Source organism: Fulmarus glacialis, unplaced genomic scaffold (assembly GCF_000690835.1).
Source record: "Fulmarus glacialis isolate BGI_N327 unplaced genomic scaffold, ASM69083v1 scaffold38991, whole genome shotgun sequence".
NCBI classification, from domain to species: domain Eukaryota; kingdom Metazoa; phylum Chordata; class Aves; order Procellariiformes; family Procellariidae; genus Fulmarus; species Fulmarus glacialis.
Genome location: NW_009191632.1, coordinates 3,480 through 132,130, shown reverse-complemented (window position 1 = coordinate 132,130; position 128,651 = coordinate 3,480). Strand labels below are relative to the sequence as shown.

General features: G+C 38.5%; 1 protein-coding gene across 1 annotated transcript; it reads left to right on the top strand.

Annotated features, from left to right (window-relative positions):
• The first annotated feature begins 7,540 nt into the window (after positions 1–7,540).
• Positions 7,541–104,669, top strand: LTBP1 (latent transforming growth factor beta binding protein 1). Its single transcript, XM_009586772.1, has 26 exons — positions 7,541–7,724; positions 13,348–13,419; positions 27,533–27,655; positions 29,176–29,343; positions 32,544–32,777; positions 34,763–34,785; positions 35,797–35,899; positions 36,470–36,568; positions 38,609–38,734; positions 39,898–40,023; positions 40,733–40,855; positions 44,404–44,523; positions 49,600–49,722; positions 51,784–51,906; positions 57,747–57,869; positions 61,524–61,649; positions 69,498–69,623; positions 71,897–72,040; positions 79,258–79,440; positions 80,758–80,844; positions 83,952–84,080; positions 85,395–85,535; positions 87,862–88,032; positions 98,501–98,623; positions 102,216–102,365; positions 103,630–104,669. The coding sequence occupies exons 1-26, from the start codon at positions 7,541–7,543 to the stop codon at positions 103,797–103,799; spliced, it is 3,420 nt and encodes a 1,139-aa protein (XP_009585067.1). The 3' UTR covers positions 103,800–104,669.
• The last annotated feature ends 23,982 nt before the right edge of the window (positions 104,670–128,651 follow it).

Here is a 128,651-nt window from a genome sequence, read left to right as displayed (position 1 = left end):
AAGTGTTTAAAAGACGTGTCGATGAGGCGCTTAGGGACATGGTTTAGTGGGCATGGCCGTGTTGGGTTGACGGTTGGACTCGATGATCTTAGAGGTCCTTTCCAACCTTAATGATTCTATGATTCTAAGTTGGGAAACAGATATAATGGAAGCAGTAGGACAAAAATCCCACTTAAGATGAAGAACGGTAGATTTGTGGAGAGCACTGTATGTTACGGTGCCTTCAAAAGCTGGAGACTGGACGTGGTGTCCTGCAAGGTCCTTTACAGCCATGTGGTCCTGTGTTTCTGAAATCCAAGGAGTCAGTCATCTTAGACCACTGATTCTCTAAGCCCTGTTTAAAAAGCAAGCAAATAAGGAAGATTATGTTTCTCTTCTTTAATTCCTCCTCTTCAGCTGCTTTTCGTTTTAATTCTAATAAAAATGCCTTTATTATGACACAGAATTATCTTGTTATTTCCCAAAGTACTTCTACAGTGTCAGTGGTGCACCTAGTAAAGATTGTGTTGGTAATCTCGAGTCCTGTTAATTTTGCGTATGATTACTTTGCATTTAAATCGAGAAAAGAATGCAGATGCCTACTATCTGTGAAAATTCATATAAAGAGAATTAAGCACTGCTTTATTTCGCCCCTGAAGATCACTTTGAATTGTCTACTAAATATATGCATGTGTTTTCCTATGGTTACTGCATTTCAGTATTTTGGCTAAAAAAGTCTTTTTTCTCAAAATTGATTTGGTCTCTTTAATGCTTAACTGCAAAGAGGGAGGCATTTTTTCAAAGCAGTAAGAAATTGGAGAAGCTGGTATTTCCAAATTTCTCTAAAGCAGGCTTTTTCTGACTAGATTCACAAGTAGTGCTGTTATCTTCGGCAGATATTTTTGAGTATCAGTTTTACAGAAGGAGACTTTTGGTGATCTCGGCATTTATAATTTAAACACGAAATGAAAAAGAGTTGTTATTCTAAAGAGAGACAGATATTGAAGTTGCTTACCTGGCTGACGGCAACATATGCAAAATGTCCAGAAGAGAAGCTGGCTAAGAAGTCATGTCTGCCCATGCTTGTTCATTCCTCCTCACTGTCCCTCAGTTGTGCTGGTGTAACTGCTGAGAGGAGCTCAACTGATCTTTAAAATGATCACTGCAAGAATTTCAAAAATACTGTCTTCTGATCCCCCCCTTTTTGTTGGGATGTTTTAAATTCAGATCAGTTCTAGGTTGCAGTGTTCAGGGGATACGTTCCACTCCTCGTTTGTCAGTTGTTTGCTGAATGATGCTTTGTTCTTCCCTTGCAAAGTACTTTGAAAGGTGTTGCAGAAAAGATCCGTATTTGTTACAGCTCTGTTGAGAGGGATGCCTGAATTAGAGTTGTTCTGGTATTGTGAAGTGAAATTTGGTGTATTATAATAATACTTTGGAAAATCATATTAAAGAAAACCAAAAGATACCACCTATAGCAGAAAATAGAGGCATATTTTGATAGATTTTTTTTTTTTTATAAATTAAGCTGAATAACATTAATGGTGAACACTAGTAGAGACTTTAGTGAAAATTGTAAGGGCTGTCCATTTTTCAGTGTGATCAAATGCTTACATACGCATTCAAATGTGTTTCAAATGCTGCTTAGTTTGATAAATAACAAGTATGTCTGATAAACAGATCTTAGTTGATCAGCATCTTTAGTGGGATAAAGTTCTATGGAAATAGTTTATTTAACACTGTGTTTCAGTAATATCTTTTACAGGAAACATTTGTTTTGGTTTGAGCAACACCCTTCCCTCTGCTCTCAGACTTGGTAGAATACAAAATAAGCCAAGTGATAGGTGGCAGCCAGAAAAGGTCAGAAATTGTCAACATCGTATCGTGATAAAGATTCTGACTGCAAATCATGAAGCATTTACTTAACTTGATTCACACAAGGATGTACACTGATTATGTGCTTAACTTTGAGAATATACATAAAGTTTTTAGGAACTGGGCTTACGTCACTGATGAGTTTTTCACAATGGAAAATATCAAACCAAAGGCATCAAAGTTATTGAGTTAGAAATCAGAGCAGCAAAATGTGTTGATAGCTCTTAATGCATAACCTAACATATTGATACTACTGTATGCAATATGATCATAGTGTACGTAGTCTGGAGGCTATGACAGTAGTAATATGCCAGTTGAAGTTACTCATTCAACTGTATAAATATCCCTGTGGAACTTCAGATTTAACAAAACATTTCCTATGGAGGTAAATTTCAGGTATTTTCATTTTTTGACAGCCATATGAAATGAACTTCCCTATTTGTATTCTTTAGGCAGGAAAAATGGTACAAATAAAATTCTGTGCTTCATACTGGTACTTTTTCTCTTAGAGCGCTTTTAAAACCTTTTTTTCTTTAGAATAGTCTTAAAAATACCATCTCATAAAATAAAATAACTGTCTGGAATTCCTTGAAGCTCATGGTTTGGCTTCTGAAGTTTTTAAACAAATAGACTGTCAGAAATCAGTGTGGATTCATTTCCAGGATTAATGCTTCATTCGCAATAGATTCTTTGCAAGATCAATAGCCTGAAATATCAGAAGATTAAAGATGTATCGGATACCAAAAACACCAAACATTGTTTTAATTACTCAAATAGAAAAAAGCTGGATAATTTTTACTTGCCTATGAAGAATGTTCTACTTAAGCCAAAACAAATTCTTTACCAGTTCTTTTAGAAAGTCTGGAAGTATTTAAGTTTCTCTCCTCTGCTTATGAGACAATGCCTGTTAGTGAGCCAGTGCTACATGGGATAATACTTTTCTTTTGTAACAACCTGTCATTCAGCTGGTCAGTAAGCTAATTAAGTATGTTTGTTAATTGTTTCAGTAATACGGTTTATTAAGTTTGAGGTTTCTTACTCTGTTTGTCGCGTCTATAGGGAAAAAAAAGAAGCAACAATCCAAGGTCTGTGCCTGTTGAATAGTTTACAGAAAGTTAAACAGTGTATCCATTCACTTCTGCTATTGTGGTATGTGAAATGCAGTCTTTTGAGCTAAATCCCAGAGTCATTAGCTATTAACTCAGGCAAAGCACCTATCAATTTCAATCATAGTTCATCATGTGACAATCATTTATTTATGCCTGTATTGTGGTTTTAACTAACAGCTCGTGACAGGGATTTGTAGATGGGTTACACAGGAGTGGGAGTCCCAGGAAATGTGGTCCCTCGGCCAGAATCCTCTGTGGTTACCCTGAGACTAATTGCCAGACTGGGCTCTCTACCACACTTTACAGGGAGCTGAATAAATTCCTTCTACTGCCTTAGTAGAGGGATTTCAAGGATATAATCCTTCCTTTTCTCTGGCATTGGAAAACACACGAAACCCTGGTGGCAGTGCACAACTCAAGTATTGTTAGTGCTCCAAGACTGTGGAGATGGGGCAGAGGCTAGAGTCTGGACAGAGGAACAAAGAGGTGATGTGGCTTGGGGTGGCCTTTGTGCACCAGCACAGGGTCAGCCAGAATTTGAGTGTACCAGTGGGAATATTCAGTACTTCCTTCAGTTACATAAAATATTGGCATAGAAGCCCAGGCACGCACGGGGAAAAATACGTGGATTCGAAACAATACTTTCAGTGTCTGTGAGTGCTTTGCCCAGGAAGAACTTTGTTTTATAGCAGTACCATGTTGCTGCTGCTGAGCCTCTTTCAGCACAGTTGAGCTTTTTTGTACCAATCCTTCATGACTTCTTTGCCTTCTGAACCAGTAAGAATTATCTCCAAATCATAAGCTTGTGACAGATGTATCATTCATGAAAATCTGTTCTCTGTCTATGAGGAGTTTTCCAGAAGCCCTCAGGAATACAGGCTAGATTAGTTTGAAATGTGTGTGGATGATGGATAGAAAAGTGTAAGCCTAAGCTTAGGGAATGGCATCGTCTTCATGCATAGTGCAAGCTGTGTGCTTGTGTTTAGCTTCCCTGCTTATTTTAGGCTCATACTTGTGTTGGAGTTGTGTTGAATGGTGAGACAAACTGTAAATAGTTATGGATTCCCCCAAGTGACTTTTCCAGTTACTTGTGACTCAGAGACTGGAACAGACTGTCTGAAGAACTAATGAGTTCTTCTCAGTAGTAGGAAGTAAGACTTCTGAAGTGGATAGAAATTGCCTAAAAGTTTTTGAGACCTGTAGAAAGAGAGCTTCAGTTCATTGATGCTTAGGGTTTGTGAAAGGGAGGAGCATCTTAAGAAATTGTAGCTGGCTAGGAAACAGTTTGTGCGGTGCCATGAGTGTTGAAAGTATCTGAAGCACTATTAGATGTACCAGAGAAATCAGAGTTTATTAGCCATAGAAGAACTCTCTGTTTCTGCTTGGCTTAGGACTTTGCAGAGCAGTCATTTTTTCTGATGCATAGCTCCAAAATTACACAGATCTTACACCACTAGGAGCCCCATGTGGCAGTTGCTTTTCCTCGCTGGCCAGTTTCTACAATGATCTGGACGTTAACCAAATTATCATTGATTCTTCAAGCTTTAATTCACCATAGAGGCAGTGGGAGCAGCAACTTTAATCATTGCCAGTTTTTACTGACAGGGCTACAAACCACAGTTGCCAGATGACTCAGACTTTGGCATCCTTATTTTTGCTCATGGTTTTTATATGGAAATTTGAAAAAGTTATGACCACAGAGATCATGATTTTCAGTAGAGTGCAAATGCTGTAGCACCACACCTAAACTAAAAGCGGGCTTTAGTCCATCTTCCTCCTCCTTTCTTTTTTTTTTTTTTTCCTTCTTTGTTTTATACGCTTTTAATTTACTACTGTTAAATGACACATTTTCTATTCTGGGGAAAAGAAAAAAAAAAGGGCTAGTTCATGATGGCATATTGGCTCTCATGTCAGTGGAGTCTTGCCTTGACACACAGGAGCTGCTGGGATGTGTCCTTGAGGCTTGTGACCTTGCAGAGGAACACTGGGTGTTAGGTAATGTGCCTCGCTGCCCAGATGCTCCATTTCTGAGATCATAAGGGGAAGTGCAGCACCAGCCTTGATTCCTCCCACTTCTTTTTAGAGAGATGAGAGTTGTAAAACTGAGGCGCAAGGTGGGGGGAGAAGAGTTGAGTGCAAATTGCTTTAGCTGACTCTTACTAACAGCCACAGTATACGACTTTAGTAAGTGGCTTCTCTTTCTTTGAAGAAGCAGTACCAGCTCTAGGAGAAGACTTGAGCAGCTGTAATTGTAAAGTAAAACTGAGTAGCTGTGATTATAAAGCAGAATGGTCTTTCCTAGAGCATGCTCACCTGGGATGTGGGTTGAGAAACCAGCATTGTGTAAAGACGTAATATGAATTCTCTAAGGTTTTAGGGCAGCCACTTGGAGGAGACATTATGAGTACTCTCCAGTTGAAAGATTTTTGAGCTTCTGCGAACTGCAGCAAGTTCTGTATATCATCTAGCTAGAGGCAGTTGAAAGAGCTAGTTCCAGTTTTGAAAACAGCCGAGCTGCTGCAGCAGAGGGTGTTGTGCAGAATTCCCTGTTTGCACATCTTGACAGCTTTGTGAAGTGCTGGGCCAAGAGTTGCTTTTGGAAACAGAGCGAACTCTAACTGACTGATCAGGAATGGTCAATCTCATACTAACCCTGCCAGTGCCCAGGCCAGGGGAGCGCAAGACAGCCTGAAAGACACGTGTTGACACAGTGTAAATCTGGGCCTCAATCTGAAAGGTGGGATTTGCTTTGATACTTTATTGTTTTAACACAACCAAATACCATCCACGCCAGGACTGTTTCTCACCCCTTGGAACATGTGAAAATTTGTGACAAGACCCTCTGCAGATGGTAGTGTGAAAATAGACTCCTAAAGTTACACAATAACTGAGCAGTCTCTTTTAACCTGTTTGGCCACTCTAGTCTTTACGTTGTTAATGTGTCGCACTAAAATGTGGCTTAAAGTGCAAGTGGTGTTACCCCATATAAGGGTAGAGGTGAACCGTGCAGAGGTGAGCCGTAACTTCGATAAGTTGCTCTGGTGCTAAAAGCTCCATTTCATGAGAGAGGCTGGGTCAGAGGATGGTCCTGGCTGCTCACACATCCCTTACCTGACAGATGTCTAAGCTTCACAAGCAGCAAGTGCAGAGCTGCTCCAGGTTGCACATTACAGTCTGGTGTTTTAACAGTGAACTGGTGCTGCTTTCAGTTTGTTGCTGAGGTGTTTCGGGAGGCGCCTGGGGAGTATCTGTGGAAAAGGAGCAGAGAAGATGGCTGGGATGATGCCTTGCCAGCCCTCACCGTGCAAAGAGGGGACCCTCTGATGAGTCAGAACCCTGACGTTGTGGGTTAGCCTGCTACCCTGTTAGCAGTCACACTGTGAAGCTACACAGAGTAACTCTGTACTTTGAAAACATCTTTGACTCAGGAGTGTCAGTATGATTAAGAGCACACTGGAAAAAATTTGGGAAGGTTGGAGGAAGCCGTCAGTGCCTGTGCCTTCAGCATGCATCCCCGACTGCGGAGTGACGGGGTTACCAGCTGAAGTGAAAGCAACCACAAGGCCACAGCCTGAGCCGGCTATCTTGAGCTGAAAGCTAAGCAGCAGTGAGCATTTGGGTCAGAGGTTTATATGCAGTCAGGAAGGGAAGTTATATCAGGGAAGGTCTATTCACTGCGTACTGAGGATTCACACTTCAGCACATTTGAATTGTTTGCTGCAGTACCTATTTGTATCAGCATTTGCTCTGAAAGTGTTACTAAGTGCAGCTATTGTGCACTTCTGTTGTGCTTTATGCACTTCCATTTTATACCTAATTGATGGGCTGAGGTGTATTTTTGTCTGCATCTCAGAAATACATTTAAGCTTTCTTTACCACGCAAAATGGAAGGAAATTGCAAAACTCAAGAACATAACTAAGTATTTTGTAAGATTCTGAAAATTAGTATTCTTACTAATAAAAAGCATAAAGAATATTCTTGGTGAGAAGAAAAAAAGGAATATTGACCTCAGAAATTATTGCAAGATTAATTTAAATATTTGTATGGAGAAAGACACTTGTTTGGAATAACACAGACATCACTAACTTCAGTTTCAGTCATCTTATCTGTGTTACCTTCTTTAGTATCTGGACAGCATGATAATTTGGCAATTTTCCGTAAGTGGTCATAAACATTAAACGTAAGTTGGCAGGAAGTTGAGGCTTTTTAATGGGGAATAACATTATAGAAATCACAGTCAAACCTTTCGTCTTTCTTTAAGAGACTAATTAGAAACATATTTGAGATAATTTATATAGCTTTTGAAAAAGTGGACGAGCACATTTTTATGAGGAAAACTCTAGGGAATAGGTGCCAATGGCGAGTTACTACCTTGGAAATACACTCACTCATTCCTATGACATACTGTTCTCTTCTGTTTCTTTCTCCTTCTTTTTAAGTTGACACAGGGCAAGATAATAATGTCACCTAATTTGCTCATGCCTGTGTAGAGAGCCATTGCAATGCATAGGCACTATTTAAGTTCAGCTAAGAGCTCCAGTGAATCTTCAGTGTCTCAGCAAGACATTGACCCAAGATGACTGAAAAAGAAGATTGTACTAGAAGTGAGCATCATGTACTGTCATTAACCAGAGTATTCTTTACCTGCCTATTCCAGTGTGGCAAAGCACTTCCTGGCCTTTCCAAGCAAGAAGACTGCTGTGGAACCGTGGGTACTTCCTGGGGTTTTAACAAATGCCAGAAATGTCCCAAGAAGCCGTGTAAGTGCTATTTTGTTGTTATTCTCTGGATCAGTTTATGGCGCTTTTTTCCCCCTCAAGTAGTATTTTTCCTTTTTTTTTTTTTTTTTTAAAAAAAAAAAAAAAAGGAACCTAGTAGAAAGAATATGCTATGATTTGATTAGGGACAGGTTGCAGAAACTGGAATTCTGCATGCCAGCAGAGTTACAATATGCAGGCACTCAGTGCAGCCAGCAAAGTTAACATCGTTGTGTTTTTCATCCCTTCCTCCTCCTTTAAATCAGCGATGCACTGTTGCGTTTGCTCAGTGCAGGAAGGATAATGACAATCATCTTGCCTCTTCCAAGTGGAAGGGCCTCTTTTTTTTTTTTTTTTTTTTTAAGTTTGCACAGAAATGTTAAATTATGGAGGCGCCAGTTACTACTTGGAGAGAATGCACTGACCTCTTGGGACTGCAGATGAACTTTCAAGTTTGAAGCCAAAGTTTTCCAGGCTCTAAATTGTCAGCTACGTTTTTTTTGCTCTGTTTTTGAAATATCTTCCTCAACAATTAGGCAACAACAAAGACTTTCTTCAGTCTTCTGTTACGATTGACATCATATTACAATGAGGAAGAAATTTCAAATTATTTACATGATAGGTGAAGCTAGCCTCTTAAACTTTTTGTGAATGACGTTGTTCAGGAATAGTAATACTCCTCTGTCATGTCATATTTTCATCACTAAATGAAAGATGAGGAAAGATAATGTAATATCTGTTTTGCAGATGGAGTGGACTTGCATTTAGTGGGCCAAAAATAGTGCAAGGAGTTGCAGTCATTCTTATCTAGGTCTTCTAGGCCCCTGTTATTCGTACAGATAGCAACGCTGGAAACATCTTCAGTGTTTGATTTTTTTGGAAGCATATTTTTGCCCGCAAATCTTAACGTGGACATAAATACAATTCCAGCAGAAAATCTACTGTTACTCCTACTTCTCTGACTCCTCCTTCCACGGGAGAGTCTGATTTAAATTTATACTGACTCAGTCTGATCTGCTAGTTTATGAAGCATTTAAATTTTGTGTTTTGGAGTATGTTTGTCTTCTGATTTGCTTCCAAAAGAGAGCCTCCTTGGGGTCTTTGAGGTCCATAGTTAATAAAAGACTCAGGTATCTAAATTTTTATTCCTGTAGTACATAAATACAGTTTCTAACAGAGGCATGCATTCTGTATTGGTATATGAATTGTGAAATGTGTCCTGATTTTGTAACAATTTATTTATAGCTTTCTCCAAAGAAGTGGCAATTTAACTTCAACTGAAAGTTTTGTTCATCAGAAGCATGTGGGCATAGATATAGGTGTGCCATGGGAAAATCACAAAAGCCTGAAATGTGCTTCAACCAAAAACTGGTTGGAACTGGTAATACAAATTTTTGATGCCTGGTTTGAAGGGAAGCCCATGTGCTAGTTCTTCATACCTTAGGTAAAACACTGGTCGTCTCAGCCTGGAATCCACAACAGACAACGTGTTGATGAGGCAGCTGCTTAATGCCAACATGCTCGGCATGATGTTAAGAGGAAGCAAACAGGGAAACACTAGGACAAACCATGTCTGAAATCCTGGTATCCAGATGCTTCCTAGGTGGGTGCAGAGAAGTGCCTGAACTCACCCTAAAACCTCTCCTGAAGGGAAGTCCACCACCCTTTTTTCAAAGCACTGAGTAAGAAATATTTTTTGAAATGCTAATGAGATGAGCACTGTCCTTTATAATAAAAGCTTAATTGCTCAAGATGGGGCAATTCATTGTGTCTGCCAAAAGAATTTCTAATCTGCATTTTATACCTATGAGGAGATGCCCTAACCCGTAAAATATAGAAACAATTCTTGGAACAGGACTGGGAACTCAGTCTCTTTCCCAGTGTCCTTAATTACTTATGGTATGAGTCATGCTCACTCCTGCTTTCTGGCTTAATCTGGAATTCTTTTTTTGAGTGTAACTGTATGATTTCAAGAGGAGACAGAGAATGTTGCCACTTGGAATAACCCAGTCCTTGTGATTAAAGGATTCCTGGAAAGTAAGGGTTTGTGTCTCCTAGACATAATGGCATACATTTCTCATCTTTCTAGGTGGGAGCTCTCACTGTATAGTAGTGTTTTAAGAAGGGAAGAGGAGATGGGTGCACTGTCTGTTTTCTCCAGATTAAAATACAGTGTTATCTATCACTACATTATATCAAGAGTATGATTTGGTAGGTGTATGCTTCAGAAATATTCACTGAATCTGTCAGGAAGAGGTATATGTAATTTTTTCGTCTAGATTTGATTTAGGAATAAGTTAAGCATGATGCTATTCAATCATGCCATGACTTACGGCAATTCTGCATGGGTGCAAATGGTGAATTTTCAGATTTCTAAGAACTTAAGGTGATAAATTTGGAGTGTTGCAGGAGTTTAAGTTTTATAGATGTTAAATTTGAACTTAGGCACACAACTTGTTTTGGATCTGGGCCTAAGTGTCCTTTGGGCATAGGTGTCAAATTAAGCCTCATGTCAGTGTCAAAGTATTATGCTTCCATAGAGCAAACAATTTCCAAAGATAAATATAAATTTATTATAAGATTTAATGAAAGTGTGGAGTGCCTGCTTAAGGATTTATATTTCATCAAGTTTGGGTTTTTTTTTTTTGGTACAATAATAAGAATGTTTCAGTGGTAAAAAGAGTATGCATATATATTTATATATGTGTATATATGATATTGGATGGAAAAACTTGGGAGTCAAGTAAACTATTAGTAAGTTATCAGTTAAGTGGTGTCCATAGTAGTGTCTCAGCAGGCAAAGCTAGTCCCACATTAGTCCTATGTCATTTTGACCTGTTCTGATACTTCTCTAAATTGGTATTATCCTTTTTATTGTAGATGTTTTGGAAGCAAACAGACTTCCTTTTGGTTTTATGCTTCATAAAATTCATTTAAGATTGACCTGGTTTTACAATAATATGTAATCAGGTTGCATTTAATGTGATCTTCTGCAAAACCCACTTCAGCAAAATATTTAAGCGTATACTTCAGTCTCATTAGCAGGCACTTTTCTTCTCTCTTCAGTCAACCACTTAAGGATGTACTTAAGTTTGCATGTGTCTTGTTTCCATGGACTTAAATAGGGCTTTGTCACTTTGTAAAGATGTACTTACGTATTTTGGGTAATAGCCACTGCTCTGTCAGGGCTTCTGTCTTGTTGCAAAGTCAAGTGCCTTGGCCTGAGACAGCTCCCATGTCTGTAAGTTTATGGGTTATTCAGTATTACTGAAAAATAGAAGAAGAAATTTTGGAACAGATCTCCATTTTTGAGGGCTTTTACTGAAGACAACTTTTAAGACAAAGTGCATTTCTGTGTTACATGGGGAATGTTATGATTGTTCAGGCTTCTTGCTAACAGTTAATAATTACAAACAAGATGTCCAAATGAGTAAAGGCTAAGTAATGTAGGACTCCATCCAGCTCCCACATGGATCACTAGCCATCACTGAATAAGCTCCTTACTCTACTGCAACCTGCTTACATTGTTGCTCTTTGTAGAAGGAAGAAAACAGCTGCTAGTAAGCTGCTATTTCCTGTTCAGTGTGGGAGTAGGAGGATGAGGAGGGAGGGAGAGGTTGAAATCTCTGACCTCACTCCACCACTGCACTTTCTAAAGCAGCTGAGTCACCCTGGAAGGGAAAATGCGTTGCAGCACTGGCCTGGCATAGCTTATGGGCTGGTCTCCATCCACAACTTGAAGAGCTCTGCTCTTCCTCTTGTTTTCCTCCTAGGAAAATTAGGCTGTACTGCAGGGTACCATTCCTGCACACAAAAAGTTAGAGAGACTCTCTTGATTTTAGTGTGAATTGAATCAGATCTGTAATGGCAAACACAGGTAAGTTAGGACATAGTCAGTGCAATTACGAATCTGACTCTGCCAACATGAGCATTAGGAGTTTCACTAACATTTTTGGGGACCAGGAATAGGCTAATGCATTGCGCTTTTGAAAATCTCACCTTAAATTTCAACTGTTTTTAATATTAACATTGTGAAAAGATTGGAGCTACCTTGAAAATAAATGTGTAGCTGCCACATTTTTGGTGAGAGATGAAATTTTCAAATTCTAATTTGTGTTAAAATGGTTGTAGTCAATGTAAAGATGGAATAGTATATGTTCAAAACTGTAAGAACATTGTTGCTGTATTTTGACCTGTACTATTTTTGTGTTTTAACCATTTTATCACTTTAAGCAATCTCTAAGGAGAATCTTAATGTTCTAATTAAGCAATTATTTTAAATAATTCACAGCAACTTGAAATAAAACTATGTCACTCCAGAAGCTGCTCAAGATCATCACTTAAATTTTTCCAAAGAATAGGAAAAGCATTAGAACTAATGAAAATAATTTTTTTTTTCTTTTTTTTTCCCACCCTTATAGCCAACCAGTTACCAGTTTTAAAATAAGCTGCAGGGATAAATGTGCAATTCAGGCATTATATGTGAAGTGAAGCCAATTGAAAACATTATCTCTCTCAGTTGTTCTGTCTTACTTGACAGTTTATATACAGTAAAGATGGAAAGTAATGTGTTTGGTTTTTGGTGGTTTGTTTTTTTTTTGCCTGCTGAAAATTTAGAACACTTTTAAAGGAAAACAAAAGATCTGACCAAATGTAAGGTATCTCTGTTGTAGCATTCGAATTATGAAAAACTCTCTTGACTCTTATTAAAGGCACTTGTGTGATCATAGTGCCAAAAGTTTAGTCCTGTATGTTTAATAAAGTATTGGGCTTTGCCAAGAGGTTAGCTTTTAGTGCATAACCATACAAAGAAGTTACTGCTCTCATTTATGATGTTATAACAGTTTAAGAATCAATAAACAGTTTTCTGTAGTCTCAAAGGCAACCTTAAATGGAGGAAAGAAACAATAAATAGAAATAAAAATCTAGTTAACAGAACACTTTCTATTTTGGCAAAATTGAACTCAGTCTGTATAACTCAACTGTTGTGTATAACACAACTCAGTGTTGTTATGCCCTTGACAGTTTACACCGATCAGTCAATAAGTCACAGTCTTCTAAAATTCAGCAACTTTGTTAGGTAAATCACAAATGTGCTTTCTTCTTCTTTTCTTCATTTGCTTCTATTTCCTATGTATTTCAAATATTTTTTAATTCATTGTGGCACAAGAAATGGTACCCAACAATTTGGCTTAACACTGAAGATACTTTGCTTTCTAAAGCTGCTTTCAGTTTTAAAACCATTGAGTTTCCATCATGAATCTTCAACTTTATCTTTTCCCAACATGATATTTATAGCTGGTTTGGGAAAGTAATTATTTAAATATTTGAGAACAAGTAGGATGAAAGATAATTTCCTGATTTCAAAGATTTCTTTTTTTGGAAAAAAATACAAATTTGACTGGATAACTGAAGACTTAAGTGGTATACATGTGGAAATAGATGGAATTAAGATTATCTGTACAACCTTCAATTTTAATTTCTTGACCTTTTATGCTTAACCATACATCGTAAAAAACTTATAATGATTTTTTTTTTTTATAGTTACATAATAATTTTGCTGTCAGGGTCTCTAAATAAGCATATAAATCAGCAGTATTTAACTGACATAATTTTTTTTCTTCAGCTTACCATGGATACAGTCCTATGATGGAATGCCCACAAGGCTACAAGAGGATCAATGCTACATTTTGTCAAGGTACGATAGTGCCCACAATTGTTTGTGTTTATTTAGACTACCAGTTTTCTGTGACAGGTTCTTTGATATTTATGACTTAGATGAATGGATCCAGTCCATTGATTTGTGTTTGGGAAAAAATGTTGAGGCTACTTTTAACTCTTCGCAAATATTGGCAACTCCATAGAGTGGTTTTTTTTGCTCTGGGGCAAAAAACTTTTAAAACTTTTATGTATACTTTCATTTTCTTTGATGATGTATAAAGATGACTTCATAAGGATTCATTTACTTTGTTTTTCAGTAGAAACACATTGTTCTGTTAGTTCTTTTGCTAAACAGTGTACCTGCAGACTTAATCAGTTAAGTCAGGTGAAACTAGCAATAGAGAATAATTTCTATAATCATGGAAGTATAGAGTAACCAGAGAACAATTCTTTTGGACTTAAGAGGTTAGGCACAACAGTACTGAGAACAGCCAGCTAATGTCGCTGGCAAGTGGAAATGAAAAACCATGCGTACCTGGCTGCCATGTAAAGCAGTGACCCACGTACTTCAAGAATGTGCGTAGTGCAGGTGAGGATGTATGGAGTTAGATACTGCATAAGTACTGTTACTCCAAGATTATGCCCTATATCTCCTGGCTGTAAGCACAGAAGTTATCAAAACATACAGGGTTGTGTGATGTGCATGATCATGCAGCTCCACAGAAAGGCTTGGGGCGTTTAGATTCTCCTGGCCTATGGCGTCTCTATCTGACGAAGCTGAACAGATGACCATAGACATATGCTCATTCTTTCTGTGTATCTTGGAGTATTGAACAGAGGTGCCAGATGAGGATGTAGGAAAAAGCTTAATTACTTGTCCAAGTTGCTTGGCACAGCTCAAGTGAACAAGAGAAAGAAGCTCTGCAAAGTTGGGAGCAATCCTGCAGCGGTGCTCTGGAGAGAGATTTGGGAAGGAAGGGAAGAATGAGTTCAAGTGAGGCTGACACTGACCTGTGGTCAGGTTTTTTAGTCATTGTTGACACTGCAAGGCTAAAAGAGGTACCAACAAATAGTAGTGGTGGTGGAGAGAAGGAGAAAATGAAAGAATAGTTGGCGTTAGAGGATATATATAGGCACTTTGGAGATAAAATTAATTTTATTTAACTGAAAACTTTCAGTTAGCATGTAGATGAAGGAACATGCACAGCCAGCCACATAAAGAAATTTTACCAACCAAAAAAATACAGTTTATAGAGCACTAAATAGAAACATCCTGCTGCTTCCACTGCTGAGGGAGATGCGAGCTGTTATCTGAAAGTATAGGCACTTGAGCTGATCTGCTGCTCGGTTCTCTACCTAGTGGTTTACAGGCTTGCAGGGTAGGGACATTTGGAGGATTGTGAGAGGAAATTGAGTTCGGTCAAAATAGTAAAAAACTAAATGGAGGAGAGCTGCAAATTGCATCTCAAGAGCCTGTTCCCTGATCTGCAGTGAAAGACTGTAGAGTCCTCTTAATAAATAAAAGGGATGGGGAGATGTTGGTGGCAACTTATGGGGATTGCAAAGTGAAAAGGTGAAGGAGGCGAGTGTAAGGCATAGATGGGCCACCATTTCACACCTCAGATTAAACACGTAGGTTGTGCATATATTTCAGTAAGATGTTTCCAGCCATTTTGAAAGAGATTGTCTTATTCCGCATGTTAGTTACGAGGTTTTTCAGAGTCTGCAAAAGGAGGATTTCTAACTTTGAGCACAGAAAGTGTCTGGAAGATGCCATGGTGCATTAGTACCATCATGCATCCCTCTGAACATGGTCCAGGAGAGACAGGAGTTTCTGGTGTCTCCAGTAGCTGTGTGCAAACCCCACTGTATGCACAAAGGTTTCCTAGACAGCAGCAACCCAGCAGGCATTTAAAGGCGAGTAGGGCATTCAGTTTTTTTCAAGGGGTTGTTCCTAGGTGTTGGCAAACCTTATTTCATGGAAACTAAGATCCTTAATCAGGGGCTACAGACAGTTAAAAAATGGTCTGGTGCTTGTGAAGGTTGCCAGAAGTAGGTCAGGAGGTGTTTTGCTGAGCAGTGACTGGCTGATAGAGAGGGAGAACATATGTCTCTGGGTAGGAGCTTAAGAGGGAGCTAAGTCCTGCTGTGGTAGTGTGCAGAAATCGATCCATGCCTGGTAGGCTAGTCATTGTTTGTTGTACTGAGTTTTGATAGTTTTTCCCCCGACACATTTTTGTACTATATAACTAATACTGCAAGAAATACGAGGCTTTAAATAGTTTGTTTTATTACTGCTATCATTATCCCAGAAGAGAGAGCACTGTAGACTCTAAATATAACTTGTAGTTGATACATGGAAACTTATAACCTAGAGTTTAATCAGACAATGGGAGTCAGATTATCCCACCAGGAAGTAAACTGTTGATGAATTGAGGATGGGGCAATGTCTTAACTTTCTAGAGAAGACAGAAGTGGTGACTGCTGCAGGTTCCTCATATTGCCTTATCGAGGCTTGGGTGGCTTCTCCGTAATTTACTCACCAGCACACTCCAAAAAGGAGGTACAAATAAGGAAGGAACTGAGAGAAGGAATAACCATGAAACAAAGCCAGGATGAAATTGAGTCCTACTGAAGTGAGTAACAAGACTACCATTTTCTTTCAGAGGATCAGGATTTTGACCTCTGTTTGAATGGTCATCAGGAAAGCTAGCTTCATATGTGAAAGCTGCTGGCAGGGTGTATTTCAATTCTGAAATGGTCATTAGCATGTCCTTCTCAATGGGTCAGGCAAAAGTGTCCTGTTTGTGTTTATCTGGATCAGACGTGCTTTTCTAGAAGAGAAGAGGACAGGACTGAGGAAGAAATGAAGAAACAGCTGTCCATATCACAAACATGGAGCGAAGCAACAGCAATAGCTGTGAAGAGAAAACTGTTTAAGCTGCTGGCGGGGGAGTATTCGTATTCTTGTAATAATCCTTACAATGAAACTGGAAAGGAGTGGCACAGCATGTCCATATGCAAGTATACATTTTAATTAGATTATTCTTTGCTGAAAGGTTGTGCATGCTGTGTCCATGCTCAGAAAGGGCCAGCATTGCCAGACCAAATAGTAATGGGGATATATTTCTGAATCCCTGCCTGCAGCTAAAAGAGATCACTGTTTTCACCTAGATATTGTCCAACTTTCACTGCCTTTGAAAACTCAGGCCTAAAAGCCTAATTAACCTTTTGTTCTACATTGTTTTTGCAGTCAAAAGCCTCCTTGGTTTACAAAGCCTATGTAGTATTAGTGTGATTAATAACCGGGTCCTGATTTTTTTCCTTTCAAGTGAGTGAACTAATGTAATGAAACATTCTTCTCTCTAATGTGTACGTAGGACAACAAAGAACCATCTGTGGGTATGCTAATTCGAACAGTTTAGTGTAATTGCTGTCAAGAAAGCCCCCCCCCCCCCCTCAGTAATTATCTTTTCAATGGGATGATTTATTGCATGTACACACATGGATGCCCTAAGGCTGATATTAAAGCCAAAATGCAGCATATCAGAGTTGCAACTTCTTTGTCAGAATCCACATGCAATGCTAATTTCTGGTTTCCTGTTTAGAATTATACTTACTGTTTCCTCCTTCTGCTAATGGTTTTCTTGGAAAACTGAAATAGAATGAAAAAAACAGCTGGTGAAAAGGTTGAGTTCCTTTTTCAGGAAACTAACATACTGCCAATAGAGCACTTTAAAAGTCTTATCTTGAAGAACTGGAAAAATACCTGAACACTTGTTGGTTTTCGATGAAGTAAAAAGTTGTGCATGGAAGTTCTTGAAAAGTCCCCATATGCCTAAAATCAAATATATATGAGCTTGAAGAAACTAGTGCTTGTATGTTGATGGATCAAATTCTGTAATCATGTGCTCTGGGGACTCAAAGTTTATTTTAAACCACGATGAAGCTTTTTTCACTTAGAATATACCTTAGAAGGTACATTCTGCCATCCTACATTTGTCCCTAAAATACAGTAATAAATTTGTTTTCTCTGCATGTTGTATATATATTTTATTACTTTTAAGTAATAAAAGAGCTTTGCTTCAAAAGAAATGCTATTTAATGTTACTTAGCTACTAAGTTAACAACCTTCTTTCAAATAAGTTCTTTTATGATGATCATACTGAGAAATAAGTATATCTACAGAAACTGGGCTGGGTTGCTGTTTGGACATTGATCATGTGTTTGAAAAGTGTGGCTCTGCAAACTTGCGTTCCAGTAAATTCCATGCAGAAGTACAAAACGAGTTGGATTGATTTCTCCTGCTCCAACTCTGTTAGATCAGAAGAAATCAGTGGGTCATTTCTTAGAATAAGCAACTGTTTTTTCTGTGATTTTTAAAAATATATGTTGCAATAGTTTCATTAGCAACCAAACTTTGTTGTTTGTTTCTTTTACCCCTTGTTGTTCTCGCTAATCAGGTTATTATTGAAACAATCAACTATAACAGAGGTAGTAAAATCTGGATATTATATTTTTCTTAGAACTGAGGATATTAATAGTGGTTAACAATATAGCTATAGCAGAAACAGCTGGAACAGTATTTTCAGTGTTGTTAGTAGGTATAGTTGTAATTGATTTTCATAAAAAGAATAAAAACTGATGCCTGCATATTGGGCCAGTCAGATGGCACTCCCAGTGAAGCCTAGCGTATATCTACCAGAATGAGTCAAATTTTCACAAATGAAACATAAGTTATATATCTTCCAGTCTTAATTTGCAACATCAGGTATTGTGCATATTAAAGCACTTACTGCATGAAAACATCTGTCAAGGTAGATATTACTAAATAACATTTAATGACTGACCACTAGGCCATTTCTAATTAAGAAGTTGCTCAGTACTTTGACAAATTCTAATTAGTATATAATTGATCTAGAAGGCTGGCTTTGCTTAAGTGCAGTGAAGTGTCTTAAGTGTGTGCGGTTCTTATTGAAAGGCAAGTTGCTCGCTTTGCATTAAAAGGAGATAAACGTTTTCTGTTAAGTTTTATTACTTAGTCATTTAAACGAAGTCAGTCAGTTTTTGAAAAGCATAGAAATCTGATTTTGGAGCTAAGTGCAGAAGTCCCCCTTCAGAAATTTACCTTTCCATGGTGCTTAGGCCTGGACTCAGCTGTGGGCTGCTGATGTTGATATTGCTTGTGTCCTCCAGCACCAGGCACTTGGGACAGAGGGGATGAGAAAGGCTGCAATACTTTCTAGCTGCAAGTTTATTCTGAATATTTCAGTGCAGCTACCAGGGCTGTGGTGGTCTGACTAGGCTTTCTGCTTCTACAAGTTCTCTTTCTTGGTCCAATTTTCATAAGAACCTTCTGGATATGATGACTGTCCTAGCTGGAGGCTGTTACATATTTAGTTTTTATGCCTTGTCATCTGTGTCATGTGTTGTCTTAAAAATTGTGAAATTGTAAGTTGTTTTCTTCTGTTTATGCATGTAATGTGACTTTGAGAATCTGAATTTTCATTGTCTTTTGAGACAGATTTATTCATGTTATCAAAAATCACCTACCAAATGTGTAACATAGAAACCACATTGTATACAAATGAGATCTATTGTTTCAAAAGAGGGATTATTATTGTAATTAATACTAAATCACTTCTTAGTGTTCTTCAGCCTTGTTTATGAAAATTTTAAATGTCTTTTAGTTAGTTCAACATAATACAGTAAAAAAAAACCAAACCCTGATCCAATTTTGATAGTTCACACTATCATTTCAAAGTTCTCACTGCTCTTGAAAAGAAATTTGACTGCATTCTTTACATGAATGGTAGCAATGATTTCTTTCAAAAAACAAATTAAAGACTATTTTTGTTTACATTTGCATTGTTCGAAATTCTTGTAGTAACCCCTGACTTTTTTGAACTCATAGACTGTTTTCCTTGAGCAAAAATACTTTCCTTAAAATGAATAGATAGATTTAAATAACATACTGTCAGAAGATTGCGGCTTTGATCAGAACACATTAATAAACATGTACATTCAGTTCTAGAATGTTATTTTTAGGTTAAATGTTTAAATGTGGTTAAATGCTCCAAGCTGTGATGATTTTGATGAGCATAAATTCAATGCGTTAAGCATGGAGATGAAAGAATCAATTTCATTTTATAGGAGTGTTTCAAATTCCAGTATGTCTGTGACCAAATATGGGCCTCACTCGCTATCTGAAAAGGCTAGAGAGTGGACTTGCTCCATGTGTCCAAATGAGCTACAAGGCTGAATGGAGAGAAGACAGCTTTACACCATCTTAGTGTTTCCTGCAATTCTGCATTAGGCCAGCTGGGCTTGGGTGGTCTGAAGAGCTGTTATAATGGTTAACACAGCCAAAACACAGTGAACTTCTTTTAAATACTCTTCCAGCTGGAGGCTGCCAAAGGGAAACACTACAGGGCTGATATTCCAACCGTCAGCTTTTGTAGGTTAGTCTGTAGCGGAACAGCTCTCTGCTGATCAACTAGTCCTTCCGCACCACTTTGGTTGGCTATAGCGGGCATTAAGCTCTTCAGGTTGTGTTAATGTGTAGAAGACCAGTAGGCTGTGAAGCATTTTCATATTTGCTTGCTGAGGAATCTAAAGTATTTCAGTAAATGGGCAGATTAAGGGAGATTACGGTAGCTTTATGATGCACCCAGTAAATCACTCAGCATGTTTTACAGTAACCAAGCAAAGCATATTCTTTCAGCAGTAAGTGACAGGTACAGATCTCGTTATAAGTAGGCATAGGAATTTTTCCTAGGATTGGATGTTTACACTTGGCATGGTTTATTATCCTTGGAGAAAGGATACTCAGGCTATGTTATGGTGTCATTAATCCTGGAATAAAACTGAAATTATTCACTTCCTGAGTGTGATTGAATAGGGCATGCCGTTGCTCAAGGCAAGGTAGGAGAACGTTGCATGTATGCAATGTAGGTTTCCAGTAGAGAACGAAAGTAGTGTTGAACAGCAGCTAATGCAGCCCTAAAGACTGTTTTAATCTATTTTAAAAACCATTCTAGAATTGGAGAATGCAAGCAGAACATTGGAAGAGAATACCTTCTGCAGCATGTCCTCCCCTCCAGCACGGAGTTCTTCCATGCATCATCATGCAGTGGAGAGAGAAAGAGATTGTACTACGTTGTACCCTTCTGTACACAAATACCTATACAATAGCCAGAGGGCAACCTTCCAGTAGGCGTATAAATGCTTTTCACTTAAATTTAAGTACCTTAGAACAGAATTTGATCCCGTATCTAACTTTTTTCCTTTTAAAGTTTTGATTCATGTATTTCTTTTTCAGTCATCACAGTTCCCCAGTGTGCAATGCATGTAAGAGAGCTGAACAAGTAAATCAATACTTGAGTAAAAGAGCCCAACCCTCAAAATATAGATTGAGATGTTGAAAAGCCACTGGGGTTTTGGATCTTTAAGTAAGGAATAACTGTTTAGAGAAAAGTAACAAGTAAGGGTTAAGTTGTTTTTCAAATGGTTTCTGGGTTTTTATTTCTTCTGGACTATTCAGTCCTTCCCTAAATCACAGTTATGAGAAGAAAATAGGTTGTTGTATTAAATGTTGCCTGCACTTAGACTTCATGAAATTTAATTTAGTATTGCGATATTCACCCCATGTAATTGGAAATGTGTGTGTGGTCATGAGTAAAAATTGAGGTCAGTTCTTCATCTGATTCTGTTAACTACTTGTGGAACAAGATTCTGGTAAAGTGCTTTGAAAACACAGTTGTGTTTTGGGGTATTTCTAATGTAAAACCTTGAAGATTGCCTTACCCTGGACAAAAATCCAAATAAAATTTCTTTGTGAACGTTCTTAGAAAGCAAGGAGAAAAAGCCATGAGTAAGGTAAATTTTCATTTTGATATCCGAGTTATCCATTCATTTCCATCTTCTATCTACTAATTAATGTATGTAAAGTTCTTTGAAGATGCAGTTGGTTTTGGACTTAGTAAAACTATATATAATTATCATGGTTTATAACAAGTTCAATGTTAGCATGTGCTTTCTTGTTTAAATGAATACCATCTTACATTGTTCCCGTCTTCCTCCTTCGCTTCTGTTTAGTTTTGGAGGGTTTGGGGTTTTTTTAAGTCATGAAGATTACTTGTTCGTAGTCACACTCTTCACTTGAGCAGACAAGCATTCAGTTAGGAAATGGTTGGTTTAGCTTGGTTTTTTCCCCAGGAAATTCAGCGGTAGTGAGTCATTAACACATTGCATTTTCTGAGAGCAGATTGACCTGACACCCAGTAGACCTATAAAAATCTGTGGGAAGGTATCAAACTAGAAACTAACTGTTGTTGTTAAGAGAGCCTGTTTTAAGTTCTCCTTAGTGGGGAAGATTGTGGGATAGATTAGCAGCGGTTTGGTTACAGCATCTGGGGTGTTCGAAGCTGGGAGCACTGAAGTGGCTCTGGAGGAGAGCGTGGTGGCTGACCTCACCGTATATCAAGCTGTGTGCTTAGAAGAGGATATAGGAGGAGCTGAGACACAGCAGTCTCATCTGTACAGTACTGCAGCACCACTGTCAAGACCCTGGTTATGGCAAAGCTTCTGTGCATTTGCATGAACTTGTGAGAGCAAAGTCACCAACAGGGCCTCTGGGATGGCATGTGGCTTCCACTGCCATCTCAACAGATCCAAAGTAAGAGTAAAGCTTTCATTTCTTGTCAAACTTTCATGGAGGTGGACTACCAAATCTAGTAGCACAGTGTGTTAAGGACTAGTTCTCTGTATTTGGCATGTATAATACTAAAGAGTAACAGCAAGGGGTCAGGCTGTCAGTACAGAATGACAGCGCTTCTTTCATGCCAGTGGGGTTACACCAGTATATTACCATTGAGAAAGGTGAAGTCATTCACATTATCAAGCACCAACTCTTACAAAATCAATGCTTTATTTACCAATTCTTTATAAATCATAAATAACAGCGCCTAGTGTGAGAGTTTGCTGTGGAGCCATGCACATGGAGCCATGGTGCTGTGTGGAAAAGCTCCTTGCTTAACCTTTTTTTCTGTATCACTAACGCAGAGGCTTTTTACCAGTGGAACTTCATTACTCAGTTTTCATTGGAAACTGAAAATTAATATTTAGTTGGTCTTTAAAAAGCCTTATTTACATATGTATGGTTTTATGGTACTGCTACATAGCCCCTTAAAATATTTCCTCTGTGTAGATGAAAGTGTTCGATCAAATCACTCTACAAACATGTCATCAGTTCGTACTTCTGCACAACAAAAGATTATTCATACAACTTTAAAGCTTTTTCTCTAGTTTTTACAATGGAGCAAACGAATTTAAAACTGAAATATTTTTTTATGCCCATATGCAAGAAATAGAGGGCTGAAAAGAAAAAAAAGGTCTGTTAATCTTGAATCAGATTTCTTTTCCAGCTGCCTGAACAAGTTGATTCCAGTGCAATTTGCACAGCTGGGCAGGCTGGCAGGTGGTAGGAAACAGTTTGGGTAGGTGGCCTCTTACCACAGTCTAAAATAAAGTGAAGTAGATAGTAAATTTGGAGTGTTGTTCATCTTTTTTTTTTTTTTTTTTTTTTACCCAAGGTTGTTACATACATACATGTAAGAATAGTATTTATTTTTCTTTTGAAAATTTGAAGGGTTTTTTAATCAACTTGTGGCTTGTTCCTGTTGAATGCCTAGATAGGCTTGTATAATTCAGCATAGAGCATCAGCTCAGTAATTCTATGAGCTCATTGAGAAGACATGACTTGGAAAAGAGGCATTAAAAATACACTATAATTAAGTTATGCTGAGGCATCAGAACATGCACAATAAAGTTAACTTCAAAAACTGGACAAATTTAGCAAGAGAAATACCCAGATTAGGAACTCTAGAAGGAACATTCATTGGTATTTGCATACATATAAGCTGGTACTTAAATATAGCAGTGTCCACATTAAATAGCAATAACAGAGTACATGTGAATGGGGTGTTATATTTTTAAATACTAGAACGTACAATAACAGTTCATCTGGAAAGAGATTTAATAGAGAGTCAGTAATGAAAGCACCTGTGAATGTTTCCTGCAGAATAGTTGAATCATTTGGAAAGAAAGATGACTGTGTATTGATAAATTATAGGAAGATCCCATCTACCTGTAAATTAGCCGCTTCAGTAAATCATGCCATGAAACCTTCACTATTAGTAGGCAAAACTCTAAAACAGGATTCTCCCAGTATCACTAAATGCGTCCGATTCGTTCCTATGCCAGTTTTTCTCAGCAATGACATGAAATAAAGTTCAGATCTGTAAAAACATGCATAATTTCTATTTAGATGATATTTAAATTCATTTTACTTTAAAATTCACAATTACAGTTTATCTGTATAAAGACTTAAATATAAGCTATGTTAAAAAAAATTTCATTATAAAATCCAAATAGCACAGTTTTGATACTAGCTATTCAAGATCACTCAGCTAGTTGAAGTCTGTAACCCGTAACTAGAATTTGTTTAAGTGTAAAGTCAGATTTTGTACCCCCTTCTGCAGAACAGTTTTTTCCTTCATTTCACTGTAAATATATATATATATGCATTTTAGTTCTAAGTTATACAAAATTGAAAAACTGCTTGAGAATTATAACAGCAGACACTATTTTTTCCTTCCACAACATACAGGTATAGTTCTACAAACTTAAAAGATATGGTTCATTTGAGTAGTACAGATAATACTAGCGTTGTGAATAAAATGATTCAAATTCAAGTTAGAAAGCAGGTTTCATAAGTGTTTTTTTCCTCTTCTTATCTACCTGTGTCTTTGCAGGATTTTACTTTCTGTTTTTTACATGCCTATATACCTTCAGTATTCAAATAATAAAATTTATCCATATATAGATTTTTAACATTCCTTAAAATGAAGCTTGATGCAAACAATGAGTAAATACATCATCTAATAAATTAAAATGTGTCATTAATAATTTTACATATTGCAACTATGAAAGCACTTATGTTAAGCTATGTAACTATTTACCTTGCTTAAATACATGTAGAATAGTAGAGTTATCCTCTTAGATAGGAAGGAAAAGTGCCAAATTTTTCATAATGATTACACATAAGCAAATAGCAATGCATTTTAATAGTTAACAAACAAGAGACCTGGTCTTTCTATTACCTTGAAAATAAGAACTATAAAATCAAAGTCAAATTACTATTATGTAAAATAAGTTGTCTTTTTCACTGATTTAAAATTTAAATGCTGTCTTCGCTAGACAAAGCATTTCTGCTAATTCTACATGGATATATATTCCAGAAAAAGTGACAAGAAAAAGCAGTGTGTTATATATGTCCCCTGGGAGATACCTTCCTTTTTTTTTCCCAGTAGTATAGGTTAATTTTCCTATAAATAAAAATGTATACTTAGAATTTGTAAAGGGAGAAAGTTTTTTAAAAATGTCTGGCTATTACAATGTAGAAAGTGAGCAATTATTTTCACTATATGTACCAATGTAACACCAACGAGTAACTAATACTAAACGATAAAAAGCAAAAGTCAGATTAGAATGAAAGAGCACAGTCCTTGTTAAAAAGATGTATCTTAATTTTTAATTCTTGATATTTTCTTTCTCCCATCTCTTAATTTCTCCTATGTTTTTCCCTCTTCCTCCAAAATCTATATGTGCTTTTTGCACGTCTGTGTGTGTGTAATTCGTGTAATTGTGTTGAGGATTTTCATTTTGAAATGAAACCGGATATCAAGATTTTTCCTGTATTCAGAGTAAAGCATATTGTCTCTTCTTCTAACTTGTTGACAGAGTTAGTGCTTCATCAAAGCAAGTAGAATTGTTCCATGGTTTAGCATTTGAGGACTGATTTGACAACCCAAATTGAGTACAGGTAGAAAATTCAATAGTGGGTTCTTGAGTGTTCCAGTATTTGCTTTGTATTACCTTCTAGGTATTTCATAGTCTTCTCCTCCGTTATGTTCCTTGTCATGCCTGATGTTTGAAGGTGGAGGGTTAGCAATATGTCCTTTCCTCCTGACAACTTTACAACAGCATCAATATGTTTTTATTTAGGGATGTTTCAATAATGTCTTTAGTTTGCTACCTGTTAAGATTTAAATTTAAGTTCATTCCTCGCAATAGTGACAAAAGATAATGGTATTAAAACAATGATGATCTTCCTTTTGGGATCAGTTGGCACTCTGTAGATGCCTTCAATCATATTTTGAGATTTCAGGGCAAAAGAAAGAACCTAGTCAGACTAAGCAACTGAAGAAACTGTCTAAAAAAATTTTCATCGAATGCATCAGAACAAGTCTTGCTTACTAAATATTCTGTATTAGTGTAGTCCTTAAATAAGGTATTCCTGTGCTTATATGGGACATCTTCCTGCTCAAAGATTGGATGGGTCAAAAGGTAGACTGCTGTAGGAGAATATCTCAGCAGGTTTTTGTGCTCTTTTCTTATACCATTCTCCTTTTTCAATAGTCCACTCCCTCTAAGGTCAGAAAGTCATGTAGTCTGGGAATTTCACTTGAAAATTCCTTTGAGGCAGAGCTGATCCTTTGTAATTCATGTCGTTTCCATCACATTTCATCCAAAGTTCTAGGATATAAATTATCACTCTTTGTCACATGTGGCTAAATGCATAGAGGTGAAGTTGATCCAGGTGGTGTCAAGATACTAGATTAGGTATAGCATTGGACGAGCTGAGGGATAAGCTTAACACTGAATATTTTGAAAAAATTGTGGCTGACATGGCAACTGCTAGAGTCTGCTGTACTGTGAGCTTAAGTCGTGTGCTCCTGTGTAATGGGACAGGTAGCCAAACTTGTGGAGAAAAATGAAGAAGAAGGTAGGAACGTGAAAGATTCTTTCTGAGGGTTTCCAAAAGCAAACTCCAGCTCATCTGTTATATTTTACATATTCAACTTCTTACCCTCATTGATTGTGTTGAATCAGGCAGCAACATACAATGAGGTCAAATAAAATGGTGAAGGTTTTATTAAAAACTAAGAGGAAAGGTAATAAATATTATATATTTTAGATAAAAAGATCACTAATACCTGATTTCCAAGGAGCTAGCTGGAATATCTGACTTTCACTTAAAGCTTGTTTACCCAGCAAGGTAGGCATTTTTTCCTAGCTTAGGGATAGGGAGAGAAATTCTTAAGTAGAAATAATGCACGTAAACATTTTAAAGTAGGTCTGTTTCAATGTGCTGTCTCTATTTTTCTGAAAGAGGAGACATGACAATTTATGACAGAGGCAATTATAGGGTAGGGAAGGGGTGGGGTTTTTTATTATTATTTTAAGGATCTGATTATCACTGCAAGCTACATTGTTAGTCTCCTCAAATAAAATCCTAGTTTGGCTGACTTAGTTACAGATGGTATCCAGATGATTGTCAGACAGGTCCTATTCTAAGTGTAAGTGAATTATAGATACAACTCGAAGTGTGATAAAGGCCTGAGGCCCAATGCTTGGGGCATGGGAGAATAATTCAGTGAGACCCTGAAAGGGACACTGATGCAGGTAGCCTTCTAACAGCAAACTTTATCAAAGCAGTTGTTAATTATTACAAAGTTGTGTTCCCACAGACGCAATCCTTCTTGCCCCACATCACGTGTGTTCTGTGCTTCCTGAAGCATATTCTTGCTATTAAGATGGTAAACTCTTTAGGCTAGAGATGGTGTTTTTGCATAGTGCTTCTTCCAGCAGAATGAACCTTCAGGCACTACCGAATACAAATACTAATAAAAACTGTATTAAATGTGTCAAGCAGTTTTCCATCCTGTATAAAATATACTACATCACTTAAAACTTGTCTCCGTGAATGTTCTTGTGAGTTGTGTTTGACTGCACAAGCAATCATCTAGTCAGGAAAAGAGGGATTGATAAGCCAGTCGAAGTGTATTTGTTTTTTAATTCAGAGTACTTGAGAATGATGTATAAATGTAATTGTTTTTCTGTTATGTTCTCAGCAGTGTTTTAAAAGGTTATAAATCAAATGTTGTCAGTATGGGAAAGTGTGTTGATTGGCATGTTAACTCGTAACAGTTCTCCTGCACATATTTAAAAAATGGTAAGATCACTTCTAAAGAAAGAAGAATATTAATACATGTTTCAGTATCTGATGATTTTCAATTTTCCTACAGATATCAATGAGTGTCAGTTACAGGGAGTATGCCCTAATGGTGAGTGCTTGAATACCATGGGCAGCTACAGATGTACCTGCAAAATGGGATTTGTGCCAGATCCTACCTTCTCAAGATGCATACGTAAGTAATAGTACTAATCAAAGTACCAAAATAGATACTTAGTTGCACTTTAGATGAGGATTTATTTGACTGGCCCCAATGCTTCTAAGCTGTCCCTGTCCTTTTTGCTGTCCCTGCCTCCTCTTCTCAGCTTGCTCACTTTTAGTCAGTCTCAGTGCTTATGCCTCTTTTCTCTCTTTGTCCTGGAAGCCTTGGTCTCCACCAATGGCTGTCCAGGATCCTTGCCATCTTTTCCTGGTTTTCTTGTCACAAAACCTTCAAGGCCATATCGAGCCTCCTCATACACTCAGTCTTTCTCACCAGCCTGGAGTTCTCCTTCCCACAATTTTTTTTTCCCCTCTCTGCTAGTTCCCCAGCCAAAATCATCTTTGTGTCCTGCCCTCCCCTCTTCCATCTCTGCGGCTTTGACCTGGGTAGTTTCCATTACTAAACATTCAGCCCAGGATGATCTTTGGCACATTTTCCTTCTGATTAAGAAGGATTAAAAATTAAGAAAGAATTAGGAGAAAGAAAAAGTTGTGAACAGCATGAATGCAAATATTTTCCTCTGTTAATCAGCTTTTACTTGGTTTGAGATCAACTACCTTTGCAAGAAGAAAAGAAGACATAGAGAACAACTAAATTTCTCACCTTAAGTTTTTTGGGAAGTATATTTACTAGTGAAAAATAGCTCATTTCCTAAGCTCCTTATCTGAGCTATCTTTAGATTTATAAAATATAGTCTAGAGCTGTAGGTGAATTTTTTCATTTTTTCAGCATAATTATCTTATGCTGCTAGTTAATGACACTCAATTACTGAGAAAGTTTTTCAGCATTTTGAAGAATTTCTTACAACTTTTCAGTTTAACACCAGAAAAAAGGAGTTGGTTTTCATTTTTGCTTTTACATGTCATGTTGAAAATCAGATAGTCTTTGTATTTTTTGAGTTAAGTGAACATATTACCAAGAACTGTTAACTGTATGTGAATGTGGATGCATAAATTAGAAAGCTGGATGGATCCCAGCTTCCTGTATCCTCATACTAGTCATAGCTTATGGCCTTTGGCTTTTCCACATTAAAACTAATCGTAACAAAATGTAAATATATAATTGTCTCTTTTATAAAAAAAAGTCATGTGTGATACTTAATCCTTTTGCAGTCTTATTTATATAGCCTACTTACAGCTGAATGTTCCAGTGGCTATGTAGCTTGAAACATATTGCTAGTGATTGACCTTAGTCTTCAGTAGTTGGACTTGTGTACAAGTGAGAGAGCTGATTCTGACTCTTTATTGTGGCAGCATGGCAACTGCTGGTTTGGAAATTTTTTTTTTTCTTTAAAATACTTTTTATCCTTGGTCTAGGATGAGTGGAATTCAGGAGTGTTTCATGCGAAATAAGAATTTTCTTTTATGTTTTTGAAATAAAACTTGTGCAGATGGTAATATTAATCCATTTAACTGGTATTGGAAGTCTAGTGGTGTTTCTCTGGTTTACTTTTCATGTGAACAGTACCATCCTCTCTTCCACTTCCATTGCAGCTGATAATCCTATAGTTGCTGAAGAGAAAGGACCCTGCTACCGGTTTGTTAGTGCAGGAAAGCAATGCATGCATCCTCTTTCTGTTCAGCTCAGCAAGCAGCTTTGCTGTTGCAGTGTTGGCAAAGCCTGGGGCCCACACTGTGAGAAGTGTCCGCTTCCAGGAACAGGTAAGAACTGCCCATTAAAAATACAAGCTCTTGCCCCCATTCTATGTTTGTTATGCATGCTTCAAAAAAAAAAAAAATCCAAGAATTGATTTTAAACAAGAAGTGTCTATCAGTAAATTATGACAGTTCGCTATATGAGAGCAGAATAATGACATACATAGTAGTTTTGTTCATAGGGATTTGTGATTAAAACAAAGGAATTATCTTTGATATGTTGTGATAGGATTCCAGATTAACAATATTTGCATCTCAGAATATGTCCTTTGGTTCTCCATCATATGAAGATAAATTTATTGTATGTTATATTCTGACTATAGATACAGGCAAATTAACCCAAAACCTAATTAATATTCTTCAGTTCTTAAAGGCACTGGTGAAAGGATGGCAGCTTTTGAGAATTAGGTTACAGAACTACATGTGTTGTAGTTTACATTACAGTTAGTGGGATACGTATGGGAGTATCTCTGCTTTCTAACCTTCCTTCATATCTTTACCATGCATTTTGAGGAATGTGCTAAGTATGGTGTTGCCGCCTTAACAATAAACTGGTAGTTAAACATTTCGTGCCACCTTTCACTTAAACAATTCCTTACTTAATGCATAAAGCTTGCTTGTATGGGTGTTCAGTTGGAGTCCTACTGGTTTTTATATATATAACGACTTGCAAAATACCAGCTTGGTTGGTCACCTCATTTAGGCTGCTCATAGATTAAGGTACCACATATTATAGATACTGATTGCTACTTTCGGGTACCTTCTATTCCCTCATTTTGCTTAAAACTTAAATGACCAAAGTTGGAGTCTTTAGTCAAAATCAATTGAATATTATTTTTTGTCCAAATGTATGGTCAAATTCATCTTTTTTAAAAGCATTGATTGCTTATTGTAATATACATGATGTACAGCCTGTTCAGTATTTTAGCAGAGGTATTTGTAATGGTAATCTACTGTTCTTACTGAAGTTGCTGCTGCAGGTGTCACTGTTATGATACAGGTCATGTATTTCTCTGGAGTATTTTATAAAGATTCAGATTTTCAAAACTAGCTAGCATCAGAGACATCTCATGATGAGAGCAGCAGATTCCTTATGTTTTTAAGTTGGGCTTACAGAAATGGAAGTGACCGACATTTTTGAGCATTTCAATTGATTTTTTTAAAGCCATTATTTCTTGCATGACCATTGGGTTGCTAGATCACTGATAAGGATTTTGAAAGTCCAGTTCACTTTCAGATAAATAATATTTCTATGGCTTTTTAATGGATAAAAAAATATGGTCTCATCAGATGACTCGCAATTTAAATGCAGATGCTTTACATCTATGAGAATATTGCATGAGGCTTTATGCCTAATTGTGTGTATTCTGGAGCAGAGAATATATCTTTTTGCAAAGTTGACTGCTCTCTAATCTTAAAAAGTACATCGTTGAATATTATGTGGAATTGGTTATTTTAGTGATTTTTCGTAATGAAAAGACATCAGAGAGAAAATTTGAGAGTAGAAAATTCTGGTGATCTGTTTGGGAAACACTTTTCCTATTTTGTGACAACTTTCATGATTTAAAAACATGTTCCTTTCTGTAACAGGTTAAATTCATAATCTTTCAGAGTTTTCTATGAAAAATGTGTGAAAGTGGGATACTCCAGAATGGGGTAATGTATTTACTGCAGCATCCCATATTAATTTAAAGAGTCATTGAATTAAAAAGTAATGATCTCACTCTCTGATAGCTTTTAAAATACTTGTACAAAGTAGACCAGCTCCAAAAGAGAGACTGAGAGAGGCCAGCTTTGTATACCCAGGTGTTGAGACCACTTATCAGAGCTGTGGTAGAATAAAGCTCACATTTCTGTTTTGCATTTGAGAGAATATGACCTGAAACAAGATTTCCTACATCCTGAGTATGCATCTGAAGGTACAGGTGTCAAATTTTTTTCTGTCTTCCTCCTTTGACCAGAATTCCCACCCTCAGTTGGGTATTTCTGTGGCAAGTTTTGATATTAACGTTTTCCAACAAAAAGTATTTAATCATTCTGAATCCACTCGATCTGATCAGTTTGATCCTTCATCTTTTCTACTACTAAGACGCTATCAGAACACAGTATGCAATTAATGCATACTGCAATTTAATGTATAACTTAATGGCTTGATCTGTGGAGTACCTATAGCTAGTATTTTGTGGCTTTATTTTAGATGCTAATTCATTTTAAAACCCTGATGTGTTCAAAGCAGAATTTGTGAACTACCAATGCCCCACTCTGCATATCTGTTAAGAAGCTGTAAGAAATCACATCGAGCACATGGGAGACAATCTTTGGTGTTTCATCGCAACATAGCTTTACCTAGAGCAATGAAGACAATGAAGCACTGCCCCCTCAAGACTCCTGAAGGTCTCCCATAGCTATTATCTTTGATGGGGCGGAAGGTTGACCTGTATTTCTTTTTCATTCTAGTCTTCCACTAGGACTGCAAAACCTAATGCTCATGTAGAGCAGCTGCAGAGATCAGAGCAGGTGCTGCTGCCTGACTTTCATTACTTTTTTCTGTAGCAGCTTTATGAATGAGATTATTTCCCCTCTCTTCCAGTGGTGATTTGGCTTTTTATGATCCCCATCTTGTTTTTATCCAGCCCACTGAGGTCAGTGGAAAGACTTATTCAATTCAGTGGATATTTGGATCAGGGCTGGTATGAGACCTCAGATGTAGTCAGATGGGATCCTGTGAATGAATGTTGTTGCTTGTTGATATTCTTCTGCTCCTCTGGTACAGGGTGGTGAGCTTTTTTCCTTTGGTTTTGGCAAAATGAGAATGATAGAAATAGTGATGTTCATTCCTTATGCAATGTAGATGATGATGACAGTTTGCACATTTAAATTCATGTTCAGAAAGGATATACTGTTTGAAGAGGATTAATACAAAAAATTATCTTGATATAATGATAGACTAAACATAACTGAAGAAAGATGGTAAACTGAAGTGGAAACTTCTTCGGAATAACAGCCAGAACATGCTTTTGGGAGAATGCTCAGTCATATTAGCATGCAATGCATAGCTTGTCTTTAAATTTTTTTTTTTTTTTTTTGTAAAAATGTGTATACAATATGAGATTAAATTTATTAGTGGTAGTCATTATATTTTCCACTATGTCAACATATTGCACTTTTAGACTCCTAAAAGGAATATTTTCCCATCCCAAATCTAGCTGCTTTTAAGGAAATCTGCCCTGGTGGAATGGGTTATACGGTTTCTGGCCCTCACAGAAACAAGCTATATCATCACCCTGCAGTTAGAGTACAGCCACCTGTCATTGGCAAGACCCCGATTACTCAACCTGTTGCTAAAGGTACTTCTCCTCCACCTCTCCCAGCAAAGGAAGAGCCAGTGGAGGCACTGACCTTCTCACAGAAAAGTGAGACTGAGATGGCTGTGCAAGAAGGTGAGAGTGGGAAAATTTAGTCTTTCTATATTTCTATGCATGTGTCTTCAATGGTATGTTTCTTTGCGGAGTAGCTGCATACAGTGCAGGACAAAGAGACGTCACTTCCCACAGCAGAGCGTTCCATGTGATGGAGTGTATTGTGTTACATGATTTACTTCTGAAATTTTATGTATAGCTCCTACCAAATGCTGAGAACACCGTGGAGAGAGAGAGACTGCTTTAATCTCATTAATTTTTATGCTAAATAGTAAATATTTGTTTTAAGACTTTTATAAAGGTATTTATAATCTCTAACATATAACAAAGGACTCAACTCAGGCTTTGATTTACTAGTATCTGGGGAGGCAGAAACTAAGGGATTTTCATCATCTTCCTTCTATATACTCCTGTAGATTAGCACCACCTGATGTGGGCATGCTTCCTTTCATGTGGTCTACTCTCACCCCTGCAGCTGTGCACTCCCTTGGTGTGACCGTGTTGGATCAGCCCCTCTTTGCTGGGCTGTTTAACAATTAGTTGACTCCTCTAAGATATTTTTCTCAGACTTTGTTTTCTGCAAGCTCCACTAAGAACTTGCAGCAGCCGAAATTTTCCTGAGTCTAAAACAAATGCAGAAGCAAAGAAATGCAGAAAGCAGCACTATTATAAATACGTTGCCAGCAAACTTGGCATGAACTAACTGTAGACAAGAAGAAATATGTTGCTGAAGAACCCTCTCATGATATTGAGTACTTAGTAGGTTATTTCCAAGTAGCAGTTATGTATCTGTGTGTCAGGCCATTATTAGAAAGTTTCAGTCAGCTGACTTTGCAAAATTCTGTGCGACATGGGTTACTTTCCAGTTAAAATTACTGCTCTAGTTTTCTTTCAAAAAGAAAATGGAGCTAAACTGAATCTGGAGAGAAAAATAAGCCATTCAAATATACTTACAGACTGTGCTGGATTAAAAAATCTCACATAAACCTCTGGGCTTTTCTGTGGAAAAAAGTGGTGTACCATTTGCTAAAATACTACGTCAGTAATTAGAAAGATTGCCACATTCTAGTAAATCTTAAAACACAGAGAATCTGGAGGAAAAAAGGAGTATTGTTTATTTAAATAAAGAACTTTAAAAAAATATGCTTACTCGTAAGTCAGTAATGACACACATTTGAATTTTATATTCCATTTTTTGATATGTTTGCATTTGGAATTTTTGAGATTTTATTAGAAGTTCTCTTAGTTCTGATAATCAGCCTCCCTGCTAATGCTGAAGAAACTAGAGCAAGAAGAGTGATTTTCTTAAAAAAAAAAAAAAAAAAAAAATCTATCCTGTGGGAAAAGTTGATTGTGAAAAGAAAAATATTCTTACAGTTTTTTACAGAACCATACAGATTTTCATCAGTAAAAGACAAATTCAAAAAAGGCAAACTGCAATGGAAAATAAAAACTTAAATGAAATTTCTACCTCTCCTTCCCAGAAAAAAGTCCCTTTTATGGAGAAACAAACAAACAAACAAACCACTTTTGCTTGCTTAAAGAAAAGGCAAATTTCAAAACTTTTTTTTTAAAACCATAAATTCTTGCAAATTTGTTAATGGTTAGTTATATACCATTAAGATATTAATTTACCTTTAAAATAATTACAGATGTTGATATTCCTTGGAAGGAATTAAAGAAGTTTTATCAGTGAGTTAATAACCTGTGAGTTTCTTGGATTATTTCTAAGGAAACAATTGAGAAACCTGTAAGGCAGCTGAATACTGAGTAAATAATTACAAGCATTGGTCAGTGTATAGAATCTTATTCTGGTTTCAGGTTAGTTTTTATACTTGCTTCAGGAACATTACTTCAAGTTTGCACCATTTTGGAATGATGTTAGAGCCTGAAATTTTTCTGCCATGGCAACAACCACTTTCAAATGTGCTACTAGTTTTAAGTAGAATGTGTAAGTAAATGTTATGTGAAGTCTGATTCATTTTCTTTTTTCTTTCTGGTTTTAGTGGCAACTGCAGCCCCTGATCAGGTAAAACATGATGTGATTTATCTAGGAATTAGAATGTAGACCATGTGTACGAGATGTGATACGATAACTCTGAAAAGGGTTTAGGATTTATGAGGAACAAACAACTCACTGTGGACTTACAATGCAAACCCTGAGGCAAAAAGAGCTCGTGTTATTACTATATGCAGCAACAGGCAGGTAGTGAGGTACAGGAAAGAGGCTACTTTAACCTTTCTTCAGGGCACTGGTGGATTGTCTAGTACTATATTGTTCTATCCCATTCTGGAGCCTGTATTTTAAAGAGGATATTGAAAAATGCAGACAGTGTGAAGGGGAGCCACAGATACTGCCAGCTAGAGAAAATGAGTTGGAGAGAAACAGTGTGAAGCTTTGAGAAGCATTTGTGACACCTGCTTAAGAGACTTGTATTAGTGCCCAAGTTAGTTTCCTAGTTTTTTTAGGGTTGCTGTGTATTCAGTAGAGAAGAGCAGGTGCGTATGTCTGTTAAGTCCCCCATTCTGGAGGTTCCAGGTTCTCTGTGCTGAAGATCATGGGATTCATTAGGAATAACTGCAGCTGTACTTCATTTTCCTAAAACTTACAAGCATGTAACACTTTTATGAAAAAAAGATGATCAGTGCAATAGCTAAGAGAGAACCTTTCACAGTGGTCAAAGACTTAGAGACATATGTGATTGTATACTTTTGTGTGATGCTGAACTGCAATTAAATACTATTCATAAGCAATTAAAGACCAGAGGATGGGAGAACTATGGAGAGACAAAGCCAAAGATACAATTAGAAGCTCCATGAAATATCTGCTTCAAATAAAACCAGTTTTAAATTGTATGCTATTGTGTAAACATAGTATTCCATGTTTTTTCAGGCTTAAACTTGTGGTAATTAATGATCTGCTATCAAAAGCCACTCATGTGAGAATGTTAGCAGTTTCTCAAGCCAGGAGTTTGTGGGTTGTTATGATAGCTAAATTAAGAGAATGTTTTCAGAATGTAAATTTTAATCATTCTTTCAGGAATTAGCTTCCCTTGATCAAGAAAAGCAGCCTGATCTAGAGCCTGGGCAGCCTCAGCTTTCTCCTGGAATTTCAACAATTAACCTGCATCCACAGTTTCCAGGTAACTTGTTTTGACTTGTCTTTTAGTATGAGAGAGTGCTTACAATTCTTCAAAGAATGGGAAGGTAGCAATTGTAACAGAGGTTAATGAAAAACTGATTGCAGCTTCACAAGCAATTTTTCCACGAGCAGAATATGGAAAAAAAAAATCATGGAAGCTGAAGTGGGAGGAATTGAAAGGTTGGCATTGGCTGGATGACTTGTTAGGAGGCAAAGACATATTTTAGGCAAAAGTGATATCCTGGATTACATATATGAGCATTTTAATGTCAGCAGAGTTGAGGCCTTGTACCCCTTTCAAGAAGAAATTTTACTTAGATGCCTCCTTGTAGATTTATGCATAACTTTTGCTGCAAAAGTTTTACTATTGTGCTTGCTTTCTTTAGCACCTCAGTTTTTTTCACGAGCAGTAGAATGATGGAAAATGCAATTATACTATTTTTTTTCTACTCCACATCTAAGCAGAATAAACTAATGAAAAGCTCCATTGTGTCTGGCTCATTCAGTATCGTGTGAATTCTTTAAGGGTTTTTTTTTTGAATGTGATTGATTTCCATTCCATGTCACACAGTAGTGATTGAGAAAACATCTCCTCCTCTGCCTGTTGAAGTTGCTCCTGAAGTCTCTACTTCAAGTGCAAGTCAAGTAATTGCACCTACTCAAGTTACAGGTATTGTACTTCCTTTTTAGAACTAAAATAAATTAAGAAATTACTGCGAGTTCCTGACACTATAACTTGTTCTATGCTACTTCTGAATTGTAATAGCGAAGAGAATGTAGCTGTAGAACAGAAAGGAATACTCTGGGGGGAGATAGGAAGTACAGAGCAGCACAGCAATGAGGGTACTGTCAACAGAGCTAGGACTGGGCCCTCCCAGGATGTAGATGTACCTGCCATTTTTGTGCCCGCAAATAAATGATAGAAGGAAAAATTAATAATTCCACCTCCGATTACATGATCTACAACCAAAGTCCAGAACTGAAGACTTCTTGGCTACAAGTCACGTCTTTAGACAGTCTGCACATGTATTCATGAAGTATATGTGATCACGTTCTTTGAGGGATGTAGACTTTGTGGGATGTAGATCAACATGTTCTACAAAAAGCAGATGAGCAGTTATTGTGAGATCCATTTTGAAGTGTTCTTTTGAAGTTTGTGCTTCTTCCTTTTTTGATGTATTAAAGTTGCCTTTTCTATATCCATGTGTCAAGAAGTGAAAATAACAGAAAGACAAGTAATGCTCTTGTCATAGCTGAAACTTGTCTAAGTGATGGCTGTGTCCAAAAGGCATGAAAATTTCACTTGCTGTACATTTGAAAACAAAAAGGTGAATGTACTATGTGTGTATACATGACAGCATTACAGTGTCACATTGGCTAGTCTCTCAGAATTAACACAGGCTTTGAAGTAATTGCAATATCCAGGTAAATACTTTGAGATGCAGTATTGTATATGGTAGAGATATCTAGGCCTACCAAGAGGTTTCCCAGTTTGCATTCATAGGAAGAAATTGCACATGCTTTAATAAAAGTTTAACTCTTCAAAGATGGCTTTCCTTCATGCAGGAATGGATTTTTGAGTTGCATGCAACATGCGCAGGGTCTAAATCACCCAGTTGTTTGAAGAACAATTCTGTCTGCAGTTAAATCATCCTGAATCTGCTGTAAGAGTAGAGAAAGTATCCTGTCCTGTAAGCATTCAGCTGCCTCCTTCAATTACCTATAATTACAGTTCGTCAATCCCATATGAAAGTTCTACTGATGGTAATTGTCAAACTAGAATTTGGAAGTCATCTCTGCTGTGATTGTGCCCCTTCTGCCAGCCAGCTCCTTGTTTCCTTACCGGGAGAGGAAGTTACCCTTCCTCAGGGTACTCACATCAGTTAGGAAAAAATGGTAGTTTTCCATGTTCTGCTCTTCTTTCTTTCCTCAGGAAAAGGAGTGGAGCTAGAAATTGCTGTATGCTATAAACAAATAAATCAACCTGTTGTTCAGATACAGTTCCGACTGTTGTTCAGATATTTTAGAGACAGTGAAGTACAAGTGAAGTAGGATTTGAAGGACAAAATCCTAAATAGGATTTAAAAAAAATGAATGCAGTTAGAGTTGAGATGTTTTTGAGTGCCTTCATTCTGTACTTTACAATTTAGTTAAATTTAAATGTAACCTATTTCTAAATAGTCTGGATAAATGATTCTTCTTTACAGATGGTAACTTTTTCAGGAATTACCATTTCATGCTGCTGTATAACTTTAGTTTAAATTGCAACTAAACACAGTCATTAGTATTTTTTGCAGTAACACATATTCTTTGAGAATTTCTAAAACTGTAAGTATCTTACAAAATACATCCAAGCCATTAACAGATGAGTATTCTGTAAAAATAATCAGAAACCCACTACAGTTATTATCTTAACCTTCGATGCAAAGGTTAAATAGTATAAATTTTTATTTTATATTATCTTCATTTTACTTTATTTTTTATATACCCATTTATAGATCTTGGATAGGACATGAGAATATGTCACTAGGAAAAGCCTAGATGGTTTCTAGATTCTTCCAGATAAGGTATCCGTTAGAGAAACTCAGGACTTGCAAACTTGATTTACAGTTGTTTTCAGGCCTGATCTTTTTACTTGGATTACAGAATATTGTGCACTTACTGAACTATGTCAGAGAGTTTAACATTAAACTTTTTTTTGTTTGCTTAGAAATCAATGAATGTACAGTTAATCCTGATATCTGTGGAGCAGGACACTGTGTTAATTTGCCTGTGGGATACACTTGCATCTGCTACGAGGGGTACAAACTTAACGATCAGCAGACAAAGTGCTCTGGTATGAATGGACGCTTTCAAAAATCTGAAATAACCATGCTATGAAATGCTTGAAATGTAGAGTCTTGTCAGGGGAAATATGCTACAGTGCGGTCAGGAGTTGCTTCCTCTACTGAATGCTTCAAAACTACACAGAAACTAGTTTTTGTATGTCAAATAAAATTTGCCAGCTAGTCTCTGATAGAGCCTTTCAGCCACTCAGAACTGAACATGAATTTAATTAAATTGAATGAAAACCTTTCCCATTGTGAGATTAGAGAAAAAGTGGTTAGACAGACCATCTCTTCTCAGCTTTATATTGGGTATCTAAAATCGCCAGACTGCTGGGAAGAAATACACTGCTGTTTGGAGAAAGAATGACTGAATTAGTGCCTGTTTCTCAGAATGATTTGCCCAGCTACCAGCTCTGCAGCTGGACTAAATCCAGTCATTTTATTAGGTCTTTCCTTTCAACCTTCTGCTGAAAAGAGAAAGTATATTCGTAAACATCCCAAAAGCACGTTAGGAGATCTGCAAAGTGAGGTCTTCATCCCCTTCAAAGCTAGTAATTTCTGCAACAGAGGGCTCTGATGAACACGAGGCAGAGCCCAGACTGGCTCTACATGAGCCATTTCAGATTTGGAAGCGGCTGTATCGGTATCTTTCCCTCATTCAGAGTATGCTGGTTCCTCTGTAACTTGGATCAGAAAGAGATTATTATATCATGTTGCCAGATTATATACTATCAACTTTTCATGCTACCGAAAGTTCAGTAACTTCACACTGATACGCATGCTATCAGGTGCAACTACAGTATTAAAAAACAATTTACACACATACACAGCCAAATGGCAACTTAAAATCCTTCTATTTCATCCAAATTGTGTTAATGTTCCATGCTTGCAGCTTGTGCTCAGCCTGTACTCAGTGTAGTGATTTGAATAGTAATCATGTCACATTCTCCAGGCCAATGCAATATTCTTATAGTCTAAGCCAATAAGAGCATTTTTTTTTTCCAACCAAAACTATTTAATGCATCTTTTTTGCAACTCTGAGGGAGAGGAAAACATATACTTTTTCAAATAGTTAAAATAATTACAAGATCAGTCTTTTCAAAACCATGGCATAGAATGCAAATATGCAAATATGTTATTCTATAGTCTTATGTTTTTATTTCTTTTATAGATATTAATGAGTGTAATCAGGCACCCCATCTCTGTTCTCTTGGACGCTGTGAAAATACAGAAGGAAGTTTCCTATGTATTTGCCAAGCTGGATTCATGGCCAGTGAAGATGGAACCGACTGTGTTGGTAATTACTGGTCTACTTTATAGAAAATAAAAACATAAAAATGAATCAAGCAGCTTATCTAAAACCTCCTAAAGTCCCCTTTTCAGCTTTTTTCCTCAATGTCATTGGACTGATGTCTGGAAGTGTATTTAACTGTCTCTCACCAGGTATTGTGGTGAAGAAAATATTTGAGTAGCTCCTACTAGTTTTCAAAATGATTATTTGTTGAAAAACAAGAATTTATTCAGTATCATGCTTGTTTAGGAAAATTACCATTTAGTAAAACACCTTCTGTGGTGGAAAATACAAATATTCAAAACTCTTTCAATCACTAGCAGCTGTAACAAACCATGTTTTTTAAATACAGCTGCAAACAGCCATGGACTTTGCAGAGCAATACAAACACCCTGAATTGGCTGTGATCTTCCTCAGGTTAGTGCTGCTGTGGGCACAATATACACGCAGTGACACGCATTGTGTTTGCAACCACAGGGCTGCTCACTGGCCTTCTTTCTACAGCCTGGTTGTTTCTAGATCTCATTCTCTCTGTGATTACAAGTAGTGAGGTAAAGATGGAACTGCTCAGTAAGAACAGCTGTAGGGCTGTGGCTTGCAAACAGCTTGAAAGTCCAAACTTATGTTTAATTACAGCAGAGTTTAGGGGAGATGCAAGCATTCAGTAATTTCATGGTGAAGCAAAGTTTCTCTCAACTTCTCTTTTTCATTTCAGATTTTGATGAATGTTCAAGACCTCATACTTGCGGGGAGGGCTTTTGTATAAATACTGTTGGCTCATACAGATGTGAATATTGTGATAGTGGATACCAAATGAACAGGAGAGGTGAATGTGAAGGTAGGTTTGGACTCTTCACCGGTAGTAATACAGTAACAGTTGCCAAGCCAAACAACTGCAATAGGAAAAGCCATTTGTTCGCATTGACTGCTGTTTCTGATCTCAACAGAAAACTTTACATCTATTTATTTTTTAAGAAATCTGGCCATTAGATGGAAATATTAAAATAACTCAACACAGATTTTTTCATGTTTAACTTAATATTTTTCTACCTGGTATATTTCTTTTAATTCCTTTCAATCTCCATTTGCTATTTGATTTCAGATGGAATGTCTTGGCACAGTGGTTTTATATCTATTCGTGCTCAGAGTTCCCTTTCCCCATCCCACTCTGCGCTTATTTCCATGGGTAATTTCTCTAGCTTAATCTTACTGCTGGATTTCTCTCACAGCTACTTTCTTCATTTAATTTGCCTTCAGATCATTTAACTTCCCCCTGTACACCAGCTGAAAATGGCAGAATGTTCAAAAGGACATTGCTTGTTTTATCTACAGTATGTCCTGGATGATGAAGTGAAGTTACCATTTATTTGTATCCCAAAAACAATGCCAAATGTTACCTCTCTTTGGAATGATTAATATTGCCTGCTGTTCAAGGGAGGCTTAGCACTGCGGCTTGAGCTGAAAGGGAGAATTCTCAGAGGGTGCAAGCTTAAACAAGAAACCTTTTTGAGTACTCTCCAATCTTTTCAGTTATTTGATGTCTGGAACCGCAATTCAATTCCTATTATTTAGATTTAAGACACTGCAAAGGAGTTCCCCCACTATGGACAGAACCATCTTGGGACAGCTATTTTAACATGGAATCTCTTAACTTTATTATTAGTCCTTCCCTGCATACTTTCCCAAGTTTCTGTTTAAAAAAAAAAAAAGGATAATTTTTTCCTATATTATAACAGGTAGCAAATGATCAGTTGGCTTTTTTTTTTGATTTGGAAATATATTATCTAGCGGGTGTTTCATGTTGCAGGAGGATCTCCAAAACTTCACATTATTTTTCAGTGTGCTGGTTTTGCTGTTCTTTTCTCTTTTTTAATTTTCAACTTGACTTGTGAACTAAAAACCACAAGCAGCCATTTCATTTTAAACATCGTTTTGTTCATGCTGTAGTCTAAGTTACTTAAGAAAGAGCAAAATTGCTAAATGTTAGGTTGCCTAGCAAATAAGCAACTTAAAGCTGCTGTGGATATATTTGCTGCACTGAGCATCACTACAAGATTCCTCTTTCTATTCAGACAATTCTTTTTAATTTAAATAAATGTTTCACGTACTCCACTCTTACAACTACTTTTTCCAAATCTTCTCTGTCAGTAGGGAATCTGTGATTAAAATAGGCTAGAAATCAGAATATCACAGTGCATCGAATTTCTTATTAGCTTGTAAATTTAGTAGTGTGGTGGTAGTCCTCTGTCGTTTAACTTAACAATATGTAATTTCTGAAACCAAATTCTCTGTTGAAAGTTATTTAAGGTTGCTTAACGGAAAAACCCTCCTACACTAAATCCATCAAACCAAGGAAATGACGCATTCGGGGAATCATTTCACCATGTCATTACACCTACACGTTATAGTTACCCTACTGACACATTCCAGATTCCACAAATAACTCCTTTCCACCTCCTCCGCACTTCAAAAACAAAGGCAAGAATCCTCAAAGCTGTACACAATACACACAGTTCATTTACACTTCCTCACCCCATCTTCATTTTGCCTTCAAGCTATACTCACGCAAGCTTTGTCGTGGGCCTAGCCCAAGAGTGCATATATGTTAAACATTGGAACAGGCTGCCCAGGGAAGTGGTTGAGTCACCATCCCTGGAAGTACTTAAAAGACGTGTAGATGAGGCGTTTAGGGACATGGTTTAGTAGGTATGGTGGTGTTGGGTTGACAGTTGGACTCGATATTCTTAGAGGTCTTTTCCAACCTTAATGATTCTATAATTCTGTGTTATTTTTGTAGAGTCTATTGTTTATGTAGAACACTGTAACAGGCATAGCTGATCATCACTGCATACGATTAAGTATTCCTATACAATCTTCCTGTGATTTCTTTAAGCTTTTCAGCATTTAGACTTTATTTTGACTGAAAATTTCTCTACCAAATACATCATTCATGTTGTGTGTTTTGAGGCAATCCAGGCAGTTCTGAGGTTTCAGCAGAAGTGGATTTTTTTGTTAATTAAATAAAAAAATCTCCCAGCAGTTTCACTGAGAAACGTTTGCAGGTCTGCATCATAGCGGCTGAAGAGGCCTGTTGCTTTTTTTATCGGAAAGTATTCTCAGCTGGACAATCATGATTCTATGAAAAATTGTGATTTGCCCACATCCAGTGAGTTGTTTGGAGCTGGGATGTTCAATTCTCGGAAGGTTGGAGCATTGTCCAGTTACATTACAAGTGTTGGAGGCTACATTCCTTCTGTGAGCTTGTTCCCAAAACTAGGAGTAAATTGCCTCTGTACTATCTGTGCTGGAGTAGCAGTCCTCTATTGCAGAAGACACAACCGCTAGGCTTGGGGCAGGGAAGGGACAGGAGCTTAGGAAGCTGGGGTTAGAGGTGACTTTGACGATTTCATTAGTTCTGTGCACTGCATGAAGCAAATATTTGATAGGAAAGGTTGTAATTATTGTGTAATTAAAGACCATATTATAAAATGATACTCAAGTATGGGAGCAGACTGGAATGGGGCTGTCCATACAGTTTTAATTCCAGCATCTTCTGATCATTGGTCACTTGACAGCAACTTGTCTTTGAATGTCATTTTTGTATGCAGTCTCTTTTAGATTGCATATATTGTGTGTATTGTGGGTTTCTTTCATGCAGGATAAGAAGTTATTAGTAGATGCTCAGAGCCTGGACATGAGATCCATGAGTTTTTCAGGACCTATCTCTTTTTTTGTCATGGGTAAAACTAGGACCTCTCCTGATGCAACAAGTCCCTCTATCACGCTAAACATTGCCAGCCTCAGTGATGTGTGTGTTGCTGTTCTTTCAGACGTAATTAACTCCCTACTCCTTGTAAACATTTTTGATTACCGTTCACACAATTAAATTTACAGTCCACATAATACTTACATGCTGCATAACTCTAGGACACTGGAGAATACCAAATTCCTCTTTGCTTTGAAAAGCCAGAGTTGCAATTTTATTGTTGTTGCAATGCACTTCCAAAGTCTCTTGAGACTGACTATAGGAGGAACCTCAGGACACTTCAATATAGTAAAGGGGTGATGTAAGCAAAGTTATTCTTGCCTATCTAAGCCAGAAATCTGATCTGCTGTATGTTATGGAGGACATACCAAAGATTCACAGTATAAAGAAAATACAGATTCAGCTGCGTGTACTATGATCTAATTTATTTCTCAGAAATGCCCCTTTGCTGGTACAAATCTGTGAGAACTTGTACCTTCCTGGGTCTCTAACAGATAAAATATGCAACTCTTTAAATGTATTAGTATAACATGAGCACAGTCAGAATAACCAGATTAGTTTATTGTTCAGTGTTTTGTTATGGTTTTGACCAGTATTTCCTTTTATCTTCTCTTTTGAAGACATCGATGAATGCCTGACTCCAACTACTTGTCCAGATGCACAGTGCATTAATGCTCCTGGCTCTTACCAGTGCATTCCTTGCAGAGTGGGATTCAGAGGCTGGAATGGACAGTGTCATGGTATGTTCAGTACTCTTTGTATCTCCAGTTATAGTTCTTGTCTCCGAGATGCTGTATTTCCTATGCCATCAATGTCACAATCTGATGACAGCACTGTGCCCTGAGTCCCCATTTCATTCAATAATAATTGAAAATACGAGATTTTTGAAATGACTCGATGTTCTCAGACACAGTATATATGAGGAAATTGTGTTTTACTGTAGATAAATGAACAATTGAATCTAGACTGCAAACAATACAATTCTAATTACAAAACAAAATTCTTGAAATAAAAAATATGGAACTGAAAGGGATGTATTATCAGTGAAATGCTAGTAGGCCATTGTTTGGAGGTATTAACAAATGAAAAAAACATGGGAGTGCTAACACATCAGTGTGACTGGCAGGCTTTTCAATACGATATGGGAGTTTGCTCACAAAGCATATTAATACAACTTCTTAATTACCTGTACTTCCAGCAAAACATTCAGCACATCTTAAAAGAGCTTGTCTCACCTTAGGTTAGGTTTTTAGGACAGATTTCTCACATTATAGTTTTGTTGATTTATTTTTAAATGTGAGATTCTCCCCCCCTCCCCCCCCCGCCCCCCAAATCAGTTTTGGCTATTCGAGATACAGGTAAGAAAGAGCAAATTAATCCATTGTGCAAAAAGAAATAATCTTTTGCAGTTCTGAGTGCCACTTCCTGGGGCACTACCAGAAACTTAAATTTCACCTCGGTTGTGAAGGATCTGCTGTCTGTTATGAATCCTTCTGTCCACTCTGTGTGTAACACATGCCCTATAATTTGTGATGGTTGGAGTAACCATGTTACCTAAACATGAGTGTATAATAACCTACAAAGGAGGTGTTTGCATTATTGTTGTAGGTCACATTGGCAGTGTACTTCCATAGCTTATTTCCTAATTGCTCCCAATTGCTGTGATTTGTTTCAGTCCCTCAAGCAGTCTAAGAGCATTTTTTTGGTTGAAATAGCACTGGAAGGTGGGCAGCCACTGTGCTCCAGCCGCCAATGGACTTTTGATGTGGAGCAAGACTAGAGCCAGGTTGCAGTGAAGCACCTGAAAAATGTATGGTGTAGCTGCCAGACCCTCACCACCGGTTTTGCTTTACAGATGATACCTTTTTCAACCACCCTATTTTCTAATGAAGGCATGTTGTAGCAAATTATTTCCGTCTGAACATCTGCCTGTTGCAATTTATCGGCATGTCACAGCTGCATTATTTGATCTTGTCATTTGACTTATTATGGACGAATGTATTTCTCAGGTAATTTCATGGATTTTAACAGAGTTATAACAAGCTATGGAATGTTTACAGCAAACTGATGTGGTTCACTTAGCACACGTTTAGTTTTGTTTTGCTCCTTCCCACCTGCCTGGATTCCTGCTACCCTTGCAAAGAATGTAGCACATGCACTCTGTTAAGAAAGGTTTCCTCTTATTTAATTCCTTATTTGGAAAATGTAAAGTTGATTTAATTTTGCATTCTTTCATGATATCAAGCTTGATTTCTATACCTATTTATGAAAATAGCCTGGTTGAAAATGCCATGGCATAACTTTCACTTGTTTCTTTCTTGCTAACCAGGTTAGTAGGATTAGAATGAGAGAAAAGAAGTCACTGCTCTGCTCAGATTTACAAGCAAAACTAAGTCATGTAAGGGATAAGTCTTGGTTCCAAGCTGCTGATACTTTTTTTCCTTGTATTACTGCATGTAGTTTCCCTTTTTCCTTTGTTTTATGAAATGTTCTAAGCCTAGACATCTCACTTACATCATTAGTGATGTGATCAGTCTTCATTCTCTGTTTATCCTAGACTTACATCATGTTGGAAATGAGCCATACACATTTTAGAAAATGTAATGCAGACAGAGTTTGTCTTAAATCCATAGCTTTGCAACATGGTACAATTTAAATACACTGGAAAGGAAAATATTTCCCAAGTTATCTATGAAGGGTATTTAAGTCCATTGTTCCATGAATTAATTTGTTTCTGCTGTTAGTTTAGGTCAGTTGCAGCTCTGCTGCTTTTCCCTAGTGCTGTTTTCAGTAACTGGGCTCATTCCTCTGCCTGCACTTGATGCCCTAGAAAGTCTAGTGTAACAATTTTACAGTTCTTTTATGCTGTTGATACTGTAATCTTCCAGGATTTAAAGCCAGGAACATAGCTACTTTTGTTTAATAAAGGCAAGTCAATTGGTTCACTTCAGACTTATGTAGAATAGATTTAACTGCAGTTTAGGTGGGAATATCCCATGTAAGATGCATATTGGAAGAAATTAAAAATGGCACCTGCACACCCTGCCACCTCATTGTCTTGAAATTGCTACTGTCCCAGGTCCTTCAGTGCGTTTGTGTCATACAGGGACTATTTGCAGTAATTTTTTAAAAAGTTTACTTGCAATCATGGTTTTTTTTCATCTTTCTCTCTCCACATTTGCACATTCAAATAAAGTGATATATCATGATGTATAATGACAATAAAGTAGTATGTGAATCTAGAGCACACTTCTGTATATTGACGAATAAGTGAAAAAAATTAAATTGACAAAACTTTCTAGACTGCTTCATCCTCATGGTTGTCACTGTGGTGGATTTTGCAACTATGTTGTTAACTAACAATATTCAGCTTGTACAGCATTAGGGACCCCATCAGAAGATTTCAAAATTAATACACAGGTCAGCAGAGCTGATCCATACATCTCTAGTCCTACTGTAGGGAGTTTCAGTAGAATTAGCTACAGCTCTGGAGTTCATCTCAGCAGATACAGGTTCTGTTCCTGGCTTTTCTGCTGGCTTTATGGGAAAATCTCTTGATTTTTCAAGTCCCATCCAAATATCAGAAATAATATTGCAGGCTTCGTTTTCAAGTAGCTTGGAGGTAAGTAGATGAAAATGAATCTGTAAGAAGCAGATTTGTTATTCAGTTCGAAATTTGCGTGCCTGGCTGCTGAATTAGGTTCTGTGTGTTTTAACAAATTCTTGAATTTGAGCATTGATCATATACATTGAGAGCAAAGGTTGCATTTTGTTGAGGGAGCACATTTTGCAACAGTAGGGATCTGAGAAATTAGTCTTGCAGAAGGGTGTAAGTAGCATTGCCTACTGAACTGCCATAGCAGAGCACCTGTGGATCTGAGTTGTCATCTCTTGGGAGGATGGCACATCGTGTTCTTGGCCAGGCAGCAACAGGGCATCTTATTTACAGAGTTAGAGGCTCAAGTAAGGAAAGAAGAATTGTAGGTCATTTGAAATATGAACAATAATGGTGATTTTGTTTGTGTCTGGGGAGAGATGGGCTTTGTCAAAGTTAGATTGTACAGGAGCTTGTAAAGAGCCAAGAATGATAAATATATATGAGGAGAATAATTACTGCAGATATCCACAATAGGTAATAAGAGCTATGATGATGATTTAAAGACCTCTCGTGTTTTTCCAGCTCTCCCTGTGCTACAGCTGCCTAAATAGCTCAAGTGCCTCAAATAATCAGTAGTTTTACTCTTTTACGTTGACAGATTTTGTGTGCTTTGCGGTGGCAAAAGACAGGGTAATTGGGAGTAATATGATTTCAGGCACATAAAAGTAAATAAGGTGTAATTCTTTTTCTGCATCAGTGAAGCTAAAAAATACAGCTTTTTCCATACAAACAGGGACACCTGCTTGCTGTTAACTGCATCCCCAAAATAAATAAATAAAATTTGAAAATTAACCTTTTATTTTTTTAAGTGAAAACCACTCCTAGGAAAAAGACAATACTGATTATTTTAGAATACTGAATAAATTCTGGCTGAGTTTATAACGAAAGGTGTTATTTATATGTTTGCTTTTTTCTTTGTTGATTTATACAAATTGCATTCAGAAGGAATTCTTGAAAATTATTCTTAAGTAGTAACATAGCAATTTTCACAATGGCTAAAGAGAGTGGCCCATTAGTTAATACCCTTCTTTCTGAGATTTATGAAAGTAGGTGTCTATGGGATAGCTTATAGAAAAAAAGTTTCTTTCAAGTCCTCCTGTAAATAAAGGATGATTTGTGACCAGGAAGAGAGATTTTGCTTCTAAAACTTTGGTTATAAAGGCATAATTCAATGGAGTTCCTTGTTGCTTATATAGAGTAGCCTTACAAAGGGACCTGCATGAAGTGTAGAAATCCCCTTGAAATTGCTCAGGTGTCAGCTAATTCCTTTAGAACCTGCCTGTCCATTTGAAAAATGTCATCTATGAAGGTCTCACGTGTACATGTGTTTCATATAGAGTCTTTAGTTATGCACTGGAGAACTCCTCTAAATCCTGTATATTAATCGACCTAATTTTAAAAAACAGCAAAAACTCAACAGCAGAAAATGTGGTTGAGGTCTGTTCTAGCTTCTGAGAGGACCTGCCTGTTCCCTCGCACCCATAGGTAAGCTCCAGGTAAACAAGCGGAGGCAGCAGGCTGGGGGATTCTGACCAGAGCACACGATTTAAAAATGGTTTCAGAGGGAACAGCTTCTATCACAGCCTTGCCAGCATGAGCTGTGTCTGCTTTTCTGGACTGTTCCTTGCAATAGCAGAAGGATTAGTGATAATGGTTATAAGGTATAGGCAGCTGCTAGTGCTTTTGTCACAGGTACATATCCGAAGAGTAAATCTGTGTAATGCAAGAATGAACGTGCCAGCACTTGCTGACCTCTTCTCTATACTAAAGCTGCACTGCTTTAAGCTACTGTCGGAAAATTATGGGCAAAATAATCTTATTCAGGTAAGGATGATGTGGACACAGTTAGTTCATAGTGCAACCCCTATTCAAAAAAAAAAAAGGTTTGTTAGCCTGAACTGGAGTCCTTGCAGTACTGGGATGAAAGCATTGTTTTAGTCATGTAGGCTCTGAGTATAGTCGAGTGTTTGAGCACAAGGCAGCTCAAGTTCAAATCCTTTTTTTAAATCAGAATTGCTACAGAATTGTCAAGGTCAAAATATACAGGAAAACTGATTCTAACCACGCTTATGGCAGAATTTGAATAAATTCCCAAGCTCAACTGAAAGATGGTTGTACCCAAGTTAATTATACACTTACGCTTTCTTTATATTCACAGATATAGATGAATGTCAGTATGGCAATCTCTGTACAAATGGGCGTTGTGAAAATATGGAGGGGTCTTTCAGATGTATTTGTGGCCAAGGTTTCAAACTCTCTGCATCAGAGGATCAGTGTGAAGGTAGGAAAGAACATGATTAAAATTCATAAGGTTGCACTTACCTCTTAGATAATATTTTTCAACTAATAATATTCCTTTTAATGGAGAAACAACAAAGATACAACACTGAAGCTAAATAATCAAAAATGTAAGAATATGTATTTCCATTTTATGGCTTCCATGGTCACATTGTAGATTTTGACATTTGTTACAAAGTCACGTTGTAATGTAGTACATGTAGTAATATTTATATTGCTAAATTGGAATTTCTGCAAAATCCTTGGCATTTCTGTTACTTTGGAGGTTTGGGGACAATGGCTTTTGCTGCCTTAATTGCTTTTCTTTCTATCTTTTTTTTTCTTTCATGTGGGTGAGTGGAATAAAAAAACCCAGGCTGCACCCTCTTGGAACCCAGCAGTGTCAGTTAACACTGAGCTGATGCCTGCATTGGTGTCACTGCATTTCAAGTAGTACATTTAGTAGACAGAGAGTTTGGTGTCGTATTTCTATGAACAGTACCTGTACCTCCAAAGTGTTAGGTTCTACATTTCTTCCACATCTAAAATTCCCACTAGGACTGCTCCAGTGGAACAAAATTAGGTCTGAAGTCAGAGCGGACTAGTCTGAGAGAGAACCTGGAGTTTGTACAGGAGGCATGAACGTCCCTCTCCTTAGGGAGACAGGACTTACTGAAACCTCTCCCCAAAGGTGAAAATCTGGGAGAATCTCTCCAAGCTGTGGAAGCACGCAGAAACCTAAGTGTTTCTTGTCAGATGTTGGTTTTACTTCTTTTCCCTTCCCCCAACCCTTCCCTAAGTGTCTGTGTATAGCACCAAACACTTTCAGACTTCTGAGTGCTAAAAATAATACAGTAAAACTAAATGATTGTTCATGTAAATTTGTCAGGAAGTTTGAAACAAAACATCAGTGTAAGTTAAATGTCTTGAGTGAGTTAAATGTGCTGTCCAGGACGCACAGCAGACTGGTCTTGGGGAAAGTATGTAGACAAAGTTTGACTGCTTCCTCTGAGCCTTTCATGGAACAAGGGTCCTTGCCAAGCTGAGCTGGCATGTACAGACTGCGCTTCTTAAAGTGCACCCTTCGAAAGTAAGAACCCATACATGTGCCCAGATGCTTCACGCAGCCTCACAGATTTCAGTGATCCTTAAATTCAAAACTTCTGTGGTTGCAAGGGACCATTACTCAAGAGGTCAGACTACATAGCCATAACACAGACCTGAAAAACCTCATTGAGTAACTTTATCCTGTTTGAATTGGAGTATATTTTCAGAAAGACGTTCAGCCATGCCTAAATCCTAGAAGTGACTAAGAATCTACCATATCAATTTAATTACTGTTCCTTAACGAGTATTTTATAAATAAGGGAGGGAAAACAGGTTTCCTAGCTCAAACAAGACATGTGCTATGTTCTAAATTCAAAGTGCCGTTCCCCTCCAGTATTTTGAGTTTTTCGTAGGAAAATTTAAGTTTGATGTTCAAGTCCATCGGTTAACCCAGACTGACCCCAGTTTATGAGAACTGAAGCGCTGAGGGATTAGCAGCGGTTGTGGAAGCAAAGAGACATTTCCCCATACTTAGAGGATTAATACTGTTACAAGGCAAGTATTTAAAGGAGCCTTAAGGTACAACTTAATAGGGGAACAGCCTGTCAGTGTGCATCTGAAAACCACACCCTGTTAAAAGGTGGTGATCCTGCTGGAAAGTATTTTGTGGGTTTTGCTGACTCACTGGAGCTGCTGGCTTGTTACCTTTGCCAGATATAAAAGAAACAAAAGCAGCTCTCAAGCAGTATCTGTGTGTACCTGTTTGTGCATTGAGGGATATATTGACACTACAGGAGAGAATGCTGAATGCAGTCACCTCAAGGAAAACATCCAATCTGCAATTTCGTATATTTTTATGCATTACATTGACTGCATTTGTTAATAAATAAGTCCAAGAGAAGCAGTACTGGATATTGACACTCTGCTTTGCTGTTTTGTTCAGAATTGTTATTGCACCATTTGATTAGTAATTGGTATTTTCAGATGTGTCATGTTTTCACTGTCCCTTCTGCTACAGATATAGACGAATGCCAGCACCGATCACTCTGTACGAATGGACGCTGCAGGAACACAGAAGGATCTTTCAGATGTATTTGTAGCCAAGGCTACACATTATCATCTACTGGAGATCAGTGTGAAGGTAAGCTTGTGGACTTAAGCTACTGATTCATTCTTTTCAATAAGATCTTGAGTATTTCAGCTATAGGTATGAACTCTTTTGAGAATGGGACAGAAAGATATGTTGCTCCTCTTTCTTTCTCAATACTTTACTGTCAACCATTCAACAGTCCCCACCTACACAGCCACATATTGAGTGGATTCTTAGAAGTAGTCCCTGTCATCTTTCCATGTGCAAGAAATCAGCACATGTGTTTCCAACAGTAAGATTGGAAGGGCAGTTGACATTATTACCAAAAACAATTAATCCTTTCCAACCCTTGTTGCTCAAATTCTGACACAGAAATTCTGTATTACAAAAGTATTCTGCCAGCATACACTGTTCACATGGGGGCCTCCTAAATGAAAACAACTTCTCCAGATGGTTTTGGGAACCTGTAGCCAGCCACCACAATCCCACATGTGCACTGGCAGAAGAAAATACATAGTATAAGATGAGCTCCAGGGGGATCTGCTGGAGCTCACAGCTTTCACTGTCTCAGAAGGCAGTCTACATACTGAGCTTGTAAAAACAAAAATAAGAGGTGAAAGATGTACAGTAAATGTAGGGAGAAATGCTGGGTTATAGAAAACAGAAACATTCTATTATCTCTCAAGTAGAACAATTGAATAGTCCAGTAATTGGCAAATAGATTTTTTTCTAGTGAATTATTTCAAAGCTACTCCCTCTTCTCCATTGTTGGCTATACCGCCTGATATGGTACATCTGCTGCACCTACTCATGGTCACCTTGAGCATGTGAGATTACTTACTAGCGAGCTCCAGAAAAGATTGTAGCTCAGTTGCTTCCTTATCTCACCCTAGAGGGGGAAAAAACTCTCAGTTAAGGTCTCACCGTACATGTGGTATTAGCACATAAAAACTTTCCAGTCTCTGGTGTGCTTTCTGTAGCAGCTGATACCATGGAAGACACAGCTCCTTACTGCTGTTCTACCTAGTAGTGCTCTGCTGCTAGGTTATCCTCCACACAGCATTCTAGGAGGGAGTTCCCACTGTCTCACCCACAGCAATAGGTCAGGAATCCTCCTCTTCAAGTGATCCAGGCAGAAGAGCAGTTCCCCCTGAGCCAACCAAATGCTGTCTTCTCAAGACAAACCTGTAATATCAGACCAGACTTCACCAGCAGTGATGGTACTGGATTGTCCACGTTTAAGGAGTGACAGCAACTCTTGAAGTCCTTACCAACAAGGAATAAGGATATCTTATAAAATCTCCTCAGCACACTGATACTCTTTGGTACTGACCTGTTTGGAGAATCTGGTCATGGAATAACTTAACACAATCTTCTCAGAGTTCCTGGTGAATACCAGCATCACTTGCATCAGCTTTAAGAAATGTGGGCTGATGATGGAAGGCACTAGAAACTTGTGTCAAAGAATTTTGCTCTCACCTGGCTTCAAGATCTTCATGAGTTGCAACAGATGCAGAGATACAGAGATATTGTGTCAAGAATCAAAGAAACATTGGGTGGAAGGGATCACTGGTCCGTTCCTCCTCCCAAAGGCATAACAGACCGTATCATTCTGTCATTCCTGACAGGTACTCATCTAACCTGCTCTCAGCAGGCTTCAGCAGATGAGATTCTAAACATCTCTTCAAGCAGCCTGTGCCAGTGCTTTGCTGTCCTTGTGTTAGACTTTCTTTTTTCCCAAACGTGTGATGGTAATCTTCTATTGCTGCAGTTTAATTTATGAGTTCTTACCTTGGCCACCTTAAACAAGAAAAGGTTCTTTCCTCTGCATAGCAGAGAGGGAGATGGGAGAGAGTGGGATGCATAACTGTTTCAAGCATTTCGGTTCCTTCAACAAGAAGCCTTGCAAACCATCAAGTCTGCAGAGAAAGATTTTGAATTAGTAAATGCTGTTAGCATGTGTGAGTGTATGAAATGGTGAGTTAAACCATCTTGTAGTGAAGAATAGCAAATGAAATATAGAAATGAATTTAAATCCATTGTAGTTGAGGACCGAATGTTTTCCAGAACTTCTCTTCAGACTGCTTTGGTGCATTTCATACAGCCCAAGAAGTCATGGTAACTGTTGCCGCTCCCCATGACTATGCAATGGCCTGTCAGGACAGGTCCATGCTTTATCTTCATCTCTTCCTTGATGCTGTTCAAGGGCAATTTTCAAGAAAAAATAATTTCTGAAGCTCTCAAGGCAAAAGAAGAGGAATTGGATCGTACAAGGAAAAAGCTGTTCCCTCACCTCAGGGTCTTCATCTTATTCCCAAGAGTCTGTCCCAAATGTACAGCTTCTCCACCCAGTGACAGAGTGGTTAATTTCTGTAGAGAGAGAGTGTTTACTGAAGATTTTAATAAATACTAAAAGTTCTGCACAAAATCTATTCATCTCTTGAAGTGGAAGAAATTCTTCTGTGCTTGCATTATACCCCTTCAATATTTTCTGAAATACAGGATATTACAGACTGCTTTTTGCACCTTGGAAACTAAGTTTGAACAGACTGTGCTTGTTTTGCTGTCAGTAAGAATGCTTTGTGAGCCTGTTTTATCTGCTGTACATTCACCTGTCTTGTTTTTCCTGACCTTGTGATATAATTATTTTTGATGGCTCCTTGAATTATTCAGTGCACATTTAGGGAACTCAGTTGACTACAGGTTTCAGTCTCACATTCTTTTCATATCAGTGGAGGTCCTCAGCCTCACAGCCACATTCCCATCTTCATGAAAATGGCTTTCCTCCTGACTGTTAGTTCAGCCAGATGTGTGCATGGACTACAGGGCAGAGCTTCCATAAAGACGAAATTGCCTTGAGAAGACATCCAACGTTTCTCCATGTGATGGCCTCTGATTTTCAGATTAGCCTATTTACCTGAATGTTTTCTAACACTTCACAGAGAAAGCAGGAAAGAGATGACAAAAACCGTGGGTATAGCACAGCATAGTTGTGTGAAAACAAGAGAGTGGTTCAAATTCTGTCCAGTTTCTCAAAGACTCAGGGATGGACATTTGTCACGTCAGAAGATACCCAAAAACGTATCCGGCTGTAAAGCCAATGTGATTGGCAAATCACTGGCAAGAAATGTGCTTGTTTATTTAATAAGGATTTCTTCTACTTCAGAAGTTTTCTTAAAAATGTAGCAGCTCAGGAAGCAGTTTGCTGGTTTGATCATTATACACTTGTGCAAACTTCTAGAGATACTGCAGAATTTGGCTGTGCTCATTTTCAGCTGAGCTTTGTGCAACTCCGGCAGAAGTTTGTGCCTGGAAGTCTTTGCACAGTATTTCACTTATTTAAGAATAAAGGTAATTTGCAAATAGTTGTTCTATACATTGGTGTATACATGCAGTATACATGCTCTGCATGCATCCTTGCACTGAACTCTTCAGAAAATGAGAAAACTGGACTGAGGCCTTCATACCTTCAGTTCTGTCTGAGAGCAATAATCCGTATGTCTATTCATATTGTAAATGCCTGTATACCCTGTTACCCAAGCCTGAAGAACTTTTCCCTTCTGCAGTACCTGTAGAGACTTGCTATTATGTGCTTGGAAATTAGTAGCCTGAAAGTATGTGACCATCCACAGGTGAGCTTCTGCGCACAACCTTCCACTTGAAGATAGAAGAGGAGGTTACTTCCTAGTAGTCAGAAGTCTTCAAGATGCATGACCACATGCATGTTTATTTTCTTTCTGCCTTACTCTCTCATTCAACATCTCCTGTTCTTGAGATGAAGTGACATTGAGACTTTCTGCTCTGTGTTGCTCTGAATATGAGGGAACACAAAGTGTGAGCACACCTGTGGGTAAAAAGTATTGGCCTTGTCTCAACTGACAGGAAGTGTGAATGTGCACCAGCTGGACTTGCATATAGACTGTACATCTCAAAGAACTTGGGTTACTGGAAAACAGTCTGTTTGAAGCATAGGAGGCTCCAGTGTTCTCCTAGGAGCCTGAGATTTTGCTAGCCAAAATGCTCTGGACATGCACCTATAAAGAGTGGTAAAAAGCACTGAACATCTCAAGCATGAGTTACTGTCTCTGATTTTTCTGGAGATTCTTGTGCAGCAACCGTAGGACCTATGAAGAGTTGCATTAGAGAAAGGGAGGTTTGCATCCTGTACAGAAAATAATGCATTTTGACTGCATTTGGCAGAAGACGCCTTCTTGTTGTGCGACTTGGCATTAACTCAGTGCAAGGGAGTCGTTAATTTTTTCTCATGCTCCTAGTCAAAATTAATTGCTGTTTTAAATAAACCACAACTTATTTCTCAGTTGAAAATGGTTATAAAACATGTGGTTATCAAAAGGTCACAACTTTGTCAGCAGTAAGTGCAGTTTTATCTGCAATAACATTCATTTATGTAAGAAAGCTATCCCTATTTCTTATTTTTATTAAATAGACTAAATCCCAAGGATAGCTGCACTCTGATACAGTGTGGGCTTTGCAGAGAAATGAGGTCGTATCCTCTTTTTTAATTACAATTATTATTTATTCCTGCAACACAGGAAAAAGTTACAGTTCTAATCGGCTAAAATCCATGCTTAAGAAGTCAGAATAATCAAAGGCAGCGGAAAAACTCTTTGATAACTGTTTTTCAAAGGAAACTATCTGCATTATCAGAGCAATAGACTCAGTGAATTATGAGGTAGGGCAATGTGGAGGCAAAGGAAAGTTGCTTATGAGATGCTTCTTTTACTTGACTCTCTTATTTTCTGTTTTCTTTTAAAACTAGAGGCACAGTCATGAAATACTTTGTGATCTTTAGCTGTAGTGAAACAAAACTGTATATCGCTGGAATGTAGTTACTTGCTGAGTTAATCCTGTACCCACAGCAGCTGTGCTTAGTTTCCTCTGGGGAAGAAAAGACTTTAGGTGGAGACAATGCCAGTGTCCTGTTCTTGAAATATTTGATTACTTTGTATGTAGTTTGTATCCTGAAACTTGCCCTGCTATGTGTTAGTCAGCACGTTTATCCCATGGATGTCAAGACACTAGGGCAGGGTCTACGGTCCTGAGGCTTGGTGCTGGGAACGTGGTGTATAGGCAGCTGGTAGCTAGACCCTGCATGCCTTGACCCTGGAGCTGGATTTTACGGCTTGGGTGCAGCACTGTGCAAAAGCAGCTATTCAGCTTCATGACCAAGCTGCTAAGCCTGCGAAATGGCTGTATTGCGTCACGTGAACAAAAGCCTCTGAAAAAGCAACCATTAGCACAGCAGTACGCACAGTGTGGTCCCTGTCCTACAAGCCTCCTGTCCACATGGTTTTTTTGAGAGTAATCTCCACAGACACGTCTGGTCTGGTGTGGCACGCCAGCTATGCTTGGGCTTGCCCATACTCTGGGGAACGTCTGAGTCGGGTCACTTCCGGCTCAGGGATCTCTGTGTAGTGGTCTAAACATGTCCAAAGATGCATATTGCAAACTACAAATTTGCATTAGTAGGCACTTTTTGTGTCTGTCTTCTAAGCGTACAACTGCTTGGATTTGCTTGTTAATTGTACTGCTGTAACACCACAGTCACCATTAAAGTAAAGAGATTGGTATGAAGGTCTGTTACCATAGCTTTCATTAGAGATGCAGATGGCGTGCATATTAGACATGCTTGCTAAGAATAAATAACACAAACTCAGTTTTAAAGCTCTCTAGAAATACAAGAAGTTTGATGATAAGATGGAAGAAATTAAAAGGACGTTCTAAAGTGTAGTCAACTTGATTTCCCTCCCACACACACACAGTTATTAAACGTTGTAGCTTCAAGCTGCTACGTTAGTATCAAAGTATCGCTGTTAAAAGTTTCATGAGTTTTTACATCATCTAATAATTAAGTTACCTTTTTATTTCAGATGTTGATGAATGCCTTCAAGACAGTGGTATTTGCCTTGGAGGAAACTGCATGAATACTGACGGGTCTTACAAATGCACTTGTCCAGATGGTTTCCAGCAGATAGCGAATAGGGGATGTCAAGGTATGAAATGGCTATAAAAAAATACCTGAATCATTATTACAAACATTTAAGTTTGTAAGCAGAACTTGTGATAGTCACAGATCATGCTAAGGAAGAGAAACTCATTTTATTTATCATTTGTAGTACTTTCTTACTCTGCTCATTTTATATTACTCTCTCTAAATATATGCTGAGAAATTATTTCAAGAGGTTGAAATCTCAGCCTTCATAACTTGAAAGAGAATCTATATTAGAACTAACAGAAATACAGTGCTGCATTTTCCCAAATCCTGGGAACATTTATTTTGACAGAACCTTCTATGTTTGTGAATCAGTGATGTAACAGAAAGAGGGGTATAGTTAGTGTCAAGTCGCATTAGATAAACCTCTCTCACCTCTAACACACTTGCAGTGCTTTGTGGAGGATGGGTGGGGAGGAAGAGAATGTGTTATCTGAGTCTGAGTCAGCATTGCCAAACCCAGAAAAATACTTCCCAGCTTTTAGTTCTGAATGATCCCAACTCCATGTTGGCACAACATCCAGGCATGCCTCACAACTCTCTTTTGCCATCCATTTTTATGAGACGAGAACCATGGTATTAGAGCTGGAAAGTGATAGCGTGTTCGTGCTCTAAATGACTGGAGGACCAGGAGACTGGACTTTGCTTTGGCTGCTCTCTTATGCACAGTTTAGACGTGAGCTGAAAGACTGTACTCCAGCTGATCTATGCTGAAGATCTTGTGCAACCAACAGCAAATTCCCTGTGGAAGTTCTGAGTATTATATGCGACTGCTTTCTAATTCAGAAAATGTTGCATTCGACATAGGGAAGTACTGTATTAGACCTTGCTTTAGCAGATAAAAGAGAATTGGTCACAAGCTATAAATCAATGCCAGCTTTGATACCACTCTATTCTCTTCACTCCACTGTATAAAGTAGTAGTATATAGGCTTCATGTTTTAAACGGATGAATATAACAAAACTGAAAGCACTTATGAGCCAACTAAGCGACAGACAGTACAGACAGCATTTTTAACAAAAAAATGTGAATGAAAATTGGAAACCATTTCAGGTAAGAGCACCACACTTGAGAAAGAAGACCACCAGCACTGAAAAATAACAACTTGCTGTAGAGGGGAATGAAACCGCTTTAGAAATAGCCAGATCAATATCAAAACAAATGGAAGAAAGGAGGAGTTGATACAATGAATACTGACAAGTTAGAATAGCAAAGAACTGGACACAGTGAAAGAACATAAAGGGAGATCTTTGGCTAGCAGAATTAAGTATGGTTAGACTTTTTTAATTGTGTTGACTACTTCTTGTTAAGCTGTTACAGGATGCAATAGTAGAATTTTTATTTGTCATATCTCCAGTATATTTTCTTGTCCTGTATTTTGTACTGGACAAAAATAGCCATACTTACATCATAAATGATGACTTCTTTACATTTCAACTGTACCTTCAAAATATTTTAAGCAGCAGATAAACTGAGACATTTTTAAATGATTGAAAGTTAGTTCTATCAGAGTTCTGTAATAGCAAGAAAAAACATAAAATTTTTGAGAGAATTTACCTGGAGAGATTAGGGGCATGGTAAAAGATCCAGATAATAGGCCACTAGTGCAGAGTGATCTTGATCACATGGTATACTAGGCGTTTCAATATATCCATTTACATATTGAAGAAGGAATCTCAGTCATGCTTGTAGGATAGTGGACTTCCTTCTGGGACACAGTCACAGAGAAGGATTTAGGGGTCAGACAGCCAGCTGAATATGAGCTTCCAGTGCAACCCTGTGGCCAGTAGGACTAATGCACTCCCTGGAAGATTGAAAAAGCAGAATATCCAGCAGGAGTAGTCAAGGTTTGTTTACCTCTATTTTGCACTGATACAAGTGCTATTGGCACATTGCTGTACACTGACGTTCTGGTGCCTGCAATTCAAAATGGATGCTGATCAACTGAGGAGAGTTCAGAGATGAACCCAAAAAAGCTGATGGTCTGGGGGAAAAGGATTGAATGGTTTTAAACTGTTTATTTTGTTGAAAAAAAATGAGGGGTGACCTGATCATAGCCTTATTACCTTCAGAGGAAACCATAATTGAAAGTAGAGAGCTATTGAATTAAACTGGCAAATTTATCACAGAATGCGGTGTCTGCAAGTTGAATCTGGCCTAGACTAGAAATTAGGAACATGCATTTTGGTAAGGAGAAAAGTTGAAAAGAGTCTAAAACATCAGACAGTGTGCAGTTTGCTCTTCCAAATGAATTATACTCTTATTTCTCTAACATTGTTAATTTTGCTTTCCTGTCTTTTAATACATCATTCTACCTTGTGTAATCAGCTGTTTTGGTTTCCAGTATTTTTCTGGCAGTTTTAAGAAACTGACAGCTTAGTCTTGAGAACCGCGTCCTGAGAAGGTAGCGTACTGTCCTTGTCATTGCTGATCTCCCACCTTACCTGACTTTCAGAGAGCTTCAAGAAGTATGTCATTGGTCTGCATTTACTGTGAATTCAGAGAAGGCTTGATACATGTAGGTGTTGTGTGAAGCCCAGCACACTGACTTTTCCCTGTGCACCTCATACAGATACTAAACTTCCCCGAGCTGTCTTTTTCTTTCCACATATGTGCCATGACTTCAGGACACTGGCCTAGAAGGTTTACACACAGGATAGAATCAGTCTGTATCTAAAGAAAATTCTATAATGGGTGTCATGGGTCTTGAAATAATGGTACTGAAATCATAATTTCTCTCAAAATTATTGCCTACTTTGTTGCATTTTGTATGGCCATAACAATGGCCAGAATCTAAGGAATGAAACACAGGTTGAGAATAAAAACTTCTAGTATCTGTGATGATGGATGAATGAGCCTTGTTTAAGTTTTGTTTCTAAATTTGTGTTTGATCTCAGCATGGTGTTGAAAACTTCTTAAAAGGTTTCTGTAAAGCAAAATACAAAAGTACAATTACAATGTGAATGGTAATTTATGTAAAAGTTAATGAATGAATGCAGTCCTTAAGTTCTGGTGGCACGTCTTGTTGGTAAGATGAGGCACCAATCAGAAAGAAATGCTTGTTTTTCAGATTCAAAACTTTGAAAGGCAGTGTTTGAAAAATGCTTTCTGTTTTTTAAAAAAAAAAAAAAAAAAAAAAAAAAAGCAATGATGAAAAACTCTTATATAGCAACCCTTTGGGACCATTCCCATTCCCCATCAGCAAAAAAGAGCATTTGGCTTTAAATTATATAAAATCAACTTACTGGGAAGGATGCAACTCCAGACCTGCTGGTAACACATGGAGCCAGATGCACAAGTTGATGAGTATGCAGCAATCACGCAACAGTGAGATGGAGCCATCTGAAAATTCTCTTAACGCAGAAGAAATATTGGCTAGTATGGAGCTTGTACTGATATCTCACAAATCACTCTCATCTGCTCATCCTCATCGCAGAGAGTGATATAGTGAAAGTATGATGCAGCAGAACATACTGATGCCTATACAGAGTTTAAGAATGATCCCAGAAGATTTGGTTACTCTGGAAAATGAGCCCCATTTACATAGCTATTTACATAGCTGGTGGAAATAAAAGCTACTTTTAAGACTAATTGAACTTAGGCCTAATATTAAGGGTATGATGATTTGCAAAGCTGTTAATGTCTCTGTTTTCAGATATCAATGAATGTGAGAGATCTGACCTCTGTTCACCTCACGGGGAGTGTCTAAACACGGATGGTTCCTACCAGTGCATATGTGAGCGGGGCTTTTCTGTGTCTGCAGATGGCCAAACATGTGAAGGTGAGACAAGTCACAATAATGCATTCCCATTGATTTGCTATTATTAGTTGGGTGAGAAAAGTAATCAGTTTGGGTCTAATGCCCCAAAACCACTATCAACTCAGCAATCTGCCACCTAAGGACCCTTTGTTCTTTTTTCTCATAAATGCACGGGGTGCTATGTTTCCTGTTTGAATCATAAGAAGTATAACAGGAAATGTACAAAATGGGCAATGTAATGGAGTCAGTTTGTTACAAGCTGTGTTTTACTTTTCTTGAGTTTTAATAATTTAGCTATCTTAACATTGGATTATATTTTTTTAAGCAAAAGAAATTAGTAAGAAAGAAGGAATACTAACCTAACTATGGCAAATGATGGCAAAGGAGGGATGATATTCTTATGTTAAGATACATGAAACCAGTGGACATCCGTAATAATATGAAAATCTATTCATTCTATCTTATAGAAAGGGTGGAAGGAACAAATATAAAATGCATGTAAAGTGAGTTTGGAACTCAGGCTTCTGATAAGTTTCAGTGGGTAAGACCTTCCGGCCACAAATATTTAAGATTATTTAATTTAAAGCTTCTTAACTGCATTAGCAGCAAGCCTGAGCTGCCCGAACGTTCTCATTGCTGTGTGTAAGACAACAGAACCTTGCTTGTCGAGACTTTTTATTTTAAAAAGATGCAGATGAAGCATCCATACAACTGAAGTAACTCCAGTGAGAAATGGTAGTAAAATGCTGTCTGTGATAGAACCTCAGGCATTCTGAAATGGCAGAAATAGAGTAAATAGCGGTAATTAGATCTTTGCAGTGCTAAAGCCAGCTTATTCTTCGTAAGTGTATGCAGGTATGCTTATACAGGTATTTTTCATATGAGGTTGTAAAAGCTGCTCCAGTAATAACACATCAACCAGGAGCCTAGAATTTAGGCATAACTAGGGTTTTTATTTGCTTATACCATGAGAATATATCCTGTTGCTAATGGAATGCATACACTAGCAGGAGAGCTAGTGATGCTGCTCTCCTGCACTGAATTTAAAATAGGAGACTTGTGCTCAATGATACCAAGAAGATATGTGGCTTTGTGCAGTCAGTGATGCTGACAGAAAACAAAAATCCCCCTAACTGGATGAAGAATGGCAGTTCTTATGGATGAGAGGACTGTTCAAGACAAGGAGTCTTGTGGGAAAAGTTCAGAAGGGGAAAAAATTATATGGTGGTAGTTCGGCAGGATGAATGCAGAGGAGAAGCACTGAGCAGATGATAGCTTGGTGTTAAAACCTATGAGTAGTGGATCTCAAACATCCAAGAAGTAAGCAAGCAGTTCTCTATCCCAAATTACAGTCCCGTAAATCCATATGTGATTGGTTTTCATGGGCCAGCTCTTCTCATAGTTCACTTAGGGATAGTGAAAAGGTTCTTCCTTCAGTGGAGGAGGTGTTTTAAAACTTCTGTCTGACGATTGCATTTACTCCTCCTACTTTTACCAGAGGAAAAACAGCATTACAGCATTATTATTTGAGCTGGCATATAACCTGCCATGTAGTTAGTAATATAATATCTAACGAAATGAAATACACTACTGGCAAGAATACTGTTATGCTGATGTAAAGGAATAAGTGCTCTATATTTAGATATGACATGACATCAAACACACTACTAGTAGTTTAATTATTATTGATATCTAAAAAAAATCCTGCAGTATTTTTGGTGCTTTTTCCTCTCTAAACATTCACTTTATTTTGTAATCATGGCATAAGTTGAAAGAAATACTCTCTTACTGCCAAGACAAAAGCCTGGTCAAGTAGGCTAAAGAGAGCGAATCTGAGTAACTCCAGAGATTAATGGACAAGGCAGTATTTTGTGATTTCAAGTAATGGCAATAATTCCAAAGCATGTCTATGGACTCTTTTGGCAGCATGTATACATTTCACCCAGTGTTTAGAAAGGATATGGTTAAGTATCTTCAATTTCTCTGCAAGAAAAGTAGTAGCAGGTGTTTTGCCTCACTGTTGAGCATAACTAAAAAAAAAAAGTGGTCAGAGAAGAATGCAGCCTGCTCTTAGAAACCAAACACTTTATTCCAAACCAAAGTTAGAAGAACACTTATTAACCTTGTGAAATCAAACCTCAGAAATTAAAAAAGGCAGAACTGAATAGAAACACAACATAAAAAAAAAAGTCGGTGGCATCTAATTTGAGGGGATGTACCAGAAACAATGAGCCCCTCTGTCTGGATCTCTGACAGTTAATAAAATAGCACAGTTCCCAGGGAAGGGTTACCATCACATATGATGAAATAGTACAAAGTTAATCTCCATTAGTACAAAAAAGCCAAATTTTTACTAAATAGAAAAAGATGAAATCACAAGATCTTATTTCCAGGTTTGTGAGTAGTTTTGGAACTTTTTAATGAAGAATAAAACAAAAAGTACAAAACCAGTTGAGCGTGCTTCACAAGTAATTGGTGGTGTGTATGGAATACAGATCAGACTTTGTATTCAGCGCTTGGAAAAGTATTTTAATAACTTGGCGAAGCAAGGGTACTTCTAGTCTTCTGAAGCAGCAGCACTCCTTTTCTACCACGATTAGTTTCTCCATTCTGTCATTTTAATAAAAACAATTCTAGAGTTGAAAAAACTCATTTGAAGGGAGCACTGATGGCGTCAGTGTTAATATTTGTTGTGGTGTCAGCTTCATGTGAAAAGGCAAGATGAAACAAAAGAATCAGAAACAAAAGGAACGTGTGACATTCCAGGTACTGAGAAAGGATGTGGCTTCCAGCCGCAGGAGCTACTGTTCTTTACACTAGGTGCCTCTGTGAATTTACTTCTAGTTAAGTGAGTGAGAATAACTGTTTATACCATCAGAGAAAGAACCTGAGGAAATTTTGCTGGATTCAGACGCCTCTTTGTACCTGGGGAGCAGATTTTCCATATCTCCAGACTGTTTTTGTACGAGTTTGACTCGTTTTTTTGAAAAGTCAGGAACAACAACAACATAAAACATTTAAGAACCCCATGTGGTTCAGTTCTGGTATGGAGTTTTTATGGCCGTTGGCCAAAGTAAACTGAACAGCTGTGGAGACTGTGTCTTCTTCCAAGGTGTAGACAAACTTTTGTTGTAGCGGTGACATTCCGCTGCCACCTGGCCCCAGGCTTAGCAATTTGGCTGCACCAGGCTCTCTGAACAGGAGGCTCTCGGAGCGCTCCCTAGCTCCCTGTCGAGCTCTCTGGGGTTCCTGTAAAGGCAGCATTTTACCCAGTTGGCTGCTAGTCAACTGTGTTGGCAAAAATTCAAGTTAGAGGTTCTCTGATGCTTAAGTCAATACGATGCCCCAAGCACCTCTTCTGTCTCCGTGTCCAATCCCGTATGTCTCAGTGGCTCCCTCTCTCTGCTCCAAGCCCTGAGCTTCACTGCCTGCCTCAACAGGCACTCCAAAAAACTTGCACATCCCACCAGAGCTCTCCAACCTCTGCTTCTTCCTTTCCCCTCACTTACTGTCTTGTATCTTGTTCTCCTTTCTTTGTCCACTGAAAAAGTCACCTGTCTGAGCCTTTTGGATGCTTGCAGGGAGCATCCACAGATCATTCTGTGACAAAAGAATGATTTACAAATCTGTACACAAAGATGCTACATTGTCCATCGTTTAAGATGACTGCATACCTAAGAAGTCTGAAAATCAGGGAAACAAAGAGCAGAGCTGTGACCAATGCATAACTGTTACCTCTGCCACCAAAGACATTTTAAGAGAGTAAATGTTTGCTGTAACTGCACATCACAACCATAATTCTGCCCATATAGGGAAGACAAGGCAGCTTTAGGAAAAGAGTATGGTAAATTTAGGACTCCTTTTGGGGCAGAGTATTATCTGTTACATGGAGTAAATTTTATGCAGTAGACAACTTCACAGCTTCACCAAATCTCTGGTTAAATACTGAAGTAAGAAAGCTCAGGCTTCTGCCAAACATGAATTCAAGTATGCATCTCCAGAGTGTGTCCCTGTGAGCTACCTTCGTGTTTCACAATGAGTAATCACAGACTTCACCAGCCTTCTCACATTTGCTGACCGAGATGTTTTAGGGCATCAACTACTTCTTATCTGGACGCTGGCTAGAGAAGTAAGAACACGAAGGGGAAGACAAGAATCTCTTTCTTACCCACATCATCGCAATGTTGGAATGACCATCCAGCATTATTGCCTCTAGATGGCCAAAGTCTTTATTCAAATATTCATTTTTCTAATTTTCTCATGACAGTGATTTTTATGTATGGGTGTTACGGGCAGCCCTGGAAGTCTCAGAATCAGAGCTCTGTTCCCCTAAGCACTGTACAGAACTGTCCTAGGAAACAGTTCCTCTTCCAGACACTTTGCCACGTAAGTAGATTTCAGTGAGGCTTAAATATCACGCCTGAGGTTAAGTATGCCTTCATCTTGTTCAGGTTGGCAGAAAACAGGAACGCGGTGTTGAGCTGAATAGGAGTGCGCTTGAGTGCACACACGTTTTGCCTTTCTTTAGATCCTGATGATGTTAGATCAAAGGAGTTTTGATTAAAGCAGGGAGCAGTGAGTCATGGATTCTAAAGCAGGTCGTAATTACAGACAACTGCTTTAGTGACTGTATAGACATAGGATATATTAGTTTCATATTTAGTTTTTCCCCTTGCTTTGTCTCCATATAACAAGAGAATCGCCGATTACAAGCCTCATGCTTTACAGGGTGATTAAAAAAATAAATGCCCTTTCCGGCTGTAAAACAGGAGTCCTCTGAGTGAGCTGTCTAGACAAGGAAAAATATGTGGTGCTTGGACCTTCTCTGTAATTTCCCATACACTGAAAGATCCAGTCATGTTCAGACTGTGTACTCTTTAAAAACAAAACTGTCTTCTGTGGCTGTATTACATACTAAATTAGGACATTTGCTACAATCACAAGTTTTGTTTCTGCAGCTTTTCAGTCAGTGACCTTAGTTTACCTTTAGAGAACCAGCTGCATGATCCATTCCCCTATCTGTTTCCTTTAACATTTTAGCTAGTAAGTAAGAGAAATACTGTAATTTAGGTAATTCTAAAATCCCCAGTTGTAGTCTCTTCTGTCTAGGCTTTTAACAGAGTAACTATCCTGTGGCTCAGGAACTTTTGTAATTAAACAGTAGTTGGCCACTGAAAATACAAATGCTGCTTTATTGTCTGTTGTCTTAAATTCCTGGCTGTCAATCCACAATTGTTTACTCATTTTGAATTCCCTTTCTTAACTTAACAGGATTTTCTGAATAAGAGATAGAGTATTCAGATTTTTTGACCGGATATGTGAAACTCTGATGATCATATGAGAATAAAAATTAAAATAAGATATGTTATGCAGGTATAATGCACAGCAGCAAGAGGGAGGGACCAGAAAAACACAACCATAAAGAATTTGTATCTTCTTTCTCCCAGTAACTCCATGTGCATCTTTTTATAATTCTGTCATTAAGGTGACTGGAAAAGGAAAGGGTATTAAAGGTAATACTTGATCTTTCACCTTTGACAGAGTCTTTAACACAGGTATATATTGCTTACTTTTATTGCTGAATTCGTTCTACTAGGGAGAGCTTGTGGTAGATTTCAATAAGTTTTGTATGCAGAAACCACCCAAATTTTCATATTCAGTTCCTTGAGAATAAACATACTAGCTATTGTATTCTTTGCCAAATACAAATAAACCTGTCTAAGATAAATTCCTTCAATATTTTTCCTTTGTTTAATAAATCAAGATATAAAGAGCATTAAAGCCTTTATTGACAAAACCAACAAGCCAAATAAATTATTCTGCCAGTTCCATCTGCAAGTACTTTTTCTTACAACTATCAATTATACTCATAGCTCCTAGATTTCAGTGTATGTAGTGCATATAGTTTTTGCATTAATTTTGTGTTTTAGCTGAAGGTTGTTAACCAGTGGATCAGTTTAGTAGGAGAAGAGGTAAGTTTTCCATCACTTAAACATCCTAAAGTGAAATTAGATGCCTTTCTGAAAAAGATGTTAGAATTCCACAATTTACTCACAAAATTTGCCAGGGTGTGTTTTAACCTATTTAGGAGGTCAGGCTACATGATGTGGATAGTCTCTTCTGGCTTTAAAAATCTATATGCAGTTCTAAACCTGTTCAAATAGGAAATCTATATGCAGTTCTAAACCACAGCAAATAGGAAAAGCTGGTTTTCAAGATCTCAAAAAAGCCTCTCCCTGAGGCAGGCAGAAGCATGTGTGGATGAATTTGGGCACTTGGGGAACAAGAGGGCTGCACAACAGGTAATCTATTAGGGAATGTTTGAATGGTAATGATGTGCTGCTCAGATTTGGGTCGCTTGGGGAGTTGTGACCATGTGGTTCAAAGACCAAGGATTCCCATTCACCTGAGCGTAAGACACAATATAAAAGTAAAAATGTCCTTGCTCGGTGAGCACTGTTACGAGAAGAACAAGGTGCATCTTTGCTGACTTTTCTAGGCCTTTGTTTGACACAGCTGTGAACAGCTGTAGGAGTAGACAGGACTGTGGTTGAGCCTGCCTCTCTCCTTTCAGAAAGACACCAAGCAGCAGTGCAGCTCACCTGTTCAAAGCAGCCCTCTCTCTGTGGAATGCAGGATTCAGTCCCACCAGCCTTTTAGTTCAGTGAGGCCCTAAGGCCTTCACTGGAGGTAGAATAATGGTAGGCTCCATCACATGAAGGTCTACTCCAATGTGCAGAATTAAAGATAGCAGCTAGTACCCAGATAAATCAAAAGCAAATCACTTTAATCACCATTTAAAGTGTAATTTCCCCTGAGGCACAGTGCAGAAGCAAGGACAGCAACCTTACTTAACAGTCACAATGGTTTCTAGGAAAGAAGTATAGCAATAATTTCTCTGCTTCAAACTGCAGAGGAATTTAGAAGGTAGAAGGTACTTATCCTAGCATCCTGGCAGGTTCCCAGTTTCAGTTAATGTTCTTCCTCCTAAAAACACACCATGACATCTTTAGTGACCACAGATGGTCAGGGCCTTGGGTTTAGGTCTTAACTTTGAGTGCAGATAAAAAGAATACATTCCTAGCACTTGTAATACACTTACAAAAATAAACCACATCCTGCCACAAGTGACTCTGCTTCATTATAGGCTGATGGGCAGCTGAGTCAAAGAAGAGACTTACTCATGCAAGTGACTCTTGTAAGGCCAGTAAACCACAAATGGGAACTACAAATGAAAGGGCCAGTACAGAAAGCATGCAGGCATTGTAATTACTTCGCCTACCTGAGTAAGATTATTCCTATGTGTAAACTTACAGGATTAAAGCCAGAGGGCTCAGTCCGCAGATATTTACCACTTACACATACACCATGAAATTCTCTTCTGTGCTGAGAGCCAGAATGAGATCTGTGCAGCACTTCTGCCCAATGGATGCAACCATACCCTTGAAACTCTTCTTGTAGGCACAGTGGGTTTAGTTTCACACATGTTGTTGACTGTGTAATGCTACACTGGCAGAATCCGTAAGCCAGTGAGAGAGATGGTCATATTTAAACTATGTCTTACTCCGTGGTATGTAGCATCATGCCATGATTGGCAGGTTTAGTGAAACAGATGGGAGGCAGTTGACCAAAACTGTTGTCTGACACAAGATATTTCCTGTGAAGTTAACACTGAAACAATTTCTTAAATTGTATGTGTGCTTACCTTATTTTTGTGTCTTGTTCTTTGTGTTTTCCTTCCCAATGTATAGAGGGACATCGCTGCATCTGTTTGCAAAAATGGCCCATCTGTTGTTTTTCTGCAGTCTTCATGAATGTCTGCCTTTGATTGCTACATGGCCTGTCTGATGTTAAAATTCTTCCTTGCAGATGTTGATGAATGTGCGAATGGCACAATATGTGGCAGTCACGGGTTCTGTGAAAATATGGATGGCTCCTACCGCTGCCTCTGTTACCAAGGGTATCAGGACTCACAGGATGGGCAAGGGTGTACGGGTGAGTTCTTAGGTGCAAGTAGTCATTCCTGCAAGGTTCTAGTGAGCAAAAAGCAGCATATGAGCAAAACGCATTTCTTCACAAGAAAATTTTTGCTTCCTGTCATTTTTTGTTAAAGTTGTGCCACTTACTAGTAAAATAAGGTTGAGCTGTGCTTTGCTCACTGAACTTTGTGCCGGATGGAAACTTAATTGTGTATCCATTTAATGAGAACTTGTTATTAGGATTGAACGGAAACCAACAGCAAATAAGCTGAGCCACTCATTTTTTTAAAAAAAAAAAAAAAAAAAAAAAAAACAACACAAGAAAACCCACATCAGGACCATTCACTAATATAAATCATAATAGATTGAATTTAATACTTTAGCCTATTTAAATGCAACATCTGTTTAGTCTCTTAGCTGAATAACCAGAACTCTGTACTACCCCCTACAGGAAATAACGTCTGGCATGTGGTACAGCCACAGTCTGAATTAGATGGCACACCTCCCTAGGCACATCATATTTGAACAGATTTTAACACTGGCTTGGAGCACCAGGAAAGACACCTATCACCATGAAAAGATGTGAGATTTTTGTAGATGTGTAAATACTGCACATTTCTCTTGTGAGTAATAGGTTTCCAGACCTGTTCTTAATAGCGATGGTTGGACCTGAGATGCATCTGAGGCAGCACAAGTTTCTAACGTAAAATTAATACCAGATCAAGGAAAGGTATTCATTAAGCAATTTCTTCAAGCAAGACTCAGGATGAAACACATTTACCAGGAATAGAGACCTAAACGGAATACCGAACAGGGAGGAGGAGTTAGAAGTTTTACAAAGTGTTTGCATGTGTTTTCTAATATATTAAATAGATTTATTACAAAATTCTTTATGCCATTTGGCACTTAGATTTTTTTGCATACAGTGCAAAAATGTGTATTTTTGCATACAGTGACTTTTCACAGATGAAAACAAACGAAGCAAAGAAAGGAGAAAAAAAAAAAAGGAAAGCAAATGCTGATGTGAAACTAAGTTTAATTTTGAGTTGCCAGTGAAGTGATTCTGTACCATAAAATAATGCCTTAGTTTTTTTTTCTTGTATACACTATATAATATAAAATACTCTTGAAATATCTAAATTTTGATGCCAGTTATCTACCAAAACAATTTTAGGAAAAGGTAAGTGTCTTTAGTTCCTGGCCAGGCAACATTCCCCAAAGAAGATTTATTCCTCATGACAGGAATCCAGCAAAAAGATAAAGAAAAATCTAAGTACATTTAAAAAGTGCTGAGCAAACCATAAATTAAAATGCATATTTATATAAAAATACACAAAAACCAACATTCATTCATATGACTAGATTTTCGTTCTTGCTGGATAAGAGGCAAAAAGGATAAAACATTGCCTCACAAGTTATACTTTAGACCACACTCAGTTATAGAAATTTCTGAACTGTGATACACAAATTATAATTTTCAGATTCTGTCATTAGTAGACAAAGTAGATTTTCAGACGTAAACTTTAGCAACTGAAAAGACAGTACTAAGTTAAGTGATCCTGACAGTATTTGGTAAACAGCAGACAACTCTCCCATCAATCAAAAAAGCATTTCAGTGTAGACTAGTTAGCAGGTATATGGCATCCAAGTTAAAAATATGTGGGGTTTTTTGGGGAGAGGAAATTTGCAGTGTTCGGCAGGGGCTCCCTGGGTGACTTGGGCATAACCCTTGTGGGTTCCAGAGCAGCCTGTGAGGCCGTACATATGAGAGGCATGTGGTGGCGGTGGGGCTGGGGAATTCACTGTTCAGTGGATGGTCACGAGGAAAATGGGATTTTGAGGAGAAAAGGGAATTCTCTTTTCGTAGTGCAGTCTGAATCACACCGAAACTTAGTCATTTTGCTCCTTGAATTCAGTGGAAGTTTGATAATAAAGGAAGTTAAGAAAACAAATGAAATTAGTCGGAATCTTAAATCCCAAGAAAAAGAAAAGCAAGTATTTAAAAATGAGAAAGCAACCCAAAAAAAACGAAAGCCTGTGTTCTGGTCTATAAGCAGCACCTAGTCAGCACCAACAGTCTGTAAACTGTATTGTGGCTTTCGGGGGCTTTTATTTCAAAGGACTCACTACTTGTTTATTGATCCACTTAGGTATTAGTGAGTTTTTAATCCTTCCCCAGAGGTCACATCTGTAATCTGGCAGACAATATTGGCACAGATACAGCAGATAAAAGAACAAACTGTCAGTAATGGGTCTGAATTGATTTACGTTTTGGATTTTTTTCCCCAGATGTGAATGAATGTGAAATGCTGAGTGGAGTATGTGGCGAAGCCCTCTGTGAAAACGTCGATGGTTCTTTCCTGTGCCTGTGCTCTGATGAAAACCAGGAGTATGATCCAATGACCGGACAGTGTCGCTTCCGTACCTCACCAGGTAAAACACCAGTGAATTTTTGCATGTTTGGCATGATTTCCACTGCAATGGAAAGGTAAAGTTGGTTTAAATGCTAGTGTTGCTTTAACTACAACAGAAAAATTTAAAACTTTGTCTTCTTGAAAGCGTGTGCATGAGAAGAGGCATTTCTAGGATGTTATATGTTATCAGTGAATCATTAGCAGTGAAAATATAGCAGAAACACCTTCTAAATTTTTTATGTCAACAGACTTGGCAGTAATAATGAACAGTTACAGCCGTTAAGAGTAAACAATCTCGTTTGCTGTACTGTAACAATGAAATGTGACATGGAATCAAGTCTATGGCCTGAGTGATTTTATTTTTTGTTCACATTTTTACAAACATCCATTAGTATGCTTGGACAATGTTTAAGGGAGCATATGAATAAAAACAAAGTTTGCATATAGTGGTATCCTCTTAGCATTATCCAGTACTAACATAAGTCCTCAGAAAAGGTAGCTAGGAAAGCAAAAAACCAAAACGCTGTCATGTTGTCAGTCTCTCTGAGTGCCTTTTTGAGTGCCCTTGCTTGTTTTACTCCATCTTTTGTCCTGTTTTTCCTAGTAGTCCATTGTACTGGATTTGTGAGCTTTTGTTACCACGTGTTTTGGTTGTTGCAAATAGTATTGGAAATATGCTCATTAAAAATGAGTTTAGAACTCTTAAAGTTGCCTCCACATTTCTACACTGATTCAGTTTGGAGAAAGGAACAAGCCCACAACAAGGAGCAACAGAGTACAAGAAATGAAGGGATTTACTTGCACAGCTTTTCTTCCCCCTCCAGAATGCAAATCTTGGTATTTTTCTTATTTTGTTCTTACACTGCAGGCTGATCTGGCTTCTGGAAAGCTTTAGAATAACTGGCTGTAGTGCCAGGATACAGACTCTACAGCCTACAAGGCTGTGGCTATTTTCTCCTATTATTCATGCTTTTTCAGACTTGTAAATAAGGTTGAAATATCTGTGACCTACTTGCAAAAAGTATTTAGACCACTGAATGTAGCACTCAGCGGCACTCAAGCAGTTGCCTGTGAAGTATCATTAACAGCTGATTGACAAACTGAAACCTTTGCAAAATCTTGTGAGAAAGATTCAGGCTTACAGGAACTTGTTTTATGAAGGAGGAATGAAAAAAAAAAAAGATGGCTGAGGCAGCAGAGCAATGCCCAGTGGTACTGCCTCCTTGTCTGTTTGCCAGGAAAAGTACTGCAGTACCTTTTCACCATGAAGCAGATTAGCTTAAATACCCACTGATGATGAAGTAGCAGCATTTAAAATTCTTCCATGAATTTATGGAAGAAGAGTGTTTAAATTATATTACCAAGATTTGAAAGAGATGTTAATGCCATCTTTGTTTTGGTACTGTGAGGAGGTAGTACTTGGGAGAATTCAGCTACTTGTCGAAACAAAACCAAAGCTAAAGAAATTAGCAGAGGACCTGAGCCCATGTAAAAAGAAGTCAAGTCCAAGGAGCATTCAAGGACATACCCAAACGTCACTGTGGGGAGGGAGGGGATGAAAAACCCAGTGTGGCTGATTGTACTGTCAACAGATGAATACTCTACTGTCAGTACTAACTCCATTTTGTTGTCACCGGTGAACATAGCTTTACTGTGATCGGTTTGGAAAGAAGCCATTCTTCCTTCCCCTCCAGCCTTCATCGGGCCCTAACAAAACATGTGCTTCATGTTTTGAAGGTCATCAAGGAGGAAGATCTCACATAGGAGACCAGAAGACATGCAAATTAGGACCCAGTGAGATGTACTTTACACCATATGCTCTTGAACTAGAATAAGGAAAAGTGGCTGTACTAGGAACAGAGATCTTACTATTTATTCTCTTACTTTCTTCCAAAGTAAAAGGGGGAAAGTACTATTTTTAGCTCTTAAAAAGGATTCTTGCTTTCCTGTACATCCTGCAGCCTTGCTGGTTTTTTCCCTCTTATCAGTTGGCTTCTGTTTCTCAAGACCTCAGAGGCTCACCAGACAAGTGGTGACACTGCCCCATGTGCCTCTGGATTTGACATTTCAGGAACTGACAATACACACTTCACTCTACTGCTCACTTTGCTTGTTCCTATTTTGTTCTGGGAACCAATGGGTCGCCCTTGTGCAGCTGTCAACTGAAGAGGGAACAAAACCAGTCTTTTCCTCCCCATTTGTAAGTGGCATAAGCCCCATGTGCTCACTGCAGGATAACGATTATGTTGTTTTGCCCAACGATGAGTACTTCAGCCTCCCCCGAGACCAGCTGCAGCATGATCATATAGGAATAGCATGCCATGTCCCTGCAAAAAGCAATGGAACAGCCACACATCCTCTGGCTTTGACAAGCCACATACTCAAGTCAGGCGTGGTGAGAGCTTTGAGAGCTCCTACGGTGCATGTGGACGTCATCTATCAGCATTAGCTTGCATCATGCCTATTTTCAGAAAGGAAGAATTTAATCTGCATGATCCTGTTGCAGATATCTATAGTTCAGTGTGGTTTACTCAGCTTTTGTTTATTTCTCATTTTGTATTTTTGTGCACAAAGAAATGTTCATCCACCTTTTATCAAGTGGAAATAGGTGAAGGTTGTTCAAATGTTACTTCAATTTGGGAACTTTTTTGCATGTGGTTAAAGGCTGTTAGCTTTGTGGAATGGGGTGTGTTCACGCTTTGCTTTACTTGCCACTAGGGCTCTCGAGACTTCCTTCTATTTACATTTCACTTGGTGGAAATTCATCTACTGTTAGCTGTGTCCTGAAACAATCCTCTCAGTGTATGTATCAGGAATTCTAGCCCATATTGTCATGTTCCAGTAACAAACTAAAAAAAAGTAATTGTGCAAGGTTTGGTTGTCTTATTCCCTTCCTCTCTGCCCTGCTGTTCACAAAATGTAGCAAATGCTTCAGAAGAAAGAAAAGATAAAGGAGGGAAGAACTCTCTTTTGTATTAGGTGAAACTTTGCTGTTACACATCTTTGTACCTAAGAGAAAAAAATGCCTGGTTTGGGTTGAAGTCTTCTCATTTATTCTTTTAATAAGATATATAAAGCCATTTATGATTAAGTTCTAGCAAGTACCAAGCTGAATGCAGTTTGAGTAATAATCCGTATTAACACCGTTTTAATTGTTTCTACGTAAGAAAAAATGCATGTTCTAGTATGCATCTAAATTACTAATATATACTGTTATATTACTAATATATCTCATTGCATTGAATCCAGAAGCTATAAAGGATAGTATATATTTGAGGATTAAAATAGTTATGACTTAAAATGAGAATTGCAAACAAAAGCATGTGTGTAAACATAAGCATTTTGGCTTACATATACAAAGGTCAGTAAGATCACAAGTTTAGTGAGTTACAGCTCAGCCAATAAAAAGAATTCCAGTGAGAGAACTCCACTAAGGTACCAGGGCCCACTTAGGTACCTACAGCTAATTTAGATGTTGCTTTCTCCTGGTTACGTGAGATGTGACCAGTTATTTATGGCAAGATATTTAAGAGTATTTACTAGGATTTATACGTAAATTCACAGTTTTGGTGTCCAAACATGAGTCCTTCCTAGGCTGATTTGTATTAAAACAAAATCAATCCCCCCTGCATCTAATCAACCACCAGCACAAAAAATTTGAGGCTGCCAAGTAACATTTTATAAATCTGATCCAAAAGCTTCCTCAAGGCTAGAAATTTGGTGCCTGAGTACAAATTCTAAATTTCCTAAACTTTAAGGGCTTTCTAAATGTTAAGACTTCAGAGGAAACTCTTCATATTTGTAGGTTTCTTTATGGCAATATGGTTTTCTAAGGTACATTACGATCTGAATTTCAGTCATCTATGAACATAGTCTTAGATACCATTTTTAAATGTCCATCACTTACACTAATCCCTGAATTGTACATATGCACGTATATGCATATACACTGCACATACACACGGTAGGTGTTGTAGCTTGCCATGTGTGGAGCCAATTGAGAAATCTAAGCACCTGACGATAGGCACATGCCAATCTATTTTTACTGTCTTTTTGAAAATCAGGTTCTGAACATGTGTGTTACTCAAACTGTTTGCTCAGAGTCACCGGCGTCTTTGCTGAGGTTTTAGAAGTCATGAACTTGTAATAATGATTTTTGACTTTAGCAACACCTTACTGATTCCACCTGTGAATAAGAGGTGTTGGTACACAGCTGCAGTATTTAAGATCCCATCAGTTCTATATGTTTTGTTTTTTTCAGATCACAGTTGTTAACTACTTAGGCAAATATTTAAGTGTATGCTGAAGTCTAAGCATATGCTTAATATCCTGATTATCCACTGAATCCTGTATTACTAATGCACATTTTTGCATCAAACACATGCTGAAGCATATTGCTTGATCAAGGTTACGCTAAGGTATATAAATCTGTTTCTAATAAATTCTTCAGAGTTCAATCTAGCAGCAGCTATATAGAATCTCTCTATAGGCTGTTAATAGAAGAGTCATATCAACGGCCTGATGAAATTATGTTCCTTTACCAGCGTGCCTTAGGTGGAGAGATATTTTGCATTTTCTGCATTGCAACAAAAAACCTGAAACAATGATACAAAGAAATAAGTATCCATTTCCTATCATATTTTGTCAACATACCTAGTGAAACCACTTTCAAAAAACAACCTGTTTACTAAATGGTTAATAATGTATGAGAGAGAAATTATAAGCTTGTAGACACAGACTGGTCTTGGTTTAAAAAAAAAAAAAAAAAAAAAAAAAAAATTTGTGTCTCATTTGCTTTCCAAACATTCATGACGCCTGCTTGACTAACCCTCAGTTCACAGCTGTGTAAACAACAGACTTTTAAGCTGCTGAACAGATAATGGGAGGAGAAACCAACACATCATATGTAAAATGGGAGTAAACAATGACATGATGAGATTGTCTCCCCTTCCTCCTGGGGCAGCTTCTGGTGTTCTTGCTCTGGTAAACAGTGTGAAAACTGCCATGCTTTTTCTCCTGTTGAAGATTTGTCTTTGATTCAGTTAGACAGATGGCAAATGGCCAAGGAAAAAGTATGTTTGTGGCTGAAGTACTGCACTCTCACCTTGGAATAACTGATTTAGTTCACTTGCGTTTCTGTGACACACGATAGGCTTAACGTAGTTCCTATTGGATAGCAGCTGATACCGCAAAACCACCGCACTTTATGAAATTCAGCACATTATGGAAACTTGTAATTATCTGATGAGGGGAGACCACAGGCTGAACTAACAAAGATGAAATAAGCACTCAGCTGGGTGTTTCCTTTAATGTACAACTTAGTTACATTGGCGAAACAGCAAAGGAAAGTTTGCCTTGTAGGTGGCAACATTGTACTAAATTTGACTGGAGGTGTCTGCCAGCCCCTCAACCTCCCAAAACAGAAACTGTGTCACTTTTCTGAGGAAAATAGAAATAAATCTAATTGTCTGTTTGGAATTAGAAGCCAAAAGAACTATTACACATGTTCATACTATTGAAGTGCAGTAACGAGCAATCCATACTTAAAATCCATTTTTAAACCTGCTTTTCTCAAAACAAATCTAATATTTGCATGTTCGGTAAAACTGCCTTGCCCCATCTGCTTGGGGGAATGTGGGTGGGCAGGGATAACAAGAGCTGGAGTTCATTTAATTCCTTCAGCATTTGTTGGACAGTCACTATCTTCAAGCTCCCACCTCACAGCCATTATTTTTTACGTGGATGGGATTAGAAGAAAATCCATCCTGTAACTGGCATAAAGAGGCTGAACTTGACCTCCAGGAGACAGCCAGAGGCAGACAGATGAGGTGGTCAAGTGAACTTGGCTCTGCCAGGTATACCAGTACTTGTAAGTGGGCAGCCTTAAGCTCTTTCTTGAAAAGAGCTGCACGGCAAATAAAGGTAGTTTATACACCACAGTCTTCTAGCATTTTGAAATGCACTGTCACTCAGGTATAAAATAAGGTTTTGATTCCCACCTGGATACATGCGTTGCTTGAGAAATCTTGTGCTTGGCATACTGTGCAAGAGCCTGAGTAGAAATGAATGAAATCTCAAACAATGGAAGATCAGCCAAGATGCAATAATTTTTAGTAGGTTTTTGTGAATTAAACATTTGTTAAGTGCTAAGCATAAAGAATTTCCTAAGATAAAAAGGAAATAAACTAGTCGCCTCCAGATTTATCTATCTTAAGTTCCTGAACAAAGTTTTGATTTTGATTAATAAATGTGAGCATTTGTAATTTTAGAACTCTCTTACCTTATGGATGACCTATGAAAAGTTTTTCATATTGATCAAGTGTGAATAACAATTTTATGTGATAGCTCCCACTTCTGAGCTCTTGATGAGAATTTTTGTGGAAGAGCAAGGTTAGATGGACAGAGTTCTGCAAACATAGGAGCTTTAACTAGGTATTTCTTTTCAAACTCGCTTCTTGGTGTACTTTAGGAATGCCTTGCTTTAAAAGGCCTTTGACTATTAATAGGGTTTTTTACTGGATCTGTGGGAGAGACTGTTTTGCCTCCAGTGCTTATAAATATTGTGAGAGGACCCACTCAACTGCTAAAAGCAGAAAATCTGACTTCTTGGCTGGATGCCTATTTTAAAGTAAAGCACAGAGTCCGTTAACTTGACATCTGCATTATATTCCTCTGCTTACTGTGGAGTTAGTTACTTTTGCAAAAATCATAAAGGGCCTTGTTTTCAATTGTGGTACATGCTTTTTTCCCAGTCAAATTAAAAAGGGCTGGAAATGTTCATTCTTTTAAAAATCAGGCCTTTTCAGTTTGTGCCTTAGCTCCTTTATCAGTAAAATTAGGTTGTAATGTTTGCTCACCTCTGCGAAAGGCTTCAAGATTCATACATGAAAAGCGCTGTGTCAGTAGTTGGGCATGGTAGTTAGATGGTTAAGCATGAGAGCAGGTAGTTCATGCATTGCTTAAAAATGAAAGACATGTAATTGTGAAGAACCCCTTTGAGGCCAAGTTGGAGAACAGGTCTGAAGAAGTCTAAGGAGGGTTATAAACTTCCATCATTCTTCCTACGAACAAAAAAAAGTTAAACCAACATTTATACTTAACCATTTTCTTCCCTGCCTGACAATGCTGCTCTTCACTGTGGTGAAATTGAGGTACTGTGGCTCTCCTGATTCTCCTGTAAGACTGATCCATTTCACACGTCATCTTACGTGGTTTATGTTTTCTTTTCGCCTTTAGAATTACCTATAGAGGCTGATCAACATGAAGATGGAAAGAAGGAGTGCTACTACAATCTGAACGATGCCAATTTCTGTGACAATGTGCTTACATCCAATGTAACCAAACAAGAATGCTGCTGTACTTTGGGTGCTGGCTGGGGCGATAACTGTGAAATCTTCCCATGCCCTGTCTTTGGAACTGGTAAGAGAAGGCCTTCTGTCCCTTTGCAAACTTTCGAAGCATTGTGTTTATGTTAACAGTAATCTGCTTTGCCTTCAGAAAAGGCTTGCCCATTAAATCCCCTATTCTGTAGTATTTAGTCATGACTTATCCATGGGAGACTTCCACGGAGGAAAAGTTAATAGCAATAATTCATACCTGGTGTAAATCCATTGGCTTCAGTGCAGTTATCCTAGGGATAAAAACAGCCTGTTACTGAACAGCATTATCTCCAACTGATTTTAAACAAAGATGGATTCTCACAGAAGCTTTTCCTAGATTCTGTGGTAACATGTTAGATTTTTCCCACTAGCTGGAAAACAAAGGTAAGTATTACAGTGTTTTTGAGTCTGCAGCTATTCTTTGTAATGTCGTTTCCCCAGCACTATGAATTACTGATACATATTATGACATTAGTTTTATATTTTGCTACTTACTGAACAATTCAGTTAATCATGTTGTCTGCAGACCATTGTTTAACCTCTAAATATTAAATTAGCCATATGATATTTGTCACAAATATTGAAAACAGTACTTGAAACATAAACAGTGATGGCTGAAATTCAGAATCCAGCTGCAAAAAATCACGTAAGAGAGAACACGTGTAAACTTTTTGAGATTAAACGCTAAAGATTACTTTTCACACAAATGTATCATGATGTTTAATTCCTGTTTTAACTATACTTTAGAATCAGTGAAACTGAAATTAAATGTGTTACGAAACGAGCCTCTCTGCTTGGATAGGTTTATTTGATTCTGTATAGTCTCCAAGACACTTTAAATAATTTCCCTCTGTAATCCACACCATGTTCTCCTGTTGCAGTCAATTAGCGTTTTTCCTGTATAAGGACTGAAGAATGTGGACAGGGGCTTGTATCTCAGTTGGGGTATGTCTAGATTGCAGCTTGCAGTATAGCTCAGAGAGGCCCACACTAGCTTTAATTAAGATAATTTGGCTACTGGTATTGTTATAACTGCAGTGCACCATGAAACCCAGTAACGACTACATTTTCCTGCCAAGGAACAAGAGAAATTAGTTTGCATGGAGATCTGTGATGCTGTGGGTACCCTAGCTAGGTTTTTCAAAGCTAGCTCTGCAAACTGAGAGCAGGGGAAAGTCTGGCTGTAGCATTAGCAGCCCCCATTTAGCTAAAGGTATGCATGATTGCCTGATAGATATGAGTAAGGCAAAACGTTGCCTCGGATTTCTCAAAATACCCTGAAACACATATGTAACACGTACATATGTGAGTAACTTTTTCTTAGCCACATAATTTTTTTGTTTTCTCTCTCTCCTAGCTGAATTTACTGATTTGTGTCCTGAAGGAAAAGGTTTCATTCCCTCTGGAGAATCATCTTACGGGCTTCTTGCTCAGAATTATAAAGGTTAGTACTGACTTGTATTAAGTTTATTTCAGAAGTTCTGGTAGTTGACTGACTAGAAATGTGAGCCAGCGATGCAAACATACTAATTCAAATTTTATTAGGTGACAAAAACAGCTTGTGATATGACACATTACTGAAAATCATCATTTGACAGATTGTTAAGAATGTCAATTATAAAGTCTCTGTAATATTCTGGTTTAATTTATACTAAGTGCTATATACTCTGAGAGTAGGTGCTAAGACCACAAACCTCAAATACTCATTTATATAGGAAATACAAAGCCACCTTAAATTTGTAAATAAATGTATGGGGAGTTGGGAGAGAGAAAAAAAGTTCTGTTAAACATTAGACCTACAAGTGAGAATGAATATAAAAAATGAAGAGAAGTTCAGCAATGATGTTTTTGTTACAGAATTTCATGAAATAAGTATCGAACAAAACATTGTAGAGAAATGCAAGTGACAGAAGGGGTTTGTGGGGGTGGGCGGGAGGGAGTTGGCATCACTAAGAAGGAAGAGTGTGATCAGCGAAATTCCTTTTCAAGTTTCAGAAGTAGCCATCAATATTAACAATTTGTGAAATAAATTTTACTTGGCATAAACACACTGTATTTGTGTTAGCTAAAATGAAGTCAACATATTATCTTTGGGTTACATAGCAGCTACAGGATCTTTAGAAAATCACACACATTATATATTTGTTCCTATTGGAATTGCTGTTTTACAAATCAAAAACTACATGTAGAAAGTACTGTGTGTTCATATCACACACAAATGCAGTAAAATTCACTATTTTTAAAAGACCTTAAAAGAGGCATAGTATCACGTGATTGGTAGATAAGCATTTGTCAGAGTTGCTTCTAGCTAAATCACTAATCTGCCAGACCTAATTCCGAGAGATGACAAACATTGGTGGGTCTTAAAAGATTTTTGGGGTTTTTCCTAGCAATTGTCACATGTACTTTTTCAAACTGTCCTTCCTCACTGACTAGGACGGTTTTCCTATCGAGTTAGTGACTAAACCATGGTTGAGTTCAGTTCTCTGTCCATCTTTTTGTGTTATCTTCAGCAGGTGTTTCTTTGCACCTGGAAAGTTCATGGGACATGGAAAAGATACTAAAGATTATAAGGCGCTAATACCCAGATTCATTCAAACTAATGTGGGCATTTAAATGGGGTAACTCACACGTAGACCTCCACTCTCTGGAGGTGTCGCTTTGTCCACCAACTTGGAGGAAAGAACAAAATGCCATGGAATGAATCCAGACCTGAGACTGATGGTAGCAGGGACCACTATTGGACAGACTGACAATTTACATCTAGACAAGTCAGAACAGTCACAGAACTCATCTTAAAGGACCTAATACTCTCTGACAGTATTTTTATTCAGGGATTGTTTAAGTGTGTTGTTTATCTTTGCAGATCTAAGATTTCTTTATATCTTTGCAATGTAGATTTGGGACATGCTGTGTGTACAGTATGTCCAAATGTGTCTCAGAGAAAATCTGCATTGTTTTTGTTGTGCTGCCTCAGGGTCGATAATATCTCTAGCTGCCATAAATATTGAAGTGTGGAAATAGTTCATCTGGAAATATCTTCCACAAATCCTTGCCATAATATGACTCTTTTTGTTCTCAATAAGTTTATTTTGTAATAACTGTAGGAATGGCACAAAGGACAAACAATAAATGTACTTGTAGTAATGCGATCTTTCTCTGTTACACTAACTCCTATGTTCCTGTTGCTTTTGTCCACAACCTTCTGCTTGTAGGAACAACTCCTATTTTCTTAGGAATCTAATTCTTAATTGGAATTATCTGTCAGAAGTGAATACACTCAGCTAGCCTTCCTTGACTCTACTCCCAGGCTTTCCCATTTTTCCCCAGACACAAATCCATGTTCCACAGGAAAAAGACAGACGCGTACCTGACATTTGCATTGTTCTTGCTGCTAAACAGTCAAACTTAAAATATTTAATGTTGAAGCCACTTAGTGGCTGGAAGAGTAGCTGTAAAAAAAAACCAGCTTTATAGCACTTTGAGTTTTTCTGGAAAAAGTAAGCATTTGTGTAATTCACCTTTAAAATTGCTGTACAGCTGGAAATGACAGCTTTGGGCTAAAATCTGTGTTGCCTCAGAGTAAATGGGGAGTAAATCTATAGAAGACAGTGGATTAAGACAATTGGTATTGAGAGGAGAATCACCTACTTCACATTGTGCTTTTTATTGCCATTTTTAATACCAGCCTAGCTTTAACAGACTATTCTAGGTAGGTCTAGCAAATGAAAAGTAGGTTGGAAAAAAGGAAGCAAATGGAATTCCAACAGTAACAAATACATAAGTACAAGACTGGGAAAAAACGTGTACAACTGTGAAAAGCTATATATGAGCTGGCATATATTTTCCATGAAATCTCCCTGAAAACACTTATCCTCATTTGAAAGTATGGTAGATTCTCTTTGTCAGTTGTCACTAGGTCTAGAGCAGTTGCAGCCTTATATTTAGCAGCAGACACAATTGTTCCTATATGATAGGAATTCTCCACAGAAGTTGTGCATATAGCTTTTAAAAAATGAAGTAACAAGCAGTGCGGATATGAAGATTCCCTACCACGCACAGCAGAGTCACCAAACTGTGTGGAGAGAGGAGAGCAGTCACAAAGTCCATCCATAAGCATAACTGCTTAGTTAGTTTTGTAATTAGATGGTGCAATTAAATTAGGTGGGAATCCCTTGGGTAAAGCAAATTATATTGGAAAATACAGGCCATATTCTTCATCTGTTTTGCTTGGAGCTAAGAGCAATGTGGTACCAAAGGAAAGAAAAGGGAGCTGCAGGTACTTCCAGTCTCTGCGTGCCACAGGACTTACTCTGACAAGGAAAGCGAAAGTCATGGTCCACCAGTTTTGCCTTTCCCATTCTGGCTATGAGCACATCGTAGCCTCTTCCACACCGTTTTTTTTTTCCTGTGGGTATCTGTGCTCCTGGGGCCCTCTGTTTAAAGTGAAGTTTGCTTGAACAGAGAAGTGTATAGGCTTTATTCCATCTTGCTCCTCTGCATGGCCTCATAATAATTATGGTAACACAGCCTTTAATGTTTTCTCCCCAGATGCTGATGAATGCCAACTCTTTGGACAAGAAATCTGTAAAAATGGCTTCTGTTTGAATACGCAGCCAGGTTACGAGTGCTACTGCAAACAAGGCACATACTATGACCCTGTTAAGCTCCAATGCTTTGGTAAGTTTATTTAAAGTGGTCTTGTCACTATAATGGTATGCAGATGGCCAAAACAAGCAGACTCGTACGGCAGGATTCCCATCAGAACTGCGGTATTCCCAACAAGGGGAGGAACACTGGGACTCCAAACTCCCGTAGCAGCTTTTTAAGAGGCATTGGGTCATTTCCCTTCCCTTCTGCTTGGCTGGGCAGCAATTCTGGCTGACATGGCAATGGCCTGTAGAGCAGGGCTTGCTTTATTTGCTTCCTTTCTCAGCAAATTGCTCCCAGGAGTTTCCATCTCCAAAACAGCCCCTTGTGCTCCTTTGAGTGCATAGTCTAGAGCTGGTACCAGCCTTTATGCAGGCAGCACAAAGGGATCGGAGGTGGCTCCCTCCTTAAATGCGCACTGCTGCTTCACTCTGCCAAGGTACAATTTAGCCTTCTGTTCTTTGTACATGGGGTGAGCAGTGAAAGCCTGTATGTTGAAGCTCACCTTTCATTTGGTAAGTGTGCTGCTTTTACTACAATAAATCAAATTAACGCAGTTGTTTGTTTTTTTTTTTCAAGGACACACATTTTCCACAAGGAGTTAATATGCAATGTGAAATTACAGTTCAGGTCATTGATAAGCCCATTTTAGTCTGCACAGCCTTGTACTCCTTTGGTTCTGGTATTCAACAGAGAATTACTCATAACTGTGACCCTGGCTTTCGCTTTGTAAGCAGAAAACCATGTATAATGTGCAGAATAGCATAATGAAAGGAAGTAATTTTTGCAACCGCAATAAGAGAACCTTTCACCTTAGGATTCTATGGTTGTTCTTTACAAAGGGTGGGGTTTTTGCTGATTCAATGTAATTTATTTGAAGTAAAATGGCCTGCTCTTCCCTTTGAGCTAATTTTCTGCTTTTCCTCTCCAAGTCAAACTAAGGAATAAAACTACTGTGGCTAGATAAGGTGATCCCTTCTCCTGACCAGCTCGTGAAGAGTCTCAGAGAGTATGCCCACCTCTAATGCCTGCTGGTACTGTGCTAAAGGGATAGGAACGTGGGAAGCGGCTGCAGCTGTGCTGGATGCAAGGCATGCCTAGCACTGCAGCCCTCCCAGCAAGCCTCCTCATCCAGATACTCCCTAGTACTTGAGGTTTAGAGGTCAGCATCCTGCTGATCTGTCTGTCCTTGGCCATGGGCACAGGCAGGATTTTGCTGCCAGCAATTGCTATTTGTGGTAATTAACAAAATCTGCTCCTAATATAGGAAAATATAAACATGGATTAACACAATGCAACTACTTTGTGCTGGCTCTCCTTGATTCATTTCCTTCCATTTTAAAGACACGGATGAATGTCAGGACCCAAACAGCTGTATTGATGGCCAGTGCATTAACACAGAAGGATCTTACAACTGTTTCTGTACACACCCAATGGTTCTGGACGCAACAGAAAAGCGATGCATCAGACCAGCAGATTCAAGTGGTATGATCCATTATACATATTACTGAAGTGAGTACGCCTCTACGAGGTGGTGCTGACATGGCTACAGACCCCAGTAAGCTTAGACTGGGTCATGCTTGGATGAGCCTGCTCTTTTGGAGGATTTTGGAAGGCAATGCTTGGACCATCATCTGTTGATCCAGAAGGCATCGTGATGTAGGACTCCACAGGGCTCCACTTTGCCAATGCAGACAGGAGATTGCTGGAAGTATTAATGAGATTAGGCTTGGGCTGGGGAGTCTTCAGCCTCCTGATTCACCAGCTCTGTGTCTGCCTCATCCAGCCTTGTAGGTAATGAGGCACAGCCTGCTTGCTGTCTCACTAAGGCTGGGGTTTGGCTGTGGGCTAACTCTGGAAATTCAGTTCGGAGTTCTAACAAAGCAAGGAATAAAACCAGGAATAACAGGGTATAGGAGGAAATAGCTGAAATTGTATCTGTGCTTTCAATTGATTAATATTGAGGGTACATCGAGCTCACATTTTCAAGCTGTGGGCTGCAGTGTCACTGTTAAAGTAAGGTTTTTGCATGTTCTTTTAATTTCAGCAGACACTGATTTCAGAAAAAACGTTAGATATTATGAGATTCTTAGAAACATCTCAGAAATCCAGAGCATTATGCAGTCTGCACAGCTTTGTCTATGCCACACGCAATACATCTTTGAAACAAATGTTACAATGGGTTTGATTAATATTGGCACTGTCTAGCCATAAATCCAGACCTCTGGTCCCTGCAACTTGCAATGAATTTTCCTAAGATGCTTCTGTGAAAGGAAATGGGAATACAGACTGAATGCCTGCTTTAGTGACTCCAAATTATACGACTGATACTTTTGGGGAGTAATGTGGTCATCCTCTTGCCTGAAACTGTGAAAGAACCACAGCACTTCTATTCAATCTTCAGTTAAACAAACCAAGAGCAGGACTATCCTTTGGGTTCATCTAGGATGCGAAGAGAATGCAAGGGCCCAAAGGGTCTTCCGTCGTGCAACATTGGGGCTGATACCGCAATGATCATCTCACCCAGCACAAAGCGCTCAAGCCTCGTTATCACTACTGGCAATGTCGTCCCTAATGCAGAGGAGGAGGGGGCAGGCTGGTTCCTTTGCTGCCAGCAGAATTTGGAGTTGGTTGCAGAGACCCGCTGCTGCTCTTTACTGCGTTCTGTAAAGTCCTTTGTAGAATAGGTATCTAAATTCTGATCATGTTTGCACTTTCAGAACTCACCATTTTACTCTTGAGCTAGGTTTCAATTCTATACTCACCCATGCACCAGTGCATCACGTAAAAATGCAGTTAATAGATAGGCACAGACAAAACAGAACCTTAGTTTGTGACAACACTTATTTTTCACTCTACGTTGGAACAAAATCAAAACCTTGCAGATGTCTTTACAAAACAATTGTGCTGAGGTTTTTACATTCCAAGTGGAAGATTAAGTTTGCAGTTCCTCTCCCTCCCATCAGCAGTGATCAGAGATTGCTAGGACTAGGAATTGTTCCTACTGAGATCTTTGTCAGAACTAGTATGCCTCTGAAATATTCCAGCTTTGACAAAAATACATGTTTTTGTTAATGTTCATAAGAATGTGACAGTAGTTCACAGCAGTATTCTGTCTCTAACAATAGCTGTAAGTGGATGATTAGGGGCCAGAAGAGCAGATAAACAATACTTCTCCTCACTCTCCCCAGCACTCTCACAGCCTCCAGCTATTTTCAGCTCAGGGGATTTCCTGAGCCTGATGTAGTTTGTCCATTTAGTTAATGGGACACTCTTCCAAGTATTTGTTCAGTCTCCCATTGAGCCCATGTAAAATTTTTGTTCAGCTCTGCCCTAGCTGTAAAAGTTCTTTCAGATGCCATTGATGGCAATATAAGAAAAGTAAAATAACAACTTTTAAAGATTCATTCCGTGGATGGAGTTCCCCAAATATTCACCTCTGTCCTAACACTAGTTTTTGTCAAGCTCTGTTAAATTCCATGAGAGCAGAGCTGAGTCAGTATAAGCATTCAGCAATGACTACTGCTTTAGGGAGTTTTATTTCTTGGGAGTCCAACCCAATGTGCTTTTAAATTGGCCTACTAGTGCCAAATCAGAACCTTTTAAGATTTTTGCAAAGATGAACACTCAAGGGATGAGCCACCTCAGGCACTTAAAAATGGTCATGACTTCTAAGCTTAAACTTGTATTCAGCAAAGTCTGTAAAGCTAGGTTATTTCTCTTATCCAAGTTTAGAAAATTCTGCATTATGCGAGTATCTTTTTTAAGTAACAGTGCTGCAATGATGATCTAATACTGTCTTCTCCATCAGAACAAACTGAAGAAACAGAGGTCTATCAGGATCTTTGCTGGCAGCATCTAAGTGATGATTTTGTTTGTAGTCGACCTCTGGTTGGAAAGCAGACTACATATACTGAGTGCTGTTGCCTATACGGTGAAGCCTGGGGCATGCAGTGTGCACTGTGTCCTATGAAGGAGTCAGGTAAGGAAACGTACATGTCAATTCTTGGAATGAACTCTGAAACACTTAATCAGTTTAATCCCTTGTATTTATACTAGGGCTACTAACATAAGAAAGAACAAAAAACCTAACCCTTCAAGAACTAATGGAAATTTTTCTCATTAATTAAGGGGAAATCATTACAGTCTAGATTTTTAAAATTTAGCTGCTTTTATTTTTTGGCACTTATAGGACCCCTTTCCTTCAGGTGGAACTATCAGTCATTGGCAGTTTAGAACCTCAGTGGAAACAGGAAGGCATTTTAAGGGTAGCAGAGTTCCTTAACATGACTGACAAATTAAAAACCATCTATGAAAATACAGATGCAGTTCACATGCACACACACGCATGATACTCAACAGGCTACATAACTGGTTTGGATTTTTGTTGCTGGTATTATACATTCAGATGCATTTTTCAGTGCGATATTCTGCCAGGCTGGCTGCAATTAGATATGTTTGCCTGATAAGTATCTGATAAGTTGTCGTTTAGAATCGCTAACCTATCAAAGTATGAGTTGTTATTATATGGCTATATACTCAGATATTATCAAATGTATAGATGAGCAATTTAAGATAGATAAGGGAAATGGAGTACCAATAAGGACTGAAGAATTTCCAGGGAATATAACTTAATGTTAAAGAAAGCTGACTGACAGTCATATTTTTAAAAGACTGTATTTTGTTTACGTGTTTAGAAATTAGACATTGTTCCAAGATATTTCAGGTAGAAGCTGCTTCTTGTGGTGACTACAAAAGCTAAACAGATACAGACAGAAATGTTGTCATTGACACACAGACTTACTTCTGGGGACTAGGGACTGGAGAAGAGACCAGTGGAAGCAGCATAGGTATATGTCATGCTGTGCCTGAGGTATGTCAGCCCTGGTATATACAGTCTGGTAGCATACTAACTTCTCCCCCATACAAACTATTCCAAGGTTTGGATGTAGTTTTCTTACTACAAATGTGTCTTTCAGAAATATCATTTTCCATGTAGGAATACCATGCTACACTGGTAAAGCATTTTATTCTGATCATACCTGGATTTTCACATGGGCTTGTGTTACTCTAACCATAATGTTGTGGCTAAAGCAGTACATGTTTTACTTGTAGCAAGAACCCTGGACTTAAAACTACATAGAGAAGCTCAGTGAAGCATTAATGTGGTTGTTTGTGTCTGCTTGGGTTTTATGTTTTTATAATTTACTTGCAAGGTCTCTGAACCTGTTCTTATATATCTTTACTTGTGTGAGTTTGCTTTGGAAGTGCAGCAAAAAGTGCCTGATTTTGATGATGTTGGCTGGAGTAAGTGCTAGCTGATGCTTACCCCAGAAAGAGACTGAAGAAGAAAAACAGGGCATGACAGCAGTTTTATTTATGAGATATGGAAATCTCTGAAATGTCTTTGTCAGAACAAATCTTATAGGAGGACATTCCCAGGCATTGAATTACTACACCTGCTAGAATAACAATTGCAATGGAACGAAATGTAATAGTAAAAAAAATACAAGGCAGTAGCTAATAGCAAGAATTGTTGCTATGACCTGGAGCTCCTCAGGTGGAAAAATAAAGCAGAATAAAGTTTTTCTTTGTACAAAGTTAATCACATGGTGACAGTGACCCATCTGTGTCATGCAAGGATGCAATCCTGAGAGAAGGAAGGAAAGCTGTTCCTGAGAGAGTTCAGGTAGGTACAAGACTTGCTTCTGAAGATTTCTACCTAGTTACATTTAAAGCAGGATAAATCTGAAAAGGAACAGAGAAAGACTACCAAGATGGTCAGGGAATGGAGAACCTGTCTTACAAGGGAAGACAAAAAAAGCCAAACCTAGATGCAGAACAAAGGCTGAAAATGGTAAGACTCCCCGCTACAGCATGATCATGGAGGATTCCCACAAGTTTTAAGTTAAATAACAGTGCTGATGTGAGGAAAAAATTGGAACAAGTTCCATCTGAACATATTTAGGCTTGAAATTAGATGGATTTTGATCATGAGGACCACAGGATTCTGGAGCAGCAATCCTGTGACAACAGTGGGGTGCAGATCCCAACTAGGTCTATGAAGAAACTTGAGAAATTCATTAAAAAAAAAAGACATAAAGGTTCCTGATGGATAACATGATATTAATGTCACTTGGATGACCCTCAGTCAAAGCTGAAGAGCATTATGTTGGATCACAACATCTTTCTTCCTCCGGACGTAAGATAATTTTTACGTGAAGTTTAATATGCATTGAAAAGTATCTGCTTTAACTGAAACTATGAGGCATACTTTGATCCCAAATACTTTAAATCATCAGATTGGAATGTAGATGGTTAAAAAAATAAAAACATATTGAATCTTTATTATGTCAGAACAAACATACAAGTTTACATTTCTTAGTGGAGGTAGTATATGCTCATGTGTCCTCACACACACGTGCACACACACACAGAGAAACCTGGAAGCCTTTCTCTGTTTTCAGGAACATTTACCAAGAAAAATTCAAAGCTGACTGAACTGAATAAATGATTCATCTGACATGTCTTCAGTTTGTAGCATTTAAAGTGATATCATTGGCTCGAGAGAGTGCTTTCACACCTCTGGGCCAGCAGGTCACAGGTTCAAGTCCTGGCTGGGGAACCTGGAATTTCTCCATTTTTAAACACTTGTGTATTGTGTTGGCAAATTTACTACTGAAGGATTTTGCTTATTTCCCAAGTTAGGGGCATTCTGAAGATTTGTTACACATGTTAAATAAGACCTGGGGATGTGAAAAGCGTTATCACCGGAAGACTTTCACCATGAAATGGGCTGGATCATAGAACAGATCATTCACTCATCTGTGGTTTCCTTCTACCTTGTTTATACTCCCCTTGTATTTGAAGATCTAGATGCTGCACTTAGAAAGAAGGAAATACAGGCCTACCATCATAAGTGATACATTTGCAAGTCCCTTCTAAAACAAATTCACACTTTAATAAAAATAACCTCTAACTTTGGTGTCCTAGCTTTTCTTGAAAACACTTCCATTTTTCATGACAAGATTTAAATTTCCTGCTTAAGTAGCATCCAGCATAAAACCAGTCAGAAATAGAGAATTTTTGTAAGAATTGATCCATATAAATGAAAAAGAAATCCAGCCTTTCATCAGCATGAAAACAGAATTTACGTAGTTGCTAAGATTTCTAAAATCTACTAATGGGTGCTTGATCAAACAAACCCCACTGAAAATGACACTAAACATCAGAGCCTGAGACAAATAAGTAGCTCCTGTTGAAGTATTGCAACAACAGTAAGACTGACAGGTATTTTGATGACAATATCAAGGAACAAACTCAAAATACTAGTTCAAAATCCTGATCAAAATAGTGCAAGCGTACTCAATCACATCACTACAGTTCTTACTTGTACAATCACTTTTGTGGGGCCGGCCTTCTTGTCATTAAACGAAGGAAGCAAAGACATTGTTTTCAATTACATTGGTTCTAACATTATGATCTTATGATATCATCATAGTACAGATAAAGGCTTTCAGAGATTGCATCCGATACCAAAATGTTAACTACTGAAATGTATTCTCTCTGGGCTCATTGTGGTGGTAAGCTGTACTTGCCCAAAGACCATTTAGTAATTATCCTTAAGAAACCTCTGTGTTATTTGAGGTTTGTCATTTGCAATCTGCAATAATTGACCAATTGAGGAAAATTAGAAAATTGGATACTTTTGTTTTAGATAACAAAAGCAAAACATCCTTTCTTCATTGCATGCACCCCCAAAAAAACCTGTCAGATGACCTGCCTTCAGAAATTCTGCTTCCTTGGTCAATTTACTATTAGTGCTGTAAGACTCAACTGTCTCCATCCGGAGTCCATGCTCTAGTAACTGGCAGCAGGTCAGGCACCGATGGGTTTAGCAGCTGGGTCAAAGCATCCATGCCAGACAACAGAGCAACTGGCCAAGTCTGAAAAAATCTGGAATCTAAAATAAGGCCATACACATCTCATATTAACCTGAACATGTAACACCTGAATTATAAACCTGCTGAGCCTCCAGAAGCTGTGGTGAGACGCTTATGGCACTGGAGTGGATTTTTAGGCAAGGAAATTTGAAGGGAGGAGATAGAAGTAACAGCTAGAAAATGTTGAGTAAGGTGGTGTGCTGGGGTCAGTGTTTAATTTAGAGAGACTGCCTATTTTTGTATTTGTAAAATGATCTTCGGAAACCTGTCTTGGAGTTTGTTATTGCACTGCAGTACCACCTTTGCTTCAGTAACACCTTAGGATGCTAGGAAGGTGGAATTAGGTGCCCTTGAACTAAAGATCTGCTAGTCTGTTAAGGAGGGTGCTTTCTCCTTTTGTAGGTGGCTGCCTGGAGAAGTTTTGATACGGAAAAAACGGGTAGGGTAGGACTGGGACTCTGCAGTTTTAACGGATGTTTTAATAACTATTTATTGAGGGTGGGGATACATTACTACATCTATAACTAAGAACTTGTTGGTGTCTGACTACTAAGATAGTGTCATGAATACATTCTTAGGCAACTGTAAAGGACACAAGCATTCAGTTTATCAGCCTCCTTATTTGTGTAACCTTCTACATACCTTGTAGTCTTTTACTGTAAGTTTTAAATTCTAGTAGTTTGTGGGTTTTTATGGAACCACTTTATATTTAGATCTGTGGAAAGTACAATGGTACTTTCAGTACTTTCCAGTCAGTAGATGTTACAGATGTTCTGTGGGACTAGGAGTCGCATAAAGAACTGCTGAAGACTCATGTTGTACTTGAAGTTTCTCTTTATCTCTACCTTAGCATTTGCAAGACTAGGAGAACACTAGGGTGTGGGTAGTGGGTAACGTGAATCATCTGGGGTGTTGTATCATGTAGGATTTCTCTTGGCCAATTTCACGTGTGTTTGTTTTTTTTTTTTACACAGAAACCCACATCTGTGCTGGTCTTACCAGTTTCCCCTTCCAGCAGGAAAGAGAAATAGGCACCCTTAGCATTAGATTCCTCTGACCTGTTCTAGACATCTACTTTAGGATGAGATAGTGTCCTAGAAGTGGTTATGTCTTTCCATGGACTAAAAAGGGACACTGGATGACTACTTCAGGTGCAGACCCTTGGAGATGCCTACATGTAGTTGTTGAATTTTACCCTTTCTGGCAGGACAAATTGTTTGGATTGCATTTTTGTTGCAAGGAACTTTGTATCCTTTGTAAACATTATGAGTTAGTTCTGGGCTGAGCTTTCATGTTATGAGAACATGGTGTTCCCTTCGTGTTTCCTGGCTAATGTCACTCATGATCTGGAAGTACAGGGAAAACTGATGTGTGTAAAGGATGAGTTTCCATCTGTCTTAAACTTCTGAGATGGTAAAGAACAGCAGGGAGGCACTGGATTCATTTCTGCAGACCATCGTTCGTCTTTCCATTTAGGATGGCATTGTGCCTCCTTCCTTTCTGGACAAATGGATTATCCTTTGGGCTCAAAATATTACAGTGATTGGGCCTTGAATATTCAAAGTCTTATGCTCAGTTGTGCAGATTTTTGGCTGCTTTCATGTCTGTTGATGGTGATTTTCAGTGCTTTTTCTGAATTTTAGGAGAGACATGCAGAATAGCCTTGGAAGGGTTTTCCTCATGGAACCTCACATTCTAAGTGTACATGGGAGCCAGCAAGGAGTTAGAAAGCCATCTGCAAGGTTGTGGCAGAAACGACCTGACTCTTACTACAACTTTTAATAATCTACGTTGAGCAGTAGGAGAGAGAAGATTGTTTTAAGAAGTTTGAGCAGCCTTAGTTGAGGAACAAAAGGTGACTACCAAGAGGTTTTTAAATAATCAGGTTGGTAATTACTTCAATTTTAACAAGAATTTTATATCCACTGTGAGCTTTTCTTCAGTGATTCCATTTAGAGTATCTCCATGTGAGGATATGAATATCCTTCTTAAATCATGAAAAAAATCCTTTAAGACTGGTACCTTTCCCTTTTTCTTTAGCACCAAGAGTTGTAGAATATATGTGAATGCTGAGCACCACAAACCTCAGAATCTGTTCATGGAGGATGTCAAATGATCTAAATTGTCAAATGGCACAATCTAAATGTAGAGCGGAAATATCTTCAGCTTTGGTTCACAGATGATGCAATGTCCTGAGAGAGCATAAGTTTAACCAATTCAGACTGATGTCCAGAATCTGTGGTTGGGAAGGGACATATATTACATGTAATAAATGCTTTCTTGGCTTTGTCCTTCTCTCCAGTGATTTCTTCCATGGTGAAACTGTTGCGTTCTTAAATAATTTGAAGGAACTGCCTTGGTGTTGATAGCTTTGGCTCCTTTTTTTGTGTGTGTGATGGTGACAATTCTGAGGAGCTGGAACAGAAATAAAGCTTGCTTTATGGGCAGGAGGTAGGATTGGCTGTGGTGCAGTTGTTTCATAGTTATGTCAGGAAAAGCTTTTTTATATATAATATTTTGCTTTAAATACATGAAATATGGAGTATTTTTTCTGACTAGAGAATACAAATAAGGTCCACACAGGCTTGTGCAGTTACAACAACTGTATATGCAAATTAGATGCACATTTGCACAGCTGCACTTGTGCTAACAAACACCTAAAAGCCAGTCAGTCCATCCAATTTATGTTGCGTCGTCTCTGTCAGCCTAGCTTTCATCACCAATTACAGCTAACATCTGTGCCAGTACGCATGTGCGTCTAGCTGTAATCCCCTAACATGCTTGTTTTACATGCACACATCTGACTTTAAAAACGTCCTTTACATTTTTGGAAGCATACATCAGCTTCCTTTTATAATAGCTATCCTAAGTTATACAACAAGCTGTCTCAATGCTTCATTTGCAAGTTATGAGAAAAACTTAGAAACATATGGAGCAATGTAGACTAAATTATATTAAAAATACAAGTCTCTTTTTCTTCTTGAACCACAGTTGTATTGTCCCCGATCACAGCCAGGAGATGAGCGAGCAGAGAAAATAAATCCATATAGAAAAAGGTTTTATCATTGATTGTGAATTACAGAAAATGCCTTTTTTTTTTTCCTTACATGAAAGATTATTTTGAAAGTGAGCATTAATTTCTGTGACAACTGCAATGTTTTTGTCATTCAGGGGTAGTTACAGATTTTCCCTTGCTCTCTGCCCCTTACCGCCCTCTTGATCTAAGTCTCCTACTGTCATCTCCCTAGGACAATATCGTTCTGTTCTCTCGTTTGTATACTTGCTGCAACTTTCTGTGCACCAGTCGTGCTTTTACCCACAAATCTTACAGCACTCTCATTTAGTTCCCTTCCCTGGAAAATTGTGACCAACATAGAGCACAGTGACCCAAAATAGGAACGTAGCATAGCAAGGGGAAAAGTTTAGAACAACAGAAATTGGACGTGCACATGTGTCTTGCCGTAACTTGTTCTATCCTCCAGAGGGGACTCTGATGGGTTCGTTTTTCTCAGCTATCCAAGTCTCTAGTTCACCTTATTTCAAAACGCTGGTTCTTGTGATCTTTCCAGAATGTGGCCCCCCGAATGCCTTTCAGTCCTTGTACTCTCGTCTCTGCTCACCCTTTTCTTCCCTGGGGAAAAAAAAAAAAGACAAGCTCAGCAAGGTGGCATAGATAACTTGCCATTGTTACTGGTCCTGAATGCCTGTTGGTTTCTTAGGTGGGTTGCTGTTGCTCTCCTTGGGTTTATCTCCTGAGCATCTAGTAACTGAATCAACACATTACAAAAGGCAAGAGATAAAGTCTATGCTACTCAGACATCGAAACAGAACATACAGTATTAAAAGAGTATTATACGTAATTCTAAATCATCACAGTATGTATCAAAACAATGATATAAATTGTACATAAGGAGGATAGGTGTATACATTCTAAAGTTACTTAAGACTATTAATGCTCTGTTAGCTTTTGTATTAAAGCTCTATATACAAATAATGTGTAAATTATTAAAAGATTAGAGTGTATTAACAAACGGTTAATTAAGCATAATAGACTTCAAGATGTTAATAGATTATTACAGTTACATATATAGCCTTGTAGAAGACCTTGATATAGTTACAACTCCTTGTAACAAATACCAAGTTTACAGTATGTCCTAAAACAGCTCTTCATCATTTTGTAGCCACTAATTTACTCATAATGAGACCTAAAAATGCAGACATCCAGAACTTGATTGGCAAAGGACCAGTATGGCAGGAAACAAGTTTCTATTGTCAGTATTTCTTTATTCTTCTTTAGATAATAAACAACTTCGCATTGGCAAATGTGCAATATAGAATAGTCTTGCACAATCTTCTAACTACCCAAATCTCTTGTACATGAGAGCTCCAGCACTATGGATTTTCAGATGTTTTGACTGCTTCCTTCAGAAGAAAAACATTGTTTCTATTACCGGTATCACTAAGTGCAAAATTAGCACTGGGTAATCTGAGAAGCCAGTGTCCACATTCTATCCAATCCTTTCCATCAGATCACATTCATGTGGAAGAAATAGTGATCCCTCAGACCTGCTTGCCTTGTCCCCTTGCCATTTACTGACTGGTTTTGTGTGGAGGTTTCTTCTACACAGGCCAGATGAATTAGTATTTTGCAGCAGAGCATAGATTTTCTTGGCCAAGAACATCTGCGTGCATCTGTGAGAAAGTGCTTTTACACTTCTGCACAGCTTTTCTCTGTGTACGTATCAGAGCCCTTGGGCATAATGAATAGCTCAACACAAAACAATGAAGGAGTCCGTCTGAGATGATAACCTGGCTGTCCCCATAAGTGGATGTTATTTGGGGTTAGATGTGGGGAAGGAAGAATAGGGTGTTTCTGGTCCTATGACAGCTCTTAAAACTATGCTGATTGTCACAGTATCTCAGTGGGAAGCTGTGCATTAAGGGATGTAAGTAACATTTGCTATATGCCGTTTATTTTCTCATGCTGGCTTTGTTTCATGTGCCATGGGATGTCTTTCCTGGGCAGTGTACTTTTTCACCTGGGAAAGGAGGGGTTTGTTTGAATATAATTATTACTGTATATAAATATATTCTGGAGGATGCACATTGGTGGAAATCACCTTGCACTTGAAGCAGAAGGTGGCGAGATTTACAGTGATTTGTAAGTTCTCTGGGGAGTTCATTCTGCAGACTCAGACTGGCACCCATGACAGCTCTGCGAGGTGTACAGACAAGCTTTGCTTGTACTGTACAGTCTTATGCTCTCAAAGAGCCAAGTTGTTGACCACAGAATTCAAACAGACTTTTTGAACGCTTCTTGTTTTCAGTACAAAATAAAACCCTGTTCCAGGTGGAGGAGATACTACCTGTGAAAATAAAATGACAATGCTGGGCAGCAAGTGGGGCTGTGCTCTGCACTGTCTAGAGGCAGTCTGGATTTATCTAGCTATTTGCTGTCTGGGACAGTTCTACACAGCATGAGGTTTCTGGCTCTGTAACCATCTGCAATTCTTGGATTTTGTATCTGCTTAGGGCTTTTTTTCCTCTCTCTCTTTTGGTGGTTTTCTTTCCCGTCCTTACTCTGCCCGATTCTCAGAACACGGGCAATCTTCACAGAAACAGATGCTAAATAGTCTGTAGCAACAGTAAAGGAGCACCTGGATTGCTGTATTTTAACGTTTCTATTTTCAAATAAATTGTCTTGTATATATTTTAGTAAATGGTAATGGAAACAGAGGTGACGCAATAAATCAAAAAATTAAAAAATCAAACTCTACATCAGCATTTCAGACATGGACTCTTGACACCTAAAATAAAGAGTTGCTTTGGTCTGCTTCAACTTGTGTAGTCTAACTATTGGAGAGAGGCAGAAAATCAGAGTATAACTATTTTTCCTGTGTATTTCCTCTTGCCCTTTGAGGTTCAAGGAGACTTTGAACAGCACTCATACTTAAGCCTGTGGTTTGAAGATACAGTTTGCAGATGAGTGTGTGCTATTTTAGAAGGATTTTTCATTCTGCGATTTCTGCAGGTTGGCTGACAGTGCCAGCAATATGGCCCCACCTGCTCCAGTTTGCTTCCTTTGGGGTAGCTTCTGCTAGCAGCCACGATGGTCTGGGGTAGCCTTTGTTCCACCAGAATGAGGAGTGTAACCATAGCTAGCCCTGGAGAGGGGTGCATTGGCAGCAGGATACACAGCATCCCTCTGCTCTTGCTTCCCCTACAGGCCAGAAGAACCTGACCCATAACTTTTTGTACAGTTATTGACTCAAATCTATCCCTGGTGTTATCCCTATTATGACTTAATAGTCTGTGTTTGGCTCATTAACATTTTAATGACATTCTTCTTGAAGAGAGAATGCTTTGTGGAAATTGCAGATTTATGGTGTTTCTAGGAAGATAAGTTCATTTCCAGCTAATATGAACCACAGCTCACTGGGACTAATGTAATGCAGCCTGTGTTACAAGTGTGATTAGTTTTATATCCTATTTTCTTTCCCCCCTCAGAGGATTATGCCCAGCTGTGCAACATTCCTGTTCCAGGATCTCGACGGCCATATGGACAAGATGCTTTGGTTGACTTTGAGGAGCACTACACTCCAGAAACTAATCCATACTTTGTTGAAGACCGTAAGCAAGTTTCTCTGTTATGTAAAATACTTGAAACGAGGATTGTAACTTGGATTATTTCCCTGTAGCTGGCTTCATTCTTCTGTTTGCTTCTGAGTAATGTGGCCTATTTATGTTTTAGTTATTCCTATGACACTAGCTTTCAGTCAGGTGTTCTAGTTCAAGAGCCAGTGTTGTATACGAGTCCAGTTGGGCTCAGAGTACAATATTAATTTTTAATATAGTGAAATAGTTTGTGCCAAGTGTACTAAATTTGTATTTACCAACAGATTTACAGCTACAGGTCAAAAGGATTGCCAGTTTTCCTTCTCACAAATTAATTTTCCTTTGGAGCATGGGACAGATTTCTTCAGAGTGCATTTAGTTTAAAAGAAAAAAAATAAATCCCTTCACGCCAGCTTTCCATGATTTTCCAGCAGAATTTATATGGCGGAAACGGAAAGCAGGCAAGTCGTTCTCACTGAACGGAGAAAATGTACAGCGCAGTATGATCAGAGAGCATGCATGCATGTAGCCTTCAGGCTAGATGGAATGGCCTGCCGAGCAGGGTGTGAGGGATTGTATACAGCATCTCAGTTGTACTGCAGGAATATCAGGGTTCTTTACGGTCTGGCACAGCTCATTGTTAAGACTTGTGGGAGAGGAAGGCTTACAGATCTCAGCATCTTCCTCAAAATCAGCCACCCTGTACAGATCCAGCGTATTTCATCATAGTTTTAGAGAAGAAAAGTGGAGCTATCAGAAGGAACTGGTAATTTCCCGTGCTTTAAACACATGGGCTACAAGTTGCCACTACGCTCTTTCCCAAAGTGCTTCTCCTGAACAAGGAGTTATTTTCAAAGTAACGATAATAGGTCAAACCAGGGCGGGAGGATTACAACACACTATTAGAAGGGTGATATGCATTTCTTGCGCACATTGCAATTTATGCATTTATACAGACTACACAAATCATTTCTATCTAGCATCTAAATGACCTTCTAGCTCTACACAGAATTGTAAAATGTCTTTTTCTTTATATCCAGGTGATTTTAATTAAACAGTACTGCGTGTCGATGTCTAATTGAAATGTCACACAGATGATAACTACCAAACACAATGAAAAGCCCAGAAAGATGACAGGGTAACCAACGTGATAGATAAAATACTGAGTGGGAGAGAAGCACTTCACAAGTTACAAGCAGCGGTGAATAAATAAGATAAAATTGTGGACAGTTTTGCATCCACAGCTGAGTCCACTGTCTTAGGGACAGAGGCTTAAGAGCTCATGTTTCTTGCTCCCATCCTATCACTGAATTGGATACAGTGGCAAGCAAATGTGTAAGAAACCCCAAAAACAACAGCTGTATGACTCTGTCCTGCTTAGAGGCATATTCCCTGACAGATACAGTTGCCACATGTTTAGGGCATCAAAGTCTTCAAGGTCACAATCCTGCTGCGGTCTGCATGAGGAATACGACAATACCTCCCATCCCATGGCAGGGCCATGTATTTCAATGTAATATTTGTCACCTGTGTGTAAACAACTTCTACAGAACCAAACACACGTATTAGAATTACAACCTGGGTCCCATCCAGCTGTTTTGAAGGAGAATATTTTGTGAAGTAGAACTTTCTGTGAGTGATAAATATTTTGGTTTTAGCTAGTTAAAATTACAACATACTGTATTTATGAGAGAGAGAGGAAAAAATATGTATATATGTGTGTACATCTATATATGTGCATATATTCTATATGTCAAATAAATTATGCCTTTTCTGTATTTAAAAAATATCTATGTATTGGGGGGTACCTTTCACTTTCTTGGTACTGTTTTCTAAATTAGCACTTCTTAGTTAGAATTAGATCTTCACTGTAAAGGACCATCATGAGCCCTCTGCAAGCTCTATTGAGGACTTGAGAACATAATGAAAATTGGTCAAGTTTCTTACAACATTGTAACTATACCTCACGACAGTCTGCTTAATATCCTGAGTACTGTTGCACTGAGATGTGATTTACTAGGTTCATGGAAAAGATTGTAATGTTACCCACTTAATGTACACTTGTATACATCCTATGTATGTGTATGTTCTTGAGATGTGGCATATGTCAGCAAGTACTTATGCCATGTTATGTGTTCAACATCTCCAGAATTTATTCAGTGTATGACTGACCAGCATGATCCTTACTAAGAATCCCATCATGCTAGAGAAAATCCAGGATAGAAACAATGTGTGTAGTCAAAGAGCAGGGGGAGTGGAAATGACAGTACAGAAGTTAAATGGAGGACGATACAGAAAGGGCAGAGTAGGAAAGGCAAAGCAGGACAAGAGAAAAGAGGGCCTCAATAACCAAGACAGGATGAAGTAAATATAAAAAGACAGGAGAACAAGCACAAGGAAAGGGAGAAATTCATATTGCTAGGTAGCATTGCAAATCTACGTGTCACAACTGTTGCAACAATATCAATCAGTAAACAGATTTTAGATAAACCAATCGTTTGTTTGTGGAGTCACTATATTAATTATATTAGTTATGGGGCAGATAGGGAGACGTATCCTACTCTACTCCACTCCAGCTCCAACTTCCCCTCCATTTCTATGCTATATATTCGTTATGCTGGTAAACCTACAACTCCCAAATGCTCTTGACTTTTTCCTCAAGTCTTTTTGATGTGATGGGCTGCCATCTGCAGTCCTGTTACATCACTGCTCCATGAATAGAAAGCCAGTTAAAAAACTTGTGCAGGACTAACAGGAGTGATTCAGTCCTAGAGAGAATCTCTGAACATGTAAAAATGTCAAATAATTTTTTAAGTATAAATCCTTCCTTATACATAAAAGCATAGCTGTCAAAAAAGCCTTAAGACAGGGAGTACAAAAGGCATTGTACAAACCAGTGAATGCAAAGACAACCCTCTAGCTTTGACTACTGACCATCTAGAATTATGACAAGGAGCAATTGGTAGATTATGGGTATTTGTACTGGCACCAGTCACTGAAGTACCAGCCAAAGGGTTATTAACCAAAACCACAACAGGAAAGCAGTCTCTGATTTCTTCTTACTTTCCTTAAGGCAGTCGAGATTGATTTTTTTTTTTTTTTTTTTTTTAAAATACGTTTTCTTCTAGATCAATTAAAATACATCTCTTCTCCCCTACACACACCTTATTTTTCTAGAATATTGTTTTAAGGAACTTTTACTGCAAACTGCACTACCACCTCTTACCTTTGTTTCCATGAAGGTTGATACACATACCAATTCAAATAAAAGGTGCTATTTAGAAAACACTGATTTATCCTTTAAAAAATATACTGTCAAATTATGCAATTTCCTTTACAAAAAAAAAAAATCACAGATTTTTAGCACAAATTAAAAACTTAAGAGTTCACAAAGTAATTCAGTTTTCATCTTGAAACATATCACAGCACTTTTCTAGTGCATTTAAAACTCCAGATGGTGCAGAACTGCTAAAGCTGACCTATTTTCTCCAAAGTCAAGTCACATTCCAGTAAACTTCTGAGAGAATTTCAGACTCTCACTATACATTTGGGTATACTGATTCAACAGCTCTGTAACTAACTTGTTTTCAATTCTTTCTCCACCCAGGTTTTCTGAACAGCTTTGAGGAGTTACAAGCAGAGGAATGTGGTATTCTGAATGGATGTGAAAATGGCCGATGTGTAAGGGTCCAGGAAGGCTACACCTGTGACTGCTTTGATGGTTATCACCTGGACATGGCCAAAATGACTTGTGTTGGTGAGGATAGCATATTACTTCATCTTCTTTGTTAGTCTGTCAGTTTACTCAGTCACTTGACCTAAGGAGGGGCTAGAACAAAGGGGTTACAGGTGATCACCTAAATTATATTAAAGATGCCAACGTTGTTTGATTTACTGCAAAGGCTAGTAAATATTGTTAAAGAAATAACTACGTTGGTGTTCCTCAGTTCATCTTGGTCATTACAGCTGTGTTCAGTTACGTGCCTAGAAATGAGCAGACACACATTTGTGTAATGAAGCTTAAACTTATATCAATAATTTAACACTAACATATACAGAACAAATGTTTTTATAAGGCTTTAGTGAGCTAAGAGGATGGAACTGGATCCAGAGTAGAAAAGTAATTTTAAGAGCAGATTTTTAGAGTGGCTGAATCACCTAAATATGCAGATAACCACTTGGTGGGGTTTGGTCCCTGTTCTCACTGATTTCAACAGTCAACAGACCTCACTATTCCTCTCACTCTCCAGCTAGTAAATCTGCACAACTACTAACCAGGACATCTAATGACTATGTCTTCAATTAAAACAACAAAACATGGGAACAGCAAGTGTCAGTGAGAAGATGAAGCAAAACAACACCCCCCAGCGTATAAGCCTAGTAGAGACGGTGCGCGGGTATTTGCATTTAAGGTCTATACTAACCTTGCTTAGCATTATGCTTCATAACCCACAGCTGAGGTCTCCCAGCTGTATCATGATAAAATGCCTGCATCCCTTGCAATCTTTAGGACATTACGGCAAGCTGGCCTCCTTAGTGAGAAAAGATGTAGCTTCCTATTTCAGGCCAGTGCTGCACAATATTGAGTGCAGGTAGTTTGCTGTTCACAATTTAGTTGACAACACCGACAGCTCCTAAAGTATTTCGTCTTTTAAAATACAGATATTATACTAGGAACTTAGAGCTTCTTTCTTATAAGCCACTTTTCAGTCATCACATAAAAACCTGTAAGTGATTATTAAATTTTTGTTTTGCAGCTTAGGCTGTATTTGGACTTGGTCATCTAACAGTTTAAGGCCATGTAATACACTGTTATTTCCTATGGTAACTTCCACCTCTTCCCAATAAAATACTCTTCTGTTATAGCTTTTGACCCAGCCTAATTCCACCTGATCTGAACTGCAAATGTAGTTCTCAGTGTATTCATAGAGCATATTCTACTCCTGACAATGCTGGAAATACATAAGTTCTACCTACACACCAGACTTAAGTGCGTGTGTTTTGATGTCCCCTTTTTGCAGATGTGAATGAGTGCAACGAGCTGAACAACAGGATGTCTCTCTGCAAGAATGCCAAATGCATTAACACAGAAGGTTCGTACAAGTGTTTGTGTCTCCCAGGGTACGTACCTTCAGACAAGCCAAACTACTGCACACCGCTGAACTCAGAACTAGACAGTGAACTGGAGTAGAGGAAAATCTCCATATCCTAAGCCCATATACTCTGCACTGTATAAAGAAAAAGAAGAAAAGTATTTAACTTGAGAAGAGAAGGCACCAGAGTAGCAAACGTAAGGGGAGAAAAGAATTAAAATGTGTCAAAGGTGAGACATGATGGGCTGACTGTATATCAGCTTCACTGAAGTGACAGACCAAATGGACACATTATGCTGTATGAAAGAACCAATCAAGTATATAGTGTGTTCATAAGAAAAAAAGTATCTTTGAAAATAAGCAAAAACAGTGCTGTTATTTTAAACAGAAGAGCTTTGGTTTTTTTGTTTGTTTTTTTTTTTTTTTTTACTATTGCTTGATTAATTTGGCATTTAAATAGTGATGGAAATATTTTATATTACTACGTCATTTTTTGATTGTTCAGTTCCTTGCCTACTGTTTCTTTTCAGACCTTTTTTCTGATCAGTACAAATTCTATGATACAGATATTCTTAGGCCATTTTATAAGAACTGTTACACAGGGTAATGCTCCTCCTTCTCTGGAACATTGGTCAGTGACTTTTTTTTAATTTGCTAGTTGTCTGCCCTGTGGAGCAGGCACCATTTGTTTTCAAATGTTTATATACCTTGGCGAAAAGTCCTTATATTCATTTTGTATTCTGTATGGTTGTTACTGCACTTAAAGTCTTTAGAACCTTTCTTGCCAAGTTCAAAGCTGCTAGTGGACAACATTGGATTCCTTTTGTACATTAAAACAAAAGATTTTAGCTCACGTCTGTATTGTAATGTGTAAATTGAACACAAGAGAGATCTTGTATGATTACCCTAACATATTAAAGCTGTATATTAAAACTCAATAAAATCACCTTTTTTTTTTTTTAGAAAAAAGCTATTTACTAATTGTAGGCGTTTTTCTTCTTTTATTGGGGTTTATGTTACAAGAATCAATCCCTCAGGTGTTTACAGTACTAGAATTAATTTACATTACAATAGTTATAAGTTGTCTGGCTGGTTTTTCCTTCTCATGCTGTTTTAATAAGACCAGAATCTGAATTAGTTGATGCCTGAAGTTAGGCTTCCGGAGGGAAGATTTGAAACACAGACCTACAGAAACTGTTTGACTTGGAAGCTGATTCCCATGGAATTTTTCTTCTTTCCTGGTTTAGGCATGTTTCCCACTAAATCTGCAAATAAGGCTCTTCAGTATGATGGCCTGGTTTTCAGAAAATACTGAAGAGAAGGAGGAGGATTTCCTTTTCTTGATGAACTGTACCTTCTCATCATCTCTATTTTTCAGTGGAAGGAGAGAAAAAGATTAGGAGACTGACAGATGTTTCACTTTGACCTTCTCCAGAGTGAAGGAGTTTGCTTTGGAAATCCCGAAACAGGTCCTTTTGATATTTTCCAAATGAAACATTTTTGCTGTGTCTTTTAGACCTGCCCTGCATTAAAAGGAAAGGGATAACATGAGACTTTAAAAAGTGGGTCAGATTGGGTCCAATTGTCCGAAAATTAGATTTTTATTTCTCGATTCACCAAAAGAAGAAATACTTGTTTTGGTTCTGAATCAAATTTCTTTTCCAATATTTAGGTCAGCCACTGAACCAAAAATATCATCAGTTGTATTCCTTTCAGTACTGCGCACTCAGTAGATCTCATTAAAGCCCATGTGCCTGTTAGCGTGCAGAAGCATCTGTCCTTCCCAGGGCACCTCCTCTCTATCTGCTGGAATTTAACACTAGGACTAGTGAAGATACTGTACGTCTAAGATCTGATGGTATGTTAAAATGCAAGAAAAATTTCTGAATAAAATTGTGGGGGGAGGGATCTTTAAGGAAGAGACTCTTTGTGAAGTGCCCAACTTCCTTGACTTTTCTAGAATTAAGCAGGAGAGGGGTGGAGGGCCAGTTGCTCTTAGACAAAAGAGTACAAACACTACAGTTGGTCTATAATTGCAAAAAAAAAAATTGATTCTTGCTTACCTTCTGTGGTTAAGGAGGAAGGAAGGAATGTCTGGTTTTACTAGGGAGTTCCATAACTAAAGAGTTCTTAGTTGTCCTGCTTAAGGTTAATCCTACGATCTTAATAAAAACCAAAGTCACAGTTACAACCTTTCACTGGATTCAAGATGAGCTCTGCTCTGCTTTCAGCTACCATGAAAATTCATAGGCAAGACAGTGCTCCCCCGACTCCCACCTCCAGACGGCCTCCTCCTGCTTCAGAAAGTGGTTTGTTCACCTCCGAAAGACGGCTTAGGCCCCAAAGCTGCCATTGCAATCACCACCACAGCCTCGGATTTTTGACATCCCAGTTCTCCTTCAATCCTTCCCCAGCTAGGGAGTTAAAACGGCAGTACATGTCTTCGCTTTTCCTGGGAGTACACCAGTATGACAGCTGAGGAAATAACACTCACACTTCAGTACCCTTAGAAGTCTTCACTTGGGGACAACCACTGTACTGAACATGTAATTCTGAGCCAGAAGATTGGCTCCTTGCTGATTTATTACATCTTTTTAAAACAACAAGTTTAGAATAGTCTGGGACTTTGCCATTCTCAGACAATATACACTCCAACCCCCTTACTTTGTATTATTTCAGACAAAAAAAAACAACCCAAACCCAAGCTGTTCCATGAGCAACAAAACTAAAACGAAGCCTGAATTCCTATAACCTTTCCTCGTAACTCTCTCCTCAGCGGACTAACTCCAGCTCCAGCTCCTTGCATCTCTGCCACTCTCTACAAGCACAGGCAGCACCCATCCGCAGCTTGGGTGCCAGGACAGGGTGATGAATGCACATGCATTGACACAACTGCTGCCAAACCAAATGTTGTCCATGCTCTCAGCAGGGAGGGTTAGTTGAATCACTTGTCTCTAGCTGTTCATCAAACTTCACAGACCTCAGATTGTACTGATCTTTTCATCCCATTTGCCTTACACACATGGTTGAAAGCTACGAGGTTAAAAGCTACCAGTAGGTTCAGAGAAATGGCATACACTGGCTCTCATTCCACAGAAAACCAACCAGCAAACCTAAGCCTAAGTGGCCTCTTGGCCTATCAATTTCTGTTACCAGCAATTCACAAAAGAGGTTTTGGTGTGTCCAGCCACCTTCCATCTTCCCTGCCTGATTCAAGAGGGCAGCAGCTGACCCAAGCCCTGAGTGAAGCTTGAAAACATTTTTCTGGTTCGATAGCCATGTCCTCATCACAGCCGCACTCTTCTATTACAGACACTATATAAGCAAACAACATACTTTGTGCATGCTTCTGCCTTTCCCTTTTGCCTCTTCTTACCTCTAAGATGCCTTAAAACACACAGGGAGCCAAAAGCAGACCAAACAGCCTAAACTCCACTTACATTCCAGTGCTTAGTATTCCACGTTGCCTGGATCCAGGCCTTCAGCAATGCTTTAGCAAAGGAACCACAATTGAAGGAATTAAGTGAAATTCAGCCGATCTGACCTCAGCCTCTAGAGCCCACCTACTTTGCCCCAGTGTAGCAAGGCTGGTTCTGTCATTTCACCTGAAAAGCTGCAGGGCTCAGGAATACAATGTTGATTGATAGTTAAACAAACATTTTCTTAACATCATTAAGACGAGGGATTGGACACCATGGATGTAGCCATTTTTTGTTACAAGAGCTGCGGTTTAGGTGAGAGCCCTAAAAATACAGAAACCACCACGTACAATTCCATGATTCAAGTTTCTGAGTGCAGCAGAGTCTGGAACTGATTACAATTTATACCAAATGGCACCAATACTTTTTACATCCATGTGGACCCTTTTAAAAAAAATATTAGTCCTTTTTCAGCCAGCCATTTCCTTGCTACAAAAAATAAAATTGCTGACATGGTAGAACTGAATTCTGCTAGTTCCCTTCTAATGCTGGTGTGTTAATGAGAATGAAGTTACTACAGAACTAGAGTGACACACATTTCAGCTAGAAAGACATTTGATATGAATAGATGCTTTCATGTTGGGATGCTATTCAGTGAAAAATTAGCCAATGTTAAAACTATTCAAAGTGAGTGCTAACATTCCTTGGGAAAAAACAGTCACAGCTGGACAGATCATTTCAATCCACGAGACAAAACTGGCAGTCATGACAAATATTCAGCTAGTCAGTGGCAACTGACACAAATAAATTCCTGACTAAGAGAAGTCCTAAAATGCTAAAGGCGCCAAAGTGATTGTCATGACCTATTAGCTCCCAGTGATCCTCACCCTCATGGGGGTTTGAATCTGAGGTTTGGGTTCCTCAGTGCCCCTTGAGCGATGTCCATATGGCAGCAGAGGGGGTCCTGGCTTTGGCACTCTTTTCTAACTTCTCAAAAGGAAAGGTGACAGATCCCATTAGAGCGTGTCAGGGCCCTGATCTGGCCAGCAATTGGACCACAGTGCATTCCTTCAAAGTGCACAGCAAACTTAAAAACCCCACTGCTGCCTCTAAGAGAGACTACAGTATTGTTCTTTTAATAATGCCACCCACTTTGAAGAGTAGTTTGTACTTGCTGGGGACTCTAACACCAAGCAGGCCAAGGGAGCTATTAAGGAGCAATTCAAGCAAAGAAGAGGTGAATTGCTGTGTGTTACAGAGGCTACTGCTCACTTCTGAGATCATTATTTGGTATTTATATAGCTTTTTCTATCAGAAGATCTGAAATTTACCTAGGGAAGCTAAAGTCCAAAAGAGAAGCAGAATAACTAAGAGTGAATGAGGAAAATCAGCCATTTGCTGAAGGCTTCCCCATGAGTGACGATGTCAGCTTGTGAGCGAGTGACAGCGTTCTTTGGGAGAATGCCAAGGACCGCACTACAGTCACTGCATTTGCCTGCAGGAATAACCTCACAAAGCAGGAGAACTAGAAAATTTGGACCCTCCTGGGGCACCACCTCCACAGCTGGCACAGGCTGTGTTTGCACACCAAGCTGTGAAAAATCTTGAACCGCAACACCACCCCACCCCCGCCAACCTCTATCATTTGAGCACCCATGTGCCAAAAAGAGAACGTGTTGAAACAGGATTATCCTGTGACGACCTGCATTAATAAGTGATTTTACTATCTGGTGGGGAAAGAATGGCGTAAACCAAAGAAATGCAGGATGTCAGCCAGATTTCCTTCAAGACCACTGGACCACCAGATATCTATTTTGACTCAGAGACTCTTAATGGCAGTCTTCAGGCTGTATGTTCTGTCCCAGCTGTGTCTAGGGCCTGTGATTGCTCTGCTCTTCTCCCTCTCAAGCTGCAGGGCTGGGAAGATACCTCTGTGCCTCAGCAGCTAAGCAACCTCACTGAACTTTGAAGTTTGCCCTGCCCAAAGCAGGAGATTGCACTAGGGGCCTCCAGAGGCCCTTCCAAACTACATTTTTCCATGAGAGGAAGCTGTGACCTGACACAGCAGTCTCTACTCTCTATCCTATGTGAGACAGGGAAGCTGACAGAGGGGACATGACCCCCTTCGCTTCTTCTCCCACCTATGCACATGCCAGGAGCGTGCCTTTCACTTTGGTGAAAACAGAACACCAATCTGCTCAGCCCATCTCAGAAGAATCCCATCCAGAAGGAGCATTACACACAATGTGCACTGTTGCTTGCTATCAACCAATATGTTCTTGAAGAGTTAAAGTGACAACCTCAGGTAGAAGGGAAGTTCTGCAGTAAAGTTTTTGTCCTGACAAAAGACACAGAGGAGCGAGGAAATTTCTTTCTACACTGACTTTCCCTTCCCCTCCAGTCATGCTTCACCACACACTGCTTTCCATTAGCTCTGAACCAAGGGGGATGGAGAGGATACTGCTAGCCAGCATGGAAAATTTCTACGTGACAATTTCAGCACCACCTCCAATCTCTATCTACTCTCGCTGCCAGGATCCATTCTGGGCTGCATTTTCCAAAGCACTCCATATTGATATAGCTCCCCTCCCACCAAAACCTGCAGCACCTCCATGGATTCCAGTGGGAGCAGAGCAAAGGCTGTGCCAAGCTCTTTTGAAAAATCCCACCGTGTGTGTTTAATGAGGAATGTTTCTGGCAGAAAAGTTTTGAGTACAGCTAAGCAGGTTGTTTTTTTTTTTCACGTTGTAAGTTTAATTTCTGCCACTTTTCATCCAGGAGGTAACTGCCCGGAAGGGTGGGTAGGACCTGTTCCAAAATCCCCAGCAGGATATAGTCTGTTTCTACCTAAAACTGAATTAAACTTTCCTGTCATCTAAATGGTCTCTGTCACTTTGTGAGTGGGCACCATTCTCAGGATCCACATCTCCCCTTCCTGCTGCAGGCAGCAATCCAGCTCAGCTCTGGCCGCAAGGGCATTCCCCACTTTCTGTCCCATTTGATACCCCTTTCCAGGGCCAGTCCTCACTGCAGTCCTGCTTCTGCTTTTCGCCTCCAGCACATCCTGTCATTTGCTCATGACCCAAAGCCTCAGCATCCCATGCATCCATTCCTTCCTGTTCATTGGCATTGGACTCCACAAAGTAGTTTTCAGTCTCTAAATACAGATTTGGCATGTGTGAAACCGATAGCTACTATCCGGTGCTTAGAAAAATCTTCCGCCAAGGTAAACTGATCACATCCATCACAGCAGTCTCTCTTCTCACAGAAATAGAAGGCACCACCATCAAGTCAACTTTGTATTCTTCCCAAAACTACCTAGAGAGATATGACATGTTCATTTTCCTTCTTTTACCATAAGGAAGAAATTTCAAGTCTGCTTTTAGCAATGAATGTATTCTTCTTTGGCCTGCAGCATCACCAAACTGAGCAGAATAGCAAACATGGAATAAGGAAGTTTCAAAAATAAAACAGGAAAGGGAAATCCTTCGATTTGCACAACAGTGAGCTGAATGAACATGGAACTTCATTCACATTTGCTCATGCTTAGATGTCATTTTTTCCAAAAACTAAAGAAAAATAGAGAATTGTTATTTTAAAATTCCCTTAAGCTGAAAAGAAAAAAAAAAGAACTATATTACTCATTGCAATGTTAGTTCATTTCAGTACACTGAATATAAACAAAGCAGATGATAGGGAGCTTTTGAGGGTTTCACTATTGAATGAAACAATACATAATGCATCCAGACATATATATTAATTTCACATCTGGTAATAGTTCTGGTATTGAGTTATTCCATCAGAAGGCAGCAGTAACTATTGTTAGCCAAGCTGGCCCTTACTTCATCCAGTAAAACTTGGTTTATGTTTGAGTGTTTGCTAAAAACATTACATTTATTTTATACTAGACCTAACAAAACACTTGCAAATGTGTACCACAAGGAAGATACAGTCTAGGAAAATCTAATGCTATAGGTATTTTTCCTGTCTAAACACCTAACTCAAAACAGCTCCAAGAAACTCAGCAGCATACAGGGCTCAAGGGCAAGGACCTTGAGCAAGAGCTCCTCGCATATGGTCTACCAGCCTCCAGGGCAGACCAAACAAAAGGTCCCTGCAGCAGCTCTCTCTCACTGTGGTACCCTTATGCTTTTAATGTCTCTGTTTTAGTTCTCTATGATTTCCACTGTTACCTCTTCATTCTTCTGTACAATTGCAATTGACAGTATCTGTTAATATCAGTATATTAACATTTTCCCACCTGATTTTGGTGCAACTCCACTGACTTCAGTGACTCACACAGGGAGTAACTGTGCTCCCAATATATACAGAACCACAGCAATTTTCTAACACTTCAAAATTTCAAAAAATAAAACAATTCAAAATTGTGAGGAATAAAGTGTTTAAAACCTTGGAAAGAGATCTAGCAACACTGGAGAAATTTGCTAATTATAAATTTTTTCTATGTTTCAAAACAAGTAGTATCTCACTGAACTCTTTCAACTCCCCTGTTGGCAACATGAAACATGAACTAAAATGTACGGGTAATTAAAGGGCCAATAGTAAGAGTCAAACCAAACTTTTTAAACTCTGGGTTTTGAGGTTTAAGTTATCTTTATATAAAGCATTTTATTGTAGGATCATAAATGGGATGAAGTATCAGCAGCTTGTTAATATTAGTTAATATTATTATTTATTAATTCATGTTATTATTAATTAATAAAAATTAATAGAATTCTCCCATTGCACAACCAGCAGAAGATCTGAATCCAGCACCAGCTGTTCAACAACTGGACAGACATATAAGCAAATATCATAAAGACCTGGAGATACAGTAGGAGAGATTAAGCCCTTATAATTTGTTTGGGCTGAAAACTGCAGAGAAGAGGATTGCTCTGGGGAAGCCTGTCGTTCCCGGCTTTTAACAGCAAAGATACTTTTTCTCCTGCCTTTGTCACTAGAGGTCAGCACAGCATCTGAAGTGCCACATTGTTCACGTTTAAGAAATGGTAAGAAAATCCACAACTCTTAGAGGGAAACAGTGGTCTTAAGAAACAGCTCCAAGAAGACAGAATCTCTGTTTCTGCACTGGGAGAAATGTGAACTGTGAAGCCTCAGAAAAAAGAAGAACATAGCAGCAACTGAAAAGTAAAATCAGAGTAAAAGCACACTAGAAATTTAAAGGTTCCCACAGAGCAATTAGAGTCTAACAATGGCTATTTTTGAAACACCCATTAGGTAAAAGCTGTCACCTAAAAAGCCCAGCTGACTAACACTCTGAGGACTCTTCCTGATGCATGAGAAATAAACTATTTAATCTCCCTGCACAACAAAATTCCTACCCCAGGCTGTGAGCAGCTGGTCTAGCTCATGTAAAGCTAGCTCATACATGCAGGCCAAGGAGATAGGGAAAGCATTAACTGCACTGGAACAATTCCTAGGAATGCACAGAAAAACAACACAGACACTCATCTTCCCAACACAACCAAACAGATATCCACTGTGTGATCCTTGTCCCCTTGAAGTCACTAGAGAAACGTCATGGTTAGGGAGTCTCACTGTGCACGCTGCTGCTATTCCTGTCCCCTGGGGCCTCTTCAAAGGCCCGATTACTGTCAGCCAGGAGGTGACACGCTATCACAGCACCTGACAGGAACCATGAAGGAGCAACTCCTTCTCTTTCTTTTAGAAGAGGAGACTGCGGCAGTCAGCTGCCCTCAAGACAGGTGCAAGCAACAGAGTTTTGGCACTGAGGAGATGTCACCTTGTGACAGGGCAAATCAGTCGCCTCCCCTCCCAGCACATGTGCCAGAAAAGGGGTCCAGTATGTTCTGGTATGATTTACGGTGTTCAATTCACTGCTCCAACAGAAAAGCACATGTTTGTCAGTATGACCCAGACTCCAACAGAGAGCTGTGTAGCTATACCCCAAAAAGCCATTCAGTACAGACTGCCCTACCTCAAATGGCAGCAAAGGGGCTTGGACCACAGTATCTTCCATAAGCTGACACAACAGCATTTAGCACAACTTAACTTGTCTCCCCTGTTCTGGCAGATACAGGAAAGCAACACCTTGAAATCCAGAAATGTTTGGTCAGCAAATGGAAGCCCTTTGGAATAGTGGCAAAGGAAACTACAGGAGAATAAATTCACACTGACATATGGGGAAAGTAACTCATCTTGGTCAATGAATTATAGCAAGCGGAAACTAGTGTAAATGAGAACCTAAGTCCATTGGCCTAATAAAAAGCAGATGGATTTTAGCCATTTTTAAATATTTTCTTTCCTAATCTACACCTGGCTATAAGGAATAAGTAAAATGGTGTGCTCTAGCAACCATGAAAAAGCTAACAGATTCCTATAGGAAAGTCTTTTTGCTAGAGATGCATTACCTGTAAAACACATTATTGCTCTTTTATTAGTACATTATATACAAAGGAGGAAACAATTTGTCACTGCTATATGTCTTCTCACTTTTTTCCTTGGAAACTCCAATTCTAAAAGACACATGTTAAAATAAATACAAGAGTAGAAAAGTAGGCTTTTGAGATCAAACATCTAAAGGCTGAAGTACAGGACTATAATGCCTGAGGTCTTCTATCCACTACTATTACCTTTGAGTCATAGTGCATGGGAGTCAAAAATGGGCACCTTGTTGTGCCAAGTGCTGTAAAAAAGGCTTTCTCTGAACAGAGGTATGAAATAAGAAAATAAGATGGATACAGGTAGAAAAAGTATACAAGGAAATAAGGAGATAATGCTAGTAATAGTGAGAGCAGCTGCTCACCCTGTACAGACAAGGAATGCAGTCAGGAATGGGGACTTCTGACACGGCACCCTGAGCAGCCAAGAGAGCAGAGAAGTCACCCACAAAGATGGGCAGCACCAGAAGAAGAACTTGTTGGAGATCATTTCTGACAGTTCAAGAATCTGTTGAACAAAACACCACCTGCAGCAACAGTGTTAAAGTTCAAGAATCTGTTGAACAAAACACCACGTGCAGCAACAGTGTTAGCATTTTTGGAGGACGCTGGGACAAAGGAGAGTTTTGCAGAAGAACAGTGAGGTAATGTTGCAGTTGTTTATAGCAGCTTCTCACAAGTGGGGGAGAAAACAGAAGGTTGTTTTCATTTGCATGAAAATTTTAGAAGTGGGAACGTAAGATGAAATCATGAGCTGGCTGGAAACAAAGATCAACTCTGCTAGACTAAATTATGCACACCCTAAGCAGGACATAAGTAGAATGCAAAAAATCTTGAATAGAAAGATGTGACTGAAAAGGGAATATGAGACAAGTAAAATACAAGGGGGGAAAAAATATGAAAAACAGAAACAACCAACAGAATGAGCTTTCCAGATAAAAGTATTACTTCCTGTGAGACCTTAGGCAAGTTACTTTATTTCCTCATCAATATCATGGAGATATTGTTTCCTGCTGTCACCACCTCCCTAAAGGCTTTAAACTCCTGGTTGGTTATACAGAAATCAATCACAGGGAAGAGATGGGGATGTACAGAAGGTTTGGGCCTTAAGAACTTTAACATTTTGTAAACGAAGCTTTAACTTGAATCTTCACTACTATGCTGCCATCAGATTTAATGCATGTTCTTTGTTTAAGGTACAGAGAAAAAAATATACATTGTGTTTTGGTAAGCAAGAAGGTGAAAAACAAATTGGACTTTATTCATATTCTCCCTTCATTACCACACAACCGATCTAAAACACACACAGATAGTTTATGGCATGAGAGATTACAGACCATAACTGTGCTAACCTCATGAGGCCACAAACACACAGGGTAGACAATCAGCACATTTATCTTCGAAGTGTACGTTGAGCTTGAGTCTGACCTGTGGTTTTCCCTGACTTCTTTTTTTAAGATCACAATGAACTGTTCTTCAGCTTGCCCCATAGCTGGAAGCAGCAGATCTGTTGGGATATTTCTGTGTTTTGATTATTTGCTTGAGGGGAGGAAAACAATACATTTTCTATATAGTAAATACATTATTGGCGGAGGGGAGGAAAACAATACATTTTCTATATAGTGAATATAAGATACAATTAGAAAGGCCCCTAAACTCACAGCTCCTCAGCTGGCACAGATCCATTAAAACCAATTGGCGAGATTCCCCAGACAGCTCAAATCAGTGTCGCTCCACTGAAGTTGATGAAGTAACACCAATTTGTAGAAGCTAGAGATCTGGCCCACAACCTGCACTGCAGTCCAGAAAGACCATCTGTGTTTAACAGGATCAGAAATCAAAAGGAAAGTCTGCGTCTTTATAATTTACTCAAAACTATTGAGACAAGTGATTTCCATGGTATTAAGTCAGGTAGACTAAACAAGAGCTATACTAAAAAACGGTCTATTGTTTCTTCCTCAGTATAGCTTTATCAGGGAAAGTTATGTAATTTCTTGCAACATACTCCCTGAGGCAATTAAATGTGAAGGCAAGAAGGAGAGAACTGAGGAGAAAAGAGGGACAGGAATAACACTGTAAAGAATTCAAGCTATATAATGAATTATAGGCACAACAAACTAGAGTGTGCTGCCCTGCTCATGCTGACTTTATGTCAAAGCCATTCCCACTAAAGAGTGATGCAACACAATGCTGCTCAGCAGCACAAGGGAGGGGCAGCATAAAAGCAGAGGAGAAGGCTCAAATAGTCCAGCTTTTTATTTTGGAAGCTGTTATGAAAAGCTTCTATATTCAAATTTCATGGGAATTTGAATACCATTTTTACCATTCTAATTGTGAAAAGCCAGATGCAGATCTAGAACTAACTCCGTAGTCAGCACTAGTGGGGAAACCATATCAAAGCTTCTAGATTCATGTTTTGTGGCTCATTGGTAGAAATCAAAATTATTTGTGCAAAGCCCCTTTGAGGTGTCCAGCAAAAAACAGTGGTTTTGTCATGCTGCCATGGGATAGCTCAGTCTAAGTTTTCTGTAGTGAAGAATTTATGATTCTCTTTACATGAACAAGCTGACTCTGCACACAGGAACTCACTGAAAAGAAAGAGTTTTTGCTTACATCCTTAACACATGCACACATGCATGTTTTTTCAGGGCACAGAGTGTAAATGAACTGTGAAGACAAGATGCATTGAATTCCAGGGGACCAAAAACATCCCCAGGACTTATAGGCACCACAGTGTTACTCTGCAGCTGCTCATACAGCCAATGTTTGTCCTAGAGTCTAATCTTTCTTATGCTTTAAAGTAAAGTAAAGTAAAAAGTAAAGTAAAAATGGGGGTGTCAGAGAAAATACATCTCTTCTGTTTTGAGACAGAAAAATTTAACTGCACCTTACAAGCATCTGCCCTCAGCAACTCTTCCTCACCTTGCTCCTTGCTCTCTTGTGGCTCCACCAGCTACCTGACCGATCCCCAAAGGAAACTCTGAAATGGAAACTCTGAAGACCTGTCTCAAGACAGATTCAAGGGTAAAGTGGGAGTGAAAAAGTTTGCATACCGAGTGAGAATTTCTTCCAGTGTGCGAAGCCAGAATGACAGAGGAGAGAAATCCTGCTTTAACCGTGCATTCTATATTTAATGTGTGGAGACATTTTGAATGACATTGAGAAAAGATGTGTGTGTTTGAAAGAAAGGCTACCAGCAAAATCAGTGCAAAGAGGCTCCTGCAATTGGGCTCTACTGACACCGTGCTGAGACAAGGCAAGCAGCTATTCAAGACTAAGCCTCTCCAGGGCTCCGGCAGTGCTTGGTGCTAACTGCACCACAGTGCACAGAGGATGTGTGATGCAAATTCAAGTCTGTAACCACTAGCAACTCATTGAGCAGATTTAAGATTTAAACTAAACTACATTTGAATAAAGGTATGCACAAGTGAAATACTGCTAAGCAGCTTTGCATTTCAGTGCTGTTATATTGAGGAGATCAACTTTGCAGAAACAGGGTTAGTTAGGCCTATTCCACAGCAGTTCCATAATAATGAATTCTATCAACTTTTACACATTGCCAGTCCTTCAGCCTTGGTCTAAGGTCTGAAAGAGCCAGAAAGACTGCAGCTTGCCTTCAGTCATCTCCACGACAGAATCTTCTCAGCCAAACGTGCTTCCGTGCTTCCACTGAATTCAGTATTTGATCCACTGTTCACTACAAAGAATTATATTCCTCTTTGTCAGATTTGTAGTACGTGATCTTCAAAGATCCACATCTTCCTAAGACTTTAAACCTGTCTGCTAATATTAACACAAGAAAAAATATCATAAATATTGTAACTTTCAGGTCCTTCTATAAATTAAATTACTGATTTTGAGAGGAGTTTCGCTTGGAGCATTCCATTTTGGTTTAACTTTCAAGGAAAACATTGGTCTTGAGTTATTAATTTTCAAGAAACCAACAAAAAAATTTATTCACTCACCACTTGTGTGTTTCTTCTTTTTTCATAAACAATCACATTCTTGTCATGAGAAACAGGATCTTTGCAAAGTTCTCAACAAGGCAGGCACTTTCCTGAAGATGCTCTTGATTTTTATATTAACTGCTCTAGCAACATCTAGTCTACCTAAAGCTAACGCAGATTTGCAAATTCATACATAAAACACCATACTAGCTAACAGTCATGATCATTGCCTACACAATATGACTGAAACAAAAGGTTTAACGTTTTCCAAATTCCTCAAATGCCACAGGTCCTTAATTCTCACCACTTTCAGTAGGACTCCTATGTGCGTATTTCACATACAAATCTTAAACAAGAAAAATTACTTGTCCACATAGCAACATCTATCTTTTAAGTCTCTACCTTCCCACTAAAATAATCACCAATCCCAAACCATGCATTACAGTCTATCTTCAATAAGCATGCTGCTATTCTAACATGAAAACACCACTGTAAAGACCAGCAGAAAGCTTTTTTACAGCAATTTACCTAATTTGTATAAATTGAAGGAAAGGCATGTACCTCAGACAGCAGAAAAAGTGGGAATAGGGAGAAGAGATAAAGCGCCAGGTACAGTACTATATTATCATCTTAACTGAGGATAATGTGAAAATTGTTAATTTTTTTTTTAAGCTCGACAGGGCCTTGGAAGCTTGGTATGTATTTTTAAAACCACTAAGCTGAAAATAATTAGAATTGGAAAGCTTCTGGTCAAAAAACTGACCCAAAGCCCATCAAAATCGTTCATCTCAAATTAATTCATAAAATGTATTTGAGGATTTTAACATAGTTGCTATTTAAGAGCTATAGCTACACAGCCATCCGCATTGAATATATGCACAACAATTCTGTTTCCCTGCATGTAAATGCACTTAGTTTGCTTAAACACTTCCAACCGCTTAGTATCTGGCTTGAGGCTGCAGGGTGAGTTTCACTGAGGAAGAAAGTACTCAGATGAAATGATGACTCACAATCTTTAAACATCATTCTTAAGCATGCAAGATCTACACCTCCTATAACACATATTTTGCCATCCTAAAACATGTTAGCCATCTTTATCCTCTTTTCTAAGCCAAAGAAAATCTTTTTTCCAACTCTCCAGTCTCAAACAATTTCAAAGATTTAATCAAAATTAAATTCTTAAGGGAAGTGATAATTACTCAAGAGACTAAGGTCAAAAGGCCTAGTGCTACTGCATCTCCTCATTTTTTTGTAGAGTGCAAAAGATTACATCCTAGCATGTTTTTGAACAAGTGTTTTCCTCACACAAGAGAACTGTATCTGCAGAGCAATCTTTATCAAATTCTTTTACTTATATTGGCGGGGCAGGGGGGAGGGCAAAAAAACGTAAGATCTTTCCTTTGTTTAAATGCATTTCCTGCCTTCCTTACTGCTATAGACTGTGTTGTGGCAGGCCTATTTATAGTCCAAAGAAAGGAAAAAGCACCACTGGAGGCAGGAAAACTAAGTTGGGAAAGAATAGAAGGAAGTGTGGCTGCCATTTAGCCAAACAATCTAGAACTAATTGAGCTCAAAAGAGCCCCAGCCTCAGTGAAGCTGCTGGGAGTGAACAGAGCACAATCCTGCTTCTCTCTCCAGGGCCCTACCAGGGCTGCTGAGCGTGAGAGTCATGTACAGGACACTGCCAGGCAGCAAATAATCTCAGCATCTCAACACCATGAGAAGAACTCTTTAAAAAAAGGAGCGTGCTGAAAGATAGTTACCTATCAAATTAAGGTAAGTGTCTCCTTCTAGTATTTCTGCTTGCTGCATTCTCCATGTCTTTTCAGATGTGGCTAGACTGGTAAATGAAAACAGAATGAGCTTTGGAGAAGGAACTGTATCTGATTTTTTATATAAAGGTTTGGCAGGATGTCTGGTTTTTAGATAAAGAAATCTGAATTCAATTACGGATTCTTCAGAACTTTCCTTAAGCAAAAGAAGCTTTTTCCATATATCCATAAGATAACTTTGCTGTTTTCTTCACCTGTGTCTTGTTCATCTTACAATCTGTGATTAAGTACTAAGAGAAATGTCGATGGTAACTGTGTGCCCGAAAGAAAAACAATGAAGTCAAATCTGCATTAGGTCAAATATATAGATTTAGAGACAGAGAGAGGGAGGGAGAAGTATATCTAATATATATTTATACAAGATGTGTTAATTTAGAATACATAAACATATCAAAACATATATAATTCATAACTGAAATTTTGTGAGAATTTAGTCTTATACTCATGAGGTACATTTGAAGGTCAGAACTTAGCCAAAATTAAAGCACCTGAAAGTTTCTATAGTTTTAGAATTTATTATAGCAGGTAATTTGTGTGTGTGTGTGCGTGCACACGCATAAAAATATACTATATATAGATATCGATATATATTATTCATTGTGGTTTTGCATTGCAATACCATGTAGTTGCCATTCGGAGGTCTAATTTAAAGTGACAGTAGAATGTGAGTGGAAATTTTTAATCTGCTTATTTTCAGATACTATACACCGAGTTATACTATCATGACTACATGTGTAAAAAGCTCCATTTTAAGACATACCAGTGAACAGACCATATTAATTCATTGAATTGGCATCAACAAGACAGACTTTTAAGAGGGAAAAATGAAAAGTTATTTTAAGATTGTGTTTGATTTCTTCCATTTCCAATGCAGGAAGATAGAAGCTGTAGAATACTAGATTCAGGATTTCATCATGCAATTTTCATCTTCTTTGAATGATCTATGAGAACAACCTTTGTATTAATCTCATTTGTGTTAACACATTACTTCTATGCATATGTCATTCAGATTATTCATTTGTTATTCAGATGTTTCTTAGGATTAGTGGTTTATTGTAAAAAGTTGCTGGTGAGTAAAAAGGAAGTGTAATGTGTTGTTATTCTACTGTATCCCTGTAGGATGCTATTATGTTTAGAGTCTGTTATTGTGAAGATAGCAAGGCAGGATGTCATCCATGTAGGTGAAAAGCTGCGATAGGACAATTGTAAACAGCAGCAGCCAGTTGAAAATCTGATCCAGGGAGGTGCCAAGCAGCAATTCCAGCAAAGCAGATCTTAGTCAATGCTCATAGAAAGGATCAGGCTTTTCTTTGTCTGATTTCAAAGTACTCAATTATTTACAGTAATTCCCATTTCCAAGAGGTTATAAGCCTGGTCTTGTGAAGAATAAAACACCTGTAATGGGAGTAAAAATAGAAGCCTGTACAGATATTTGCAAGAGAAAGCTCTTTAGACTGCAATTTGAGTAACTAGCATAGCATGCTCTCATTCAGGTAACATTCCTCGCTTTCAATTTCAGTAACTGATTCCCCTGTACAAAGACTGAGCAGAAACCAAAAAAAGGGTTTTAATTAAAAAATGTAAGATTAAACAGTGTAACCACCGTTATCCTAGATAAGCTTTTGTAAAACTCATAGGATGGAGGGAAGGAATGGAGGGAAATCTGCACATAAATACTCACCCAAGCAAAGAAGCATTGCAATTTCTGCTGTTAAACAAATGCAATCATTTCCATGAGATGTCAGTTGCACAGCTATTGCAATACAACTGAACAGCAAACACTGGATCATTCAGATTTATTCAGGTCTGCAACACTCACCACAACATTATTTTAAAGCTTGGTATCACTGTGTGAATGTAGCAAAACAGAGACCATTGCTTAGCTATAAGGAGAAGATCATTTGCAAATCTGCCAGTTACAATGTAATTATACAGGAAAAGGTGATAAAATAATGTACCGATGCACTTTTGCATTTATCTGTGGAAAAGATATTATAGATGGTACTTAGAAATTGCCTAATTAATACTCTTAATAAATTTATATCCTTACTGAAGAATTAACAGAACAAACTCTGATGAGAGGCACAGACGCAAATCCACTGAAGCCAAGACAGTTGCTCACACCACTGAGAACAGAGGGTTTTGTTCTGAAAATAAGGACAGTGTACTCCACTGGCTACTCAACTAGTTTCTGCTTCTTACAGTATGCTGTATGGGGAACATGACAGTAGCTCGGAGGTACCCTTCTCTTTCTTCAATCCCTTCTCCCATTTTAGCATCTAGGACAGGCGCAAAGCAACTCCGAATCAGGGAAAATGTGTCAGCAGTATGGCTAGTGATGCCCAAAACATACTATGCTGTTTCCAAATAAGTCAGATTGCCTTAGAAAAAACCCAGCTTAGAAATTACCATTAGGTTTTCCATCTTCGAGAACCTAAGGCCAGTGTTTTCTGGCTTGTCTCTGTAACTGCAAGAGTTAGTAACTCTAGTTTAAAAAACGGAAACTGCCTTACATAGTCATATAATCGCCCAAGTAGCAGTTTTAGAGGAAAAAAAACACACACATAGAAAGATTTGTTTAAAAACTGCATGAGTTCACAAGTTCATGAGTTCAAAGTTTGCAAACTGAGAGTTTTGTCCTGAAGATATAATAATTCCAGAAGGCCTTAGAATGAAATTTACACCCCTGCACCTTATAAAATCTTACTACCTGCTAGGGTCTAACTACTCTGCAGGAGATTCTTTGTATATAAACACTTTTGAGTGTTGCAAGTACTAAACAGAGTTGCAATTATTAAGATTCCAAGCTAAAAATGATCTGAGAATTTGATACACCAGAAGGAAGTGGAGGTTCACACGCTTGCTACCCTGCCATTATTTTGCCAGGAGATATAAAGAAGACTATGGTTGTCAAATAAATACTTCAGTCAACTGTCACTACTGTGTGGGCAGCGTGGGTTTCTGGTTCCAGGAAAGCTGACTGACTTAAAGAAAAATCACATGACTTAAAAAATAATGCACTTTGGGTGACAGACAAGCCATGCCATGCTTTCATGCAAAGCTAGCTCAGGTTTAGTAGGATTTATTATTCCTCATGCAATTGCTCCATTAAGTATCTTAATTTCTCCCTAAGCCTCTATTCCACTATACCAGACGCTCTTACAACGGAGCTTTGTGCTCCAAGTCACAGTCAAGCCCGCTAACATTACAGGAAAAAAAGAGCAGAGACTTAGAAATACCAGTGTGTCTGTTTGGGGCAGTCAAAGCAAGACTTTTTGAGGACACATGTCTAGGGTAGTCTCACTCAAAAAGCAGAACTGGGGGAGAGGGATCGTAAAAAGAAACTCAGCTAAAACACAGTAAGAAATCAAAGTTCAATATTGGACAGCATCAAAATAGTTCTACAAAAAAAGCAGCTGCTCAACACTTACAACAGAAATGTCAGTGCTAAAAAATAATTTCTTTGATAATGTCTAAAAAGCCCAGCTTGTAACTATGTGCTGAATAACATCCTGACTCATGCAAATGTTTATACAGGTGCTTAAATTTAAGCATATGAGTAGTCCCATTGATTTCAAGCAAAATTATTTCAACAGGCTGATAAAATTTAAAGCCAGGCAAAGTCATTGGATCATCTAGGCTGACTTCAAACACAGCATGCTAATTTTACCATTCCTCTTGTCCAAAACCCCAAAGCTTGCCTGCTTACAACAGAACATATGGATATAGTATGTTCAAGATAAAAGTTTAAGGGGAAGATCATGATGTTCTGCATGCATGAGTAGCGACTCACTACAGTGAGAATTGTTCAAGTTGACATAAATCCCTTAGCTCAAACGGGAATTAAATGTTGCACAGGCTTTGCACCAGCTTACTCCACAAGGGTGAAGGTCAACGTGTGTATGTTTCTCCCAGAAGTCTATGTGCCATCAGAAAAAACCATTAACTTTACTTTGGTTGCTTTCCTACTCTTCAAGTAGACGAGAGAAGCACTGTTGCATAAGCAAGGATGAATGAAAAAACTGTTTTACAAGTCAATCTTCATGCCAAAGTGCAGCTATATTTTTTGCCTTCAGTTCTCTCACTTCCCACAGACCATGTGCAAATTGTGGTACAAAATAAGGAGCCACTGTTCAGAGGCAGATGAGACAAAGAAGTGTTAACCAAATGGAGACATAGAGCAAAAGCAAAATTGTCAAATCTCTTATCATCACTTGAACACACATAGGCAGTTTAAAAAGACTTATTATTTGAACAAAAGACAAGAGAAAAAGTGGGAGACTTGACCTGGGGCCTCCTTTGCAAGGATCAGTAACAGTGGATTTATATTACATGAACACACACAACAGCAGAACAGTGCTGTGGAAGGATACAACATATACTCATAACAAAAAGCAAAGGGAGGGGGAACAAGAAAGACCATCTTGGAGTACAAGTCCACCTTGCCCACAATTCATATTCTGTTCCCAGGATTCAAAGATCCTTTGACTACAAAGGGTCTCCCACACTGCAGCGGAACAGAGGAGTTGGAATGTACAGCCTCCAGGGCTTCTTTGAAAACACAGCTAGGGGAAATGGGATGGCCCATGCTTTATGCGACTGAGAGCCTAAAAATGCTGAAGCTGATACACAGCCCAAGTGACTGTATTCACAGAACACCTAGAACAAAGCAAACTCCACCATATGACATAGTATTACTGATGCTTGTTCATAGCAAAATTTAATCAAAAATACAATAGGACACACTGGCTAAAGACTCCTCCAAGGAGCCTGCAAGTTCAGTAACCATGCAGGCATCTTCATGTCTTGGGTTAGCACAAAAAATACATGTTAGCTTTGAGAAGTATTCTTGTCTTTAGCTTCTTCCTACTTCCACTGAGTTTCAGGGTTGGCAATCTCCTTGTTACTCAGCACAGTACTTCCTGGGAAGCACAGAGGTACCCTAGGGGAAGGAAAAACGTGTCCCAACTCTTGACAGCAGAGTATAACGGCAAGCATACTACCATGTTTCAGTCCTCAGCTCTTCTGTAAACTTATTTCAGCAATTTGCTCTCATTTCTGCACTGGATATCATCTCTGAAATGACCCTTCTCAGCCACCTGTTTAGTAATGGGCAGACCAGTTTATTGCAGTAGCCCCCAAACAGACTGTGTGGACTCAAGCAGCTGCACAATGCAAAATATAGCTCTGGTGTAACAGTTCTACAATGCAGGACCATACACCTCCAGGAATATGAAAATGCAAATTGGCCAGTCTGTTGCCAGTATTGCAAAGAAGTGATGCTACTTGGTCAAGATAGCACAAAGGTGCTATCAGCCAGGACAGTTATAGTATGATAAAAAGCATTGTGGGTAGTCTGCTCTACCAACATGATTCAACCATATGCACAATAACTCAATTGGGGGGCGGAATTTAATGTTCTGTCAGGCTAACAGGTCTGGCATTGTCCCACTAATTAGTTCATGATAGTTTACATTATAAAGCTGTAGGTCACTTTAGTTAGAGAGAACAAAAATTAATGTGTACCAACATCTCTGTTTAGATAGCTCAGCATTCTTAGAATCCTTTATATTCTAACATACTTTATTTTTCCAACATAGTATCATAAAATGTTTCATTGCTATTTTGGATTATTACCATACCACAATTATCTTGGGAGGCTGGAGACAAAGATACATCTTCAAAGATCAGCTGGCTCACTATTAAAAGGAAAAGGAAAACTGAAGTAGCATTCAATCTCAACTGAACTACAAAGTATTCTTTATAATTTCAGAAATGGGAAGAGGCAAGGGAGGGGAGTGGACCAATGCTGAATTTTTCCAAGCTGCTTGACCTTCCTCCCAGTCATGGCTAGTCTCTTCTTTCTCTCTTAAAACAAGGAACCTCCATGCCACCTTCATACAATGCTGTAGTTTTATACTGCAACACAGCCTATATGGAATTCTGGACACAGCACATCATTCCATTATAGTTCTATTCTATTCATTCACATCTATTCTATCAGAGTAGGAGAATGACTAACTGTCTTTAGCAATAATTAGAAGCAGAAATAGGATAAAAAAGCAGGATAGTGTCCTCATACCATTGAGAGACATGAAACTGGAACATCAGCTACAGAGAAAGGCACAGATTCAAACAAGTGTTATAAACCCAGCAGAGTTATGTATACAGACACCTTGGCCCCAAGGTGTTCTGGCATACAAAAATATTAAGTATTGTAACTATAATAAGCAAATGTTCTCACAACTAATGACCATGGAAGCAATAGCCTCTCTCTCGTCTTTGCACTGGGTACTTCATAGAGTACATAAAGGCATAGTTGGATCCAAATTCATGCATCTCACAGTAAGTTTGGAAGCATGGACCCCAAGAATTTTGCATGCAATGCAGCAGATCTCAGATAGGTGGCTGGATAACATAGTCTGACTGATAAACATGCTGTGTGTTGGACTTAGCGGAGACCCTGCCAGCCAATTCTACCAGGTTAGGCATTTGTGATCCATGCCTTATTTCACAGTGCAAGCACAAGCTTAAAGTGCTATTGTTTACAAGGGAGCGGTGGTTATTTTTAAATATTTTGACACAAACTGTTAAAAAAAATGTTCAGTTTTTTCTAGGGAGAGGAGGGAAACAGGCTTGGTTTTTTGCTCTTTTCTGGGTCTGCTACTAGACTTCATCATTTCCACTCTAGTGAAGGCAATGGAAATGGACTATATCAAGCTGCAAGGTGGGATGTATTGCTTCAGGTTGATACTCAGATACTTGGTACCAGCTCGTGCTGCCTCAGTGAGAAGAGACTGACTTACCAAACCAAGAACCACTGTAACATCAGTGGTGGCAACATGTACATCAAAATTAACAAAACAGAAAAAACATTTTTCACTACTTATGTATAATGCAAAATTGGCAGAATAACATTCTCTCGGATGTATGTTTTGAGTGAAAAGCATACTCAGAGGTGATTTATGCAAGGCAAAGCTGAAAGTAGTTAACTTACAATAGGAGAGACAAGTAAAATACAAAAGTCCCAGAAAACTAGGTACTTACTGTAAAACAGAAATAAATGCATTATAAAACATACGTTCACTGACTTGAAAACTTTTTGTGCAACTATCATTCCACTCTCATGTCTGAGAGAGGATGTAATGGAAGAGCTCTAAAAAAAGCACTGATGGCATACTCTTGTTCACTTGTACTCATTTGCATCAATTGTGGAAAAAACCATACTTTTTGAAGATTTTTAAATGGTAAAGGAACTGCTGATTAACTCAAACTTACCAGATGCAGAAAAGACAACAAAAACTGAGAGCCACCGTACATTCAACATTTTTTTTCAGCAGGTGATCCACAACGAGGATGGCTGGAGAAACCTAGAAAATAAATCTCTTCTAAACGCTCAAGTCTGTTTAGAAATCTTCAACTTCAGAACAATCGAGGCAGTATTGGAAAAAACACCCTTTATGACAGATTTGGTTTTGTGCTTAGTGGTGCTACTGCATCTAGGTCTAGAATTATAGGAACACACTCTTCAAGCTCTGTTTCTGAAATGAGTATATCCACCCTGTGGATTATAGCTACTCAATTTAGTTGGTAATAGACAGTGAAAAGCTTTTGTTGCTTTGTTTTGTTGGTTTTTTTAAACAATCATTAATATATTGTTATTGCTACAGAAGAGGTCCTAATCACCTGCTTTGAATGCATAGCACAATTTCACCCTATCCCTTAGCAAAGGCAATGCCACTACTCTTTATCATTCACATTGTAGAACAACTTATATTTGTCAGTCCATCTCTGTACTTCAAGGATTACAAGAGAAAATTTCTCATTTGTTTCTAAAAGAAACAAATACTTTCTAAAAATTCTTTCTAAAAGAAACAAATTCCATTTCAATAACTGGCAATGTGAGAAATATATACACATTCATCTATCAGTTGCTTTGGATCAACTATTTCATGAACTCCTGCTGCTTTTGTAAAAATGGAAGTCGCAGTACTGAAGGAAAAGCGTCGTGGATAAACTCACAAGCCGCATGCAATCTCATCATCAAACAACTAAGAATCTATTAAACAAGAAAAAGTTGCTGAAAGCACTGAGAAACTTGAAACCGAAATGCCTCATGCTGCATACTGTTGGTCACTTGGTGCTTTTCAAGACATAAGGAATTCCTCATCCTGGTCTACCCAAGCACCTTGACTGAACATCAAAAGATGTTTCTGATGCAATTCCATGTTTGAAGACAATACACTGGAAAAAAAACAAATTTATTGACTCACCCACACATCACCTAAAATAATTAAATAATATGGAGGGTCTTAATATTACTTTAAAAAAACCCTCACTTTCCACCACAGCCTCTTCACTGCAACAGTGAAGTTAGTGCTCAATTTACGCTGCAGCTTAAGTCAAGGTGTTTCCTCTTACAAACATGTCCTACAAGACAAATACAAAAATAAGAATTATCACCTCTCTCTGAAACAGAACCAAGTAAAATGAACTGGAAATAAAAAAGTCTTACATATTGTAGTCTTACAATAATTGTAATTATTTTAATAATTAAAATTTCTTACGTATGTTGATATAAGGAAGGAACTATAAATTGCCAGCTTCTCTGTGAATACTGTGGGCTTTGGCAGGGAGGGAATAAGGGAGGAGGAGAGTTGGTTTTGTGGATTTGTTTTTAATTTGAGTAGATTTGGGTTTTGTTTGAGTAGGTTTGAGGTTTCTTATGAAATGTTGCATGCATTAAAAAAAATCACCTCATTCACCCCATTAGTCATTGCCATCCCCTTTCTAAATCTGAGGACCAAAGGTACAGAAAAATTAAGACTATCCCCTATTTTTCATGCCAAATTTGTAATCCCTAAAATCTAGTATCTCCCTATACTTCTTCAGAGAAAATGTTACATGAGTTAAGTCACAATTACCATTGACTTACAGCTGTGAGTGCACAGCATTTCCACAAAACAGAGCACAGATTCTAGTTTTTATTTGAGGCATCAATGTCCACAGAGAAAAATGTACCCTTTTCAATCCAGTCTTGAGCACAGATTCTAAGCTGGACATCAAAAGGAAAGAAGGAAAAGGAGAGGGGAGCCACTAGTGATGTACGTGAGTGAAAAGGCTACCTTAAATGATTTGGTCATGCTATTCCCATCACTTTTATACAATCCACCCTTATCGTCAAACTTCATCCTTCCACCTCCCACCTCTACCTCCTGGATCCTCTCTTTTACTCTTATACATCTGCGCTTCACAGTTGGACTAGATGATCATTGTAGGTTCCTTCCAAATGAAATATTCTATTCTATTCTATTCTATTCTATTCTATTC

Coding starts and splice junctions, on each gene's coding strand:
- LTBP1 (XM_009586772.1), top strand. CDS start 7,541: ATGACTGAAAAAGAAGATTGTACTAGAAGTGAGCATCATGTACTGTCA. Junction 38,735..39,897: donor TCAGCAGACAAAGTGCTCTG/GTATGAATGGAC, acceptor TTTCTTTTATAG/ATATTAATGAGTGTAATCAG. Junction 98,624..102,215: donor TCCATACTTTGTTGAAGACC/GTAAGCAAGTTT, acceptor TTCTCCACCCAG/GTTTTCTGAACAGCTTTGAG.